We start from the raw sequence: 115,695 nt of genomic DNA, 5'->3' as shown, positions 1-115,695 counted from the left end.
CCTTACAGATTAAGGTGGTGCACTTTAAAAGTTCAGCTCAATTTTTATTTACCGTATATAGCGCCGAATCACAGCAACAGTCGTCTCAGAGTGTTTTGTACTCTAAGCCCTACAATAATACAAAGTAAATCCCAACGATGAAACAACCCCCTGTGAGCAAACACTTGGCGATCGTGGGAAGGAAAAACTCCCTTTTAACAGGAGGAAACCTCAAGCCAAAGCAGAGTGAGGGAGGGGCAGCCATCTGCCACAACTGCTTGGGGGTGACGGAAAACAAGCGTGTGCTGTATAAAAATATCTCCAGCAATAAAACTATATTAGCAATCATTTGAAGGCCTGTTTCTAAGCACTTGATGAGTGTAAGTCACTTTTAGCATTGCTTAAACTCCTGAGGTACAAATGTCACTATGGCCTAATGTCTGAAACACGTATCTACTGTGTTGACCAGCTGAAGTGGAGCTAGCACAATGCGTTTGTGTAATAAAAAATGTATACCTCAAGATGGTATAGTGAGACAACCACACAAGTCATTAAGAACACAATGATAATTGTAGAAATGGAGTTAGAGCAGGAAAGAAAAGAACAGCAGCATGTGTCCAGAAACTTTTAAACACACCCATTAGTGAAATACTATTTAGGCCAGGGGTGGGCAATCTCAGTCCACGAGGGCCGGTGTCCCTGCAGGTTTTAGATGTGTCCTCGAACCAACACAGCTGATTTAAATGGCTAAATTAGCTCCTCAACATGTCCTGAAGTTCTCCAGAGGCCTGGTAATGAACTAATCATGTGATTCAGGTGTGTTGGCCCAAGGTGAGATCTAAAACCTGCAGGGACACCGACCCTCGTGGACTGAGATTGCCCACCCCTGATTTAGGCGGTTTTCACAGCTCGTTGCCAAGGGAAACAATGGTAATGACAGTTCTTGGATATGTGATTAAACCAAAACAGTAAAACTGCAAGGCTGTAAAAGCTTAACAATGAGTGGAAAGACGCTAAAGGGCTTTCTATAATTAGTTAATTATTCTGTGGGTTTGCCCCTGTAGCAACACCTTTCCATACTGCACGTACTCATTTGCTCCATTGTTAATGTAAAAACATTTTTTGGAGCCACTTCAAGGTGTTTTAAAAGGTTTGTCTTAGCCATTGGTAAGGCAGCCCCCCTGGTGGGATGCTGCACTGGTGTATGGATGATAGTTATGGAGAGAAACTAAAGGTAAATATGGAAGAAGAAGAAAAAGAAAATGGGGGTATGGGCAGGGTGGGCATGAACTTTTTTTGGCTTCTGATAAGAGGAGTGCTGGAAAAACTATGAGAATCACTGGCTTGGGCATTCAGAAAACCCCAATATAGCGTATCCTAATACCTTTAAGGTGATTTGGGATTTGTCAGGTATTTTAATATACTTTCCAACCATATACATGTGCATTTTGAGATGAGGCTTTGTGTTCTGCCTTTACATTATAAGCCACAAAAGCCAAATAATCTTAATAAACATCCTTGATATGACAAAGCGATCCCACAGCCAAAGCTTTGGTTACATTGTGTTACATTCCCAGCTCGAGAAGTGCTCATCTTTGTCCAGCTTCTCCTGCTCTTTCTGACCACTTTTCCATGTTAGCTTAAAAGCTAAGACCAAAAGTTTACTCTTGACCTGGGAAGTGGACTTTGTGGTGAGCCTGTTTTGTAAAGTCCTTTTTTCCATCCTTCAAACTCAATCTTTGTTTTCAGCATTGCTAAAGAGGTAGTTAAAGGGAACACTGTTTCATAGTGCTTGGAAAAAAGGTAAAATCTCGAAAAAATTAGAAGGTTATATCAAAATACTGTGTGATTATCGTATTTTCTGTTAAAACAGGACGGTGGAAAGACCCACACTGCCTCCTCCCTGCAGTTGAGAACTGAAGCTTAACTTATTGGACCTTTAATTAATGCAACCAGTGGAACGATGAAAAATAGACCCTGCTCCCTCAGGTAACCTGAAGCTACGCACACACATCCACCAGCCTGCCTGTCTGGCCACCTGAAGTATTGTGGGATATTGGAACAGCTGCCCCCCATCCTCCCCACGTCTCTTGTTCTTCTCCACCCAACCCCATTAAAAAAACTCAAGCTCCTGGAGGAAACACCCACTTCCTCTACATTCCTGAAGGATTTTCCATACAGAGAATAGTAAACAAACCTGTGAACAAAGAGCGGGAGCAGGGGGTAGGGAGGGGCACGCAGACAAGTTAATGTTATTTCCTTCGAGTAGTAAATCAAACTGCACGGCAAGCAGGAGGTGGAGAAGCAGATTTCTTTTGTGAGGCTGTGGAGGTGTTTATCATCAGCAGCGACGGTGGCAGAAACAGTCAGAGGGAACAAAAGGCCTGGGCGAAGGCCTGCGTCAACCTCTTCATCCTCCCACTCGATTTTCCCGGCTGTCTGATGCAAACATCCACACAAACACACACTGCCTGGTACTGAAGAGGGCAGAGAGAGAAAGGAGATGGCAGGAGGAGAAAGGCCTCCTTATCAGTTTTAGGCATGGGAACCTCTGCGTTGCTCACTGAGTTGTGTCAAAAATCTGAACCTGATGCACAGGAAGCACTCAAAAGTGTGCGTATGTGCGTGTGTGTGAAAGGAGAAGAGAGAAAGTGGTGAATCTGGAGAAACAGGAAGAGAAACAGTCTGGCGTTAACTGACAAAACAGCAAACCAGACGGTTAGACCAAGAAACCGACAGGCAAAGGTCAGATTTGTTAAGTGGTGTTTGTGTGGGTGCATGTGTGTGAGCATGTGCATGTGATGCCAGGTGCCCATTGGCGACATTTAGCATTTTCCCTGACAGAGCAGGTGAGTCTTTGAATTTTCCTGTAGTGAGGGGTCACGCTAGCATACAGGTGTTGACTAAAGTGCTGATTTCTACAGTTGTCAAAAGTTTCCTGCTGGAGCGCACACACACATACACACAATTTTGGCCCACGCAAACCATTGGGCGTCTAAAAAAGTCAGCTTCCTTCTTTAAAGGTCACTCCACTCATTGCTGACACTTTCAGTGGGCATGTAAAATTCAGCATCCACTGAGCATTCAGAAACAATACACACCATCCTGGTCCCATCTTCAACAATATCAGCAGGCCTCATATAACACAGGAGGCCTGTTAAAACTATGTTCCAGTATGATGGAGGCTGGCACTGGATGTGTGAATGACTCATCTTCTATCCTGCTATTTAGCAAGAGCCCACTAAATGTGAGTCCTGACAAGCTGTTTGTTCTGACGACGTCCTTTGTTTTTTCTCTTTTTTTTTCTTCCTTTTTTTTTTTTTTGCTCAATCCCTCTGGCAGAGGCCAGAGTGGAGCTGCTGATCCTGCCTCGGCACGCACATAGGAATGCACTATTGAGAAAGCGCTCCACCGCAAACCCTCCCAGCCATTCCAGCCCGTAATCAGATCCAACCCGCCTCCAAGCTCTCTCTCCCCCTCTTTCTTTCTTTTTTCACCTCTCAGTCCCCCTCTCTCCATCTAAATGACATGCACACACGAAGAACACAAACACCCACATAGAGAACAAGCAGTTGGACATCCACGCATGCACGCACGCAGAATCACAGACATCAATTTGTAGACATGTAAGCTTGTGCAAACACTGTTCCAAAGTGACTAGTAAATGCATCTGGTGGGAAAAGGAGAAAAAGCCCACAAAAAGAATGAACTGATACTGTAATTAAATCAAAGTATTCCACATATTCATAGCATTTCTTTCATATTTACTTGTAATTGAGTAATGGATACTATAAAAGCCTGGTTACACCAGAAAGTATCACAACAAAATAAGTAAAGAGGCGGGAACGTGCTAGCACAGATACGCGAGAGAGACGTGGCGCTCAAGGAATCCTGAGTAGAAATCTGTGGGAGGATTTGTAAACTCTAAAGATGGCCGTTGTTCTGGTCTTGCCACAAAGAGCTCATCAAGAGGGAAAATGAGACAAGTTTTACCCAGTGATGTTGTGCTGACAAACATACACAGCAAATCTATTTGCGTCTGCAGCAGAGATGAAGGTAGTTGCATTTTTTTTTCTTGGCACTTGTAATTTGGTACATTTTCACCATTTTGGACATGATGGCAACAATCATGGCAAGAGTGGAAGGTCAAGGGAATAAGGAATAATAAAGAAAAGGGAATAAAGGAATAAGACCCCAGTCACACTGGTCTAAAAAGCAGTCTGCAACGATCTGGCAACTGCCAATCCTCAGGTAAAAAGGTCTATTCCCCGTTGATGGCAGTTGCATGCTAAAGTTTCAGTCACACAGGCTTGAAGACCTGTCACTCCCTAGCAATCACCAGTTACAATTTTAAATGTGTTTACTCCTCAGTGGTTGGCAAAAACCTCTCTGTGACCTCTCAATCACTTCAACAGAGATATCAGTCTTTGGTGCTAACCACTTCTATATTTCTTTACCCTAGCTGTCTTTCTCAGCATTATTGGAATTACTAAAAACATATCTCAAATATGAGAAAGCAACAAGGTTCCTATCAGCATTTGAACATGAACATCATTTGACAACGTGTCAGTTAGCAAGCTTGCTAATGCTATTGAGGACAGACAGTTTTTTTAAAAGGCACAAATATACCACCAGCTAACTGATGTGTGAATAACAATCAACTCTGACTGCTTCCTTTACTTCTGTCTGTGAAGACACTGTGTCTAACAGATTAAAAAAACACTATGGTATCACCTATTAGCTTGTATGAGCTTCCAAGTTTTTTAGTTTGCCAACGCTAGCGTTACCTGGTTGCTTAGTTAGCAAAGTATGCTAATTTTTGGCTAGCAAAGAAACAGAAGTGAAGTACTTACCTGTCAATCTGTACAGTCACCCATGACAACAGGTCAAAACAGCTACAAATTTAATTAAACATGACATTAATAATCACTCAAAGCACTTCAGCATTTAGATTAGAAGTTTGGCTTTTTTTAATGATTAGCATAAAGAGTAAGCAAGTAGGGCTACTCAAAGAAACTGTGTTATATTTATGCTATTATAGTTCACTAATAGTCCACATTCTCTCAATGTTTTAAAGGTTCATCAAACTTCTGTGTGAATATGTAACGTTATCAGTTTTTCCCGTTTTAAATCAACAGCGAAACCAGGCCTTCAGAGACAGGGTGCATCTTTTATTAGACTAGCATTCAGGTTCATGACACTCTTCATATGTTTTGAATTTCAAATATGATTCACAACTTAGTCTGAATCTGACATTTCACAAATGTTGCGGTTTACTTTCGCTACGTTTAATGTTTCATCAGTTTTCCCCTGCACATAGACTTTTGGTAACACTTAAAATGATGAATCTCTTATAATAGGAAACTAACAGGAGTAAATGTTTCAGTTTATGTGCTGTTATAGCTAATTTGGAGTCTTAGTTAGTCAATGATGAGTTTTCCTCCCTCAGTCTCTAAAGCCTAAATCTCCTCATCTCTTTCCACCTGGCTGGCTCTGATTGCTGCTGATCCTTCCCTCTCCATCTCTCCATCTCCAGACCTCCCTCCCTCTCCTTTCTCTTTCTGTCTTTTCACTGAGGCGGGAATATTTCCTTAAGCTCCCTTTTCTCTTCTCTCAGGAAACTCTGACTGCGGGGCTGTTTTTCTGGCTTTCAATAAACTCTTGGATCCTGCACCTCTCTGAAAAAAAACCGCAGCTTCGATTACACAAAATGAAGCACCACACAACCCTGGGCAACCGAAAGGTGTTTTCAATAATTACTTATTATGTGTGTTTGGCGAATCAGAAACATCTGCGGCGAATCTGACTGAAAGAGCCCCAAAACATTCCTAAAATAGGAGTGACGCACGCAGACTCTAAGACACACATGGCCTCTCTCTCTCTCTCTCTCTCTCTCTCACACACACACACACACACATACACACACACACACACACACACACACACACACAAACACACACACACACACACACAGGAGGGCTACACTGTGCCATTGTCAGTATGGGTCTATTTGCAGGCTGTTTTTTTAGCTGGCCACAGCTGCGGAAATGAATATCAAATGTGGTTCTGCTCCCATAAATCAAAACCGTTTGCCGTGTTCTGACTTTCTTTCCCCCGTTTAAAGTCAATTCACTGGGGTAGTGTGCATTACACTTACATCCCACGGCTTAACTCTTTCCTCCTGAAACAGTCAAAGAGGAGAGTGCAGGAGCTGGAGGTTAGCAAGACACAAGGAGGAAGGGGGGTAATAATAAAGCTTGTTTTGAATGTACAGTTATTTGAATGTTCACCATGTATTATTCATGGCCCCAAAAACCCTGAGAAGGTAACCTTCGAGTCTGAAAGTGTGGAAAATGAAAGGTATGAAGATTACAGAAAGAATGAGATATAGTGGCAATGACTGTGGTGCCCATTATGAATAATGTAAATCATTTGGTTTCTCTTTAGTGTTCTCTTTCTGATGTGTCTTTGTTCCTCTAAGCAAAGTTAGCCACAGCTTTTCATATGTCGCTGTGCTGTCTGGAGTGATGTGCCTTATAGGCCTGGATGGTTAAAATCAGACTTTTAGGTTAGGATCTGTTACATCTGTTAAAAGATTACTTTCCATAGATGGATGTCTGCCATTGGTTAATGACAGCTGTTTAACCACAAACAGTCACATGACCAGGAGAACTAAAACAAGCAGAAAAAGCTAATCTACAAAACTGTATTTTCAGCAGGTGTTTACAGTGAACCAGGGATTCAGCCAAACCAGTGGGATAAGGAAGGCTGTTCCAAAGTTTAGGTGCCATATCCTAAAAAGCCTTTAGATTTAAAATAAAATAAAATGACCAAATCTGATCATCAGAGAGGCCAACTGCTCCATTAAGCAAGAGACATAAGAAGTATCCTGGCTATACAGGACTTTTGAATTAACAAAAAACTAAAAATGTGTTAAAGTCCCTTTTCCATTAGTACCTACTCGGATGGACTTGGCTCGGTTTGCCACATTTTTCACTGTTTTCCATTAAGTCATAGGACCTGGCACGAGCAGGAAGTAAAATGTGACGTTGTCAGACTGCATGCCACTGATTGGCTGGTGAGTAGCGTCACTCAATGAGTCATGAGAGCGTCTCGGTCCTGAAAATCAAAACCACCATTTTCTACTACCAGGCTTGTGGTAGAAAGTACCCTGAGTGCTGACCTATAAGAGAAAAGTACTATATAAGTACTATTTCACCGTGTTGCTGTAATAGGATGCACAAGGGCGATTGTGGCTCAAAGAGTTCGTCTTGTAACCGGAAGGTTGCCGGTTCGAGCCCCGGCTCGGACAGTCTCAGTCGTTGTGTCCTTGGGCAAGACACCTACCGCCTACTAGTGATGGCCAGAGGGGCGTCAGTCTGCAGGGCAGCTATGGCTACAACTGTAGCTTGCCTCCAGCAGTGTGTGAATGTGAGAGTGAATGAATAGTGGAATTGTACAGCGCTTTGAGGGTCCTGAAAAGGGCTATATAAATGCAATCCATTATTATTACAAGTAGCAACAAGTCTGTTTGTGAAATCCGCCTAGATATTCCACAGTCATCTCTGAATGGTATTATAGCAAAGTGGGTATATTTAGGATTAAATTCATTTTTCACCTACACCAGTGAGAAAAATTTGCTTCAAATTCTTGCTAATGTATTAAAAATAAAAAGCAAAAATACCACATATACATCAGTATTCACATCCTTTTGCAGATACACTGTTACAGAGCAGGGTCTCTGAGTGCTGAGGCACACAGTTTGTAAACGTGTCCAACACTCTGGTAACTTAATAACTGTATAGATCCAAACGCCGTCTGGAATTAACATCAGCACAAGAACTTAGTGTTGGGAGCTTCGTGGCATGGGTTTCTATGGCCAGGTAGCTCCTCTAGATGTAATGTGTACTTTTGTCCACATAGGTTAGGTTAACAGAAAGAACTGAGCCAGCTTAGAGATGTGACATTCAAAATTAAAGTGCTGGTCAAAACTAATGAGATTCTTAGCAGATCAATATTACTAACCAGGAGACCAATCCTGACTGAATGTAGGACAGAATAAAATCATCTAATTGTCCCATTAGCAACAAACCAACAGCAACACTAACCTGAAGAGCTTCTTTTCCCAACTCTTTATTGACTGAAGTGAAGTGTTCCTGAGATCAAAGTGTGACAGATGCCTTTTGCTTTGCTACTTTCTGCAGGGACTGGACCTTTTAGGTAATGGGAGACATAACTGCCAATCTTCTGGGGCCCTCTATGGCAATCATAACATTGAATGTGTGTGTGTGTGTGTGTGTGTGTGTGTGTGTGTGTGTGTGTGTGTGTGTGTGTGTGTGTGTGTGTGTGTGTGTGTGTGTGTGTGTGTGTAGGCGAAGGAGGGCGTAGCGCTGAAAGTGCCGGAGGTCCTCCTGGACTCGGCTTTACTTCTGCTTTTCTGGGATTAGAGGGGATCCTGTTGTCAAAATCTTATCTTAACCTACCAGCCAGGCCAAACCAACACACACACTCCAGATCAAGCTGTGGGACAATAGACCTGGCCATTTGTTGGTTTAACAGGTCTGCATGCTTGCTAAAGGGGGATTGGGGATGCCTGCTCTGATGTGCAAAGGCCTGGGAGGGTGAGGGAGTGAAGCCTTGCCAAAGGGGAGTGTGTGTGATTGTACTCGCATGCGTGTGTTTAAGTAGGGCAGGGAGAAGAGGGGTCACATAAGGCCGTGTATGCGAGTGTGTATGTTTGGGACGGTGGAATGCAAGAGAGGAGAGGGGGGACATGCAGCAGGGGACATCCCATTAATACCAGACTTAATCTCCACACTGGGCACCGACTATACACACACTCACATACAGTGCAACCCAGTATCACAATAAAACGTGTGCTAGACACGCCACTCCTCCATGTCTGTTTCACACTTTGCCTCTCCAAAGCGACAAATGTGCAGAAGTTGCATTACTAGCAGGGGAGGTATTATATTTAAAGCCACAAACTCGGTACGTGTCGGAGCAAAAAAGTTATTAAGTTCATTCCTTAATCATCAGAATCGATTAAGCTAGGGGGCGAATATGTATTTACGGGTAAATGTGTAAATGATGTCTGTTTAAACGCTTTCCCGTGATTATTTCTTAATGCTGGCTTGAAACAAAATAGCTCCCTCTGTTGTTACTGCAGATTACTGCAACTTCTGCATGCGTGTACATTTCGCGTTTTGAAGAGGCAGAGCGTGAAATGGACACAGCGGACCGGCGTGTTTATTACACTCTTTGTCATGATATCAGGTTGTGCAGGGAGACTGACAGACAGCCAGAGAAACAGGTTGTTGGGGTGAAATCATTGTTTTCATTCCTAACTAAAAGGAAAGGAAGAGGAAATGTTTTTGTTCCATGTAATATAACCAAATACCTACATTAACACTGTCAGGAAGACACACTGTCATCAGCATAACATTTTACTCTCTCTGTAAGGCTGACCACTTTTTGCAGATTCACAGTGTGAAAATCTCTCATTTTCCAAAGTATATTTCCACTGAGCTAAAGGTTAGCAACCTAAATGCAAACAAACAAATTAAGCTATGTAATAATGAGTGCACTTAAATATTCCCAGTAGATGTTTTAAGATCCAAGAAGATGTTCAAAAAAAATAAATTTAGTCGATCTCCCATTCAAGGCGGCAATCTCAGGCTCTTTCAAATAAAATATTTTGGGGGGAAATGGCAAAATGTACCTCAGACATGCACTATGAAAAATGTCTGAACAATTCTGTGTTGACTATCAAGTCTGTTTAACTCTAATTTAAAACAGAAGTTGATCTAAAGTGTTTTACAGACACATGCATTTATATTGCAGGTCTCAAAATACATGAAAAGCTGTAAGATGTGCTTTATTGTGTTACCTAGTTAGTAAAAGTAACGTCACAGTGGTCATTTTAGTCAGTTTAGTTGTCATTAATATACAGTCAGAATTGGCAAATTGCTAACGATTCATCTCCTAAATTATAATGCACTGCTCTCCCCTACATAAGCTGGCTTTATAGGTTAGAAGCAGTGGTGTCTGTATCAGTATCTGCAATGCAGGCTCTGTATGGACGATGGGAACAACGCCAACACGAGGATATCAGATCGTCCGGCTCTGTATTTACCTGGTATTGGATTGGAATAACTAGAGAGCGAGGCTGAGAGGAAGCTTGTCATTCCCAGACAACTCGCCACATTTGTCTATTTCATTCACTTCTTAAAAATAAAAATTAAGTTTGAAGGATTGCTGAAGCCCATCAGAGGCCCACAAGTGTAAAGTGACAGGACAGAAGTTGAGATTTGTAAATAGCAATCAGGCTGAAAAACGACAAAAGAAGATGACCTTTTCTTTTCATTTTCCTGCTTTCATAACTTTTTACTCACTGTCGTGTCAGTGTCGTGGCACAGAACATTTGCATTGAGTTACTATTGGTTTAACACGGTTTTTAAAAAGAGTCATTTCCCAGCAGCCGTTTCCCAAACTCGAAACTTTTCAATGCATATGCAAGAGTGCATGGTCAAATAAATTCCAGATTGCACCTTTAACTCCATTCAGTGAAAATGACTGCTTCGCCCGCACTGTGCTGTCAGGCCTCATAAATTTCCCCTGAAAACATGTTCTTTGCATGCAGCCTAATGCGTTTAAGCCCCGAGTCTGGGCAACATGTGCAAGCAAGCAACTACTTGTGCTCTTCTTGGGCGTACGCTGAACCCCACCCTCAAATCCCACCCCAACCCCCTTCACTTATTAAGAAAGGCAGATTTACAGCTGATATTGATCTGTAATTGGCAGTTTCGCCAGGAGTGATAATGCAGCAGTGTCAGCCCTTTGCACTGTAATTAAACTGGAAATTGTCTTCTGGTGTGTGTGTGTGTGTGTGTGTGTGTGTGTGTGTGTGTGTGTGTGTGTGTGTGTGTGTGTGTGTGTGTGTGTGTGTGTGTTGGTCTTTTGTCATAATTACGTATGTGTGAGAATGCGTATGCCAGTCTCCGTCAATATGTGTTTGTGTATACGGTAGGAAAGGACAGAGCCGCTGTGATGTGAAGTTCCATAGACATGCTTGCTGTGGCTCCGGCTTCTCTAAGCCAAGAATGGCAACAATAACAACCCCCTCAGCTCTGGAAGGAGTGATGTCAGCCTCTCTTCTCCTTTCACACACAGACACGCACACTCACACGCATGCACACAAGCAAACAACTGATGCCCCCTGGATCGTTAACATCAGACGCTGGCACAGTGTAATAGCCTACCTTAGCCAGTCCTTTAAAACACACACACACACACATGCACACAGCTTCCTTCGCTTTGCTTTTGAACCCTTCCTCTGCTGAATAGCTGCATTCATAGCCGTCTGCATCGAAGCATAAAACTCTATTAATAAAACAGCAAGGGCCCGCTGAGTGACACCTGCCCAACCCTGCCAATGTACACCTAAGCCTGTTCTAGCAACAAGTGTTATCATAGTCTGCCCTAAGAACTGTGTCATTAAAAAATATGTTAGAATAAAATTCAGGAAAAATAAAGATCCTATAGGGTCGTTTTTCATGTGAGAAGGGGGAGGATGGTTGTGCTGCAACAAGTATAACAGTATTTAAAGCCAGGTGTGAGTGCATGGCCTGCATGTTGTAAATGTCCAGCGTGGAGAGTCGGAGGTGATAGCCAGGCTGTATATAGGGCAGAGAAGAATGGTGCTACATAGAGAGCCAATGGAATAACACTAGTGGGAGCATTTTAGTGAGCCGCCACAGCGTGCAGCCAATGGAAAATGAAGCTGTGCCATGCTAGTGGATGTGCCAGAGTGAGAAAGGAGAGGAAGCAGTCGATGAATAAGATGATGATAATGATGATGATGAAGAGCAGACGTTAGGAAAAAAGGAAGCGAGGGAATGCACCGTAGGTCCCAGAGTGAATGCTACAGTGACCTGGAGTCACTGCGTCATCGCAGATTAAAGCTGGTCTTTTTGTCTCGTTCATCCCAATTAATCATCACTGTTTAACTGGTCTGCTAACGTATGTGCCACTCTGAAACAGCAGGTAAAGAGCCCCTGTGCAGCACGCTGTGGTTCCACATGCAAAGCTATGGGCTGGAGAAATGACAGCAATCATTTGCCGTTTGTCTCAGTGATGCAAAATCTTTGGCCAGAAAATCAGCAAATTCCAGTTTTAGGACCTCAAAGAGTAACTTCACGCACTGTTTAAGTTTGGAAACGCCCATTTGACAAATTCAAACAAACACATTCGAAACCTGGCACACACAACTGCTCCAGTCACGCAGAATTTATAATGCTGCACTTACATAATATGTAACTCACACCCCAGTCGACGGTGGTGGGGCATGACTGCTTTCGGGCTTTTGAAGGGAGGCATGACAGAAAGGGTTTGACAGCTGCTTGTCCCATTTACCAGCCTGAATTCCTCTCTAAAGTCACTGATAACATTTCAATTAGAAGTTTTCACGTGTCATGCCTTTACGTCACGTTTTTTTTGCTTGTAGCAGGACCCCATTTCCAAAATTGCTGGGATGCTTCGTAAAATGTCAAGAATACAATGCAGTGATTTTCAAATCATTTAAAGCCTAGCTTTATTCTATAGAAAATAGAATAAAGCTAACTTATAAAATGCTGAAACTGAGAATTTTGATCTAAGCAACATGAGACTTTTCAAGATGGACTGTGACTTATACTGTGCTCCATTTGACATGGACTGACCACACCAACCCAGACTTCACAATGCAACATGGCAATCTTGCATCATGCCTAAACCATAAATAAATAACCAAACTTTAAATCTTTACCACCGCTGTCTGTGATTCGCTACATAAGTCATGCATCCTCCAAGTTCTGTCCACGAATGTGCTCAAGTCTCTTTCTTCAACGACTACGACTGTCAACTCAAGAGTGATGTCACTCCCAAGTTTGACATTCACCTTCCAAAGTAAAAATATCCTTCAGTGTGGCAATATCTGAAACCGTTTTTGCAAAAAATGGGAAACTGGAGCAATCCCACTTTTGGTCAGCACAAGCCAGCATCCGCGCTTCAGAGAAGGAAGGCCTTGCTTATCTCAGCAAGACAATAGCAAAGTACACATAATAATAAAACAGCATGGCTCTAAAGAAAGAGTCCAGATACTTTGCTGGGCTCTCTGTGGTCTAGATAATATTACCCATTCGAACATTTTGAAGCATATGGAATGCATTATTTAAAACATAATATATGACTAAAGAGGCCCCAAACACTTCATCAGCTGAAGAATGGGGAAATATTTTGCTTTTGAACTAGAGTGGTTGGTCTGTTCTTCTCCTAAACATTTACAGAGTACATTCTGCTTTACTTGACATTTTGTACATGACAGCTGCTTTAACAGGATTGAAGGAGGATTTTCTGTCCAACTATGAGGCCTCTGAATCGACTAGAACTCAGGCATACTCTATAATAGCGGTCCCCAACCCCCGGGCCATGGACTGGTACTGTTCTGTGAGTCGTTTGACACCAGGCTGCAAGAGTTGAGGCTCTGGTGTGAAATTTATGGTTTTCAGGGTTTTTATCGTTAGTTTTTAATCGTTTTTATCGCTAACTCGATTTCCCTGGGTCTTTTCCCATGTGTTATGAATAAATCTTCTTTTTTTTGGTACCGGTACTGGTTTTATTTTGTTGTATTTATCCGCCACACCTTAAAGGCCAGTCCATGGAAATATTGTCATACATAAACCGGTCCGTGGCGCAAAAAAGGTTGGGGACCGCTGGTCTATATGATACCTTTGCAGTGAATGCAATGAGAAAATAGCTAAAATATGAGCTTTGGTATTGCATGGGAGGAGGTCAGATGTGGGATGATAACCTGGAGCCAGAAGACATGAGTGTTCAGCCTGATTTCTAAGCTCTGCCTATGATGGGAGCATCAAGCTCTTTTTCACCAACAGACTGGCCTGTGGTATTTTCACACAACCCACGGCGCTCTGTGCCATCTCTCAGCACTTAGCTCTCATTGAGATATTGAGAGGTATTTTTTTGTTGTTTTCTTTTGACAGATTACAGATTCTGGGGTATTACAGTGCCTGAGCAGTACTATGCAGCACCTGTAAGTCCACTTGCCTTCCTGCCTGTAACCGCACTGTGGACAGGAGGGTGAGGGGTGGGGTGGGGTGGGGGGATGGCTGGAGAGTTTTCCCAGGCTCCGCCAAGGTGAATATAAAAGCTGCAGTGTTCGCTCTCCGACTGCATCTCCCTCTCGATCTCTTTGAACTGGGCGGTCGTGTCAGCAGCTCCCAGCCCCCAGCCACCATATCGCCCTTCATGTGCCCACAGGGAGTGATAGGCCGGGCGCCGACAGATCCGCACAGCGTACAGGACTAACGCAGAGACACACATGCTGGGTTGTGCCCTGTCTGCCAACAGGAGACGCTGATAGAGGCATGTGCGGAACACATGGGAAAGACAGAGACTGGAGGAATATGGGCCCTGGCTTTATCTTTGCATTTAGCAAGCACAAACTGGATTTGAGCCAAACCCTGCCTTTACAGCAATAACAATAAATGTCCTCTTCACAGCATCCCTCCGCCTGTTATATCCAAGGGAAAGCAGAGCAGTAGTTTCACTTATCTTCTGCTTATTGCTCCAGTGTACAGCAATCAACAGTCATAAGAAGAAGTGGATTCAGTCTTTATTATACTTATATTATAGTTGTGAGAGTAAAAAGTCTGCACCATCCCATTTAAAATAAAAAGCAGACAAGATGACTTGCTAGACAAACTGGAATTGTAATCATGATGAAAGACTTGGCACAACATAGTGACTGTTGCCGAAGTCATGTTATGATTGTTATACTTATGGCTGCGGGATGTTTCTTTTTTAATTGGCCACAATGGGCATAATGCTAACTTCATGTTGTAGGGGTTGCAAAAAGCGTTAAAAAAAATAGACCTACATCAGCTGGATATGTCAATAGAAGCAAAGTTTGAGACTCAGCAGCAGGAGAAGTCAGAACGCTAACCGCAAATTTAGCCCCAGCTTCACCACACAGGAAGAGCCGCTCCAGCTGTGCTCACAACCAGCAGCTGGTTGGGGAGCACTTCTGCTTATCCTTTTCAGGGTCGCAGGAGGTGCTGGAGCCTATCCCAGCTGTCATAGGGCGAGAGACGGGGTACACCCTGGACAGGTCGCCAGTCTGTCGCAGGGCTAACACACAAAGTCAGACAACCATTCGCGCTCACATTCACACCTATGGGCAATTTGGATTAATCAATTAACCTATCCCCACAAGCTGCATGTCTTTGGACGGAGGGAGGGAGCCGGAGTACCCGGAGGGAACCCACGCAAACACGGGGAGAACATGCAAACTCCACACAGAAAGACCCCGGCCTGATGTTGGAATTGAACTCAGGGCCTTCTTGCTGTGCGGCAACAGTGCTAACCACCATGTCGGCAGCAACCTTCAAGAAAATGAATAATGAACACTAATGAGTCATGTTTCAATCTGTCAATGAACAGAAGCCCATGCTTTATTCTTTAGCTGTTGGTCTTCTTGTTAGGGAAGCCCTGAATCTGACTCTTTAGCACTTTTAGAAGACTGCCTGGTGTCATGAGTGTTGATTTCTGCATCCATACGCCATACATAGAATTTGGCATAAGCAGCATGAATGCATAGATCCATCCTGCCTTGTGTCGGTGGTTCAGGCTGTTGGTGGTGGTGGTGAAATGTGTGGGAGATATTTTCTGAACTCCACAGTCTACCTGAGTATTGTTGCTGTCCATGTCCACACCTTTATGACCATGGTATACCCATTTCTAATGGCTAGAAGGTGTTACAAGGGTCTTGAACAAGATAATGAGCCACCAGATCTCAATCCAATAAGTGCATCTGCTGGATGTGGTGGAACGGGAGAAATTCACCATTGGTGTTAAGTCGACAAATCCACAGAAACTGCATCAGGCTATCATGCCAATACTGATCCAAATCTCTGGGCAATGTTTCCAGCACCTTGTTGAATCTATGCCACCAAGAATTAAGGCAAGAGTGGATTCAACCCTGTATTAGCAAGATGTACCTAATAAAGCTTCTGGTGAGAGTTTAAAGCAGAGGCTGAAAAATGAGCCACTGTGGACAAACTGCAGTTCCTCTTCCTGCCACTTGAGGCTTGGTCCAAAAGGGAATGAATCTCCACAGGCTGCCATGCTAAATGTGCAACTTTACTGCATTTAAAAAGAGCAATAACAATTTTAGCCTAGTACAAATGAAAGTTTTGGCACTGTATGGATAGTTTCTTCCTTCGCAATAATTCTAAATGGGGTAAATTTTTCTTTTTATAACTCGTTCACTTACAGGCAGCTGGAGCCAGCCTGTGTTAGCTAGGCCTCATTCACTATTTTGAGCCATTAAACTGGACCTCTTCACTGTGTGTGTCTTTCAGAACATTTTAATGGCATTTTAACATACAAAGGCACAACCAAAACAACAGCAACTAGCAAATGCTAGACCCATAAAATGTGCATAGTGTGGTGAGATCCATGTAGGACAAACATGCAAAGCCAAAAGCTTTCTTGGGCGACAAAAAACAAGGTCCAATTAAGGTAACATGCCACAAGTCTACAACGGCTATTCCCAGTCATTTAAGAGGGAGTGCAGGGGGGCGCTGGTCGAATAACTGCACAGTAATTCTCAGGAAAAACTAAATTAGATCTCAATAATGACAAAATACCACATTCCTGTGTTATCTCATAGCAATAATGGTAAATGTGCCACAAGGTCAGCAATCATATCACCAGCATACTCTGTACTCCTGTCTTACAGAGCAGCATTTATGAAAGTTGTTGTATTCATATAATTATGTACTTTTATAGTCATGTGCAAGGGATACATTTTATGGAATAGGATTAAAGTCCTGCTGTCTGCCCCTAGTTGCACATGTGGCTCTGGGATGGCATCCATATGTCCTACAAATAACTCATTGATTTGTCTGTAATGACCCCTTAACAAAAATCCTAACATGAGCGTTTGACTCCCTCCCAGACAATCCTACCCCATTACATACTTTATACTTTGTAAAAAGAAACTTTGACATGCACTAGTGAGAACCATATCACTAGCATCCCCAGGCTTCTACCTTTCTACCTATAAAACCCGAGAGCAGTCAAATGGTGGAAGTGGAAGCTAAATTGGCTAGTCATTCATATGTATATTAGGTCGTTACCTAGGAATTCTGGAGGGAGGGGAGTGGGGGTGAGTGATTGAGGGGGTGGGGGAGTGGAGTGTTTCAGTTTGCCATCTTAGGGAGAAATCAACACATGTCCTTTGTATGTCCTTTGTTGCTGACATTTATTTATGAAAACAGTACAAAAAACCAACCATTTGTACACATATTTACAAATAATGATAAAAAGTGAGTGAGTACATTTCAACATTTTCAGCAATCACTCACAATCCTGGCACTGCCACGGTATCTGTCGTCTGCATTTACCACATGTGTACCTGTAGCAGTGAACACATCGCACAGTGGCCTGATTTTTTTTTGCATCTGTGTACTTGGATTTTAGGTCGCAAGCCACCCAAAACTTGCTCCATGCACCACTCAGCAGGCCATTTGTAAATATGTGTACAAATGGTTGGTTTTTTGTACTGTTTTTATCAATAAATGTCAGCAACAAAGGACATACACCCATGTGTGTTGATTTCTCCCTAAGATGGCAAACTGAAACACTCCAAGTTGGTGACTTTTGGAGATTTGTTTCCCTGGATGATTGAGAATGCATCAAGATGAAACACAAAAGGAAGCTCACCGCTTTTAGCAGCTCCCCCACCCCCTCAATCACTCAGTGAGTGATTGAGGGGGTGGGGGAGTGGAGTGTTTCAGTGTTTCAGTTTGCCATCTTAGGGAGAAATCAACACATGTCCTTTGTATGTCCTTTGTTGCTGACATTTATTGATAAAAACAGTACAAAAAACCAACCATTTGTACACATATTTACAAATGGCCTGCTGAGTGGTGCATGGAGCATGTTCATTGGTTCATGGACCTCCCTGAACTAATGGCATTTATTGCAATTGTCATCTTGCGGGGGGTTTACAGGGTTCCATCGGTAAATGACTGCTGGTCAGCAAACCTGGGAAACCCACAGATAACTGGAACTATCGCACGAAACCGCTTCCAAGACATCATGCAACACCTACGCTTTGATGACAAGTCCACCCGCAGTGATCGAGCAAAGACTGATAAGTTCGCTGCAATTTCCAGTGTGTGGGGATCATTTGTCACCAACTGCATCACGTGCTACAACCCTGGTCTACATATCACCGTTGATGAACAGCTTTTCCCATCAAAGACTCGGTGCTGTTTCCTGCAGTATATTGCAAGTAAACCTGACAAGTTTGGGATCAAGTTTTGGGTGGCTTGCGACCTAAAATCCAAGTACACAGATGCAAAAAAAATCATGCCACTGTGCGATGTGTTCACTGCTACAGGTACACATGTGGTAAATGCAGACGACAGATACCGTGGCAGTGCCAGGATTGTGAGTGATTGCTGAAAATGTTGAAATGTACTCACTCACTTTTTATCATTATTTGTAAATATGTGTACAAATGGTTGGTTTTTTGTACTGTTTTCATCAATAAATGTCAGCAACAAAGGACATACAAAGGACATGTGTTGATTTCTCCCTAAGATGGCAAACTGAAACACTCCACTCCCCCACCCCCTCAATCACTCACCCCCACTCCCCTCCCTCCAGAATTCCTAGGTAACGACCTAATATACATATGAATGACTCCAGCATTTGACTGACTGCTCTCCGGCTTTTAGAGGTAGAAACGCAAAATGATGACTCCGCAGGGGTCTAAGGTAGAAAACCAAAATGACTGCTCTCCGGGGGTCTAAGTGATATGCTGTCATTGTATACACAAAACTACACATAAACATAGAGCAGATTATGTAGTCAGTTGTAAAAACATGTTAAAATATGCCCAGCTATGCCAAGCGCCTTTCCCTAGCCAAACACACATACACACGAATCCCTATTCCCTCACAAATGCACTAATCAGGCATCCTTCCCTTCTTTTCCGGCCACAGTGACGTTGAGCTGGCAGCGCAGCAGGTAGAGTACACAATCGCACTGGCACACAATCAGACAGTCGGCTTCCTCTATCAAAGGTCATCATTCTTATTTATACTATCCGTATCTGACTCATGCTGTCGTTACACAGTGAGCAAAAACGGACACAATGGATGTATTATAAACGATCGGGTCCATATTAAGAATTTGCAGGACTGATGAAACGCACCTGGCTCATGCGAAAATGAAGATTATGGTTTTTGTTATAGCAACAAAGCAACAAACACACAAGTCATGGTGACCGGAGGGAAGTATGTGCATGCATGTTTGTGTGTGTGTGTGTGTGTGTGTGTGTGTGTGTGTGTGTGTGTGTGTGTGTGTGTGCTTATGTGGTAAAAGCAGATGTTTTAAGGAATTTAGAGATCTAAAGCATGGATGTGTGTGTTTATCTGCTTATGCAAACCGTTAGTGGGAAGAAAAAGAGAACAACTATCAAGGAGACAACTGTGAGGACTCACATCTCCGAACTCTCATCCCTCTTCCTGCAGTGATTTCAGATCATTCCAACCCAGAGTGCTGCTTGGCTCCAACTCTCAGGAAGGACCTTTTTAGAGATTCTGGCCTACCATCAGGTCACACACTCTTCCTCTTCCAGAGGGCTCTCTGCACGCATAAATCAAACACACCTCCTCCCCTCACCATGCATGTGACATCTATCTAGATGGGCAGGCCAGTCTTAGAGGATGTGGTCTCTCACCAGGCACCGTTAGGCCAGAATCCCAAGTCTAGGGGAGCAGGGCGGACGCTGGAATCCAAACAAACTCTCCAGCATGGATGATAATACTCCCCATGCAATTTTTTTGACAAATGAGAACTTTAAATCTTGCAGGGAACATATAGGAAGCTGCACAACTAAAGGAGGTTCGAGTTTCCTGGCAGCTATGGGAGTGAAATAGTTTCCTGGATCTAAAATGAATGCATTCATATGCATCTATAACACTGATTCATACAACATGTCGCATACCTAATCCAAGAGGCCGTAAATGAGGAGCGAAATCCTGCAAATCCTTTAAATCCACTGTAATTTCCAAGAAGAATGTGTGTGTGTGTGTGTGTGTGTGTGTGTGTGTGTGTGTGTGTGTGTGTGTGTGTGTGTGTGTGTGTGTGTGTGTGTGTGTGTGTGTTAGTTTTTAACAATATATAGTATTTAAAGGAACACACTCCACTTTTTTGGAAATAGGCTCATTCTCCATCTCCCTCAGAGTTAACAATGCAGCGTCTTCTTTCTAAATCTGTAGGTTAGTAGGACTTTGGAGCGGGATCTTAAGGGATGGGGCGTGGCCAGGATTTTTGCTCGAGGCGCCATATCAGCAGGCCAAACAAATGCTTGCTGTGTGTGGACACACAGACACGCATACACGTTTACACACACAAACCATCATATAGAAGAGAGATTTCTGAATAGGGATTTTGTTTCTGTTTTTTTTTAAAGAGACATGAAAGACCTCAACTTAAGGTTAAGTGTATAAACTTGAAACATCTTTATGATGCAACCGAAAGAATCATGAATCTGAAAAGCTACTTGATTTTTCTGGATTTTATTTTTGTTGACTTATGAAGTTATATATATTGTTTTGTATATTTTTGAAATTTCTTAAGGAGAAGATTGCTGATTGGTCCTAACCAATTACTGTATAAAAGATGAACGACACGACAGCACTTCCTCCCATTGTGCAAAAATGAAGCCAAAATATCCCGCTTGTGGGAGCTGCCATGTTCCACTTTTGGAGCCAGAGTCTGCTCAGTAGTAACTCGTGGTGGAGCGTCTCTGCCCACACACCCACTGGACGTGACCGTGAACACGCCCCCTTACACTTTTTACATAGCCCGGCTGCTCTGTCTCTCATTCTGCAGGGTATGGGTAAAATTTATCATACAAAACATGCACTCTGTGCAATATGGATTAACGTTACTGCTGAAGATGTGAAAATGTGAAATGTGAAAATGTGTTTCATCAGAATTTGGCTCTGGATTTTGGTGGTCCATTGTAGTAAAGCCAGCGTAAGCTTGTCGGCTTTTGTGTTTACTCTGAGACATGTCAGAGTGTTGATGAAGTGACTGTCTTAAAGATTCAACTATTTTAAAATTTTTCTCAGGCGTACCTTTGAATGCTGCAATCTCGAGTGTTACAAGTAAACGGACTGACAGTTTGGGCTTCTTACCCGGATTTAAGGATTCACAGATCTAAGGCATGTTATGACATCATGATGATGTCAACGTAACAACAACATTTTTTTCTTTTTTTTTAAATTTGGTTCCATTGTCTATGAGGCTTTGGAGCTTGATGTCAAGGCAGGGGGCGTGGCCGCCGGGGCGCCATTTTAGCAGGCCAAACAAAGGGCTAGTGATGGTAAATTTGATTCTTTTTACTGAATCGAGTTTTAATGAGTCACTCACCAAAGTGAATCGAGTTTTTTAAGTCATTTGATTCACTGAGTCAGTCGACCAGAGCGTGCAAAAAATGTACATTTTCACTCAAACTTAATTTGTTTCTCTTTTCATGTAAATCCTACTGCTAAGATGAATGATTCTAAAAGAAAACAACTAAACAGCAAAAAAGAGCAAAAACATTTCTAAAATTAAGCAATTTCCTATCAAAATTGCTTAATAAACATTTATTTTATTTTTTATTTTATTAGTATTTTCCTTAAATGTGTTAAATATATATTTTCTCATCTAAATGTCCACTGAGCTGTGAGCCAGCTGTGATCATAATTCATCATCATCATATATGGAAAAAATGAAGTTCCTGAAGTCTCTAAACAAGAAAAGAACGACACAGATTCTGAGTTTGTCTCATTCAGAGAAGGCCTTCCTTTCTATGATGAACCATCACTTTAGTGTGATCTTTATTAGTTTCAGACCAAAATACATTTCTGTGTGTGTGTGTGTGTGTGTGCGTGCGTGCGTGCGTGCGTGCGTGCGTGCGCGTGCGTGTGCGTGCGTGCGTGCGTGCGTGTGTGGCTGGAGTTGGCAAAGGAACCAGCCTGTTGGAGGGATGTTTAATTAGGTTAAGGAGGTCCAGCAGGGAAGACAGCCAACTAGCCTTACACACCCTTGTTCCCGACACACACATATACACACACTTGTTAACTCTTCACTTCTTAAGTGCATCTGGCTCGTCGGGCGCAGCACAGTGTTCAGTTCACATAAAACTTGGACTACTGTTACAAGTTTTCCAGATCCCACCTGCTGCTGGACTCACTTTTCATTATTCCTGAGTGAGAATGTGCAGCACAAATTACAGTAACTGGCGTCATCACGTTTATTTTTAGTTTCTAACAGCTTGACAAAGCTAATATAGGAGTGTAGAATAAGCAATTTTGCGCTTTGCATTCTCTTCAAACATAAAATATGTCGAGCATACTGCAGGTGCAACAACAGAAAATTCGATGAAGTGTTTACACTTTACAGAAGATAAATCTCATTATTCAATCCAGGAAGTGGTTTGATTTTAACCAGATGTTAAATATCTACCACTTCACTTGTAACTTGTTTGTGCATTAGGAGTAGCTTTACGCCTATCCCTTTGTATGGACCTTTTACCTACTTGGCATCCAAACGAAGCCTTGCAACAAGGAAACTTCAACTATAGTTGCTTAGCATGTGGCTAAAATGCATCCCGGACTGGTTAGGAGTCCATCCATCCATTCGCTTCCGCTTATCCTTTTCAGGGTCACGGGGGGCGCTGGAGCCTATCCCAGCTGTCATAGGGCGAGAGGCGGGGTACACCCTGGACAGGTCGCCAGTCTGTCGCAGGGCCAACACACAGGGTCAGACAACCATTCACACTCACATTCACACCTAGTGGCAATTTGGATTATCCAATTAACCTATCCCCACAAGCTGGTTAGGAGTAAAGATTAAAATACATGAATACTCCTATGACAGCTTCTGCTGGGTTTTTGATAAAGAACAGTAAAGGTTCCCTATTGATTAGTGCTGTATGAGTGGGCTCCTGTTTAGTTAGAAGATGTTAGTCTTACCACTTGTCCAGTGTGTCAAGATATAAATCAATGCAAGGAGAAAAGCAGCAGACTGTCTAAGTTCATTGTGTACAATAATACAGAAGGAGAAATGTTGCTGTCGCGCTGATGGTTTGGAAGAACTTTGACAGGCTTGCACTGTTGCCTTACAGCATGAAGGTCCTGGGTTCAAATCCACTAGCTGGGCCTTTCTGTGGGTAGTTTGCATGTTTTCCTCAGGTCTTCATAGGTTCTCTCTGGGTACTCAATCTTCCTCCCAAAGACATGCAGTTAGCAGGGTTTGTTTTACAAACTAAATTAATCTAAATTACCAGTGCTGTTAACTAGTGAAGCCTGAATTGAATAAGAGAAAGAAGATGGAAATATTATTGACAAACTCAGGTAAACTCACAAGGTTTCTTTTCACTGTATATAATAAACTGCCCAAACTTTACCACATATCCATTTTTGTACCTTTTAATTGTTGATCCTAATCCCACGGTTATTTAAAACCTTACTTTTGACCATGAAGAAACATATTGTATTGGTACAAGAAGTACCAAGAAGTTTGGTACGATCATGCCGTCAGCTTTGGCTGTAATGTACTACACTTGCATACAGCCTCTTATTTTAGAAAGAGCCGTAGTATTCGCTTCTTCATCCAGTCATTTCCATGTAAGTGGCAGAAGATTAATCAGGGATTGCTAAATGTACTTTCCATAATATTCTTTCCCAGTTCCTCCTTGTTGATCCTGAATCACACCAGGACACTCTGTTGAGTCTACCTGCAGGTTTCCCATCATCAGGACATGGAAAACCCAGGCGTCGTAATCACTCCAGCTGGCTCTTTTCGACATGAAAGAGTGGATCTAGTCCAAGCTTCAGCCAGACGCATGAGTCCCTCAACCTGTGTGTAAGGCTATGGAGGAAAATAATTTGGGCCACTTGTTTCCACAGTCCTGCTGTGTTGATCACACCCCACAGCTCATGACTGAGTGATATCGGCTGACAAACATCAGTCCATCTAACCATCTGGCTTTCCATTTTACCACCACTGGCAAACAAGAACTTGAGGTACTGGACCTGGGAACACCTACAATCAGCTGGGGTAAGAAAACTGGAAAACTGTGGACTGCTAGCGTCCTGTTAGCTTTAGCAGAATCTTCTGTTCAGACTGGAGAAGTCGATACTTTTGCTTCTGAGGCCACAGTTCACCTCTGGAAAGTGTTGGATTGTTCCTTTACCACTTTGTAAACTGTAAGGACAGCCCTTTGAGTGACTTTGCTATTTTACTACTTTCAATCTCCAGGTCTCTTACACAATGTCCCATATCCATCCACACACACAATCACACAGACAGGCAAACTATCAGCTGTTGAGGCAGATGATAATAATAAAGTGCTGGAGACATTCACAGTTTACCTTGGGAAAGCAGAAGTTGAAAAAATGTAAATGGCACGGCTGGGAATTCTTCACCAGATGACTCCCAACATTCACACACTTTCCCAGAAAGACCAGCCACATACATAATTGACTTCCCAGGAACAAACCATTATCTCACGTCCTCCTCAAAAACTTATTCAACCCTCCCCGGCTGCGGGTCACATCTAGCTCACACACATCTCCCCTTCTGACAAGACACACCTTTGACCTGAAGTTTCACTGGTGTGCAGCCAGGAAAAATGACATCATTTCCTTTCGGTGACTTGACAGGCACTCCATCAGTAAAGTCCCTCTGGGTTTGAGAGAGCAGTGGAAGAAAAAAAGCAAAACAAAACAACAATGATAATAATTATACCTTCACACGTAACGAAGAGCAGAGCCCACGGGCCACAATACATAACAGCTGGGCCTGGGAGCTGTCAGATGGCTAGATAGTGAGTGAGCACTCTGCTAACCAAAGACAGATGTGAATTACAGCTTGTGACACATAGCTGTGTGGTTAGTAACAGCCCGGGGGCAGTCGGGGATCTAAAGATCCTATTATACTATTGCAAGATACATTTCAAAACTGAAATGCTGCACTGAAGTTGAGGGATTTTCGTTCCATGTATATGTACATGCAACGCTTCCGGCACAAACCGTTCTTGTGGGAAGCAATCATTCTAAAGATGGCAGTCTCAACAGGTACATAAATTGCACTCGTGTAAAATGAATTTGGAATTTATTAAATAAAAGTCTCTGTGGTTAATTTGTATCATAAAAGACCACACCAGTTTCTGCTCTGATTGGTGCATGCAAGCCAGATCAGGTTAGAGATCTAAGAACAGGGGCCCGTTCTTCGTACGTCGCTCACTACATCCAAGATCAAATGACACATCCAAGATCAAACCATCGCGCTAACCGTGAGCTCGCTAATCCGGTTCCCCGAACACACCTGCTGTTGACGATTAGTACAGCTGGACGCAGTAATGTGAGATCACTGGGTGTCGTAAAAGGGGCTACGCATCGATAGTAGAAACATTGATCGGCAACCCTCTGATTGGTCGGCGAAAATGTCGAAGGAGCGCGCTCGGCTCGGTATTTTTCGGCAGCAGAGCAAGAACTCCTGAGTGAGGGATTTCAGGAGTTTCAGAGTTTAATCAGAACGCAAGGGAACACTGCAAAGGCTGCAAAAGCAAGGAGAGAGGGCTGGCAGGAAGTTGCTGACAAATTAAACTCGTAAGTAATTTAATAATAATAATAATAATAATATATTGGATTTATATAGCGCTTTTCAAGGCACCCAAAGCGCTTTACAATGCCACTATTCATTCACTCTCACATTCACACACTGGTGGAGGCAGCTACAGTTGTAGCCACAGCTGCCCTGGGGCAGACTGACAGAAGCGAGGCTGCCATATTGCGCCATCGGCCCCTCTGGCCAACACCAGTAGGCGGTAGGGTAGATTTATTATATTACACTATATTATCCAATATTATATTACATTATATTATATTGTTATATTATATCCTCTTTCACATTAGAGCCACAACAGGACCCACTAGAACATGGGAACAAGTAAAAGTGAAATATAAGAATATTCTACAGAATGGTAATATTTATCACTTATATTGCTTTTCGTCTCTTGGAAAGAGACCCTGAAATAATCTGTTTGTTTGTTCATAACAGCAACCAAGAAAAGGGCAGAGCAAAAAAAGACAGGTGGTGGTCCTGCACCCCCTCGTCAACAAGTTGGTTAAGTAAATAATATCCTCACGGGAAAATCGATATCTCTCAATGAGCACACTGTCGCGCTGAGCTAAAGGATCCTGTCTGTCCCGCAATATACGCTGAATTCTGAGGACTCTCCTTATCAATCTTGCACCTTCCGCAATGGGTTGCTCGCGTAAACGGACAGGACATGGCTGCGACAGACTTCCCAAATCCACCTTCGCTTTTATAGCCGTGGTCTCTCATCTTGATTACACGAAGTAATTTACAATTACTACTCTGAAATATGAATTACATCTGTAATAATCACATACATGTAATAGAATGTTAATAGTACATTTCCCTTTTTTAGGAAATGACCTGTATGTATCTGTGTGACATCAATAAAAGGATCAAGTGCTGCATTATCTTCAGTTACATTGATGTTATTTATTTATCGCTGTTGCTTTCGTATAAATGAAGCGGACATACCTGCGTGGCCGCGATCTAATCCTGTTTACATAAAGTAAACCTGCTCCCGAGCAGGTTTACGCTTACGGCTCTGTTGCTATGACAGCAAGTCCCGGATGAGCTTCGGGGAACCGAACGATCCAAGATCACGCGAAATCGTCAACAATCTAATCCAGCTAACTTACTTAGCGAGGTACGAAGAACGGGCCCCAGGTCTTGCCACAACACCTACAGGCTCGCAATTATCGCGCCTTTGTATCCTGTTTATTCTCTTCGTCACACTCACCACTCTTCCTTTCCCATCAGATGTTTTCAATCACTTATTTTCTCACTGCTAAATATCAGCCATACACACGAACTCCCACAAAAGCAAAGCTTTAAATCACTGAAATGGCTCCGCTTTTACATCCCAGCAAGCCAAAGCTATGAAGTGCCTTTATGTGAAAATGCAATCAAAAGGCAAATTGTCAACATTTCAGATGACATGGAGCTTGTTTTCTGTGAATATGATACTCGTTTTGGTTTGTCCTTTGGGTGTGTTTGGGCAAAACAAGTAAGTAGGCTGGTTCACATACAGTGTTTTTCTTCTTTAAATAACTTGTGTCACTCACTTTCTGTTTACTGTCTACACTTCAATGAACACATCAGCAACTTGGCATTTAGTATCTTGCCCAAGGATACTTTGGCATGCATACTGAAACAGCAGTGATTTAAACCACCATCCCTCCAATTAGTAGATTGCCTGCTGTACCTCCTGAGCTGCAGCCACTCCAAAACAAGTTCTTAATCAACCACTTTAGCCCATAAATTTAATGACTGTGAGCCAACACTTTAAAACTATTTACATTCTAACATTTGTCTACTCTCTCCCATAGTTTATGCTTTCCTATCTATTTTGTTGGTCGTAGTCACCCTGCACTCCTCTTTTCTGTTTTCTCTAGTGGCCCCCTTATCCAGAAAACCCTGCAGTTCCCTTTCTTCTGCAGTGGAGTTCGTCCACCCCACTGGGTAACTTCTGCTTGTTGAGCTTTCTCTCTGATGCTGTAATGTCGACACAAATGCACTATGTAAATAAAATCACTGACTGCATTTAGCTTTAATGCTGCTATTTTCTTTATCTGCATTACAATTCCTCTCACATAATTATATCTCAGACTGTATGTTTTTGGCTCTTATCTTCTAACGATAACAGAAATCTACTGTTTGCTTAACCATTTTTGCTTTTCCTGCTCTGACACATTTATTCTAATATAGATAAAGCACATGCTGAGAGAATAAAGCTGGTTCTCACTGGACACCAAGTGAAGGGAGAAGGGGGTGAAAAGATAACATTGGCAGAATGAAAGGACACTCCTGCAAATGTTTGGGCAAACAGGCAAGGTGTGGTGATGATAGGCACTGCAATGAAAATGTAAAGAAAACTAACAAAGTGTGTTTGGTTGGACTGGAGGAGACACGGGTAATGTCTTGAACAGTGAAAGTCTTTCAGTAGACCTCGTATTCGACTTATCTGAGGCAAATGATTTCAGCTTTGCATCATATCATCTTGTAGCACTGCCTGTCCATTTTTATATCGTACACACAACAAATATAGTAAATCAGCTTTTTTTCCCCCTGCTCTACTCATATGTATTTTCATGTACAGCGTCACAAAGATAGACCTCAGTCATGACTTACTCCAAAAGATAGTTTCGTCAGTCTTTTAAAAATACAATAATAAAATGCAGACATCCATATGTGCAGAACGTGCAGACAGATGAGAACACACAGAGTACAGACATGTGAAGACGTTGGGGGGAAACTGTTTTTATTCAAACAGCAGAGACAGCCAGTCAGATTCAAACGTCAGGAAAAACAGCGCAGCTAATCCAAACGTTGGACAACAGCGACATCTAGTGGTACAAGGGCAAGGGGAAACGTGAAGTCACAGTTTTGGAAATCTAAGATAAGAGATAAGATAAGATAGAACTTTATTAATCCCTCGGGTGGGTTCCTCTGGGAAATTCGACTTCCAAAAAGCACAGCAACGACCGAAGTTACAGTTACAGAATTGTTATATATATATATATATATATATATATATATATATATATATATATATATATATATATATATATATATATACACACACACACACACACACACACACACACACATATATAAATACAGAGACAAATATAAATAAAATATACAAAGGGGATAAATAGAATAAATAGGAATAAAAAATAAATCTACTGCATACACTTGTCGCTCAGCAGTGAATCACGTGCTTTGAAATTTGTTTTTGTATTCAAACCGTGTTATGGTGTTCATATCAGCAGCTTGAGTACAAGCTCTGTAATGGAAGCAAAAGGTTTGAAACCGCGGGGGTGGGGCACACACACGGAATGAATAAACTGTGTATATATAATAAATTCGTTGCACAAAAATGCAAAAATATTCATGTATTCATCTATTAATTTCTTAAAGTTTTTATATTTTCTAAAATATCATATAAAATATCACATCGTGCAAGACGGGGGAATACGAATTCAACATTTCACTTCCCTGTCAGAGTGAGAAGGCGCAGAGATGGAGAGTTGCTGCCTCCTGCTGGCGTTGAAGCGCAAGTGTCGCTTAAGTGTCTAATAACTACGTAGTCCTGCATTCAAATTTAAAACTGTAAGTTAGATAATTAGAACTAATAATTAAATAATTAATAATTAAAACTAATTAGATTAAAAAGTAGGCTTGTCATATTTAAATTTGTATTATCTTTAGTTTAAATGGAGCCAGCGTACAAACTTTGAGCGTCGACAATAAATTGTTTACAGTGAATTTTTAATAAGTCTATCAATCACCCTGTGATGCGCGTGACAAGCTGTCAGAGGTCGATTTACAAAAAAAGATTAAACACCGGTAACTTCAGGGCGTACTATCAAAAGGCTGCTCCAGGTGAGGCTCGAACTCACAACCTCGGCATTGCTCTACAGTGTACTGTCATATAAGTACCGCGCGCTAACCGATTGCGCCACTGGAGCTCACTGTGTTAAGCCTGCAGTTGAGCTTATAACCCTGGAACAGATGTGGTGTCACGTCACTGATGTTTACTGATTTTATACCTTTGATATAGTGATTGAATATATCGAGAGAATAATGTTTGTTTAAACGCGATGACGACCAACGGTGCATTTACTGACTTATGTTGAGAAAAGCTGCTAAGACGTGTTTAACAGCGGTAATGACAGGAGCGTCATGATTCAAGGACATTTTAACTTATGGCTAAATAACATGTCAGCTGAAGGTCTTAGTGCCTAACAAACTAACGTGTCTAAAGCTGCTTTATATCGCGTAACTGTTGGGTCAATGATATGGCTGTATGACGTGACCCGGAAGTACTTGCGTGGCACGAAGAAGAAGAGCTGGCTGAATTTTGGCGCTGACTGGTGATGTGCGATACCACTGATTTCCTTTCCGATCCGTTACCAAGTAAAATTCAGGGTGGTATCAACGACACTGGTCCGATACCGATACTTTGTACAAAAATTTAATGTGTTACTGTATTTCAAATTCTTCATAATGTTTTGTTGGTCGTTTCATAATGACTACAGGTCATCAGACTATTTGTTCTTATTGTTTAATTATGAAGAATTATCATATCGAAATAAAAAACCTTAAGTTGTTTGTTAATTGACGCTATCTGAACACACATATCTTGTCATTTAACATGTATATACTTGCCTGGACATTTCACACTTTCCCACATTCACAGCTGTGCTGTGGCACACTACAAATTTTGGTATCAATCCAATATCAAGTAAATATAGGGCCAGTATTGCAGATATCAGTACGACTAATTTTAAGTTATTTAGGCAGCTAATTGGGGGAGAGTAGTGTGCTATGGCTTATAAGATATATTCTCAATTTGCAAATTCTGAACACATTTTAATCACCACTATATCACCGTGATTGTTGCTTTCCACAGTAATTAGTTAACACAAAAAAACCCCACACCTTTCAGCTTTTCATTTGTTTTGAAACAGGGTTTTTGGAGACCTGGAATGTAAAGTTTTCTATCTCTAAAGACCACAAAAAGGTTCTGACATTTGTCATAGTGCATGTTTGAGGTTTATTTTTAAAATTAACTATGATCATTATACTATAACTCATAATCTTTCACAAGGTTAAAACTTCAAAAGGAGCAGATTTTATCAAACAAGCACAGTTCAGTTCACCTGAGGGTTTAACTTAACCTGTCATTAAAGGTTCAAAAAATAACATGTCATGACATTAAATTGTAAATGCACTGTTAATTAGCATTAATTATATTAAATTTATTAAAATAACATTAATTAACTATTAGCATGATCACTGCTTGTCAGTTAAATTGATTGATTATTTCATAAACAATCAGATCTTGTGGCTCACTCTGAGCTAGCACTTTTCCTTTCATAAAGGATGGTCAAATCTATCCTCTGCTAAAGACGCTAATAACAGAAGTACTAAAGAACCATAGTATTTTAAACCAACCTCCAAGCTGCCATTTTTGCCAAGATTTTAGAAAATACTTTGGCCACCTAACTGATTTATTTCATGAATTTATTTCTGCTCCCATAATACATTGACACAGCTCTGGTCAAGCTCTAAAATGATTTGCTGCTCACTCTCAGCTGCTCTCTATTGTAATTGTGGGGCGATCGTGGCTCAAGAGTTGGGAGGGACTAGTAAAGCGCTATACAAATACAGGCCATTTACCATTTCTCCTTGACCTCAGCTCAGTCTTTAATACTGTAACCACAATATTTTAATCAGATGTCTGAAAAATTGTCTGAAAAACAGTGTTGATGTCAGTGATGTAGTGCACAGCTAGCTCTGTTCATATTCATCAAATTAAATTCTTTAACAAATTTTAAACAATTTTTATTTCCATTTAAGTTCGGTTTTTCTGTATATGTGTTTTTCAAATACGCTTATTTTTAAGTTTTAGAGAGTTTTAGAGTATTTGACCAGGTCATTGCCGGTTCAAATCCTCCCCAAATACGCTGATGCAGAATGCAGAAGCAATGATAGAAGAGGAACGAAACAGTTTCAATATTTTGAATCTGCCTTCCTCTTTTTTACAATGAAAACCATGTTTGCCACAACATGGTAATTTTGATAAATGAGAAATATGTCGTCTAACAATGGCAGACGCACATACACACACGATTACATCAAATTTAAATATCACCTCTAATATCACCTGTGGAAACCAGAGAGAGCATTTCTCATTAAGGGTTTGCAGTATTATTTATGGGGGGTTTTTGTCAATTAGTATTGTCAATAAGTGTTATTGTATGAGTACTGAAAACTATTTTGTAGAGCCCGAGTGTAGAAAAGTTGCAGCATAGAGGAGCCCAATCAGATCAATTTTAAGCAGGGACATAGTCTGCCGATGACAGAGGAAGAGCTGTAAGGATGCATGGTAGTGCAGCAAGGAGAGAACATGAGAACAGAAGAAGAGTGCTCTTGTTAGGGATAGCATTAGGTTTGTGGTTGATGAAACTCTCTGCTCAAAGGGAGCAGAGTGACCGGTAGTACAGTGATTGCCTGCACTGCTTTGCTTTGTGAGAAACTGATGCTGAAGTTGAGCAAAGTATACTATATTGCCAAAAGCATCAGCCCTCCAAATCATTGAATTCATGTGTTCCAATCACTTCCTGCCACAGGTGTATAAAATCAAGCACCTAGGCATGCAGACTGCTTCTACAAACCTTTGTGAAAGATAGATCGCTTTCAGGAACTCAGAAAACTCCACTGTGATAGGATGCCACCTATGCAACAAGTCCAACTGTGAAATTTCCTCACTACTACATATTCCACAGTCAGCTGTTAGTCATATTATAACAAAGTGGAAGCAATTAGGAACAACAGCAACTCAGCCATGGAAGCAGTAGGCAAAGTAAAACCACACAGCTCAGGGATTTTAATAAGGCAAGTATGAACTCTGTATTCCCCAAAATTCCACCAACATGATAAGTATCCTACCGGGGGAGGCAGGACACTGGACCGTGTGTACATTAAAATCAAGCAGGCCTAGAGGCCTACATCCCTCCCCCACCTAGAACAACCTGACCACCTCTCTCTGCTCCTCATCCCTGCCTGCACCCCCCCCCCCCCCCCCCCCCCCCCCCCCACCTCAAAAAACAAACCCCTCCAAGCGCCTGGGTCATTAAAACATGGCCAGATGATGCTCTTCTCCAGCTACAGGACTGTATTAATCTGAGAGACTGCTCCATTTTTGAACAGCAGGACCTGGAGACATTCACTCAGTCTGTCTTATTCTACATTAGGTGCTCTGAAGAGAATGTGGCAGTGACCAAAACCATCCAGGTTTTTCCTAACTGAAAACCTTGGATGACAAGTGAAGTACAGGTTCTGATCAAAACTGAGGAACAGTTCTCTGTACAGCACTGCCAGGGCCAACCTGAGGAGGGGGATCAAAAGTTCCTTTTCCATTAGAACCAACTCAAATCAACTTGCCACAGTTTTCAGGGTTTTCCATTAGGTCATATTACCTGGTACAGGTACTAAAATGGTACCTGCTCAGGAAGGGTTCGAAAGTGATTTGAGCAGATGCTAAAATGTGATGCCATCAGACTGCATGCCAACTGACCGGTCAGTAGCATCATTTGATGAGTCATGAGAACCGCCATTTTTTAAATGAGTCAATGAGAGAAATGGCTACAAAAACAACACCGTGATCCCTGAGTCTGACAAAAAGCAGCTATATCTTTGCCTCGACAACCAACTTTGTTGTAGCGTTCGTGTGGCATACTAATTACGTCATGCTCAGCCTCGTTGCTATGACAACAACCACGGACATTAGGTGGTAATGGAAAACCAGTTAAGCTGAATCAAGTCGTGGCTAGCTGACCCGAGTAGGTACTAACAGAAAAGGAACTATAAACAGACCAGGGAAACCTACAGGAGGAGGATAGAGGGCATCCTCGTTGATAGCAACCCCCGCCAGGTGTGGAGAGGGATCTAACCAGGTTATTCCACCTCTCCGTGACGTATGCCACTGTTTGCACCTGTCTGAAGGCCTCCACTATCATTCCTATCCTTAAGACTGGAATAGACAGCCTCTATGACTACAGACCTATACCCCTCACGTCTGTAGTCATGAAGTGTTTTGAGCGGACACTGTCTCAGTACATCAGAGACTGTCTACCCCCCTCGACTGACTCCCACCAGTTTGCTTACAGAGCAAATCGGTCCATAGAGGATTCCATCACCATCACCCTAAGCCATCTGAAGAACAGGAAGAGCTACGTGAGGGTGCTCTTCGTGGCCTACAGCTCAGTGTTCAACACCATAATCCTAGACATGCACACTACAGCTGGGTATTGTCACTGATTTCTTCAACCGATTCACTTCCGATTCACAAGGTCCCGATTCAATCTCCGATTCGATTCAAGTTTGAATCAGTCAGTCTTATAACTACCGTCTCCCTTCTTGGAGACTCTGCAAGAAGAGAAGCTGGTCTGCATATTGTGGAGTCATGCAGCTTCTTTGTGCAGTAACAATGTCACCAGCAGTTGAAAAAACTTGTTCAGAATGAACTCTGGTCCAAGGTAAGGAAAGATACTGCTTTTCTTAGAGAGCCAAAAGAGGATATTCCCCTGCATGGTCCCTCCACCAGATCAAAGGATCCTTAGAAAGTGGAACAGGTTGAACTTCCCTGTATCGATTCACTTCTTCCTTTGCCCTTTCAGTTAGTGTTTTCTGTGACGCTGGGTTTTTTTTTTTGGTGAGTGGACTGGCCCAAGGAGAAACATGAATGCAGAGTCCTTTGATATCTTAGTTGGAGGGGCATAATCCATTTCAACATGACCAAGGGAGATGTCAGGGACAGTTTCCTCTACTCTGTCACCATCAGACTCTTGCTGTAGAAAAATGAAAACTTAATTGATAAAGAGAAATTAATTTGCAAAATAATTTTGAACTCTCCAGACAATTTAACATATTAATACTGGCAATGGAAGGAAATGACTATTTGTATTCAAACTTGAGTAGTGCAAAGAAACAATAAATTTTTTTTAACTAACACTTTTAAAATATTTACATTTTTGCACTATATTAATAATTTCTCATGTCATACATGCATCCCTACAGTTACACACATGCATGGCATATACACACATTTCATAAACATACTTTGACTTCAAGTTGTTTGACTTCAGTGAGAGACACTGATCCTCTTGTCCAGCAGTTGTGCGTGCAGAGGTGATGGATAGAGTTGGGGATTTTTCTTCAGCCATAACCAGTGTGGCTGCTTTCAGTGGTTTCAAAGCTTTCACTATATCTTCTCCATCAGCCTCTGTAAGAGTACAGAGATTACTGTCACTTCTCCTCACTTCAGGTGAGAGTAGAGCTGCAGAGATCGCTGGTTGTTGCTGTAGGAAGCGTTCCAGCATCTCCAACGTGCTGTTCCATCTGGTCACCCCATCAGTCACCAGCTTATGGGCAGGCAGCTTCAGTATCTTTTGCTTCTCTTTAAGCCTGCGACTTGCAATAGTGCTGCTATGAAAAAAGGATGCTATGCGTCTCACTCGGCCAAGCAGCTGAGCAACAGCTGGAACTTTCAGACCTACTTCTGAAGCCAAATTGAGTGTGTGGGCAAAACAACCAATGTGCAACCAGCCCGTTATTTCCACAGCTCACACCATATTTGTAGCATTGTCAGTTATGATGACAGAGTTTTGTTTGTAAGCTCACAATCTTCTATTGCCTTGGACATTATTTGAGATAAATTAACTGCTGTGTGGCTTGCTTCAGTTGTTCTTGTCTGTAAGACATGGGACACGGTCAGGTAATTATCTGTTGCTCTGGATGTCCAGCTGTCATAGCGACTTTCTCTGCTGCTGAAAATGTAGCGTGGATTTGGACAGATGTATGTCTTTACATATGAAAGTTTGATAAACTGGGTTATTTTTTTGAGCACGTGGAAAAGTGGATGCAAACTTCACTGCAAATGCCTTTTTGAGTGAGCTTTGCTTCATGTTGGGTATTTTTGCTAGCATATCTGGATGATGCCTTGCTAAATGATTTCTGAGATTTGTGGTATTTCCACAATGTTTTACCATATGGCTTTGCTTTTGTCTTCACTGTATTCACAGTTCTTGAATCCAAAGTGCTGCCAGACATCTGCCTTTAGGCTTTGGCAGCGCCCTCAGTGGAGGAGCCATGGAAAAAAAAAAATATATATATATATATATATATATATATATATATATATATAAAATATACAGTGGGGCAAAAAAGTATTTAGTCAGCCACCGATTGTGCAAGTTCCCCCACTTAAAATGATGACAGAGGTCAGTAATTTGCACCAGAGGTACACTTCAACTGTGAGAGACAGAATGTGAAAAAAAAATCCATGAATCCACATGGTAGGATTTGTAAAGAATTTATTCGTAAATCAGGGTGGAAAATAAGTATTTGGTCAATAACAAAAATACAACTCAATACTTTGTAACATAACCTTTGTTGGCAATAACAGAGGTCAAACGTTTACTATAGGTCTTTACCAGGTTTGCACACACAGTAGCTGGTATTTTGGCCCATTCCTCCATGCAGATCTTCTCGAGAGCAGTGATGTTTTGGGGCTGTCGCCGAGCAACACGGACTTTCAACTCCCGCCACAGATTTTCTATGGGGTCGAGGTCTGGAGACTGGCTAGGCCACTCCAGGACTTTCAAATGCTCCTTACAGAGCCACTCCTTTGTTGCCCGGGCGGTGTGTTTTGGATCATTGTCATGTTGGGAGACCCAGCCTCGTTTCATCTTCAAAGTTCTCACTGATGGAAGGAGGTTTTGGCTCAAAATCTCACGATACATGGCCCCATTCATTCTGTCCTTAACACGGATCAGTCGTCCTGTCCCCTTGGCAGAAAAACAGCCCCATAGCATGATGTTTCCACCCCCATGCTTCACAGTAGGTATGGTGTTCTTGGGATGCAACTCAGTATTCTTCTTCCTCCAAACACGACGAGTTGAGTTTATACCAAAAAGTTCTACTTTGGTTTCATCTGACCACATGACATTCTCCCAATCCTCTGCTGTATCATCCATGTGCTCTCTGGCAAACTTCAGACGGGCCTGGACATGCACTGGCTTCAGCAGCGGAACACGTCTGGCACTGCGGGATTTGATTCCCTGCCGTTGTAGTGTGTTACTGATGGTGACCTTTGTTACTTTGGTCCCAGCTCTCTGCAGGTCATTCACCAGGTCCCCCCGTGTGGTTCTGGGATCTTTGCTCACCGTTCTCATGATCATTTTGACCCCACGGGATGAGATCTTGCGTGGAGCCCCAGATCGAGGGAGATTATCAGTGGTCTTGTATGTCTTCCATTTTCTGATGATTGCTCCCACAGTTGATTTTTTCACACCAAGCTGCTTGCCTATTGTAGATTCACTCTTCCCAGTCTGGTGCAGGTCTACAATACTTTTCCTGGTGTCCTTCGAAAGCTCTTTGGTCTTGGCCATGGCGGAGTTTGGAGTCTGACTGTTTGAGGCTGTGGACAGGTGTCTTTTATACAGATGATGAGTTCAAACAGGTGCCATTCATACAGGTAACGAGTGGGGGACAGAAAAGCTTCTTACAGAAGACGTTACAGGTCTGTGAGAGCCAGAGATTTTCCTTGTTTGAGGTGACCAAATACTTATTTTCCACCCTGATTTACGAATAAATTCTTTACAAATCCTACCATGTGGATTCATGGATTTTTTTTTCACATTCTGTCTCTCACAGTTGAAGTGTACCTCTGGTGCAAATTACTGACCTCTGTCATCATTTTAAGTGGGGGAACTTGCACAATCGGTGGCTGACTAAATACTTTTTTGCCCCACTGTATATATATATATGTATATATACAAAGCATTTCCATAAAGACATTGATGAGCAAGTTTGGTGTAGATGAATTTGACTGGCCTGCGAAGAGTCCCGCCCTCAACGTTTAAGTCCACCTGCATGTAGTGATGTGGGTCCTTAAGCATCACGTTCCAGGGTGTTAGTAAGCCAGATGAGTCATACTAGGCAACACAGATTTAATTAACGAACATCATTTGTTATCCAGGGCTCCATTTATTATGTTAAGTAAACGTCTCTGATCAGCAGGATGCCCTTTGAGGAGTTAAATAATTAATAACAAATTATGTGGTCGGCAAATCACAGCAAGCTAAATAACTGAACTTCATGAGTTATGTATTCTTTCCTCATTTGTCTGAACAAACTTTGCTTTGTTCTTATCACATATCTGAGAAGAGAGATTCCAGCTTCTTCCCACTGTTGAAAACTTTAAATTCGTGCAGGTACATGTGAGTTTGGGGTTTGGGCCCATTCAGGATTTTCTCTACTATTGCCAAATGTCTGCTGGAAAAGATTCTTATCCCTGTCATTCTTCTGCTGAGTAAAGTGTGTGTGGTTGATGGATGGAGGTCTGGGAAAAACAGAAAAAATGAACGTTCATGTTTTACTGATTTTATTATATCCACATTGCAGGATGAACACAGGTACTTCAATGGCGATTGGAGTACCTGTGAAAGAAACAGTGCAAACATACAGCAGAACAACCTGACCTGCAAGAGGCCGTTAATCACCCGAAATCTTTAACTCGTGTCAAAAGTATTAAAATCATCGCCACACAAAATTACAAGTTGCTTCGACAGTGTGTAAAGCAGGATTGTAGGGATGTTTAACTCAGGCAATGTGTGTCTTATTTCCTGATTTCTTTATTTGAAAGACAAGATTTTCCATGCTACTCTCTAAAGAAAGCAGGCACTTTCATCTGGTTCTGTCAGAATATGTGTTCTAACATATACATTTGTGCAACAACACAGAAGCGGTGAAAAAATCTAGACTACCAGTACAAAATGCAATTTGGAAACAGCAAAAATATGCAATAGTGCACTACAGTAGCAAGATGGTGCTTTGACCAGTATCCCACCTCTACACACTTCTGCATCGTCCCATATTCTTTTATCATCTTCTTGCTACATCATTCTACACGCTTACTGCTCTTCTGGTTTCGTGGAGTGATAAACTGTTTACCAAAACATTATCCTCTATGTTGGTGAAGAAACTGTTGACTCAAGCTTGAGAAATGTGCTCTACAACAGCAATAATTGTGGCATTTATGGGCTTGGCAGGTTTTGACAGTTAGATAGGCTCTTCCACATGTGTGGACTTACAAAATGAAAAATGGAGTCACAAAGGTGTATACAACCAAACTTTGTTCAAATTGTAGACAGCTTATTCTTGCAACATTCTCCTTAATGTCAAACAGCATTTACAAACTCCACCAAAGACTGAAAAGCGTTTCACACGCTGTTTTGACAGCTTGACAAAACAGCTTGTTTTGTCGAATGTGTGCTGTACGAATCTGAAAATACACATGGAGAAGTTAGTGGCAGTTAGTGGCTCTTGGCAAGAAACACTCTCCCCACATCAGTCACTCATCTTTAACATAGTAAGAAGGTGATTTAAGCTAGCTTTTTCTCTACTTAAATTTTCTCCACTGATGTTTTATCTAACAAGCGTTAGCTAGTTTATAAACTTGTCTATTTCAGCTAAGCAGAAGGTAGTTTGGGGGATGCCGTTATATAAAGTTTGCCTAACAGTGTTTTTTTTAGTCAGTAACAATATATGAACCAAACAGTTCATGGACTCCTCACTCGTTACTCACAGAAGTCTTCAGAGTCTTTAGCATCTTGCACACATGCTGCTTCCAGTCTTCCATTGAAGCAGACATTCATTGTATTTCAAAATCTTTGCCTTTCAGCTGTTGGGGACTCTCGTGCTAACCGGTCTGAAGATCTTCTTGAAGCAGATGGAGGTCTTGAGGGCATCACGAAACATGGAGCTGGAGAAAGCGTAGACAATGGGGTCCAAAGCGCTGTTGAGGTAGGTTAACACGATGCATATCATGAAAACCTGGGTTACATTAGTGTAGGACTCGCAGTCATGGGGGTGGTTTCCCTTGATGTAGGCCGCCGCTAGGCCTGTGATGACGCTTGGCATGAAGCACAAGGTAAACACCAGAATGATCACCACGACCGCTCTGATGGCCTTCCGTCCCTTCAGCTTCCTGCCTACTCGCCGTTGGCGAAGCCGGCAGACTATCTTTGCTGAGCAGAAGAGCAGCAAGAACCAGGGCAGGAGGAACTCTGCAACAAAGGCAATGTAATGCAGCTTAATCGGCACAGGGTCTTCTTCATAGGAGTTGAAGCTACGGCACTTGCCACTCGCCTGGTGGAAAAGGTTAGCGGTCAGCAGCGGAATCCCGCGGACCACCACAGCAGCCCAGATCAAGCCCGCGAGCCAGCCCGCCTTTACTGAAGTCATTTGGCTGATGCAGTGATGTGGGTGGACCACCTTAAAGTAGCGATCAAGTGCCACCGCTGTCATGAATCCAATACTAGCAGAGCGATTGACAGTCAGCATGAAAAGGCTGATTCTGCACCAGACCCATCCAAACACCCACTTCCCTCGCAGGTGGGTGTCGATGCGGAAAGGCACGTTGATGAGGACCAAGAAGTCAGCAAGAACCAGATTGAAGAGGAAGAGGGTGTGAGGTTTCCATGACTTCATGCAACAGCAGAAAATCCACAAAGATACTATTGTTCCCGGCAGGCCCAGTATCTCAATTATCAAGCCTATTTCCATGAACATATTTTCTTTATTATTTTTCATGTGCCCGCTGCAGTGCAGTGAAGAATTATTTACTGCCTTCATTTCAGCTACGTGCCTTCTGAGCTCTTTGGTTTATCCGTACTTCCTTATTTTCAGCAGGTCATGTGTTCTTTCATAAAAGAGAGAAGTGCAAAGAAAATAATTTTTTCCTTTTATTGAACATTTTGTGAAATACTAGCACACACACCTGAAACTTTACACATCCTTCTGTTCTACCTTATTCGTCTGTTTCCCTTTAGATGAAAGCATCTATCAGTAAGATATATATCTGAAGCCAAACTTGAATACAGTAACTAGTTTATTGTTAGAAGCTTTCGTCTAACTTTTTGGAAGAAAATAAAGAAGCTCATTTAATGATTTCCATTTATGCATACCATGTAGTTATTTGTTTTTTAAACTTCAGTGCGAATCTCCCATGCAGTCTAACAAAGCAGTTTGCAAACTGTGTAAGTTATGAAAATGATTTCATAAAAGATACATTTTCCTTTCTATGTAGCGTAGGATTAACCATTAAAAAACACCAGGATTCATGTTAGACTAACAACTTTTGTTTTTAAAAGTTGCCATGGCAGCATTTATGTGCACACCGTGGATAACAAATAATCATAATTTATGCCCTGCATTCTAAACAGATATAAAGTAGAAAGTTTCATACTCACCAGCAGTCAACACTGACTCTTTGCTTTCCGTATGAGAAGACGGCGATGTGTCTTCAGCTTGTGCAGTGAAAGTGATATGATGTGATAAGATCCTTGGCAGTTTATAACTGCTGTCTTTGTCTGAGGGCTTGTTAGAACTTGTGGGTTATGAGTGCTCCAGAGAAGTGGCTCTGCAGCTGAACCACTTCTGCTATTATAGACGGTGACGTGTAATAAGCACCTTTATGACATTTTTCTTGACATTTTATGACACACAATATGTCAGGAAATTGTGTAATAATTAATATTTTGAGAGAATCGTAAATTATGACATATGACATTATGGGGAGATGATACCTTTCTTTTTGTTTGCTTAGTGGGGGAAATGTGGGAAAGACTATCCAGGGCCCTAACAGTAGGAGGGGCCACGGCAAGCTTGGAATGCAAAACATTTGTTTTTATTTTTCTTTTTTTTTCTACACAGTTAGTATGTGACTTAAATTGCTATAAATTGCCTCCCTACAAATGGCAGAAAATGTGTTTAGTCCACTCTACACCTAGTCTCTCCTTTAAAGTACAGCTAATTTACTCTATCAAGGTGACTGTTGCTATGTCATCTCAAGGAAACAGTTTCAGACTATAAAACTAACAAGAAGACAAAAGAAAGGAGATTTCTTTCAAAACAAGAGTGACCATGTTGACTAGTGTAACTGTGTGCAGTTATTAAAGATAGGGAGCCAATGTAGCTGTGCCACTACCAAAATAACCCAGCACAAAACCATGACGAAACGACTTTCATTTTATAAACAGCCAGCGGAGCAGCAGCAGATCCCTCTCTAAACAATGTGACATAAGGTGAGCTCATATAGTGGCAACTTAACGTTAGTCCAAGCAGTCGTTTGTACACTTAGATTTTCAGCAGTAAGCTTAGCAAGACTTCCACAAAGTAGCTTTAAATGTTATTTTAATAGTTCTCAGCCGGTGTGCCATGAGGTAAGCAGAGGATTTTGAGGAAGCCAGTGCATTTCAGCGTGATGAAATGGCATTTTAAAATACCTCAATGACACTGCTTTTTAATATATTAAAAAAAAGATAGGTAGCGTCCAGAGGGCATCCCTGTCAGATGCCTGAACCATCTCAACTGGCTCCTTTTGATGTGGAGGACCAGCGGCTCTACTCTGAGCCCCTCCCAGACGGCCAAACTCCTCACACTATCATTAAGGGAGAGGTCAGCCACCCTTCTAAGAAAGCTCATTTCTGTCGCTTGTATCCTCGATCTCGTTCTGTCAGTCACTACCCACAGCTCGTGACCATAAGAGAGGGTAAGGACGTAGATCAACCAGTAAACTGAGAGGTTCGCTTATAAGATAAGATAAGATAAGATAAGATAAGATAAGATAAGATAAGATAAGATAAGATAAGATAAGATAACCTTTATTATACACTCAGGTCTCTCTTCACCACGACGGCCCGGTAGAGCATCTGCATCACTGCAGCACCAGTCTGTCTGTCAATCGCTCACTCCCCTCTCCCCTCACTCGTGCACAAGACCCCAAGATGCTTAAATTCCTCTTGGGGCAGGAACTGACCCGGAGTGGACACTCCACCCTTTCCGGCTGAGGATGTGGAGGTGCTGATCCTCTTTCCCAACGCTTCACACTGGCCTGTAAACTGCTCCAGTCGGAGCTGGAGGCCGAATCCAACATAACCACATCATCTGCAAAAAGCAGATGTGAGATTCTGAGACCACCCAAGTGGACCCCTCCCACCACTTGGCTGCGCCTTGAAATTCTGTCCATAAAAACTATGAACAGAATCCGTGACAAAGGGCAGCCCTGGAAGAGTCCATGACTCACCCGCAGTGTTGTTTAGTGTTCTCCCTCCTGTGCTCTGTTCGTGTCCCTGAGTTAGTGTTGTAGAACAGTTTGTCAATTTCCTGTTTTACTTTGAAGGTCTGTGTCTCGTCGTGTCTAATTAGGTTCAGCTGTGTTCCCCTCTGGTGTGTCATTCCCTCATTACCTTGTGTGTATATATAGTGTGTGCCTGCCTGTGTTCCTTCTCGGTTCGTCTGTGTTATTCAGCGTTTCTCCGCGTCTCTGCTCTGCTTTCTCCGTGTCATCTCTGTGTATCATCCTGTGTCCTTATGCTTTCAGGTTTGTTTATTCGTTTTTTCCCAGTCTAGGCTTTAGTAGCTCCCTGTTCCTTATTTCCTGTTTTGTACTTCACCCTCACTGTAAATAAACACCCACTGGCACCCCAGCCAGTACCTGCATTTTGGGTTCTTTTCTCGTAACACCACACCACTGCCGCCCCAGCCTTGATAGTAACTGAGTTACAAGTAACTAATTACTAGGAAAAGTAACTATTGTGTTATTTTGAAAAAAATGTTTATCCCTCTGGGCTCCAGGGTATAGTTGGCTGTTTCTGACTACTTTTGATTTTACTTCTACATTTCACCTTTAAAAATATTTACCTTCCCTTGTTTGGTATCATTCTTTTCAGCAAAACCTCACATGTCTGAATTTACAGTTATTTTATCATTTTGACATACTGTATTAACACAATTGATCCAAAATCAGACACAAAAATCTTTAAATCCAAGTAGAAAAAAGTTGTAATTTTTACTATAATAACCACAAACGTGTTTAACGAATCATTAACTTGAAATGCAAATATAAATTGTAAATTTTCAAAATCTATGCACAAGTTTTGCAAACAACAGTTATATGCAGCTACTTACCTAAAAATGCAGCCAAGGCATTTTTTTTAACTATTTCAAACTATTTACATTACACTCAGGCGTTCTGCATCAAATAAGATGCCACACAAATTATTTGTACCACTCCAACAACTCATTTCTGTCCACTGTAAAATAAAGGAGAACATCACAAGCCTGATACCTGCAGGCATGAAAGCAGGAAGTGTATCACTCCTGTTTTCCACCTACAGACGGCGTCTGGCTTTGGTGGCTTTTTGGCAGCACCCGTGACATTCAGCAGACACACAAAACAAAACTATCCACTACACTACACACTAAATATACAACACAATACACTAACAACACACTGCAAACACGCTAAACATCACAAATCTCTCAGTTCTCAAAACTCGCTCTCTCTCTCTCACCGCCATCACTCCTGAAATTTCCTCCTCTTCCTAAACAACCAAATGCCATGTTGCTATTTCATTTTTTTAATGGTCAACATGGTACATTTTTCCACCAGTAGGAAAGAGTGGAGATGTATTCAGGAAAAAACATTGCTTATATTTTTTATCATAACTCTGGTTTTACATGGCCTATCAGCACAATTTTAAAAACTGGTATTGTGGTGGACACTAGAGGGCTCCACTCACACCCAGTGTATAGGAGGTGTGGTCCTGTGTTTTGTGGCGCGATATGCGCAGTTGATGTTGGAGACGAATAAAGAAGGAGTGAGAACTGAGAGCTCCGAGTCGTCTGCAGCTTTTTCTGACCGCCAGTGCCAGCCTCGCTCCCGGGCTGGGTTGCCCTCTGTCAGTTCCCCACCCCCCCCAGTTCAGCCGTTCCGGCCGTTTGCTTAAGCCCCGGGTCCTGGACTAGTTCTGCTGGGTGTTCGGGGGGGGCATGTGTGGTGGACCACTAGAGGGCTCCACTCACACCCAGTGTATAGGAAGTGTGTTCCTGTGTTTTGTGGTGCGATATGCGCAGTTGATGTTGGAGACGAATAAAGAAGGAGTGAGAACTGAGAGCTGTGTCGTTGATGCTTACCTCCACAGTATAAAGTTTGAAGTCCACACTTTTAACACAAACATGGAGAATCAGGGTTGCCTTGGGTTGACATAGCATCTTGTTGGTATGTCATCTGATTGGTTTACCATGACTACTTTATTCTTCCTCAGCCAATCAGCAGCACTTGTGTGATTGTTTCGCCCCGCTAGGTCCCAGTAAGATAAAGCAGACAGCTTCAACCGTCTGTGTGTTGAAAAAGTAACACATCCGCAACGCATTTTCTTGTTAGTAACTGTAACGGCGTTGTAATGATAGAAATAGTAATCCATTAGAGTTAAGTAACACCATTACTAACAGTGCTATTCCCGGAAACAAGTCCGACTCTTGATTTCATCACTTAAGGAATATTCACAAATTCCCATTGTGTCGTACTGAGAACTGGAAATTGTTGTTCATACATTTATTTCATCACGTCTGGATTGCAGTCTTTGTTTATTTGTCTTAAGCAAAACTTCCTGGGAATCAGGTTGTTCAGAATGCTGCGGTGACGTCGTCTAAGTTTTCCAATTACTCACAGCATGCAGTGACTCAGTTACATAGACAGCATTTTAAGATTCTGCCTTCTAGAGCTCTCCATGGACAAGAACCAGCATTGGGGAACACTGTACATCCCGAGCAGGTCTCTCTTCCTTTGAGTTTAAGATCTGGGAAATCAGTGGTCTCTTTTGCTTAACATTTGGTTTTATCTTCTGGCATTTGAAAGGTTGAAAGCATATGGCCAATAAAATGTTACTTACTTACTTTTAACTTATCTTTTTGGGTATCACAATCAGGTTGAAAACGGAAACAGGCTGTAAGAAGATAGACTGATATCAGTCCTCGCGTTAATAAAGGTCTGCCTGTGTACCAAATAGTGAGCAAGAAGACGATAGTAAGTAAAAAGAGAGAGAAAATTGTCCTGAAGGTAATGGGGATAATGAAGCGAGGACAGATCATATTAGAAGTGCTACAAAAATAAAATTGTATTTTTAAGGTTTTTTTATATAACATTTCATAAATCATATTATACTCATATCACACTCAATCATCCTTAAATAAAGAAAATCGTGTACTCTTAAGCTTGATACTCCAAGCAAAACTCTACAATAAAGTAAACTATAATATGAAGTGAGGCTGAAATGTGAAGAGATTTCAAACTGTTCAAACATGGATGCATCGTAGATTTTTCTTATATGTGTCATATGATTTCCTGATTACTGGCAATTCTAGTTACCACTACAGATTGTTGTGTATAGTTGTTAAATCAATTATTTGTTTGAAAAGACAAAAACATCTAAAGATACATGAGAGATATACAGGGTGGGCCATTTATATGGATACACCGTAATAACATGGGAATGGTTGGTGATATTAAAGTCCTGTTTGTGGCACATTAGTATATGTGAGGGGGCAAACTCCTCAAGATGGGCGGTGACCATGGTGGCCATTTAGAAGTCGGCCATCTTGGATACAACTTTTGTTTTTTCAATAGGAAGACGGCCATGTGACACATCAAACTTATTGGTAATGTCACAAGAAAAACAATGGTGTGCTTGGTTTCAACGTAACTTTCTTCTTTCATGCGTTATTTACAAGTTTCTCTTTGTTCACAGCCATTGACATGTCGAAGAGGTTAACCCGTGAGGAGCGGATCGAAATTGTGTTGATATCTGGTGAACGCAGTAACCGGGTCATTGCAGCAGATTTCAATGCAAGACACCCTACGAGACCACCCATCTCCCACGCTACAGTTCAGTGTTGAATTGGTCAAAATGTGGACGCAAGAAAACTGTTACTAATGAAGAAACATCAGTGGCTGTCCTAGCTTCATTCAGCAAGAGCCCACAGCGTATCACTCGCCGCATGTCACTGGAGAGTGGCATTAGTCGAACATCCCTTCGGCAGATATTAGCTAAATGGCACCCTTACAAACTCCAGCTACTGCAGCATCTCACCGAGGATGACCCAGATCGGCGCACAGAATTTGCAGAATGGGCAAAACAAAAACTGGAACAGGACCCTCAGTTCACGCAGAAGATTTTGTTCAGTGATGAGGCAAACTTTTATGTGAATGGTGAAGTTAACAAACAAAACCACCGCTATTGGTCTGACACTAACCCACATTGCATGGATCCCTCCAAGACTGTTGGAACAACAAAAGTGATGGTTTGGTGTGGTGTGTGGGGTACAACCATAGTGGGTCCATTCTTCATCAATGGAAACCTCGAGGCCACTGGATATTTGAAATTGCTACATGATGATGTGTTTCCCTCTTTATGCACTGAAGCTGGCACGTTCCCTGAGTTTTTCCAGCAAGATGGTGCACCACCACATTATGGGTGCCAGGTCCGAGCATTCCCAGATGAACAGTTTCCTGGAAAGTGGATTGGTCGTCGTGAGCCACTTGAATGGCCCCCAGGGTCTCCCGATCTGACCCCCTTAGGCTACGTCCACACGTACACGGGTATTTTTGAAAACGGAGATTTTTCGTTTTCGTTTTAAAAAAATAATCCCGTCCACACATAAAGGCAGAAATGAAGGAAAACGCTGCTATGAACATGCCAAAGCAGCAGGTGGTGCTAGATTCCTAACCGTGCCGAAATGTTGGCCAATCAGAAGTCTAGAAGCCTCGGTGGGAAAAAGTAAACAAAGCTGGGGCATAGAAGCAGAACCGAGTCGTCTGTGTGGAGGGACAGTAACTGTGTGTATATGTAAGCATTTAAACACTGCAGAGAGTAGAATTAACAGTATTGTAGAAATTCATTTCACCGAAACAATAGCGTGGCGCACAGTGTGACGTTAAAAAATGCGCACACCTTTGACGCTGCATTTTCTCCATTTTTCTAGTCCACACGTAAATGCAAAAACAGAGTTTTCAAAAATATCCACCCTGGCCAGAGTTTTTAAAAATCTTCGTTTTCAGTGACCAAAAACGCCGTTTACGTGTGGACGAAAGGTGCAAACGCATAGAAAAATCTGCGTTTTCAAAAATACCTGGGTACGTGTGGACGTAGCCTTAGACTTTTATCTTTGGGGTCATCTGAAGGCAATTGTCTATGGTGTGAAGATACGAGATGTGCAGCACCTGAAACTACGGATACTGGATGCCTGTGCTGGCATTTCTCCTGCGGTGTTGCTATCAGTGTGTGAAGAGTGGGAGAAGAGGGTTGCATTGACAATCCAACACAATGGGCACATTGAACACATTTTATAAGTGGTCAGAAACTTGTAAATAACTCATGAAAGAATAAAGTTACGTTGATTGTATAGAAGTCTATGAGAAAGCAACCCTTCTCCTCCTTTTCACTTTCAAGCCTTACTTACTGACTGACATTATTACCCTCATTAAGGACCACAATACAGATGATAAAATGGGCTATACTATAGGCCGGGGCTGCCCTAGGGAGTTTATGATTGACAGGTTCTGGTGTTATGAGCATACAGTGTCCCTTTCACTCAGATCTGTTCCTTTTTATCAACTCTGGTTTCAAAGCACTAAAATAGTAACGGCCAACATGCTTATCAATGGATAATATCACAATGACTGCATCTTTTACATCTAGTAATGGACAAAAATTAATTCCAGAGACCATAAAAAACGAATCTTCTTTTTTGCATTTTTCTTTGTAACCTCGATACCTTTTGGCCCAATCAATCTTAGGGTTTTGGGGGTTTTTTTTACAATCCCATAAGATGGTATTGTTTACCATCTTATGAAACTGTCTCTGTGTCAACATGGCAAAAAGTAGTCTTGAAGGCATGCTCTCTATTTGGAACTATGACAAAAGTGTTTTTGAAAACTTTGGCAACAGATTTTGGTAACATGTTAGTTTCTCAACTTTCATGTTACCACAGTTTAAGATACAACGTGCGTATCTGAGATCAAATGATGGTGGGGTTTGGCAATGAATAGGGTCTGACTCATGAGATCACTAATGTAATGAAGCCTTTGAGCTTGAGCCATTCTGTCCCATTGTTTCTCATCCTGATTTATGTCATTGCATCCCATTTGATCGCTCTGTTGGATCTTATTTAAACATCATTTCCCCTTACTGGAACTTGTCCTGATGCATGCTTAGTCATCCAGATAAGGAGATCTGAGACGTTGATTCTGTTCATCTGAACGTAGCGTTTTCAGTGGGAGAAACATTTCATCAATCATCCAAGTGACTTCTTCAGTCTCAGCTGACTGCAGGTTTCCCCAACCTAATGTAGCCAGATGGGTTACTCTGCCTTCTCCACCTCTCTCTCTCTCTCTCTGGCTGCTGTTCGGGTTGGGTTGAGTGGAAACACACCTACACTCTAATTGCAGGGTGGCGACTGTCGGTATAAGGCCATGCAGGCTTCATTTCCCTATTAATTGCTTCTTTGCCTTTTGTGAGTGCAGTATCAGGCACCAATGCACTTATTTTCTTGGGATAATCAGGCAGTTTCGATCAGGCTCTACAACAGTTACAGGTAGGCCGTATGTGTATCCTCCTATCCACTTTAAAGGTTAAATAAGTGGTATAGTGGCGTATTGCTGTCCTGTTTACAGATTGGCCGACTTACTTATTTCCAGCCGTTGTGGAGAGGGCCGCCGCTGCACTACTACTAGCAACTGATATAGCGTCCTTAATTCTGGGGTAAGTAGCATTTGGCATTATTTTGCTACTGACTATAAATTAGAATAAAACATAGCTGGGCTTGAGTTAGAGCTGGGCGATATATCGAGTTTTTAAAAAACATCGATATATTTTTATACGAGATATAAGATGTGACAATATCCTTTATATCGATATAGTCTATGTTACGTTATAATTATACTTGTGGAGCCGCAAGTTTGCCTCTCTTTCGTCCACTTTCGTCTTTACGCAACGTTACTCGGCCTCGCCTCTCCTTCACTGAACACAACTCCCCCTCCTCCCCCATCGCTTCACCTACAGGAAGCGACAAGATGGACACGGCAAATCTCCGTTAACGAGTTACTGCGCATCGCCCCGTGCGTGGGGCTGGACGGCGTCAACGTGTTAGCTAGCTAACCACGCTAACGAGCTAACCACGCTAACGCCATGCAGCCCAGACTAAAATCCTTTCATTTTCTCAAAAGTTGACAGCGCGCCTTATGTATGAATTCTGGTTGTGCTTGATGGCCGCGAACCGATTTTATGTGGAACACGGCGCTCAGCAATCTGTCAAAAAATGTTTTAGTACGACTTTGGTAAGCTACGGAGCTGCACCGCTTGATGGATTGTCGGAGCATTACGGCTGAGCCTCGCGGAGTGATACGTACTGTGCTTCAACGTAATATTACCTTACTGTATATAAGGACCATAAATGGCACCTGTTGAGAGACGTGGTTGCGAAGCGGATTTCAAACTCCAGGCTGTCAGTCACGCAGTACAAGTTGGGAACAGAGCAGCTGTGAAATCTGTCTTTGTTATTGTGCTCAGCGTCTTTTAGTTTACATTTTGACTGCACAATTGTGAGCTTTTTGTTATGCACAAAAACAACATTGTTTTCTTTTATTTATGGAGCATTATTATTTAATAAATGCTCATAATTTATTTTTGAGTAAATTTTATGTACATCTGCTCTATGTTAATAAAAGTGCCTGTGTGACATCTGGGACACAGCTTTGACTAAGAACTCTCTTTTTGTTCTTACTTTATGGCTTTAAAAAAAATATATCGAGATATATATCTTATATCGCCATCCAGCTAAAAAATATCGAGATATGAATTTTGGGTCATATCGCCCAGCCCTAGCTTGAGTGATCTCTTGCCCGTTTATTTTGCTGGTGTTTACTTACATCTGATGTTTGACTTGCTCCAGTCGCCACAGAGAGCGCCTTTTTGGAGTGTTTGCTAGGATCAAATGTCATAACGACCATCATCGGTGCAGGCAACTGTTTGCCTGTGGAGTGTAAATTCCTAGGCTTGTGTACTTTACTTTCTTTGTTTTAAATGTGAAATAGATATACAGGCATGGGACAAAATCCTGGTCCTTCCATCTAAAATCTCTGTTTGTAACCGATTTAAAGAACTGCAGCACAAAATTTTGCACAATGTGTATATTTCTCCGTATATTTATAGTAAGTATAATATGGGAACATCTCCAAACTGTCTCAAGTGTAAGGTCAGAGTGGGCACTAGATTCCACTGCTTGTGGGAGTGTGCTATTATCCAGTCATTTTGGAAAGAGGTCTGCGCCAATATTAGTACAGCCATTGGTCATCAGGTGACAGAAAACCAAATAATGTGTATATTGGGATATATTCCTGTCTCACTGGTACAACATGAGCATGTAATTCAGTCACTGTTAATGTTGGCCAGGAAAAGCATTATGTTGAGATGGGTGGGGGCTGAGCCTCCCTCCATTTCTCTATGGAAGTCGCTCATCATTGAAGTTAAGACTCTGATCAGGCTGGGACACTATATTGATGGGAGCTCCCGAATTTTTGTGGACAAATGGAAGAAACCACTGGAAGCACTGGGAGTAACCTGTAAACTGGATCCTAGTGGACAACAATTATGGACATAATGTTGTAATATTCTAGTGCTGTGTAGTGTTATTATTTTGGATGTGAACCAGTCTTATATTTGTTGGGGAAAAAAGTTAAATAAAAGTTAAAAAAAAAAGTCTCAAAAATCTAATAGGACACTTAAGCCCCTTTTCCATTAGTACCTACTTGGATCGACTTGGCACGGTTTACTACGGTTTTAAGGGTTTTCCATTGTGGTCATAATACCTGCTACCAAGTACTATTTTAGCACCTCCCCACCCGGGGTTCCAAGTGAGCAGGTACTAAAATGTGACGTCGTCAGACTGCATGCCACCAAGTGGGGAGAGAGACCACACACATCAGGCTACATCTACACTAATCCGGATAAATTTGAAAACAGCGTTTTTGTCTAAAAACTCTCTGCTTTCACACTATCGTTTGTAATCGTTTACGAACAGTTGTTCATCCACACTGAAATGACTGAAACTGTTCCTGTATTGCACATGCGTGAAATGTAAGACAATTCGACCTGCGTTATTTCTATCTGCCATTTATATTTGAAATGTTGCTGCTAAATGTCGAGGAAAAGCACCGAGCTTTTTAAATGGGCTGACTGCGTTTTCGCAGTCCACACTGTGACGTGAAAACGGCGTTTTCAAATGTATCCACTTTGGAGAGTTTTTTCAAAGAGTTCAGTTTTCCTTGACTAAAAACGCTGTCTCAGTGTGGACGGAAGGCCAAAGCGGAGACATGGCCTTAGGTAGTACTGCATTGTAATGGAAAACCAGTCAACCTGAGTTGAGTCGGGGCGAGCCATAGTGAGTCGATTCGAGTAGTTACTAATGGAAAAGGAGCTTTAGCACCAGGTTCATTGCTCACAGTCAAACTAAAAAAAATCTACTCCAAGCACACAATAATAAAAGACGCACACTCTTTTAAGCAGCGTCCCCCAAGATTTTCTCAACCATGCCAGTTTATCCACAATTAGGGCATAAATCTCGGAATAAAACTTTGATACAAAATGTTTATGCTCCCTATTATCCAGAAAAAATTTCTCCAACCGAAAAGAGGCAGTTGAGATTTGTAATGATTTAGCATTTTTTAACACATAATTTCTCAATTGCAAATACTTATAAAACTCAGTCTTTGACATAGAATACTGGGACTTCAAGGATTCAAATGATTTAAACTCACCATGTTTAAAGAGGTCATAAAACCTCTTTACACCTACTTTATGCCATCCCACAAAGCTTGACCCTACGTTCTGCGGCAGAAGGTCAGGATTATTTATAAACGTTGACAAGATATTAAACGGAAGACTACCGTTAAAAGATTTTCTCAGTTTTCCCCACGTCCACATAGCATTATATATCAGTGGGTTATGCTTTATTACATAAGGTAAGTCATTTAGACTTTAGATTTTTGGGACTTTTAATGTTCTTTTTTGTTTTTTACTGAGGTGAACCGAGGATAAGCCAGTAGCTGTGGAACCTTTGGTGGTGGGTTGTTTCCACTTTTGTTGTACAGCACCTTGGGTCCAAAGTTGGTTGGTTGGTGTGTCTGTGTGATTTTTCTCTCTCATGGTCCTCAGCTTCTGGTAAGTCCAGGTTGTTTTATCTTTGATCAATGGTTGCTAATCAATGATACATCCAGATTAACAGAGTCACCTTTATGGACTGAATCTTGTCTTTTCTTCAGATGAGCCAGGGCCACTGCTGTCAAAGAATGATTTTTATCTCTATCTGCAGGAATTCATATTTAGTGGCATTGCTCTGATCTGGGTGCTTCCCTTCCACATGCATACAAGGGAAGTGTAAGGCAAGGACAGCAGCAGCAAGACCCCAGCACAGAGCACAACAGGCAACATTGAAAACAAGGGTATAGGTGGGTTGCAATGTAGCTTGCAGATGCACAGCAAACACAGTCAGGCTGAAGCGGCTTAAATAGTGTGACCTCTTTTTGACGCATAGAAGAATAATCAAGCCATCAACTGATGTGGGCTGACACTGAGACCAGTTGATCTTCCTGGATTACACCATACTTGACTTCATGATCTACCAGAATTCACTCGTCCCGTCCGCTGTCATGCCGTACTATAAAATGTCAGCTGTGTGTTTGCCAGAATCACTGGACTCTGATCTGGACGGCTGCCATTCATTCAACTGTTTTATTAGCGTACACATAAAACAAACACACACAAGCAAGCAGCGCCACCACGTCAGGACTGACATCTGCTCTCAGACCCACTTTATGGTTGCAGTGTATACTATGCATGTGTGAAACCAGGCTGTTAAGAGCTCGCTTCCATATTTGTACCATATGTTTTTATTTGTATATTGGCATCTTTGTGTACATGTCAGTTGGTGTCAGTGATTAATGAGCGTAATCCACTTCCTTATTTCTATAATAAGAAAAGAAAACATGATAACATCATATAAATTTCTCCCCTGTACCTGAGCCATTCAGCTCCCTAAATAAACTAAGAAATGCATAAACTAGCTACAGAGAGGACGGTGAAAGGTTTTTATGCACACCAAATAAATACAATACATTTGAATATGATGTAACTATGAAAATATTGAAAGCTATTTGAATGTAGGCTGTACTTGGACCAAACGTATTAGTCTGTACTGGGTGTCTGGTGTATTGTTTTTTCTGTTCACTTTCTAAATTTGTGTTATTGCGCTAATCTTTACTAATCATTTTAAAGGTAAATGCCCAGTTAATATGTCCTAAATAATGACTGAACAATGAAATTTCTGGATTTCACAGCAATCTGCTTCAGACTTGTTGAAGTGTCTTAGGTGGGAAAAGTGGTGGACTGGCCAACCAAAGTGCCATTCTTTAATTTACCTGATTATATAATGTAAATATTAAACTGATCTATTAATATGATTTCTGACTCGCTTCTCTGACACACCTAGGTACTGTAGTTCACTGATAACCGCCAATCTGACCCACTGCATGACTCAGATACAGCATTATATGGCGCTTCCGTGTCTGCCCTTTGAAAACACTCATCGATACAATTCTTCGCTCACTTATTGTATGCTTAAAACATTCAAACAGCCACTGTGGGATCAATACTAGGATTTGCACACAACACACACACAGTTACTGCTCAGGTGGTCCAGGTTTGCTTCCCGAGTTTTCCCTCAGTTCACAGCTTCAGCCTGTGACAGGGACATCACTGTCTCACTCTGATAACATGGAGCAGCTTAATGTTTAGCCCAAGACCCATGCACATGCACACACACACACACACACACACACACTAGAGAGCTAAGAGATTACAAAGGCACAGAGACCCATATGCCGACAAGCAATGGAGACGAGTAAACTCAATGTGAGGCGAATGCGAGGTAACGATCAAGGTGAGTTATAACTGCTAATAGCATTTTAAAATGTGTAATGACTGAAGAAGAAAAAACTTGAGGTGGTGCTACCTGCCACTGCATCTTTATTTCTTCTGCACTGAGTGAAGAAGCAAAGTGATGGAGTTCAATTCTGTACAGATGGTAAATTATTACTGATTGGATTGACTGGGGAAAATAATTGACCGTGAAAGTCGCCTAGCTGATATTTATAGCAAAGTGAAAACTTGTTGAAGTCAGTCTAAGCCTTTAATTTGCTAAGTAGGGCTATTAGCCTGTTAATCCACACGAAAGGCTGTCAGCTGTGCTGCATGGCCTGAGAATGAGCGAGTGAATTCATTTTGAACTTGTAATAATGTAAAGAACAAAATTCAACAAACCTTTCTTTCTCTTAAAATTTTATGATTTTTTTTTTTATCTGGACAGGAAAATGCTGGCAAGAGAGATTAATGTTAAACACGCTGTTTAATATATTAATAGACTTAACAGCCTTCGACACCCGTTCAAGAAATTATGAAAACAGGATTTATTGCTCAGACTTTACAATTTCATGAAAGAGAGCGTTGAATAATGTAATTAAAAGGAAGGGAAATGTCTTTAAAACAGACTTTTATCCGTAAATAATCTGATTACTTTTCAGAGCAGGAAGCTATTTCCATCTATGGTTGAAGTAATTTATCGTTTCATTTTTTTCTGATTTTGATCATCTTACTTTACATCCATGAAAAACAAAAGAGTGAGAGACATAACCCATAATCCAGAGACATTATGAGAAAAAAACGTGGCACAGAATAGTTTGTTGAAATCAGTAAACTTCTTAAGTTTGGCTTTTAATAGTTGTATTAACATTTACAAATGTAAATCATCTCGATAAAATTTATAATACAAAAGCTTGAACCTTCCACAAAAAAATGAGAAAATAGGAAGTGAAAACTAAACTATAGTCTTTGAACTTTGGTTAATTAAGGCTAGCTGTTACCCCCAGCTAACGTTAATATTTTGTAAATATTGTTTTCTGATGTTTACTTCGACATATTTTACATTTAATTTGTTTCACAACCTAAATATTAATTTTCAGTGATATTTCTGACCAGGCAGCATCTTCCTTTAAAACCTCATTTCAGTCCATGTAGCACATACGTGTGTGTGTGTGTGTGTGTGTGTGTGTGTGTGTGTGTGTGTGTGTGTGTGTGTGTGTGTGTGTGTGTGTGTGTGTGTGTGTGTACATATATATTCGTATTTGTATGTGTAAATGCAAGTATGTGTACGTGTACATAGTGGTTTGCTCTATATGTCTGAAATAAAGATACAATAACAATATATGTAATACTGTACATTCAACCTACAGGCTGACTGAACATTGTAGAACAGCTGGAGACGGGGGGGGGGAGTTAGTCTGACACAACCCAAAACTAACGTAAAGCAATTATTATAATTTTTATTTTTATTCTGTACAAATTATTTCAAATAAAAACACTTTATGGCCAATTGGCTGTCAAAGTCTTGTCTGTGCACAGTAAACATTAGAAGTGAACTGAATTTATTAGGCTGACAGGTAGACAGACAACTCTAAGAAAAGGGTGCCCCAGGCAAAGAAATAGTCTGACGGCTTTTTTAATATTTGAACTGTTGAACAAATGAAACAAATAGAAGTTCATACCTCTGACAGCACTAGTGCCGAATTCAATTAAATGTTTCTGTCAAATCACAACAACAGGCACCTCTAGTTACTTTGCATTATAACGTGAAACCCTGCAAAAACAGAGAGAAATCAGTTGAACAGTCTTACTGCTAAGCTGAGCTAAATATCTGGATGCCCTTAATATTTACAGCAAAGAAATGAGAGCACTCATCTAATTTATTCTCATCATTTATTAGCCCAGGCTTAATCTGTTTACTCTAAACTATTAAAAATCTTTGAAAAGTTATTTAGAAAACTACACATATTAAATAGTTTAAGAAAAGACGAAAACGCCTCGTCTGGGGATCCTCAGCCCTTCCCATGAAGGTGGCACGGATGCCCCTCCGGTGGTCCTCGTTGGGCTCTCGCACTCTGAGGCCTCTGGATGTCTGGAGCCTGGATCTCCTCCATGCCTGCTTCATGCCCTGGGGGACGGGGCTATGGCTCCCTACATCCTCTTGCAGACCATTACATGTGGAAACCATTTGAATACAAGCGCGCTGATCCACACAGGTGTGCACACGCGTGATCACTGTTCGTAGACTTAAATTACACCTTTCTTGGCTGCTACTTCAAAGCACATTGTGCGCTGTCTGTCCTGCGTGCTGCACAACAAAATTGAATATTTAGTATTTACTGCTGTTTACACTTAGCTAGATTAATGCGATGGTGTTGTGTTTAGTATGTTGCTTTGGGGTTTTTTGCTTGTTTTCTATTCTTTCTCTCTCAACAGGTGATCCAGGAGATTTTATTTATTTATTTATTTTCCCCCTTTCTCACTGTCCCTCTCCCCTTCTGTTCTTCTTTTCTTTCCTCTTTCTTTCTCCCTTTCCTATCCCTCACTCATGTCTGTCCCGTCTGTAACAACTGAAAATAAGAAAAGAAAAAAAAAAGAAAAGACGAAAACATCCAGTAATTTCTGTCTCTTTTTGACAGGGATTGTTGAAAATGACTCCCCAGCAGAACCACATGGCAGCAGCTCTGTTCGACCTGTTTCTGCTCTTGTTCGTCTCTACGTGTATGCGCTGCATGGCTGCCTCTGCGAGGTGGCCTTCACTGCTGTGTGGGACTGGTGCAGCACCCAGGACAGGAGGCTGGCAGGCCACAGCAGTCTGTGGGCGCTGCCCATGTATGCCACAGCAATCTATCTCATGGAGAGGCTGAGGGCCCTGATGCTCGCTCAGAATCACCCACTGACTGTGCGGCTCGTGCTCTACACTGTTTTCATCTACCTGTGGGAGTTCAGCTGGGGTGTGGGGCTTAGTTTGTTGGGAGCCTGTCCATGGGACTACTCAGGCCATAGGTACAACCTGAGAGGACTGATAACTCTGGACTATGCACTTCCCTGGGCTGTGGCTGCATATATAGCAGAACAGCATGTGATCAGGCACACTTTAAGAATAAGACTGCATAACTGAACCGCTGTTGTGACGATCTGGACTCATGTGCTTCCAAAACACTTGATTAATTAATTTCATATTAATTATATTAAAAGTAACTATTCTGTTGTTTTTAGCAGTATAATAAACCTGACTGGGAAAGTACATTAAAGGAGTAGTCTTGATTTTGGAAAATAAGATAACAAAAAGTCTCTACACAAAGCCACAGATATGAATTAGCCTGGACACTTGGAAAAATAAAATATTATGAAGAAACAGCAGGTGTAGTTTTATAGTAAAGTGAATAAAAACAGAAAGAATGATCAACAATGAGCTTTGAACTATTGAGAAAGTGAAGCCAGCTTTCTTAAATCCTTTGATCTTTTCCCAAAGGATTATTCACACTAAGCTAAAAGAATCCAATCGCTTAATACAGTCAACACTCACCTTTTTATATCTTTGCTTTAAGAAGCAGTTTTACTTTAAACGTTTAGCCTCATTGAAAGTAGAAGAAACTCCAGCAATCTATTCTCTCAATGCAACATAAATACTCTTCTCTTTGTAGCTTCAAGGCCAAATTCATGCACGTAAGCGTACAAGGAACTCTCCAATATTTCATCCTTTAAAAAGATTGTTTAAAACAGCTTGTACCGATTTGCAATGAGGAAGTTAGTGTATGTATTTTTTTTTAAAAAACCTGAACAATAACAGCACACGTGGTTCAGCACTTTTATGCACATTACACAAAGGCAAACATAGATTTACGCTCTGTCTATGCAAGACAAGACACAAGCCTATTTAAGTCTCCACAGATAACGTGTCCTGCAAAGTAGTAGATGGGAGCAAAAATTAAACAAACAGTGAGAATAAAAAACAGGAAATGTCCACAAATGTAGCTAAATGCTGAAAAGTAAGTGTCAGACCAGAAACCAGTTAGTCAAAAACACAAACACGTACCTTGCGTTGTGCGTTTAGCCCTGTACATTTGGCTGTGCTGTGATTGGTGCCTTCCTGGTAACATTTTTTGCTGGTGCATCTAAAGCAGTAAAATTCTGAATTCAAACAAGCTCAAATTTCAGCACTGGGGGTAAATAAAATAGTAGACAAAACCTAATAAGTGGGCTTTAAATTATCTTCATATATGACAATAACATCATTAAGCTTACGCACTGCCACCCCCAAAGTATCTGGAACAATTCAAATCTTTATTGAAAGGCTCTTTCAGACTGTCGACCGAAGGCTAATTACACTGCTGATTTATAAAGTGTCACCAGTTCTTAAATGTCAGCTTTGTAAGAGACTACATGACAAATGTAGGTGGTTGAAAAGCAGAAGACAAGTACTCAACCAATCAGAAATGTCCAGCGCAGCAAGCTCCACACCCATAGTTCCCATTACTTATTAATACATATTGTCCCACCTAGCTGGAACGTTTTATTGCAGGGCAACGTTCCTGGATCTTAATTTATAGCTTACGCGTCCATGGGAAAAGTGTAGTGAAAACAATTCAGAAAATGTTCATTAAAAAAATATTTGTATTTGTTTTTTTAGTCTGGGTGCCATCGATAATTATGACTGGCATCTCACAGCCAAATATGCTTTGAACTCATTTACAGTCATTTGTGCATTACTGGGGGAAATCCCGTACTCCATTAAACAGTGGTGATTAAATAGGAACCTGGCAGTTGGCACCTAACAGCAGTGTCATCTGACAACAAGGCTGCGTTCCTGATACTCGTTGAAACTTGTGTTTTTAAGTCCTTTGAGCCACTGGGACTGAAGTTTATGAGTGACAGTCATCTTGCAAGGAAAGCACATAATGTTATTTCTGTAGATATTTATTTATTTTTCTCTCAGCACTCACATACAATTACATCTGATGGGAGAGTACAGCTTTCACGTTCTTTAATCACTTTTATTGCAGGGTTTACATCCTTTAGTCTTTATGTGTTAGTCCATGAAATGCTTCTCAGTGAGCAGGACAGCGGTTTCTAATACAGATGTGACTTAGAGTTCATGCTTGGATTGAGGAGTATTTAATGATTGAGGGTATCGATTAATACAGCTACAAGTAAGAAAAGTAAAAAGAAAAGTATCCATAAATAATTTTTACATGAAGATTTACTCACTTTTCAGAGCAAGAAGTTATATTCATTTATGGTTGTAATACTTTAAAATGTAATTAATTTTCTCATTTTAATCATCCTCTGCTATCCGGGGGGAAGGAAACAAAAGAAAAGAGAGTGAGACAACACAAAAATCAGAGACATTTTAAGAAATGAAGGTGGTTGAAATCTATAGGAAAACCTCACAGCAGCAATGAGGGTAACAGAAGGAAAAGGCTTTGCTAAGACTTTATTTTAGACCTAAAAACACTTGCTGTTGTGTCTTTCTTAATATCAAATTTTCCTTGTAAATTTCTCCATACTGTTTTGGTGACCAGGGAAATGGTATGACATAGAGGTTACTTATATTACAAATATATGTAAATTTTGGGGTGTGATGCTTAAATTAATTTGTTTTTACATCTATTTTTGTATAAAATAGGTTTTTCATGAACACAGCAATGTAATGCCTCACAGTACTAAATTGAGAAATCACATCATCATTATGTCTTCCTGCAATCTTCTACATGACGAGAGGAAAGAAAAATATGAAACATGGTTTTCTGTTTAGCCTGCAGTTGCGTTACAGTTGCACTGGACGTAGCGCAGTAGCATTTACCATCAGTTGCGCAGTTGTACTAAGATGTGCAGGGAATAGACAGGGCGGAGCAGTCTACAACGGAGGAGTGGAAATACCAACATTACTTTTATTTTCATTGCATAAAAACACAGGAGGGTGATGGTAAAGTACAAATTGTGTCCAGGACAGAAACAGCCACACTGTACTGCTAACACAACATCAGGTCTTTGCAGACATCTACACAAACAACGTGCCAGCACAGAGCCAGCGGAGACACATCTTATTTACCACCATGTAACAAAGTGAGTGATGAGTAGTCAAGCTTAGAGCGCTGTAGCATTCATTTTAGAATCACAGTGGCAACACTTTGAAGTCTATGTGGTGGTTTTCCACTTTGTTTTGTGTTCAAATGTAACCTTAAAAGAAAAACTGCTCTTTTTAAGAAAAGGATTTATCTTATTATCTGGGACTGTAGCCGAAGGTTCATACTGGTAACTGGTAATTATGTCACAGTGTATTTCAGGACATGCTACTGAGCAACATGAAAGAAATATAAAAACAAAAAGCAGCATAACAAATTACTTTTTACTGGGAAGTAATCAAATTCATTTCTTTTAAGTAATTGTAAAAGAAACACTAGATATGACCGTAATGTTATTAAACTGAATTAATTTGGTTACAAAAATCCAAACAAAGCATTGGGTTTGGCTCCGAAACTGTCAGCCTGCTGGTTGACGTGAACAGACAGCCTGCTAAGGAGTCAAATTCCTGTTAGCTCGCTGTATCAGTTCACCTCCATGCACCTCCACCTAAAAGGTTTTTGAAACAGCAGCAGGTTCTACATGTCAGTTTTGTAAGAAACTACGCAAAACATGTAGGTGGCTATGAAGCAGTTCGTTGGAAAAGTTCATCTGACAACAGTGTTATGTTCCCGATACCTGTTGAAACTTGTGTTTTTAAGTCATTAGAGCCACTAGAAATGCAGTTTATGAGTAACAGCCAACTTACAAGGAAAAGACAAATGCTCAGACATGAGGATGTTTTTATTTATGCATTTTACTCACATAAAATTACATGTAGTGATTGATGAATGCGAGAATATCATTTTGTAATTGTTTATTAATACTGTTTACCCTTACTAAATGGTCTATGCTACTTACTGTATTTGTTTTATACATAAAACACTTTCAGTTGTTCGAGCTCATTTAAAGAATTCGTGCTCCCCTCCCAGCATATGTTTCAATGCAGGTGTGATTTGACGGTTGATGCTTAAGGTCTCTTCCTCTCTGGGTTTTGGATCACAACCAAGGCGACAGTCCCCTCAGCTCTCTGCCACTGGTATCTACGACAGAGAAAGTCACTGCATGCAAAACCACACTGGAAACCCTGGAGAGTTCACTTTCAACACTTTTGATCCAATAATTTGTACACTCAGTGAAAGAGTTTGTGATTTACTGACAACTTGATATTGACTTACTGGCTCTGCTCGGGAATGAGCAAACTGTCTCCTGCAGGAAGACTGAACTCCTGCTCGTTCATAGTCACTGTGGAAGATCCCTCCTAAGAAAGAGATGTAGAAGAGGAAGGGAGATTTACATGTGCGTCCAGGGACAGACTGTTGGGACAGACTCTGCATACATACCAACTGCCAAACCCACACATCAGTTTGGGGTGTTGTCATCTCTGTGAGTCCAGGTCCGAACACCATCGCCTGTTGGGGAGGCAGTAAAAAGAGTCTTGTTTATCACTATCATTACCTACAACACGTCTAGTCTCCTGTTATTTCAACAATAATTATACCTTTGACTTGTACTTTTAGTATCAAAACATCCTTTCTGCCGGATAGACCGTACTATACAGTTGTGGTCAGAAGTTTACAGACACTCATCATGAGCATGTAACTTTGTCATAGTAATTTTGTTCCAGTAGTTTCCAGGTCAGGGTAGGCTTGTGCCTTTGTGGCCCCTGGATTGTCCCTGAAAGTCCGAGCCAATACCCTCTCATGTGAGGGAGACAATTTGTGTCTTCTTGTGGTGGCACACACATTAAACCTGTACTTACAAATATTTATTTAAGGTGTGATCTTGCAACCTACAGTTACTTAGTGCTTTCAAACAAATCTTGTTTATACTGGCAAATAGAAACAACCATTGCCAGCAGTCAACCACGATCTCTGACAAGAAGCTGGTCTTCAAGGACACTGCAGAACCTTCAGGATTGCTTATTAAAAGAAATAAGTGAACGTATGTTTATATTTGAGTGTGTTTGTACACGTTTGACCCTGCATGGATTTAAGAAACCAAAATTGTAACTATATATGAGTGCAGGCCTAAATGAAATGTTTTACTGAAAATGGCTGAAAAAAACCCTGATCAACCATCTCATATATGATCATTACCTGACACTAGGTTTCTTACCTCAGTCTCAAACTGAGCTCCGAACATGTCGATGGGCCTGCCATTCCCCAAAGACGGCCTCTGTTTTTCCAGCCAGTCTTTGAAGGAGAAGGGCGTCATCACGTTCATGGTGTTCAGCTGGAAAGGAGGTTCCCTGAAGACTTCATCTATCCATCCAATAATAAACATTGACACCAGCTCAAAGTTTACAGGGACTTACAATTTCTTCTGAACAACTCACTTGGATCAGGTTTTCCTGTTTTGCACTGCTTGGATGCCATGAACCTGAAAGTAAAATACAGTCAAGTCAACATACTTAAAAGAAAGAGCATGATCTGAGTATGACTTGTAAAGATGAAAAGATGCCTTACTCCTTGATTATTGGCACCAGCTGGGTTCCTAGATCCTGACAGTAGAACCATTTTTCAAATAGGATGTCAGTGGTGTTGTCTACATGGTACCTGAGAGCACAAATACATGCTAACATAAAAATCTGTTTACAGGACAAATGTGTTTCACTAAGATCTAAGACTCAATTCAATAACATTGTTATTTATCTATTGTAGGACCCTACAATAAAACTGAACAAAGTAGCTGCTGATGAAGATAGCCACTTAATTAAATCCAAGGCATCACTTAACATTTATCATTTATATATAAAAAATGTAGCCAGTGGTGTAAATACATATCATTAAAGGTTTATTTGTTCAAATAATTAATCATTAAGCAAAATGTGCTGGGTATAATCTGAAGTATACCAGTCCCATAAATTTTATTTGACCAGATTCAATAAAGTTAGACATTTTACATTGTACTTATTTTTGTTCTTGCTTGTACTTGAAAATTGATTAATTAATTAAAGTAGTTTAAGTCATACATTTTTATGAGTGTAGTTTTAAGTCTTACTTAATACAGCATGCTGTCTATTTAGTAAATGATGGTCCTGTATAGAGAAAAACAGACAGTAAGGAGAGTATTTGTAGAGCAGGGGTGTCCAAGTCCAGCCCTCCAGAGCTACTATCCTGCAGCTTTTAGATGCAACCCTACTCCAACACAGCTGAATCAAATGATTGGATTACCTCCTCAGCATGGCATCAAGGTTGGCAAAGGCCTGATAACAAGCCATTCATTTGATTCTGGTGTGTCGGAACAAGGATGCATCTAAAAGCTGCAGGACAGTAGCTCTGGAGTGGTAGTAGGACTGGAGTTGGACACCCCTGCTTTAGAGTATAGCCGGGTTGTGATTTATGGAGGGTCAGGAGTGCCAGAATGAATGAATTAGCAATACCATTAAATTATTAATTAAATGTTTACTAAATTAATTAAATTTGGAATTTATTAATTACATAAATAATTAATTTACTGCCTATTCATTTTATTCAAAACATGTAATAATTTATTTATTTATTTCCTATTCTAATTAATTAATGACATGTTTAATTAATGAAATTATATATTTAATAGGGGTGCAACGATACTCGTATCGATGTTGAACCGTTCGATACAGTGCTTTCGGTTTGGTACGCATAAGTATCGAACAATACAACATTTTTAATTTATTTTATCAACTTTTCTTTTGACGATGCTGTCTGTGTTGAGCGCTCAGTCGATCTGCGCTCGACAGTGCGGAGTAGTCGAACACAGATTCACTGAGAGCAGCGCAAGCTAGCAGGCAGAAGTTAAGCTCACCTTGCAACATGGCAAATTGAACCTCCCCCACCCTCATTCAGATCTGGCGTTTGGAATTATTTTGGTTTTCATGTGACGTATGACCCTGAAGGTAAGCGCGTCATGGACTAAAGTAAAACAGTATGTTGGATGTGCCACGCAATGCTCAATTACATGGGTGGGAACTAGTGGTTAGCGCAGTTAGCTTGTTAACGTGTTGACGCCGTCCAGCCCCACGCACGGGGCGGTAGCTCGTTAACAGAGATTTGCCGTGTTGTGACGTTAACGTCATTTCAGATTAACGCTGACAGCACTAGTGGGAACAAAATGAATATGACTGCACATTTACTCCGACATCATCCTAGTGCAAAGACAAGTGGAAGCAGACAAAAACAACAAGCACGCATGCTACAAACTTTACCCGAGTCATTTAGACAGCCGTTAGCACATGATTCTCCTTATGGGGACCTGATATGTTTAATATGCTGCTGAGAATATAGCCCAGAAGAAGCGTATAGTATAGCTTTTATTTTGGAAAGAGACATTTCTCTGTAATAAACTCTCTTTTCCAAAGATGAGTGATTCCTCAATCAGATACTTATTTTTTTATTACTTTGTTGTTTCAGCAACATTAAATTTAAAAACTGTACTTTTGAGTTAAAATATATATTTATAATTTTAATAAATGACAAATTAAAAAAGCATGAACATTTTTTTTGTATCGAAAAAATATCGAACCGTGACACCAAAGTATCGAACCGAACCGTGTGTATTGTTGCACCCCTAATATTTAATTGTGTATTTATTTAATGATTTTGGCACTCCTGGCCCTCCAATTGACATGGGGACTGTTAAATCCCCAAAATGCTGCTGCTGTAATTTGATTATGTTGTCAGATTTGAATTTGATTTTATTTGTTGTAAAAATGTAAATTTGTTACATACTTACAAGGTAAACATTCAAGTTTACATCGAATCTGGTCAAATAAAATATATTTAACTGGTTTACAGTTTATACCACACGTTTCATTACTGATCTTTGAAAAACCTCTTTTTATGTCAGCTGAGTTTTAATTAAACTTATTGCCTCGTGTTTATGAGGGCAAAGAATCTTTTCTTTTTAAGTGTCCTGTCATGTTTATGACCATTCATCATTTTTCTGTTGTCAACAACTCTCTAAGAAAAAATGCAGAAAATCGAAACTGCCACAGCAGTGAACCTCAGGCAGTCGGTTTCAGTGAGCAGTCTTCTCCTTTCCATCACCAAGCCCACGGTGTTAGCCTGCCTCTGGGGGGAGTGAGGGATCCGAGCTGGCAGCAGAAACATCTAGAATTTGAGACAAAAAGTAGTGGAATGCACAGTGAAGCAGATTCACCTGAGATAAAGCTTATTGCACAAGCTTGCTGTGCTTCCTTATTTCTAATCAGCAGAGAGCGATGGGAACTGGAGCAGAAAAATAGTTTCCAGGAGGGTTTAGTGCAGTTGTCTATCTCAACCAGCATTTCACTATTATGTATAAAAAAAATTTATTCCTGTTTTGAAAGATGACCAAATAATTTCTATGTTCTCTGTTAAATAAGTATCTTACTACAAATTTAGAGCTAACACACTACATTGTGGGGGGCCTAAGAGACCTGGGCCCATCCCGACTGGCTGTGAGAAGAATTTTCTTAGGTCTTATCTTCAGTTACTAAATGTGGTTTTGTTTGTTTGTTTGTTTTTTTAGTAGACGGCTTTTATGACATTATCACTGACAAATTCTGACTATTCACTACAGCCTGTTTCACATTTACAATTACCTGTTAAATCTGAGCAGCACAGCGCGGTTCAGCACAATGTGAAGAAACGTTCCTCTACTTTATTTGGGCGCTGCTGTAGACGGCTCAGGTTGTGACATGGGTTACTGAACTTGTATGACTTCCTTATGTCTAAAAGATATTTACACCAGTCTCATCGGGAAAAACCCAATTGTTAACAAATTGGTTTTCGCAGGTTTTCTTCCTCCTTTTCACAGGAGGAGTATACTTCAGGGTCTGTCAGTGTAAAATGGGAGGAAGGGGCTACAGCATGCAAGTCAATGCATCAAATATATTTTCTTTTGAAAGTATAAAAAATGTGGAGAATAAATGGTTGTTCGAGCTGAAAGTTTCAGTAAAGTTCAGTGGCTCTGCAGCACTCACTCTTTCTCACTCATCTGATATTTAATTACAATCTCTTTGTTTAAGTGAATAGACGGCCTGTCTCAGTCTTCACAATTAATAATGATGGATTGGGAATTGTTTTCTTAATCTTTTCACACATGTGTAGCAGAAGTATTAAAAATAATAATCTGTGCAATTAAAAGGCCCAGACCAATTTACTCTGGACCCACCCAGAGGTAGAATCCTGCAGCTGCTCTTGCATAAACAGCTTAATTAATGCTTTTTAAAAAAGTGTTCTTTATGTTTTATGCAATTGTACAGTTAAATTCCATCTGAATGAATGAATGTGTATTTGTGCACAGCAAAGTACGAAGCAGAAACATAAAAGTTTAGAGCTTACCTCTCCCTCTTTGATGTGTACATCCTTGTGTTTACCATTTTCAATCACCTTCAGACACATGTCCCCCTTCACCTGGTAGAATAACTACTTAAAACAGAGAGAGAAAGACAAACGAAGAATGGCAGTGGGTTAAATACATGTTATAAATATTTATTTGCAGGCATCAGCAGATACTTCAGTTGTGTAAAAACGGTTAGTCACAATTAACATAAAGACATCTCAGACCAACCAGTCAAGGCTCAGTCTGGATAATGTAGTACATCAATACTGAAAGAACCAAGAGGGAGCTATAACACAGAGGGTCCCAAATGCAAGGAATCAAATGTCAATATTATGTTTAGCTTCTTGATATTTCTTAAAGGGCAGTGAATCCTTTCAGCTACTTTAGTCAAAAGTATTTCCATTGGCAGAAATGTAGACACTCCGTGCTTCGTGTTAGGAACAAAAAGATCCTACACTGATTGATCAAAATCAAAATTATTAACCTAGAGAGGACATGCTGAAAATCACATAAAAAAACAATGCAGCAGGCTAGTCTAATTTACCAAAATCAAAATTTTATTGCAGCAAATCAATCAAATGGTCCTCAGTAGTTTGTATGGACTCCACCAGCATGTATGCATGCCTGGTAATGTCAGGCATGCTCCTATTGAGATGGCGGATGGTGTCCTAGAATGTCTGGACCGGGACATCGCTGAGCTCCTGGATAGTGTGAGGTGCAACCTGGTGGCATCAGATGGTCCCAGAGGTGAGCATGGAGGCCAGTAAGTGGTAATTCTTTCATTCTCAATGAACTGCCTGGAATGTCTCACCACATGAAGCTGGGTGGGTATTGTCGTGCACGAAGAGCAACTCAGACCTTCCGTGGCCCTGTCCAGTTCTCCTAGAAAAACTGCCTGTCTCTGTGCTGGGAGACACAGCAAACCTTATGGCAATGCCACATATTGCTCTGTCATCCTTGAGGAGTTCAACTGCCTCAAGAACTACCTCTGTAGTGTCCACATATCACCTTCCTTTAATTTTTTTGAGCAGCATATTTACCACCCTGCTCATCCATGAAAACTAAAAGGTCAGAGGTGGGTAGAGCAGCAGTAGGACCCTAATAGAACAGGCTTTAATGACAAAAAAATGACAGTTACTAAGTCAGATACAGCATGAAAGGAGTAGATGGAAGGGAGGTGGGTGGCAAAGTGGCTTGCAGATGTGTAGCAACTGACAAAGCAGCTTAAATAGAGCGCCACATATAGCCATATATGTGATGTGTGGATTGTATCACTCGAGCCTTCAGCTGATATGAGTGGGCATTTCTTGGAGCTGCAGCTGACCTTTACTTCATGGCCTGTTTGAACAAACACCATGTTTAGATTTACAAACAAAGAGCTCATACGTGACTCTGATTCAACTGATTGAGTGTGATGCAGTTGGTGTTCAGCAAGAAGCATGACAACAGTCTCCAGGATGTAGGCACACGTTTCTCTCTCAGTCACTGAACAAGAAATGTATGGATAATCAAATAATCAGCCTCAATTAAAATCAAAAGAAGAAAACCCATAGAAATAATAATAATAATAATAACATTCATGAGCCAAACCAGAAGCTTATCTTCCTGTGTTATGGCATAAATATTTATGACAGTCAGATTCCTCAGACTGGCTCAGGCATTTAGTGGGTTTGGTTTTTCTTTTTTCCCACAATCTGCCAAGCGCATCAAAACTTACTGGATGGCATTTCTAATCTAATCTTTCTTCCTTTCTATTTTTAAACACAAACTCTGTTACAAGAACTGTAGTTTCCATATAATTATGTTATATTAAGAGAGTCATAGTTACTCCCGCCGTTGACTGCACTTCATTGAATTTCTTCACTTTAACATTCAGAGCATTGGGCAGAAATCACATTGCGTCAACACCCACCGTGGGCCTTCGTGATGCTTTGTTTTAATTAATATGAACCAACTTAAATTAATTAAAGCCAACAACTTTGTTTTAAAGCTTAAAATTAAATGTGCAGAAACTTGCAGCTTTCACAAAAAATCATGAGTAACTGTCAAAAAAGACAGAAAAGATCTGTATTTTTAGACCATGTCAGAAATTACCACAACACTAAAAAGGGTATCCTGAGTCATGATTCAGTATCAGTGAATGTTTAAAGTTGTGAAAGTGGCTGTCAGCTGACACACTTTATACTTTGACACAGAAGCAAAAAAACCCAGTAGCAGCAGCTGGCCAAATAGCCTAACCAAGCACTGCAACACGTGGGTGGAACTGGCCCTAAAAGGACAAATGAAGCAACTTTGCGAAAAACTGTAAGAAGCTAACTAATGTTGTCTTTTGTATTAAATTGTAGGTTCTTCTGCTTCCATGGTCCATGTTTGTTGCTGGAATGAGGGAAAAAAAGAGACTAGTCCAACTCTCACCTCCTCCCCTTCCTCTATGTGATAATCCTTCCTGGTGTTAGGGCCTCCGACAAACATGACAAGCAGCTGGGAGAAGTGCCTGAGACAAAGAGGAATTAAAATCATGTCAGTGCATGCACTGCGTGTCCTCGCAGTTCAACTGACTGAATCCCAAGTGTTCAAACTGCCACATAAATTACACATTGCTCAATAATTACAAAACTCAATTCACATTTGCAAAGAATAAAGAGTGAGAGTGTAGCTAAGAGTAAATGTGTTACTTACATGAGTTTGTTGCACACTGGGGGCAGGAAAGCATTCTGATTTTCTGCAATCCAGTGTTCCACATTGACCTGAAGAGTACTGCTGTTCATTTTGATGTGATTTGTGCTGCAGAATGTAGCCTCTGGGACTCTCTGTCAGCTGTTATGACTGCTTTAAGCAAGAGGACACATAAAGTCCAAAATGCAGAAGTGGGAGTAAGCAAATCGGGGTGGAGCACAAGGGTTAAAGGTTGTTGTTTAATAAGTAACATAATGCTGTCCTGCAGACCAAATGGAATCCTTTGCAACGTGCACAACGCCACGATGGGAGCAGTTTTTACCCAAATACAAAGGGTATTTGAGGTCTAGTTGAGGTAAAAAATTATTCTCACTCAGTTTTCTGCTTCATTGGTGGTTGTATATTTTGGTTGGGTTTCAATCAACTTGTAATTAAAGTCCGTTCCTTTAATTTTCTATTTTTATTTAAGTGAAAGCACACAAGTTACACTTATTGTGCATTTTGTGTAATCTAAAACTGTTGGGTTAATCTGACTTTAAAACAAACACAAAAAACTTGCTTAAATCATGCTACCAATTCATGTAATAAAATTAAGTTCTCTGTTCTTTCAGTGGTGTTGTTTTTTGTTTTTTTTTTTTGGGGGGGGGGGGGGGGGTTGTGTATAACATGTAAAATATTTAGCATCTTCTTAAAATTCAATATAGCATAAAGGTTAAAAATCCGACCTGTATGCTCATTTCGAACCAGAAAACTGTCCTGGGGTCAGTCAGACCAATCAAACTTTTTATTTTATTTCTGGATGGATGGATGGATGGATGGATGGATGGATGGATGGATGGATGGATGGATGGATGGATGGATGGATTTGTGGATGCTGCATCCTCCAGCCTGAAGAGGAGAGGGACCAGAGGCCATTCTGGCTCATTATCAGCACACACTTCAAAAGCTACAAAACACATGGGTGTACAAACATGGTGAACAAAAAACATTGATCTAGTCAAAGTCAAAGTCAACTTTATTTGTCGATTCTGCCACATGTACAGGACATACAGAGAATAGAAATTGCGTTACTCTCAATCCCTAGATAAATAGCAAATCTACTTGGATTTTCCAACACAACCATCTATGAAGTTTACAAAGAATGGTCCAAATAAGAGAAAGCAACACTTTTCTGGGGGAAAATGCCTTGTGTGTGCCAGAGGTCAGGGGAGAAAAACCAGGCTGCTTTGTGCTGGTAGAAAGGAAACAGTAACTGAATAATCATTACAACCAAGGCATGCGGAAGAGCTCTGAACCTGACCCCAACAGGTCGCAGCAGATGACATTCTAAAGGGTTTACTAACTTTTGAGAATCAACGATGAATGAAGATGAAAGTCTGTGTGAGATATTTGGTCATGGGCAAACAATACACTGACCAATAAAAAGAGTCAGGTTTAGTCAGCCAAGTTTACATAAAGCCACAAAAACATCCACCACAAAGAAAACTGAAGTGAAAATGGTAATTTAATCTGTTCAGTATCATATCTGCTGTACAAAGTGTGCTTAGAGTTAAGACATTTAATCAACTGGTAATCACTTAACCTTCAGTATGAAAACAAAACAATTAACTATACTATTGACAATGTTTTTGATGCAAGCTCTGTCGTGTTTTCAGTGTTTTCTTGCCAAGATATGTTGAGCAAGATTCATCACAAGAGCAGTTGCTTCTTTCTTATCGTATTATATTGTGTGACTAATATATTCTTTGCTGAAGAATTATGTGACCAGTGAGCAGCAAGTACATCAGAAATTTGAAGTTCAGTGGAATATGAACAAAGAAGTCCTTCAAGTGCTGTTCAGAGATATTTAGTAAGTAAAAACCTGCCTCCTAGTGGGCCCACTTGAAATGACAGTTTTACAAGTAGCTCACATTTTTTTAAACATATGCAGCAAAAAAGTATATGCTGTAAGTTATCGAGAGCATAAACAGATTTTGCTGTTTAAACGAAATTTTAGGTAACTTATCAAACTGTATATAAATGAAGACGTGTAAGTGCACACAGCCATGTGGAATGTTTTAGACAGTTAAAGTGTATTTTGTCCCAAAAAAGAGCTTGGGAACATGGTTATACCACTTCTGTTAACCCCATTCAATAAAAAGCTGCGTCTACACTTAAGGCACATTTTTTTTATCCTTTCAAATCCATCGTGCTGGTGTGCAGAGGTGTACAAAGTTAAACTACCACTGTCCAAAAACATATTAAACTCGCTGTAGATGCTTTTAAAGGAATTTCCGCCAGTTTATTCAAAGAGTGAAAGTCTGAGTTAACTCTATGCCATAAACAAAATAAGAAAAAAGAAAGAAAATACTTTTATCTATCTAGTTATTGTAACTAAAGCTATATTTTGTTGCATCTGTTATTTATTGTTTTTTTCTGTGAGACGGTCCCCCCCTCGTGGTCACAAAGGTAATAAAATATCATCCCAATACAACAGTTACGAAGTATTTATTTTGTAGACAGACTGTACATAAAGTCAGAACGCGTCTATCAATTACAATTCAATTAATATTTTTAATGTACTTTTAATTTTATGAAAACTGTTTAAGCGGGGTCATTCAATGAAGGGATAAAGACTTAATTGGTTCTCTTCCTGTGTGTTCCTTTTAACCCATCACAACCAACATTAGCTTGTGTACACTCAAATTAGTAACGTGACCTCTAATCAACGTATTATATATTTTTATACTTAGTCGTTTTGAAGCTTATTATTTATTTAAGTATTGATTATAGTTTATATGTTATTCCTGATACACTTTTTTAAAGAGAAAATTGGATGTTAGCGCTACCTGCATCCGCTCGTGTTTTGTTGGGCTCATCAGGTTCAAGCTAGGCCTCGGTGGTCACGTGATTTGTGGCCTCACTGAGGCGGTGCCTTCTGCTCAGCGTGCTGCACGCAGTTGTCTCAGCAAACACCGTCACATTTGTAATTTGGGGTTCAAAAAATTCCATATAACATTTGGACGTGTGTTTAGCTGATAGAAACCGAAACGTCCTTGCTTTTTGCGGATTAATTAGATATAAATATTCTTTCAGAGACACGAACCGATATGTTCACACATAAGAACTAATTCCGGTTCACTGGGAAGCTTTGAACTGCTTTCTGGAAAGTGACCATTGTTGTAATCAGGTCGAGGCTGTTATCATTTCCACTTGCTGACTTTCTTTGTGTTTTTTACGGATTTGCAGCAGAAAAACAGCGCAAGCTTTTTAGAGTGTCATGAAAGAAATGTCAAGGTAAGTTATGCATGTGACACATTTTTTCCTCATGAATGATTTTGCCCGCGTTTAAGACAATTCTGAAGAATAGGCTAAAGGCTAACGTTAGCAAACTGTCACAACAAGGCCTGCAGCCTTCGGTTGCTGGCTGTCCCGCTTTGTCGCTGGTGGGAAACTGCAGAGTAAATGTGTCAAAATACCCGCATAGTTTCCACTTGTTGGTTTTATTTGGGAAAATGACAACTTTTAAAATGTCTTTCTGTCGAGTCGTTACTTAAACCAATTCTTCCGTAGCATCCGGCTAACGTTTTGCCAACTTGCTAAATTAGCCAAATTGTTAGCTTCCCGTCGTGTTTGTAGCATCTCTGCTAACGCTCGCACGCTGTAAGGAGAGGTTGAATAGTGGCACTTTTTAAATTTGCTGTCTTGGTCAACTCGCTTTCCAAGTTCGACATTGCACACAACTATGGATTTAAAGCTTGCTGTGTGTGGGAGATGTGATTTAATCAGGTTGCTGTCTGTGGAGTGTTTACACAGTATAGTGTTCGCGGCAACAGAACAAGCTAACTGCAAAACCCGACTGGTGTTTATTAAAGTCTTGTTAACGCGTTGGGGAATGGTTCATGTCTTGTTCTTACTGAGCTTGAAACTTAAAAAAAGTGTGCTAAGTGGTGGTGTAGTATCTGCTTTTTGATCTGTTGTACCACGTTTATCGCAGCACCATGCCTAGTGGGCAGCAGCCTCAGAAACACTATGGCATCACCTCTGCGATTAGCCTCGCGCCCCCACGAGAAATAGACCACCACTACACCAAGAAGCTCTGCGATGCAATGAAACCTTTTGGAGTGTTTGAAGATGAAGAAGAACTCAACCATAGGTGAGGAATGCATGTTCTCTCTCCCTCTTTCTTTGTTAATAATATACCAATCACCACAATACAGTTTTTGAATATGTTGATTACAAACCTATGATTTGAAGAGCTATAAGCATTTAAACTAAGCCTCTCTGATATCTATTGTCTGCATTTTATTTGATGTGCACATTAACTAAGTGAATGTACATGGGCATGTAAACTCTTAGGACAGGTGACCTTGTGAAAATCATTTTCACTCTCTCAATGAATTTGTGGAAATGAAGGATTGTGAAAGAAGTGTCAGCTAAAAAGTCTTTCTTTTCAGACTTGCAGTTCTTGGGAAGCTGAATAACTTTGTTAAAGAATGGATTGCAGAGATCAGTGAGTTAAAGGTAGGTTCTGCTTGGGAAGCTGAATGATTTCTAACCCTATTACCAGTTTCCACCCCCAGAGTTCATTTTATGGTCATGCTGAACTGAGATTTACGGTCCCAAAAATTTGTCTGCCTCTTTGCGCATCTCTGTTTGGGGGTTGTTCACCCACCCCAAACCTACTGTCCTAAATCATATTTGCTTCCACACACTCCTCCAAAGTACTGATTGCCTGTCGCTGGAAGTGGGTGATGTGTCATCCTACTCTTGATTAGTTGACAAGTGGGCCAGAATAGAGAAGGGAGCAACAGTGGAGTTCGCTGGGAACGGGTGAACTGTGGAAAAAGAATTCGAAGATAAAAAGAAAAAAAATACAGCATGAAATACACAGACCCTAGCTACTGTAGGCACTACTTTTTTTCTTTTCTTTTTTTTTAACATTTGGTTTCACTTCAGCTCTTTGTGCATCAGAAGTTTGATCTTCTCTGTTTCTGGAGGAACAACAATCTTACAAGCAAGAGTGGCCCACAGATCAATTCTACCACATACTCTGTACACTACCTCCACTACGCTGATGACAAACCTGTCTGCAGGCCTGGAGTGGACAGTGACCGCACCACCACCACTGGGCCATAAATCCCATTTAAGACTAGGGCTGTTCTACTGTCTAATGCTTGTTTTTGTTTTTTGTTTTTTTTAACTGTTTATTGAGTTAGGCAAAATTTTTGCAGAGTTTTACAGAATTTCCCACTCTCTATAGTTGTGTGACATTAATTATTGGATTAACAGGGGAAAGCGCTCAATTGAAATGAGCTTTATCAACAATGCATGAGTATCACTGCAGATGTCCACGTGTTTAGCACTTTATTTGTGACCCCACAGAAACACTGTGCTACAGACACACCAACTACGCAAGCACCCTTTAAAGAATAAATAACAGGTGTCTATTGAACCAGCAGAGTATAATCTTTGCTTTAAAGTTTCCTCGTCCACGAATATGCAGAGCCATATGACGACATCCACATGCCTGCCAATTTTTGTGACTACTCAGCTGCACTACAAAATAATAAATACCTGTGCAGTAAAGCACAAATGGTCTTTGGTGTCTGCATCTCTCTACGTTTCCAACCAAGTGTATTCCCCGTCTTGTGTGAAGATGATGGGGCTTAGTGCTTTATGAAGTGTTTAATCTTAAACTGTCTAATCAGACACTAAAGTGACACTAACACTTTCTTCTGTTTTTTTTTAAAAGTCATACTGACTTCAGTTTCTTATCTCTGCTCTACAGAACCTTCCACCATCAGCTATTAGCTGTGTTGGGGGCAAGATATTTACATTTGGTTCATACCGACTTGGAGTGCACACAAAAGGTATGTGTATCTGTTACTCTAATAATTTAACATCTTGTCAACGTGAAACCTGTAGTGTATGATGATTGGCTGGTTCTTTTGGCACAAAAAGAGCGTGTTAGCTGAGCATTATTACCACCTATTGCAGAACCCTGTACAAGCAGGTGTGCAACATTGTTTTTGAAAAGCTCAGCTCTCCCTGACGGCACTGAAACACAAGGCTGTCGCTGTCATTGTCATGTTCCTGTGCTATTGAGTGGTTTTGAAAAGGCTAGTTTTGGGGTCAGAAAACTGGGTAAACAAACACTGGTGTGAATGTGGTTTGAGTCTGCCATTGTTTTAAACAGCTGGCCAGTGTGACAAAAGGGTAAAATCTTTATTTAAATACAAGAGTATAATAGTGATTTGCACTCTTCTCATTTTTTAAAGTTACCTGGTTAGCATGTAAACTTTGCAGTATTTTATATTTCAACCTTTTGCTTTCTCGGACAGAATATATTATATATTGATATATTATTGTAATTGTAAATATTTTTCTTAGTAATGAGCAATCAGATATTGCAAAACTGCAAATGAAGTTCTTTGTCTTTCATTTCAGTAATTTTAGTTGCTGCGGAATGAAAATGTAGTGCAAACATGCTGTCATTAAAAACCTGCGATGTCACGTATGACAGCCTGATCTGTATTACAGTTTAGTCCAACTTAATGCAATCACGTGTGAACTACTGTTATGCATTGGTGTTTTAATGTGAGACAGCAGTTACCAGTCCTGTGTGAGATAATGAGCTGTTATGGTCACAAACATTGCAGCATCGCGTACCCAAGTTCCACCATCCTGAGCAAATTTGGAGATAGTTCTGTTAAGCTAAGGGTGCACAGTGTGTTTGATTTTGTTTTGGTTTTGTTTGTTTTTCCATCTTGGGATCTTCGTAGAATTCTATTGTAGATTTCTTCTATTTTACTGCCATATGACACTTTCAAATCATGTGTCACATCAATCTCATGTCTCACTCTTATAAAAGTGTTACAAAAATGTTTTCCCAACTTCCTTCCACACACCTACAGTTGCCTCTGCTGACTTTACTAGAAAAAAAACCAATAGCACCATCAAGTAGACTGAGAAAGCAACGGATTTTATTATTGTAGTGCTAAAATTCAATTTATATTTGAAATTTGTGTAATAAATAGAGGAAGGGCATTGCTGTTCGACAAACTGATGCGACAGTTTCTGTTATGCTGGCCACAAATTGTCTCTTAAGTGATTCAAAAATTCCAACTGTTTTTCAAAACATTTTCATCAACATGGTCAATATTTAAACTCCTTTGTTAAAAATCTGCTCAGTTTTGAATGTTCCCTGTGTGTTCTTCCTTTCTAGTCCCCTTGGCAGGTTTTTTTCCCCTCATGTAAATGTTCAGTAATTTAGTCACCTTGAACATTGCTACTTCCTCTAAATCCATAACATTTTCTACACTAAACATGAGCAGTCATTAGGCCTGTTGTGCTCAATAGTTGCAGAACTTCTTTGGATGTTTACATACCTAGTTTAGTATTTCCTAAGTCTGTGCTTTAAACCATAACGTTTTATCATGTAATCTTGACTGAATCAACTTTACTATCATTTGATTCATCAACCCTTTATCCTGCTGATCAATCCAGATGACACTGATCAAAGTAACTCCTCCTTACAGGAGCTGATATTGATGCCTTATGTGTGGCTCCACGGCATGTAGAAAGAACAGACTTTTTCCAGTCTTTCTTTGAGAAATTGAAACAGCATGAAGAGATTAAAGATCTCAGGGTAAGTCTTGTTGACACAGCGGGGGGGGCAGACTGACCTACAGTGTCCTCAGATGTCCTTTGTTGTTGATGAGGCCTCTTGTTTGTTCTCTACTCCCTCAAGGCTGTTGAGGATGCTTTTGTACCAGTGATAAAATTCAAATTTGATGGAATTGAGGTGAGTTTCATTGTCACCCAAATGATAATCATGATTACATCAGTGCATGCATACTGATTAAAGTAAACTAATTACACTACTGTGTTGGTAACCTGCTTGCTGCAGGGTACTTTGTGCCATGTTGCTTTGGTCATGTTTCCCATTTCAACAAGTATGAAGGGTTAATCCCATGACGCAAACATTTTTATCTCTAATGTTTTATGTCTCTGTGTGAGCAGATTGACCTGCTTTTTGCCAGATTGGCCTTACAATCCATTCCAGACAACCTGGACCTGAGGGGAGACTCCATCTTGAGAAACTTGGACATTCGATGTATCCGCAGCCTTAATGGTGCGCTCAGTGGTCACTGCTGATCTGAGGCTTTAAGTTAAAACTGACACATCTCCAAAGTTTTCCTAATGGTAATTTCCACAACTGTAACACTGCCTTTTTTTTTTTTTCTTACAGGTTGTCGAGTAACTGATGAAATTTTGTACCTGGTGCCGAACAAAGAGAACTTCAGACTGACACTGAGAGCCATCAAACTCTGGGCAAAACGTATGTGTGCTTGCACTTTCTATGTGTTTGCCGTTGTTTGCGTTTATTGTATTTATTTGCACTTGGGTTGTGTATCCTGTATAGAGGTTTAGGACGTGGCGTCATGCACACATCGCTTGAGAGCTGCCATATTGGCCATAATAAGCGTTAGCAATCATGTCTAATTACTCAAGTAGTTTAAATAGAAATTGGATACAGGCATCAAATAAACAGTATAATGGCGTAACAAATATAAGTTACTTGAATTTTTAAAATCACCAGTGTTTGTTTGAAACAATATTTGACTATTTAAAATTTTTACATGTATTATCTCGTTTTGTTTTTTTTTTAAATTTATTTTATTATTATTATCTTCATCTGCCTTCTTCACCACTACACTCAGCTTCTCACCCTCCTCATCTTAAGCTTCACTCCTGAGTTGAAGTTAAATGGTAAATGGCCTGTATTTATATAGCGCTTTACTTAGTCCCTAAGGAGCCCAGAGCGCTTTACACTACATTCAGTCATCCACCCATTCACACACTGGTGATGGCAGCTACATTGTAGCCACAGCCACCCTGGGGCGCACTGACAGAGGCGAGGCTGCCGGACACTGGCGCCACCGGGCCCTCTGACCACCACCAGTAGGCAACGGGTGAAGTGTCTTGCCCAAGGACACAACGACCGAGACTGTCAGAGCCGGGGCTCGAACCGGCAACCTTCCGATTACAAGACTAACTGCCAACGATCGCCCCAAGTTAGGGTTATAACATGAGTAATCCTATGTGAACAAACTTAGTTTAATCTCTATATTGTTGCAATTGGTTAACGGTACCAGATCAGACATGTGACCCTCCCGTTTCTGGACAGCTGACAAGAGATGGCTAAACAACAATATAACATCACAAGCTAACATCATGCCAGCTAACATTAGACTCTAGCGTCCAAAGACTTTTAACTGCTTTCCCTCTGATCAAAACTTTGATTACATTCTCAAATCACCAGAGTTTATGTTCTAAGTTCGAATCTGCCCACATAAGATCCAAAGTTTCAGGAACAACCATAAATGGCAGCAAACAGGAAATAACAGCAGCACTTACTGACGGAAAATTACAGATATCCTCAACAATTCATCTCAGTGTGACTGTCGTTAATCAGAAATGAGCTACGTTGACCCATTGATAATGTAAGGGATAATGCACAGAGAGGTGCCAATATCAATATCGTGGTCCACTTGATCCAGTGACTACAGTCCAGTAACTAGAGTTTGTTACCCATCTTGACACAAAATACTGATATACAAGTCGACAAAAGTTTGAATGTTTATCTCGTTCAATATAATGTTTGATATAAATCGTGTGGTGTGATGTTGGGGAGAACGCCAGGAGAGGGGAAGTTAACATCCATCTTCAGCTCTTCGCTGCCAAGTTTCTCCACATAACGAGCAAGATGCTTGTCACAAAGTGTTTCACTTCCTCTGAGAGAGTATATACACTTGTTTGTTTATTCATAGCTGCTATAGTGTGTCTCATCTATATGTGGTGTAGGTTTTTCACTATGTTTCAGGCTTATTACATGTCCGAAATGGCCGATAAGTTAATGCCACGTGGTAAGCGGTCACATGTCTGCAAATCCTTTATGTAAACATTTGTGTTTACTATCACATAAGGCCAGAGGGGCCGATGGCGCGATATGGCAGCCTGGCTTCTGTCAGTCTGCCCAGGGCAGCTGTGGCTACAACTGTAGCTGCCTCCACCAGTGTGTGAATGTGAGAGTGAATGAATAGTGGCATTGTAAAGCGCTTTGGGTGCCTTGAAAAGCGCTATATAGATCCAATTTTTTATTATTATTACTACAAAAGCGCTCCTCCTGTTTTTCTCACATGTCAGTGTATAACTCAGAGTGGTTAGTGATGCTCTTCTCAATAACCTGTAACATTTCCTGTGGCTGCAGGTCGAGGAATCTACTCCAACATGCTGGGCTTTCTGGGTGGAGTGTCATGGGCTATGTTGGTAGCCAGGACCTGCCAGCTCTACCCCAACGCTGTTGCTGCCACACTTGTCCATAAGTTCTTCTTGGTTTTCTCTAAATGGTGAGATTCTGCAACTTATCGTCTTCTGCTTTTTGGCAGCGTCTCACAGCCCAAATATATTTATTTACTGCATTCATTACCTTCCTTTTGTAGGGAGTGGCCGAATCCGGTGCTTTTGAAACAGCCTGAGGATAGTAATTTAAATTTGCCTGTGTGGGACCCGAGAGTGAGTATTACACCAGTGTTTTACCTTCTTATGGTATTGTTATGCCCTCTGTTTTGCACATGTATTGCTGTGTAGACACTGGTAAAGCTATCTGGATGGAGATGTGATAAGTTTGTTGGTGTGTTTTTTAAATTTGGCTCGACAGCTAGTGTGTAGGTACATTTCACATCTCTTATTTCATGTCTCCTCATCCCTATGTCCTCACGTGACCACGACATTGATTGGGTCCCACTCATGAGCTCCAGTGCTCTTAACTCTGCTCGGAGGAGGCCTCCCAGAGCAGAGCAGTTTGGAGGAAGGAAGACTTCCCACATGGACGTCTTGTCAGATAACACACCCCTACAATAGAAAGTGCATTAGATACAGAATAGAGCTGAAATCTTTTTTTATGGGAGTCTCATTTATTTTGGAGACTAAGCCCTTCGTACCTTCTAGCGCTAGTATACATATGGTAACCGTACCATAAGTGGTAGGGCTGAGTGGGGCAATGGTGTGTGTACAGAATATTTCAGGACATATTGAGACTTTTTTTTTTTGCAAATGTAACTCTGTTCTATCTTGTCAACCTCACAGAGCCATGGGAAATTACTTAAACTGAAGAAGACATTGAAGCTATTAATAAATGACTTGGATCTGTGTAAAAATAAAGAACATTTAATCAAACTTTCTCGGGATTTGAAAAAAATCTTTTCGTCTGAACATTTGTTGTTCCTGTGATAGTTTAGGTGGTTTTTAATGAACAGTATTTGGTGGTTTGGTGGCTTTTAAATGAACGTGGCCTCCTAATTTTGCGTTTTGATGTAAAAAAACAAATTGTTTTTGAATGTAAAATGACTGTAGGTGATCGCATCCTTACACCAGGGGGTGCTGCAGAGTTGATGAGAGGGGGTATTGAGCCTGTTCTCTTACAGTCAGAGCAGGAGCAGCTCGTCTCTTTCAGTCTTTTCCTTTTCCAGCTGTCATATGTTTGTTTTTATAACTTTGCTTATAAATCTCTTTTCAAACTAAATGCTTTTTGCCTTAATTGAAAACACTCAAGCCCTTTGTAACTACTGTGTCATGTTTATTGTGTCCCTTCAGCAATAAACACTTTTTAATTGCATATTGGTGTCCTTTCCGTTCAGTCACTTGGCGACTGCTGAGCTGTAGGCTGAAAATACCATTTAGATTTTATTCATGCCACATGTTTGTTTTACGCTGAGACATTCATCACAGTGTGGACTGTTAAAAGCACAAACTGTTTATTTCCTGGTGGTAAGTTGGCATTTGGCCGTAGGCCCTCCCCTCTCTCTTAAATACAGAAAAGCAAGTATCCAGTGTAAAACCAATCATATGCAGGATACTTAAGAATGTGTCCCACTTTTGTGACAGGCTAAATCCAGATTTGGTGATGCTTATCATGCAGCTGGTGTTAAGGCTCATTGTGCACATAAAATTTCAAGTGTTTTGTAATGCTGGCAAACATGAATAGCTCTCATTTGATGTTAAAGATTAGTTATGGCTCATAGCCTTTTTTTTTTTTTTTTCATTTTATTTTATTTATTTATTTATTTTTTGTTTTTTTAGAAATAGTTTCTTTAATTCCGCCATCCTCACATTGCCTGAGGGGAAAAAATGCAAATGAGGGAAATTTAAGGCAAGCAGAGTGAATTGGGATGTACTGTGTGGGTGGGTGGGATGTGTGTACCTTTAGCTTTATGTTGCTTTTGTGCGTGTGGGTGTGGGTTGTGGTGAAATTGATCTTCTCATTCAGCTCGGTGGGTGGAGTGCACTGACGCAGCAGCTCCCTGATCTGCAGAGAACCCAACAAGAGTCCCCTGTGCTGCGTCTTTCCTTAATTAATCGACCTTTTTAAATTCTAGGTGAACCCAGCTGACAGATATCACCTGATGCCCATCATCACACCTGCCTATCCCCAGCAGAACTCCACATACAACGTCTCCACGTCTACACGTACCATCATGAGCGAGGAGTTCAAATACGGTAAAGAGTGAATCAGCAACGTAGCACTGCGAAGTCACTTCATCAGTGTTTTCCAATTTACACTGGGTGTACACGAGGGCTGAGTCATCAAATCCATCTTCGTTCTATCATGAACAGGTCTCAGCGTCACAGATGAGATTCTTCAGGGCAAAGCAGAGTGGTCCAAACTGTTTGAGCCGCCCAACTTTTTCCAAAAATACAAGTGAGTGCTCTGTCTGTGCTTTTGAAACCGCCTGAGGATAGCAATGTAAGTGTACCTGTGTGGGACACCCCTCCCCTTTGCTTTTTGCTTGTTCTACATTTTGAATTTGCCAGGTGCATATTTAAAAAAACACAAATGCTTTATGCAGCTGAAACAAACTAGTGCAACTTGCTCTACCCCCCCCCCCCCCCCCCCCCCCCAGCAAGTTATTGTTTCTGTGGTGTGGGCAAATTTGAGTCATTCTGTGGTCACTTAGGGTGACTCACTTTGTTTATGAATGTTCCTCCCACACGCAGTTTCTGCTGGCTTTCTGTTGGTGCTGCTCTGTTACTGGAGCTACAATGGTCACCTGAGCAGTGGTGGGACTGTCGATGCCCAAAAACTGTGGATTTTGCTCCTCGGTGTGGTATTGAGGATTGGTACAAGATCATTAAGACTGCACAGTAGTGCATCAGCAGACCAACACCAGTCTCTGTGAAAGCCTGAGGTCTTTCAGGACCTCTGGATTTATTATTTGCATAACTTCCATCCATTCTCTTCCGCTTATCCTTTTTAGGGTCGAGGGGGGGTGGAGTCTATCCCAGCTGTCTCAGGGCGAGAAGCAGGGTAAACTCTGACCATAACTTGTCTAACTTTATTTATTTTCTTCTTTTTTTGTGGCAGACATTACATTGTTCTCACTGCCAGTGCATCGACAGAAGAAAACCACTTGGAATGGTGAGTGTCAAAGATCAAGATTTCTAGTAGCTCAGGAGCTCTAAATCTGTAAATCACCATCAGCCATCATTGTCTTTGATATTAATTGATACATTTGAGCCTGCCAGTTTGCATGCCAGCTTAGTTTCATCTGTATTTACAGTCATGGTACAGGATCATCTATGTAAAGTGTGTATGAAAAAGGTGAATGTAGCTTCGGTGTGTGACAAATTAAGCTTTTGCAGAAGTGTGTGACTTTTGTTCTTTTTAAAACAAAAAGTGAAATTGTTTAGATGTATAGGTCTTCATCTAGAACCTCAGTAAACTCTTTCCTGATGAGTTTAGTCTCAGCAACTAGTGTCAGGTCTTATCGAAGACAGTATAATGATCATTTTTGTCCGATTAAGTCCAAAACAAGGATTTAGCAGGCCTAACTTGTGATTGTGAGCCCCATCCGGTTTCCTTAGGTTTCTCTGAGATTTGCGGCAAGAGCCAAAACACTCAGCTTGAAGCTTCAAAAACAGGCCTTCACTTAATGGGTGATGTTACAGTGACTATATCCAGCCATCGTATACAGTTTGTCCTGCACATCAGTTGGAAAACTGTACCAAGTGCACTGTAACTGGGCGATTTGCTTCATAGTGTAGTCGTCCTATTTCCCCCTGTTGCATTGCCACTGGGTGCCTGAGAAGTCTACCATTATGATTATGCTGCCGTTCACCATTCATAACGTACAATACGTCTCATACATGCACACAAAGGGGGGGAAAAAGCGTAGCAGCTGCAGCAAGAGTCACATTTATAACACACAGAAAAGTTTGTATGTTGACATGCAAACTTGTCATTAGTAGTATAACAGTCATTACTGTTATCCTGGGTCCACTGTCATGGGGTGCACATATTTGCGTCGTTCAGACCAGATTCATGGACGCGGAAAGTGTAATCGAGGCTGAGCAGTCAGAATTATTCTCCTGTTTTCTCTTATTTGATGAATCAGTGTTGCCGCGTCACATACACGCCAACCTCAGAGCACGCAGGAGTCAGAGTGTAGATGTGTGCGCGCTGTGTTGCAAGCATAAGTTATCTGTGAAGAATTGACGGGAATCTGCAGCTTTGTAGGTTGAATTTAATGCGGCTCTCATGCATCAGATAAGTATAGATAAAAATCACCTTGATTGGTGAGGTATCACCTTTAACTGTGACCATCATCGATCGATGACATCATTGCCTGTCAGCACAGCCTTGTGGTGTACCCTCCCTGACCACGTCTTAATGTTGTTGTTTTTTTTGTTTGTTTTTTTTCCCCAGGATCGGCCTGGTGGAGTCAAAGATCCGTGTTCTGGTGGGAAACCTGGAGAGGAACGAGTACATTACCCTGGCTCATGTAAACCCCCAGTCATTCCCGGGATCTAAAGAGAACCGGAACGAGTGAGTCCAGCTTCATCCACAGACGCTCAACCAGAACATCGAGACATATTCTAAGGGAGCGTGCTCTTTTTGTGTTTTTCTCCAACAGGAACGATTTTGTGTCGATGTGGTTTATTGGGATCATCTTTAAGAAGGTGGAGAATGCAGAGAGTGTGAACATAGACTTGACATATGACATCCAGTCTTTCACAGACACTGGTAGGTCTAACCTCACTCTGCGTTTTAAATGAGCTGAAGGAAAAATTGCTGCTAAATCTTTTCGAACATTCTAGGAAAAAGGACAATGGCTTGTTTTGTTTTTTTCAGCATTAACATGTGCTCTACTTTAGTGTATATATCAGGGAAAACAGGTGAGTTTATAAATGAACTGAATGGAACTGCTGCAGAAAATACCTTTCCAAACATTTTAGCTCCTTTTTCCAAAGGTTTAGTTCAGATGTTTGTTGTTGAGGGTTTTTTTTTAAAGGGATCCTATGAGATGTCCGTGTTGTGCTTAGTCTTTATAGTCTTTTCTATGTCCGCAGTTTGCAAAAGCTGAAGAGAGTAATGGTACCGAAGCGAAGGCAAAAAATGTTTTTACTGCTGCACCATATCTTACGGCAGTCCTTCCCAACAGAGCATACACACACTCTCTCCATCCTATCCACACAGAAACAGTCGTTTTATTTCCAGAATACACAAGTAGATTGTTTTTTGTTTGTTTTTTTTAGCTAGGCTTTTGAGTCCTACTACTCAGATTCACACAGTGTGATGAATCATTCATGCGGCTGTGTAACATACAGCTCTGAAACGTAAAGTTTCTGTATGAGTCAAACAAATCTGGTGGCTTTCAAAAGCGCAGGTGATGAGTTCAGTTCTCCACTGAAAATGGGCTGACGGCAAAGTAAAGTGGGGGGAGATGTTTTTGGGTTTGTTTGGTTTTTTATGGTTATTAAAAATTTTTAAAAAACACTAGTTTTTGCAACTTTAACAATCAATCATTTACTGTGGTTTATAGTGGTGTGTAGGTTGTGTGCTTCTGCTGCTGTAGTTATGTTGTTATGTTTAGTGTAAATGGAGTTTTAACATTAAAAAAAGGACACAAACATACCACAGATACATCTCGGGTGTTTCACTGAGTAAATTGGCAGAAATGACCGGAGCTTATTTGTATGATTTTTATATGTTTAACAAACATTTATATACACCTGTAGAGGTTGTCTGTCCTGTCAATGTTAACGTGACATTGTGCACATCAGTGTACAGACAAGCCAACAACATCAACATGCTGAAGGATGGGATGAAGATTGAAGCAACACATGTGAAGAAGAAGCAGCTCCATCAGTACCTGCCTCCTGAAGTGGTGCAGAAGAAAAAGAGAGTAAGATGTTGCTCTGCGATGCTTGTCTTGTTTTTAGGTTTGTTCTCCTCCTTAACAAATCTGTCCTCCCGCAGAGCATAGCAGAGTTGAACCGTAGTTCTAATGGTGGCAGCTCTAAGCGGCTCTCCCTCGACAGCAGTCACCTGGACAGCTCCAGAGACACAGACTCAGGGACTCCCTTTAACTCCCCGCCCAGCAAACCCTCCAAGCCTACATCTGACACAGACGACAGGTATGATGCACTACTTGTGTGTAATTTTTACTGTTAGTGTTGTCCTTTTTTTCCTAATCCCCTTTTACCTCATGAATACAGTTGTCTTCAAATTGTTGTCATGTTTTCTGCTCTTCATTTTGCAGCGTCAGTCCTCCTAAGCAGCTTTTTGTGGAGGGTTCTCCAGCACCTGTTGCAGCTGCTCCTCCTGCTGCTGCTCCTCCTGCTGCTGTTGCTGCTCCTCTTCCTGCTCCTGTTGCTGCTGCAGCTAAAGACCAGGGCATGTCCATCCCTGTTATTGGTACAAGTGAGTTAAAATAAAATCACACAGGGACTGTGTATAATGCATGTTTTACTTTGCTTCCTAACAGAAATGTCGATTTAAACTGCAATACTTTAATTAAGGAAATGCAGAAAGTGTTACTGTGCACTTGTTAAGTTGGTCTCTAACATGTCCTCTTTTGATTTCCCAACTCCATCACCTCCTCATCCTGAAGAACCTCCTCTTAAAGCAAAGCCTCCTTCCCCACCAGCCAGCAGCTCCATCACCAGCAGCACAAAGCCTACCGCCACCAGCAGCCCCAAAGAGGAGCCCAACGGCCTGGAGGACTCAGTCAACGGAGCTCCTTCCAAGAGACCGCACTCGCCCACACAAGAGGACCCGGCCAAGAGGCCAAAAAACACAGACGTAAGCATTTGGACAACTTATTGACATATTTAAAAGAATGGACCAGATGCTGACACTGTTGTGTTTTGCTGCTGCAGGTGGTGTCAAATGATGACGCTGCCTTCAAAGAACCATATCCACCCTCGTCTGACCCCCAAACACACGGAGAAGCATCCAGCATTGTAGGTGTTACTGCTGCTGTGTCTGCCTCTGTTAACTGTTAATAATAAAGGATTTTCTCAGTAATGTAAAGCAATAAAAACAAATTACATTTTCTCTTCGTTAGACTTCTCTTGCTGGATCAAAGGCAAAGCCCATTCCAACCATCGATACCTCAAGAACACAAGCAAGTTCTTTATCTTTACTTGTTAAATCACTTATTAAAAGACTTGAGGTGATTTCTAACACTGCTGTTGTTCTTCCTCCCTCAGAGACTTCCCAGCATGGAGCTGCCTGATGCCTCCTCGCCTCTCCCTGCCAGTAACAGCTGTCGTGTTGTGAAAAATTCCATTAAACTGGCCCTCAACCGCCACAAGTGAGTTTCATCAGTTATTTGTATGTATGGAGTTTTTCTCCCATCACATTTAGTAGTTGAAAGTGCTGCTTTCACTGATGCAATTCTGATGTGCTGTATGTGTTGTCCTGCTTGTTTTTCAACGTGTCTGTGCAGTATCACACCTCCCAAGCCACCCGTGTTTGAGGACGCCCTCACCACAGACGCTCCTGCTGCCAGCGAGGAAAAGGGCATGTCCATTCCTGTGATTGGCTCAAGTGAGTATTTGTTTCAATAGCTTCTTTTCATAAAACTGCACATCATTAATTAGAAATCAAATAAATTACAAGCAACAAACAAACGGCAGCGATGTCCATAAGATTTTTTTTTTTTTTTTTTTTTTTAATAAACCTGAAGTAAAGTCACTGCTGCGTCCTGTCAGTTATCAGAGACTATATTTACCTTTCTTGTTTACTTTAAAAGGACAAGAGATTAATCACCCTGCGATCTGGTCATTTACAGGTCGGCAGAACAATCCGACACCTGTTTGAAAAACACTCATGGCATACTGCTGCCTGTGGAATATCAAAGAATTAATAGGGTCATATATCATCAATTGCATCAAATCATTTAATCAAGCTTCTGTAATCAAATTCTCCTGTGCTTTTATTTATTTATTTATTTTATTTTATTTTATTTTAAAGAGCTAAATAACCCAGATGTGTGTTATCAGGGTTAGCAACCCTGGTTCTTGGATCAAAGACATGCCCTAAAGTAAAATGAACAACTCCTTTAAAAAGATCAACCTTTTTAATCAGATAAAAAAATGAGGTTAGGCAACTTCAACCAATTCTTTTATTTTTCAGCTCGCAGTAGCATTGGATTAAAGATTTTTCGACAAAATACTTATGAACCAGCATGTAATGGCTGGAGCAAACGCAGTAACAAACCCCAAAGCCGCACTACAGCACAGCATTTGTTTTAAATGGTAACCATCACCTCAGCCTACATTACCAGCAGCTGTCCTAGAATTAATTGTGACCTCCAGAACGGTGATCTTGCACTCATTTCTGAGTGATGCACACTACATTAGTTCAGATGTTTTTTCCATCGCGCCGCTCAGCTGTCGACTTTGGTGACGCGTCAGTGCTGCTAATCGCAAACCACACTCGTGCATCTGCAGTGCTGCTCACTACAGGTGTTCTTTAGCGACCTGCTGCGTTTCTGATTTGCCCCACTAAACACCACATTTTCCATATCATTTTAAAGTAAAAGCAGAGCTTTGTTTTGCTTTCCTTTACGATGTTGAGTTGGTCAAGTAAGATTTTACTCTTTGTGATCTATTAGATTGTATTGTGTGTATATAAGAAAGTGATTTTTTTTTTTATCTTATCCATTAATGAAGATCCAAATGTATTGCATAATTTCTCCATTAGTTTGTTAGCACATGCTAAGCTAAGATACAATACAAAGGCTAGTGGAAAAACTCACCATTTCTGTCCCAATCTTTCTCTCTGTAGAACATGTGACATCCAAACATGTGGTGCCTCCCATCGGCAGCTCCATCCCCACGCTAGTGAGTCGAGTAGTCGACCCTCTGAACGGAGCAGCCTCCAAGAGACCCCACTCCCCATCGTCGGAGGAACAGGCCAAAAGGCTGAAAGAAACAGAAAAGGCCAGAATCCATATAGCTTGAACTGCCAACAAAGACTGGATTCACACAGATAACCGAGGTGAGGGGCTTTAAGTCAAGTCAAACACCGAGGACGTGACTTCACACAGGGACAGGCGGCGGCGTTCAGGTCAGTCAGTCTGAAGCGTGAAGCAGCACAGACACCTCACCTCAGACTTGGAGATTACAGTCTTGCCAGTGGATAGGGGATTCGGCCATTGCTGTCACACACTCACAGCCAGAGGGGAGTTTAACCCCCCTCCCGCAGTCTCGGAGATATGACACGAGAACTAAAGCAGCAGGTTTTTGTTCTTTTCTTTTCTTCTTCTTAACTCTGTGTTTAGAAATCTACACATTACAAGAGGAAAACATGCTGTCCTTCTATTTCATCGTCTCCTTTTTTCCAGTTTAAAAAAAAAAAAAAGAAAAAAAAAAGGCCCTGATCATTTATCAGCACTTGCTACACACATTTCTGGTGTATGCTGATTTTCTTTTACTCCTTCATTTTCTTTTGTCCTCAACAGAAACCTGTACAGTAAATGTTGATGTACATAACTTTTTTTTGTCTTAAAAAGGAGCAAAAGATCACCGTTAAAACTTTTGACCATTCTATTGTAGTTTTATCTAAAAATGGGGAAAAAAAGTATATTAAATAAAAATGTAATTTTTCTTTGTTTTCTCTACTGCTTGTCCAAAAACAAACTGTCCAGTGCCCTGGATATCTTCAGTAGATACTGCATAGGTTGCAGGGAGGGTTTAATGAGGGTGTGCTTGGATGTGACTGGATACTAAAACCACAGCTCATTGGACCAGCATGGACTCCAGGTGTAGGCGCGCAAATGATCTTGGGCAACACAAGAGCTTCTCAGGGGCTGGTAAGGGCAAGAAAATGTTGTCATGACAACAGGAACGGTCACCAGAACCATATCAAAGTGCCACAGACGCTTATAGTTCTATTTGTCTGAGCTTCAGTGTCGCACCCGTCCGTCTCTGATTGGACAAGAAGGCTGACTTTTTCTGCTCATGTTCGTTCAATCCCTAGATGTCAGAAAAGTGTCCCGACACAAAAAAGTGAGCGTTGAACGGTTTAGACACCGCCCCCCCCCCTCCCCCGAAGTGCTTTCTATGTCTGTGATTGGCTGATTGTCTGACACGTAGTAATTTCGCTCTAGTCCATCAGGAGGACTAAACAAAATGTTTGGAAATACTGCTTGACCCCCCTCCCAAACACACACACACCCCTCCACCTGTTCACTGTGGTCTGGTTTTGCTTGTGAAGTGTGATCCTTATAAAAACCAGGTCCCGGTTGTGAGTGCATTTCATGTCCTTTTGGGAAGTTTGTGGTGCTTTGTGACAAGAAAAAAAAAACCCAACAAAACAAAAAAAGATGGTTCGAAGCTTTTTGAAGAGTTGTGAGTGTATGCATGCATATCTGGTTGACTGTGTGTGAGCGTGCATGCATAGATGGCTGTGTTTATGTGTTGGAGAGAGACAAAATTCCCTTCTATATGGGTGTTAACCCTCTGCGCCTCCTGTGGAGGTTCTTAAAAGGCATCTCCTGGGGCCACTAGTGGCAGTGGTGGTGGTGAGGAGAGGGGTCGGGAGATAACTACTTTCTTGCCTTGCCTTGCCCAACCCTCCATCTTGAAGCTGGGTGTCTTTGCATTTGATTTCAGTACAGAGGATATATAAATATAAACATAGTAAAGTGTAAAGCGATGCTAATGGGGCGCCCTCTTCATTGGAGCAGGTTGACAGTTGGGACATAGGCTTTCTAGCATCAGTTTCCCCAACTAAATGTACAGAGAACAGTTTTTTTTCCAAAAGGCATATTCTTCATTATTTGGGGGTTTTCTTATCACTTTATTTATATTTGCATATTTGTACCATGTGATTTTTTTTTTTCTTTTTGATTTTTTCTTATTTTTTAAATAGCATTCATAGCAGGTAGGTCTTTTGAATCTGCACCACTCTGTTTCAGACAACTCATGTTTTACTGTTCAGAAACATTTAACAAAACAGGTCGTTTAGATGTTTGTTTCTAAAAATGTATTGAAAGGGTATTTTTGTATGTGTTTATCACTTCCTTTAAACAACTGTACACCTATTAAACCCCTAAAAACAATGTGCTGTCTGTGGTTTGGTTTGTTTTTTCCTCAATTTTATAATTACACCTATGACAACGCCGTAATGGGAGCGATGGGATTGGATGATAACTGATGTGCCGTGTTTGATTTCCTGGAAATGTTTATCGTTGAAGTAAAAAATGTCTTCTAAGAATTAATAAATGAGAGCCAGTAACTATACAATCCAGTCTGTTTGTGTGCAATGGGGAAGAAAGCCAAAGCAGGTCAGGGAGCAGATGAGCTGAAGGGGCCAAGGTTACAGTAGTTAACTAAAAAAATCATTAGATTGGGGGGGGGGGGACACAATTTCCTAAATCTTTCCTCTGGCAACTACCCCATACGATTGTTGTTATTATTATTATTTTTTACATCTAATATAACAACTGAACTGGATTGTCAAAAATGAAATCAAAACTAATTAGAAAATATGAAACTATAATAACAAAGCCTGGTATAAGATGCAAAACTGCTCTAGCGGAGTCCAAGAACTGAAATATAGATCTGGGAATGAACAAAGCAGATCCTGTCTTAGTGAGAAGCAGTGTAATGCTGACATTACTATATTAAAATGAGGTATAGCATCTTTACCCAAGTTAGCTGCTGACCTCATCCTTCACCTTGTGTTTCCCATTATCATTTTGATTCCTCAACATAATATATTTGTAATCTTTAAAAAACCTTGAATCTCACTAAGACTTTCTCACAAATGTACTGTTTTTCTAATCATCTAGAAGAAATATAAAATCAATTTGAATTTCATGCTTGCACAGAGCGTTCAGCTTGTCATAAAGGTTGCAAATGTGACTTAGTGCGGCAGCTTAACCTGAGAACTTGCATACTGGCAACTCTAAAGCTAAAAAAGTCATGAACAAATACCAGATGTTTTTCTGAGCTGCAGATTCAATAAAGAATAGCCAATTGCCTACACTATCAACTACAAAACAGCAGAGAAAACACTGGAGCTGGGCTGATTAAAGTATAAATACCAATGCTGGTAGTGGTATCGGATTGATACTGGTACTACAACAATAATAACTTTGCTTTGATCCTCTAAGTTCAGTATGTAACCCACTAAATTGTTTTATACGATTTTTTTTTTTTTTTTTTTTTTTCCTCCCCCAGAAATTAAGAAAATACACCTCAAACATATGGCATAGGGTCCAGAATCGGCTGGTAAAGAATTCAATCTGGCCTACTGGATGATTTTGGAAAATGTGAAGGAATAAAGAAATTTTTGACTTCTACCTGTATTTTCATAAGTTTTTTTTTTTCTGTGTTCCCATTTATGCCACACCAAAGTAAGTTACAGAGTCATAAAATTTTGCACATTTACTTAACTTTAAACCAATATATTTTTACTGATAGACTTATTTCTGTTGAAATATATGTTAAAACTTAAAATTTTAACATATAGGATATCTCAGAGATGCTTAGTTAAGCCCAGAAAGGACAGGTTCACAGCAGAAGCCAACAAAAAGTGCTTTAGAGACGAGCGCATTTACAACCTAGATACAACATACATGAAAAGCTGAGCTGTGTGTTTTGTTGTATTAACTACTGTGTAAAGTAAAGAATCACAGTGACTTGGTGGTCATTCAAATGTGTTCAGAATTTTGCAAATTCATCTCGTAAATCATGACATACTTGCTCTCCCCTACCGCCGTTATATGTTAAAAGTATCAGTATTGGTAGTGACAGCACTGTTCCTGTGTTTACTTGGTATCGCTCAGTACTCATATCTGCTGTATATGTTATATATACGGCTGCTGTGTACAACAGTGTGTATATGTAAACACACAGTGGCTGTGCGTGTGGTGCTCCCTAATTGATATCTATTATCTCTATTATCTCTAATTTTTCGTGTTCTTTATTTGCGGCTGCTGTTGCGTGGCTCTTCTTTACGTATGAGCCCACCCTCATTCTCGCACTTCCGCCACCCACTTTAACCTCCAGCCCTGAAGGACCGACCCCCGTGGACCGCGCCGTGCATTTCCTCGAGCGACCGGGCAGGGAGGAGGCATAGTTGAGAGTGAATCGTCTGGACCCCGCCCCTTTTTTTCACGGAAGCTTCTCATTGGCTAGATCAGATGTGACGGACGGGAATTCCCCCGCTAGTGTCTTGACAAAAAATAGTTTTCTGCCCGCTGTCACTCATTCAGCCCGAGGTTCTCCAAGACACAATAACCCGTGACAGAGTGAAAGAGTGTTTGCATCATGGACGGTGAGTAGCAACACCTTTTATTTCCTGTGTAATAACAGCGATAAACGTGTAGAGTGAGCGGGTAGGAAACAAACGGTAATAACCACACCTGTGTACCTGTGTCAGTCAAAAAGTCGAAAATGTAGTACTGGCTATAGGTCATCGTGCTGTACAGTATCACCACGAACTGGAGTACTTACTCTTGACTTTGATAGTATTCGACACTGGTTGTGTGTACTGTCACTGCTGAATGCTGTGAACTTCCTCGTTGTTGCATGACTAGCAGTGTTATTGGTTGGGCAGCTTTAGCTAAACTGATTGGGCTTACAAGACCAGTTTTAGCAATAGCGCCATTACTGCCACAGAACAACTCCTCTGTGTGTGATTTGGATATCTATTTGCCTAAATTTTTTCTGTGTCACATTTTCCTCCCCAGTTCTTATGTCCTCCGTGCTGCGGGACGAAGCACACCTACGTAAGTCAATTTCATTTGTGCTCCTGACAAAAATAGTCTTCACAGGTTAAAACTTAAAAGTGCAGAAATGTGTGTGTTGGGGGGGGGGTGATGGTTCACTGAACAGTGTCTTTTCACTTCCTCTTTTTTGTTTTATTGGTAAGCATTGTATTTTCAGACTTATGTTGTAAGGATGTGAGAGAGCCTGAGGTTCTTGTAATCTTTGTCTTTACCGGTCTGTGTGTTTATATAGTGTGTAGTGAGTGCGCTTGAGCCTCATGATCTTTCAGTTACTGAAAAGTGATCAGGGAAAAACTTGACTGGGCCACTTTTCTTTCTTTTCTTTTCCTTTTTTTTTCTCTTAATCATTTCAAAAAATGTTACTTGACTTGTTTCATACTGGCCTGCCGGAATAACAAGCAGCACTCTGATCTGTGTGCTTGCTGTCATGTCCAAAAATAACCACGTTTTGTGTTGTTACTTCAGTGGAAACAGTGTACAGCAAAAACTGAAACGCTTCCCGGATCAGTTTTAGTTCCTCTCTTGCACGGGCATCATGTGGGGTCGGTTTTATTTCCTCCCAGAAAAAAAAAAAAAAAGGTTGAGGAAACAAATTTCATGCCTTGTCATTATGCCGAACGGCTGAAATGTGCTTTTCTGAGTTAACACTTGTGTTAAGATTTGCAGTCACGTCCTATCAGCATTAAGTTGTTTGAAAGCTGAAAGATTTCTACACATCTGGGTTGAATTCAATAGGTCTGTTCATGCAGCAATCTTTAGTATGTAGAAATCACTTTCTAACAGACCTGCTAATTTCCATATTTTTAGTCTCAGATTCTACTGAAATAGCTTAACATGATTTGATTCTCAAAATAATGCCTCTTAATATCACACTGGTGCAGGCCCTTTGTTTTAGGCCCTTTTCGTGTAAAGAGACATTTGCTGCCCCTCAGAAAGGGAACAGCAGTAGGTGCGCACAGCCAGAACTGTTTGCATGAGATGACCATATTAGGGATAGATGCTCTCAGTGACATCACACAGAGCCAAGATGAACTTTCTAAAATGGAGCCTTAAAAGCAGTCTGAAGTAAAAATTTACACATGTGCTGATGTAAATCACTAGATTTAATATGAAGGTTCACAATTGTTAGAGTATATAAAATAAAAAAAGGAAATGGCCTAATAGGTTCCTTTTAAGGTTCATAGACCAGTACTTAAATAATTAGTATTAAACCATAATAAAGCTTTTTCACAGCAGGCTCGACATAGTGGGAAAGGTTCAGGTGTCACTAAAATCATGGTTCCCAAGAAGGCAATGACTGTATCTGAAACTGAGGCAGCTAAATGGAAAGCAGCCAGCAATTTTTTTATCCTGTACAGCTGCATTTTTACTGCTGCGACATGTCGAAATGTTTGCTGAGAAAAATAAATTTGAGTGTTAGATGTAGGTTTTGAGCCCCCTGCCTCCCAGCACCAAACCACTCATGTGGCAGCCCAAACAGGAAAAAACTAAAGCAGATAACTGTGTCAGATTCACACTCGGGTTTTCTTTTGTCGTCTTATCAAATCTGTTTATCGTCTGCTTGTTGTCACCCCCTCCTTAGTGCCTGAGCCAGGGATTCAGATCTTCGAGCAGCCCAAGCAGAGAGGAATGCGCTTCAGGTACAAGTGTGAGGGTCGCTCAGCCGGAAGCATCCCGGGAGAGAAGAGCTCTGACAACAACAGGACGTACCCCAGCCTGCAGGTTCGACCCCAATCCTCCTGTGTAACCTGTGTATTTGTGCGTAGAAGCACCTAAGCATGTGTCTTTCTACATGCGTCTGAACGCACACCATTCCTCCTTCTCCTCAGATCCTGAATTACTGCGGGAAGGGAAAGGTGCGCGTTTACCTGGTGACGAAGAACGAGCCGTACCGACCACATCCGCACGACTTGGTGGGAAAGGACTGCAAAGATGGATTCTACGAGGCCGAGTTTGGCCCGGACCGCAGAGTGATCGCGTGAGTGCTCCTCCCACGGTCGCCTCCACCTGTCCAAACTCGCTCTTTATCAGCGTCTGCTTACTTCGCTGCCAGTTGTTATCGTTGAGAGCCCTAGTCTCAATCTTAATCAGCACACTTTCACCGAAATAAGTAACCACTCTCTCTGTGACGCACTCACAGAGCCACTCACTGCACAACCGAATTGCTCTCTATTAACAGTATTTCGTCTTTCGCTTGATGGTTTCGGGAGGCATCATGTGTAAACTGATGTCCTCTCAGACACAGCTGAAGAAACTCTTACAGCACACTGCACACACACACACATACACACACACACAAAGCATATTTGTCGACCCATGTCTGTGAGGATGGCAATATGGGAATTCCCCAAGTGACATCACCCATATTTGCTGTGTGTTAGAGAGAGAAAACAAAATTTTGCGCGTGTGTGAGTGCTGGAGCATGTGTGTGAGTGTGTGAATGAGTCAGTATCTTTTGGTGTGTATAATTTGCAAATCCCAAACAGACTTCTGTAGTAAATACAGAATCATTTTGAATTTCAGGCCTTCTGGGTAAACAAACAGAATTAATCCAGTAGATTCATTACTGAATGTTTTCTTTACTACTGAAAAATGTGCCGGTCTGACTGGATAGGTGAGAGTAATTGCGTCATTACTTTGACCTTTAAGCACAACAAAATCATTGAGTTCATTTACAGTTTTAGAGATCCCTTCACTCAGGGTTTATTCAGCATGTTTGAGTGCTGTCATTTTCCTCATGACATTTTTTTTTAAATTTCTTACAGTTTCCAGAATTTGGGTATCCAGTGTGTGAGGAGGAGAGAAGTGAAAGAGGCCATCATACAGAGGATCACCAGAGGAATCAACCCTTTCAATGGTGAGTGCTCTGAATTTTTATACGGTGGCTCTATAACTACATCAAGGGTCAGTGTTATTTATGTTTGAGAGAAAAAAACATGTTTTTAGACAAAAATGAAAAAAAAAACTGAATAAAAAAAATTGGTAGATATGTTATATTTACTTATTTACATATTTATTATTGAAACCCAAATGTGTATTAAGCCGCAGTTGAAAATACTCACCCAAACCGTACAATTTCCCCCAAATAGAATCATTTAAGTTAAATTGACAGCCTTCATATTTGTATGTTACCTTTATTTGTAAAAGCTGGAAAATAAGTTGACTTTATTGCCTTAATGGGCCTAAATTCAGGCACCTTGCAGCCATGAAAATGAGCTAATCCAAATTAGCCGTGTAAAGTTAAGCTAATCTCAGTTCTGAGTGTACAGCAATGCTAGCGGCTCTGTGAAACTATATGTCAATCTTTGCAGGCTTGCAAACCATAAATGATTGCAAATGTTTTTGGTTTTTTTTAATTTAATAGTAGCCCATCGAGCAGAATTTGAAATGAGTTATTCATATAATCCCTCTTTTCAATCCCAAGGGACTAATCTAAAAGAACATGTAGTAGTTAACAGGCTAATAACCTTCTAGCTCCTAATAAAGTATCAAACAAGTCAGCGGAGTTGTAAATTAACAGAGCTTTACAGGACTTGGTAAAAAGTAATTACAGAATGTCTTGGAGTCTTTTACACTCTTTCTTAGCAAAAAGTAAATTACTAAGCAGTGTGTTAGTACTCCAGAGGATAAGGCTAGCATTTGTTGTGCCGCCAATATGTAAATTAAAACAAGACTGTTACCTTTCAAAGAAACCTGTCCAGCATTATGTCCAGTAACACATCCAGCTAACTTCAGTGGTATTTCTGCTTCAGAGTTATTGTGTATAACCAGACATTTGCAGCAGGTAATATTCACTAATGTACATACAGAGATTCTTTGCTAGCTTTATGATTCTTATGTGTAGCTACAGCTAAAGTGTAATAAAAGTGCAAACGCTTGTGTGATTGAAATAATAGATAAATAACTAGAGTTTTGCTGGTATAATATCCAGCCTGATGTTAGCTGATATTGTCATCTCCCCAGTGGATGATCCACGCTAAAGTCAGCAGTTGACAAAACAGCAAATGGAATTGTATGTGGGTAAAATATAAATATCAATCCTGTTGCTGCTGCTTTTCCTGATCTTGTTACTGTTAAGCAGCTTCAAAAACAATTCACAAGAATTGTTTTCTAATGTTGGTTGACCTAGTTCTCAGGCAGTTTAGCAGATTTTCCTAACATCAAGTCACAAATCCGCTCTCTTGCCACCGCGCTATCTACAGCAATGCCATTTCCTCTCTGTGCTTTCATTCTGCGGTCCTCCAGAGCAGACAGACACTTCTCGTGTACAAACAGGCGTTGAGCTACTTCCCCATTCTTTGTTACAGTTGCTCAATTCAGCACAGTGCAGAGATGCCACGTGAGAGCTGGGAATGCAGGATTCATTAAAAGGGGGAGGGGGTGGACCGAGGGGGTTCCCCAGCCCTGAGAGATGATGATAAAAGTAGAATAGGGTGCTTTACAGGTCTGTAAAACTGTGGAGGGAGTGTGCTTTTAGCTTTTGTTTAGATCTCAGCTCTCACAGTTGTTTTAGAAAAGAAACCGTGTAAGTGCACTGAGTACATTTGCATGGTAGCAAGTGGCAATAAAGAGCAATTTGAATTGCCTTTAATTACTAAAACCGGGCCTGCTGTAAAGTGCACATCTTTTACTTGTTTGTAGTCTTTTTACCTGATAATTGTCTTAGCCTGAGCGCTCTCGCAGACCAAAATATGCAAGGGACACAGATGTGTCCTGCACGATATGAAAAGGCTGACATTTTTAGCACCTGTCACCACTGACTCAGATATGATCATATCTCTGTTTCTTACCCCTGTTAATAGCCACTTGGCCCTTAAAAGACTTGAGCTACTTGTTGTGTCAGGCCATATAGAAGCCCCACTATAAGCACTTGTGTTAAAATGTCCTTAGCTGCAGAAACCCGGCGTATTTATTGCCACAGACGTGTGCGATGGACAGCTTGAGGTCTCTTTTTTTTCACATGGCTCAAACCTTCCCTTCTCTTAAGTTCACTTCTGCTCTGAAACTCAGCTGCTTCCTGTGTTAGGATGGGGTGTGGTGGAGTGGGTAGGGGGGGTTGGAGGCACTTTCCCCTCCCTGTCTGTGAATACATGCATCTGCACTTTCAAAAGACTCTCTGTGAGCACTGTCCGTTCTTGGCCCAAAGCTCCCCTCACCTGCACGAGTGATGACAAACAGCCATCCTGAGTAGGGCGTAGTAGATTTTTCTGTAGTACCGCTCCGTCACATTTTAACATTGTGGTTGCACACCTGGCAAGTGTTTGTTTATTTCACACGGGACATAAATCTGCCGTAAGACGACGTCCATATTAATTCAAAGAAATACATGTGGCTATAACCGCACTGACAACCAAAGAAAATGCACAGCGGGGCTTCAGATAAGTGCCTGTACAATTCTGCTGAAGCCTGTGGTTTTGAAATATCTTCTGCAAACAAGTGGAAAACTACTCAATTAAACATCCTTTGATTTTTTTGTTTGTGAAGTTACCGGCGTTGAATTTTACCATTCTTCTCGCAAACTGAAAATCTCACAGATCCTGCTTTTATCCCAACTCTATCGGATTCAGCCACAGCACGATCACAATTTCTTGCAGATTTAATTGTGAAATTATGTCTGAATATCAGTGGACATGTACACATTTGCCAGTGCACTGCAGACAGTAGTTTTCTATTAGAAATAAGCTGTTTAAAAATGAACATTTTACCGAAGAGGATTAAGGTGCAGTGATTGTCCTTTAAACTAACTTCCATCATGTTCGGCTCCAAACGGTCCGCTTTTATTTTTGTTCCCTAACGAAACTTCCTCATGTGCTGTAAATGCACACACGTTCATATAATGTTATATGATGCAACAGCAGACTTCTCATGTAGCGACTGCCTCAGCCTCAGCCAGACACAAAAGCTCCACGTCCTAAAACGTGGTGAAATTGTGAGTCATGCAGTGGAGACATTGTTTGTGGTGAGACTTGGCACCTGCCTCCCCGTCTTTCTCACTTTTACACTCTGCTCTCACAGTCATAATAACCACTTACCCTGAACACCCCCCCTTCGGAGCCACATACCACCCCCACCACCTGCAACCCCCCCCCTCCGCTGTCACTGAACATGACCCACCCCCCCCTCCCTTGCAGCCCAGTGTATCTTATGACCCTGGGCCCAGTTTCTTTCCACCACACACTCTCAAACATCAACCACCATTGCTACCTACAACCCACTTTCCTGCACCTGTCCGTCCAAGCTTCTCCCTCTGTCAGCGACACTCCACCAACACTCACGCAGACCAACACAGCATGTTCCATCAATATTTATTCTGACGGTTTCGTCTTCACTTCTCCCTCCTTCAGTTTCTCCACTCACTGCGTGTCTCTGCCACCTACAGTAGGCAAACCTGATGACCCAACAGAAAGCTGCACAACAGAGCAGCGCTCCACACCGCAGAACAGAGTATTTGAGACCAATTAGACGTCCAAAGCTAGCAGGATTTGTCGTGCATTCTCAATGAGGAGACCTACGCTACCTCCTTCTAGAGGCTCTCTTGTAATAATGTTTTGTTACGTTGATAGAGTACACTGGCACCAGACCAGAAAGAAGCATTATAGGGAATTTGCTTTTTTTTAATCTGACTGTGCCGATGAAGTTTTTTTTTTTTTTTTTTAAACTAACAGTAAATCCCTCATCGGGTAAATGCTTCGTATTAATTATGCCACATAAATACAAAATTCTTGAATGGTAGTCATGCACACAGGCGAAAAGGTGCGGAAAAGCAAGTCAATTAGCACAGACTCTTGCGTTAAAACTTCAACAATGACAATAACATTACTACGGGCTGCAGTCATGGTGTCCATAAAACAATTCTTTATGTGTTTAGCTAATTTACCTCTTCATAGCAACCTGGTGTGAGCCCACTTCTGGCTCAGAAAAACCCAAACAAACAAACACATCAAGGCACATGTCATGTTCTTCCCTGCTTGTTGCTTCTACTGCTATGAAATCAAGTCAGATTCACAGCATGAATCTGATTACTTCTGACTAAACACAAGCAGACTGTGAACCTAGAGAAGATTAATGTCCGGTGCCAGCAGCACATGCAGAGACAGAGCAGGAGAGCTAGCTGGCTCACTATTGGCACTCAGCATGCCCACTAAGGATGACGACTTTCCCTACACAGCTAATGTGTGACTGCAGTTGTATTGTTTGGGTTTTGCACATATAATTGCCACCTTATATGCCTAAAATAACAAAAAAATGATCACGCTTGAGTATACAGAGTAAGACGCTACTAAAGAATCAAAACTAAAAAGCTTATAAGATATTTTCTCATGTCACACCACTTTCACATACGTCAGGAGGCTCCCTGGTCACTCGTGCAGGAGAGTCTCATCTCTTTACTTATGTGCGGTGTAGACACTCAAACACACACACACAGAGGCGCATACTTGTTTCCACTCTGAGGTGACGTGTGGAGCGTCACAGTGGCGACACTTTGTAGGTGGGGATGGCCTCATGAGCACGGAAGATAGAAAGTAGGTAGATGTGAAAGCCTGCTCTGTGCATGCGTGCGTGTGTCGGCACGTGGGCGTCTCTCAGTATAGAGTGTGTGTTATGTGTGTGTGTGTTTGCGTGTTGCTTCTGAAGGCGGGTGATGCAGATGAGCATGTAGGCTGAGGACGTTTGAAAAAGCTTATCTGTGACGTTTTTATGTTGATCCAAAGGTGAGGTTTTGTGGACAGCCTACAGATGTGACTGCATAACTACACTGTCTGCCTGTTTCTCAAAGCAGGAGCGTATGCTTATAGCATGCCTTTGTTATTGCTGTAATAACGTCTGTTCAACAATGGTGTGCACTTGAAATGCAAGTATTTAGTTGTGCTGATGGTTTGAAATATGTCGGTACTTCAGTGTGCAGCTAGGTAACCTATATCAGTGAGCCAATAGCAGATGACATTTACTAGTCACAATGACCGATGTTTATCCAGTTTGCAGGTTTTAGCTTTTTTTTTTTATAATGAAATATTGTTTCACTGAAACAAAAAAGAAAAGACATAATGACTGGCATTTATTTTTATCCCCATGCTAAATAGGCAAAGTCAGAGAAACTAGAACATGTTACGTTTCAATTTATGTGTCATCCATCCTTAAGAGCTGTGCTCCACACAAATATAAATTATATTTTAAAAAAAGAAAAGGCTGGACATTAAACAAACTGCAACTCTAAATGTTGCTGGTTTGCCAGTAACCTGGTAGGTGCTAAGGGTGCTAACAGTCTCTACAAATTAGGTCCACAGTAACCACCAGGTAATACTTGCACTGGCCCTTTAAAGGGAAAGTCTGGTGTAAATGTTTCTTAGTTTATATTTCTGAATGTTTGCTTTATTACCAGCTTCATCTAACTGATGTGTGTTTTATCGTAGTGCCACGGGAGCAGCTGTTGCAGACAGAGGAGTACGACCTGAATGTGGTTCGCCTGTGCATTCAGGTTTTCCTGCAGGATGAGAACGGCCACTACACCCGAGCGCTTAACCCCATCGTCACCAACCCCATCTACGACAACAGTGAGTGACCGAGCGCCGTCTGTGTCAAATACACTGACGTCACATCATGCAATTGCATGAGAACATAATGAAATAGCCGTATAGTTGCCCTGACAAGTACACGGGCTCCCCAAGGTCAGCTTTGTACACCTGTAGAGTTCAGATAACAGCAGACTTCAAGAAGTGATTATATAAGATTAAGTACATACTTAATTCCCTTTCCTGTGTGAGTATAACAGTACTGTGTAAGTACTGAGAAGTGACACATGTAGTCGTGTTTGTACATACAGTGTGTACCAGCAGCTGCAGCATATGTGAATGCAAGTGCTTTTTGCAAGACCTGTGTACGTGTGTCCACTAGTGTTTCAAGTGTTGCAGTTGGTGAACTAGTTCACTGTTCCACACAAACACACAGAAAGGGGAAGTTCTTTATACACACCAACCTTCAAACAACACTGTTACCATGGAGCACTTCCTCTTCTCGCTCCAGGCATGTGACATGTGACTCAACCTGCTGAAGCTTTAGCTGTAAACTGAATGAGGATTGTTCTTCAAAACCAAGGCAGCTTTTTAAGCTAGGCCCACCGTGTCAACAAAAGCAGATCCTGGTTATATTGTTTTTGTACTGAGCAACTTGTAACTTGTAGTATTTGTTGCGTTGTGTGTTTAGAACTTGTTTTTTGTATTACCAGGGGCCCCAAACACTGCAGAGCTGAGGATCTGCCGGGTCAACAGAAATAGCGGAAGTGTCAGAGGAGGAGACGAAATCTTCCTACTGTGTGACAAAGTACAAAAAGGTACATCAAAATGTTCTGCACTATAGACCTTTGCATTTTTGCACACTGTACTAAATTTATTTGCATCTGTTTTCTCTTTCTTCATCTTTATTCAGTCCACTGATTTAGTTTACCTTCCACACCCATAGTGCCTGTCTCTTTGCATGCTGATGTACTTTTCTGTTCCTGTATTGCTCCAGATGACATTGAGGTGCGGTTCTTCTCCCCTGATGGCTGGGAGGCCAAAGGCTCCTTTTCTCAGGCTGATGTTCATCGCCAAGTTGCCATCGTGTTCAAGACTCCGCCCTACCACAACACGTCCATAACGGACTCGGTGACCGTGCACATGCAGCTACGCCGGCCCTCTGATCAGGAAGTCAGTGAACCAATGGATTTCCGGTATCTGCCTGATGACAAAGGTGAGCAGCAATCGCTTTATTTCTGCGGGGGCTTACTAGTGGCACCTAGTTCTCGGTTAGACTCACGTAGTGTTAATATTGTTGTTTTTCCATCAGATCCTTATGGATACAATGAGAAAAAGCGCAGAAGAGAGCACTTGATGAAGATATCGGGATTGTCAGGTAAGCAATGTGGCAATTTATATATAGTACACCTCATGTGATATGATTACTTGTGATTGCGAAGTTTGCATCGCAGCTAAGGTTTCCCGTCTCTTTTTAGGTGGTCCTTTTAGCGGTCTGACAATGAATAGGCCCAAGGCAGTACCACAGAGTACCATGAGTCACCTGAAAAGAGGTAACTACGTTTGAAGTCATCATAAAAAGGAGGATGGCGATATACTTCATTGCTGTGAAACTAAAACTCTTTTCTTTTTTACAGACATGGGCAATGCATACCCAAGACAACAACAGCAACCTTCTATGTTCACCCAAGCCTATCAACAGGCTCCTCAGAATCTAATGGCACCCAATCTACAATTAAGCCATGCATGGGCGAATTCCAATCCAACGCTCTCTATGGACACAGTCACCATAAACCCAGGTGCCAGCAATCTGCCACGTCCTGTTAGCAGGCAACAGCCACCGAACCGCAGCTACCAACACCGTGTGGACCACAACAGCTGTGAGAACAATGCCCTCCCTCAGCTCTCCATGCGGGACCTGCAGTGCTTGGATACAGGTTCTCAAGCCCCTGTAATGAGAGAACCAGAGCAGCTCTTCCACCAGCAGAATCAAAGGGAGGAGCTCCGATCAGAAACTCCAAACCAAGCTCAGAACCATCTGGTCAGCCAGAACCAAGGTATTCAGTGGTCCAATTTTACTACCATGGGTTCAGTTCCGAACCCCTTTAATGGATCTGGAGGTGGAGGGGGATCACAGGGGGTAGGGTCGTTCCCTTTCTTAGAGGGAATAGAAGAGAATGATTTTCTGAAGAACATGGCGGGAGCACCTCAGCCGTGCTTCCAGTTGAAACAGGAGTCCCAGATCTCAGTGGGACAAGAGAGCCATACTCCCCTCATGCAGTCCCCAAGTCAAGGAAATACGTATACTAACCTGCTGCCCCGTCCAATGAGCAATGGCACCAACAGAGATCCAATGCGGCCAGACGGTACTGCCATCAAAAATCTCCATAGTCCTTACGTAAACAACGGCACGACTGCAGAAGCCCACTATGCAACTTTGGAGGACTGGATGAATCAAAATGACTGAAAGCTGCTCAAATTCTTCTTTTTAAACAGTAGCAGCTCAAAGGAGAGCAGAAATTTCTTTACTCACGCTGGCCCTGCTATGCTCAGTAGGCCTTTGCTTGGGTTGTTACCTCAGTGGGACCAAAATGATTGACAGTCAGTCAGCCTTAGGCAATGTTTCGCAGAGATACAACTGGTTACTGATCACTTGATTGGTTAGCAAGAGTACTTCCTGATTCTGATTCTAACAACATGGTACCTTGTGGTTGGTCTTTACTTCCAGTTAGTCATCAACATTATCAGGTAAATTTAGTTTCTTGAAAAACTGGAGACAAGCTATTCCCAGTGCTTGTCCTATTTAAATTGGTGATGCATTGTTTCATAATTCTGTACAGTGGGATTCTGTAAAGTTCAGCCCCAACTTGTAACCTGTGATTTGTTGTTGCTTGTCTAACAAGCCTTTTATTTGTGGGGGTTCAGCTTTCAGCTGCTGGTGTTCACCATACTAGTCAGTTGAAGTGATTCATCTGGTCTCTTTAGGGGGTAGAATCTTTAAGTGGACGATCCATGTTTTTAATGACTATAAAAGAAAAAAACAGTAGCGTTGGCTTCCAAGCCAAAGTTATGCCTTTGAGGAAGTGAATGTACTACTTTCTTTCTTGAATATTTTTTTGTAAAGTTAGAATTACTACCAATATACTGTAACATAAATGATTTGTTTGAGGTTTCTTGGATCTTGAGAAAACAAAGAAGTAAATTTATTGTTTTTGTATGTCATAAAGTGGAATGGACAAAGTTTAACTTGGTATTTTTATTTTCTTGCATGTAGTGATGTGTTTTATTCTTTGATATTTTTTTTAGCGCGTAGTGTTTTATTTTGTTGGGTTTTTGCATGCTTTTGTTTTGTTATGTGATTTGTTCTGGGAGGATGCCCATTCCACCGCCCCTCCTGATCATTAACCTGGCACACCTGGGGTTGGCAACAGCTATTTAATAAGAGAGAGCGTGAGAGAGAGAAGGGGAGAGACATGGTGTGGTAACCAGTGTGGGCGACGGCCGCGCAGAGCGGCACAGAGGCCCAAGGCGTGCGGCAAAGGAGAACGAGACCGAAGATCGCGGATGACCGCGCACTGGAGAGAGTGATCGGGGCTGAGCAGAGAGGTCCGTGTTGGTGTTGACGGAAGGTAGTTCCTCGCCAAGAGGCCCACGGCAGGGGATTGAGAGGCAGCGGGGTGGTGCCTTATGTCCCCGGGACGCCGAGATTATGGCTACGCGTGTGAAGCACAACACTGTGGCGGCCGGAGTTAGGAGCTCTGCCCATCCCCGGGCTAAGTCCCGATCCATCCCGTCTAAAACGAACCTCCAGTGGAATCTAAAAATGGTGACTGCCGCTGGCCCTCTCTCCTTTCTTAGTTGGCACCAGAATGAAGAGGCAGACAGGACTGTTGGTTTCTGCACCGTTTGGACTTACCACCCGTGAATCCACCTATTACATGTGTAATGCTGGAATATATTGCTTATTGTTTTACTATTGATCTCTTTGTAAAATTTTCATACATATGAATTATAGTACAATACTTTTTTGTTGATTTTTGTTTTCTTTTTTTTATTTGGTACCAAAGCATTTACTGTTAAGTGCACTCTGTACATACATGTTAGCCATAGTTGAGAGTTACAGCAATACCAATGCCGAAACACTCAAGAAATGGCAAGGTACTGAAATTTCCATTGAGGAAGTGGGAGGAAACACATTCAGCTGTGTCTTTCCTCTGTAATGACTATGTCATACCAGAGATTGCATGTATTCAGAGTTCTCAGAGCATTTCTAACAGATGTTTTATAGATAAAGATGTCAGTTTTATTGTTTTATGTATTCAGCCGATGTTCTCTGAAACATCACTGAAAGTATCTTGTTAAAGCATTGACGGCACAAAGCTGATGTTAGACAAACTTTGTAGGCCTTCCAAAAGCTTTATGGTCTAAAATATAAACGTATATTCTGATGACTACTTTGTAAGATTTGCTGTTTTTTATTTGTTTTGATTTTTTCTATGAGATCAATTCTTAATAAACAAAGTCGGTCATTTCTAAATATTTTTGTCATTGTTTATTATTTATTTATAATATTGTAAATGGTAAAATGTTATAGCTCATTGCAAACATTATGCATTGTCATGGGCATATTATTTCATAGATGGTCGTGATATTGTGTGAAGGCATAGATGTGACTGGACATGACAGAAAGAAATACATTTTAAATCCACCAGTGCTACCTTAATGTGATAATGTGATAAATAAAAACCTTAATATAGTTTAAATAACCCAATTTGAATAGCTGTGTTAAAGCTAAATTCCCAGATTAAACATCAGTTAATAGTGTAGATATAAAAATTTAATGAACAGGGTGTGGCACTGTGATTTTTCTTGAGACAATAATGAGGGGTCGATAGCCTGTCAGAGGATGTTTTCCTGAATAATTAGTGTCTCAACAACAAAACAATAAGTAGACTGAAGCACATGACTCTTAACTTTCAATTTAGACCGAGTCCATCCTCATGTTGATATTTAGTAGTGATGGGATTTCCGGCTCTTTTTAGAGAACCGGCTCTTTTGGCTCGGCTCACTAAAAAGATCCAGCTCTTTCGGCTCTGAACCGGCTCTTTAGGTTGTTTTGCTTTAATTAATTTATTATTAACAACAATATAAAAGGAATTACTAATGTAAAAAAAAAAGTGGTTTTATTTATATATGTTTATATATAAATATATGCGGTGGCCCCTAGAGACAAAGCACGTACAAACTCCAAAAAGCACGTACAAAATACAAAACACATTTCTAGCGTTAACTGAACTTCCAAAACAGAGCTACCTAGATCATTTAAATTAAATTGTTTGTGTATTTATACACATGCACTCATTTATATTCATCCATTCGCTACCGCTTATCCTTTTCAGGGTCGCGGGGGGCGCTGGAGCCTATCCCAGCTGTCATAGGGCGAGAGGCGGGGTACACCCTGGACAGGTCGCCAGTCTGTCGCAGGGCTAACACATAGGGACAGACAACCATTCACACTCAGATTCACTCGCACATTCGCACCTAGTGGCAATTTGAATTATCCAATTAACCTATCCCCACAAGCTGCATGTCTTTGGACGGTGGGAGGAAGCCGGAGTACCCGGAGAGAACCCACGCAAACACGGGGAGAACATGCAAACTCCACACAGAAAGACCCCGGCCTGATGGTGGAATTGAACTCAGGATCTTCTTGCTGTGCGGCAACAGTGCTAACCACCGTGCCACCGTGCTGCCCCATTTATATTCAAATAATTTAAAAAAAAATGTTCATTTACCTGTTACTAACACACACCAAATCCGGTCGCTGGTACTTGAATGGCTTTTGTAGCCAGTAGGTAACAAAAGCTCAACACTGCGCCTAGCATCCTGGAGCACTTCTGTTGTCTTTTGTACGTGTTTTGGAGTTTTTTACGTGCTTCTGAGTTTTTACGTGTTTTGGAGTTTATACGTGCTCCGGAGTTTTTATCTGCTTCGGATTTTGTAGGTGCTTTGTCTCTAGGGGCAACGTAAATATACTTTTATTTATTCACTCCACATAAAATTTAATAAATAAATCATATAATACAAAAAACAACTATTCACATTTCAACTTTTAACTATTTAAATTTTTCCTTTTAAACAAATTTAAAGTGAAACAACACAAAACACTGCAAACCACAACACAATTAAATATAAATTAAAATATGAAAACAAAAAGAAGATGTACATTCTCTGTCATATGAGCCTGCATGAATAAACTTTCTGAATCCTTTATCATCCTCAACTAAAAATAGTTGTGGATGATTACTATACCTTTCTAATGTGACATTGTTGTCCCTGGCTCTCTTTCTCTCTCTTTCCCTCCCGCTCTGTTCCTGTGCTACTGTGAGTGTAACTACTGCCCCTCCCCCCTCTTCCCAGCGCAAAGCACAAGGCTCGCATGCGGAGTGAAGTGGAAAAAAAGTGCGAGCCTAGCTTAGCTTAGCATAAAAGCTAACAAGAGTGAATGGTTTAGGAGAATTTCTCAGCTTAACAGTAGTGTGGCATATTATCACATAAATGTTAAAATGAATGTTATACTTAAATGATCTCCCCTATTTGGGCAAAGTCTCACTTTTTCTGTCGAAGACATTTATTTTTATTTAACCGTTAAGATTGGTTTAGCTAGTTTAGCTTAACTTAAAAGACTCGAATCAGACATGGTTTATGTCTAAAGATAACAACATTTTTGCAGACTTGTAGAGATTGTATTTTTAGTTGTGGTGGTGTTTTGTCACATTTTGACAAAACCAGGCTAACAATCTTCCCCATTTTCCATCCCTGTTCTATGCTAAGTTCAAGCTTGGCTGCGTTGCCTTAACACTGTCACTGCTGAACAAAGAAAAACAACTTTTATTCAGTATTCCTGTAGGTCAGGTTTCTGCACATGATATGGACAAAATCAGGACTGACCAGTTGCACAACAGGGGAAATGTAGTGACTTGAATATTGTTGAGCAATGTAGGTTGAGTAAGTGGCCACGGTGTTTGTCCCAAACACTTTGGAATAGTGCAGTAGTTTGTTATTGATTACTTACAATTTCTGAGTAAAAAAGGTACATAGAACCATCCTGCAGAAAGTCTTTTACATGTATTATACCCAGTGTTGGGTAAGTTACTTTAAAATAGTAACTTAGTTACATTACTAGTTACTTCTCTCAAAAGTAACTCAGTTACTTCAAGTTACTCGTTACTTTCAAAGTAACTAGTTACTAGGGAAAGTAACTTTGGTTTTACTCAGAATTCTCTTGTTAATGTGTTTCTTCCATAACTTTGCCAGTCTTCTAGCTTGCTTACTTGCCACAAGTGCACTGTGCCACCTACCAATAGAAAGGATATGATAACGTGCATATTTCCACGAGAGAAATCCCACGCCTGGACCGTCATTGACTGCTGCCATGATTCTAGCCTACGTCACAGAGTCATGTGCGCCTTTTACATCCAACACAAAAACTGCAGTCGTGGTGCTTTTGATTGTACTCAGAACTCAGAAATTCTGCCTTCTGAATAGGAAGATGTAGGTAACACCAGACTGCAGATGAGCTGCATACAGGGCTGGACTGGGAAAGAAAATTGGCCCGGGCATTTTGACTAGAAACTGGCCCACCATTATAGGAAAAATCATAAAGCCTTTGAATGAAAACAAACACTGTTGTGACAGTGATGTGCACTGTTTTGATGGTATATATGCATCAATCTATCAATCGTTTGTTGTAAGATTCAGATAATTATTTTTTAAAAGCTAGACATTTTAAATGAGAATAAGAAAGAAAAGAATTTTTTTGTGCCCCCCATTCCCTGTTAATGCCCTACATGCCCCCTTGGCCACACTTTGCTAGATCCGCACCTGCACAGTTACCAGCTGTCAGCTACATAAAAAAGGATCCTGGTGTTATTTGTCTCTCAGAAACAGTTCATAACTTCCCTTCAACTCATTCATGTCACCTAAAAGGTAAACCTGTTTCTCCATCACCTGCTCAGCTCTGATGATCCAGTAAGGACATCTCCTGGTTTCATCTTCATGTTTCCCTCTCACCAGATAACCAAACCATATCATGACCAGCAGCTTTTTTTTTACAGCTGTGGCTCCAGCAAACATCAGCTGATACTAGAAATTAATATTAAATAAATTCTAACAACAGCTGATCAAGCTTAAACATGCTGCTGTTGTTTAGCGCGACATCCGCTGGTTTCCTCTTTCGGCGCAAAGTGGGCGATAAATAAACAAGAGAGCCGATCAGCTGATCATTGATCAGTTTCATGATTGAAGTAGAAACGGGAGAGGGAGGGGGGAGAATGAGAGAAGAAGAGGCAGCTGTGCAGCAAAGACACAGAATAACTCCAGCTTTGTGCCTTTTTCATTGTAGCTGAATTACGGGACAAACTGTTCCTTTTCACCTCAATAAGAAACGCGTAATATTTTCTCTGAATACCAGACGGGACGGTTGGCAACTCTAATAACTTATGAACAAAATAAGGTTCAACATCATTAACTTCATAGCACCCACCCAGCTGTGTAGAAACTCCGTCATGCTAGCTAGCACGCAGTACGGAAAAAGTCAGAATAACGAAAATAAACTCCACCTAAGCTTGGTTTATATCTGACCCAGAGAGACTGCAGGTCATAACTTCTTACCTGAAGTTCAGTTCACACTTGGACCGGCGGCCGCCTCGGGTCTCTTTTCCTTCTGCGTCCCTTTTCCTTCATCCACCTGCTGCCTCCACCACTTGCTAATGTTACTGAATCTGTGGAAACTCCGCGATGCCACCACACGAAGTAACGAGTAACGACCCTATCTAAATCCCAGTAACGAGTAACGCGTTCCTGATTTTGGCATAATAACTAGTTACCGTGCTCGTTACCACAATAATAACGTAGTTACTGTAACGCGTTACTTAATAACGCGTTGGTCCCAACACTGATTATACCAAATCATAAATCATTTTGTTCCCTTTAATCTATATGTTTGATATTTGTGTGGTTTCAGTGATTCTCCAGGTGATCTTTTCCAAGTAAAGGCTTAACCACTCTCAAGAGAAGCTTAGTTTAGTTTCACTATAGCTAAATACATTGTCATAAGGCAATTTACTTGAAATCTGTTAATTTGATTTCTTATCAGTATGACATTTCCTCACCACCAAAAACAGATTATCATCCGTTTTTGGTCAATGGTAAAGTCACTATGTCATCTCCCGACATATTTCTGCCTATTCAATGTATGACGTACAGTTCTGACACATGTGAAACTGAATTATCTCAAGGTGTCAATAAGCTGGCGGCAAGAAAGTAAAGTTTTTGCTGAATATTTTAAATCTTTCAAAACAGAGTGGTTCTTGCAATTTTCGGCCTTTTGCTCAGTAGCACTTCATACAAACATAAGAAATAACCTACAGTTTCTAAAAGGAGTCAGATGGTGCACACTGAAAAATCCATATCAGTGTGCTCTGTGCTACTCAAAAAAACTCTCCAAAAGCTGCAAGAAGAACTAAGAATGGAGAATTAATATAGTACAGTGCAAATGTCATAAGCCAATTTGACAAATTGCTCATCACCACTGGCTAAAATGCAGGCCCAAAATGACAGAGCCTACAGATAGTTATGGACGCTGTTGTTTCTATGAGGTTAACACGTCACATCAGGAGAAAGGCTTTGGCATACAGCTTAACCTTTAACTCACTTAGACAATACTGAAGCCATTATGACGAAAGAAACATCAAACAAGTGCAGCTAAAGGGAATTCACGAATTTCATATTTACATCAGTACCATTCACATTTTCATCACAAATAAGAGATTTTGATGTCGATAGGTGACAAATCAACAGCTGATTATCATCTTTTCCTGTAAAATTCAGTTTTTCACTGCCAACAAGGTAGTTTACAATCAGTGTGTCCTGAAGCGTCATTACCAAGGAACCCAGGATGTACTACAGGGGAGACGTTTGTTTTCTCTCGTATCAGGAGGCTGAGAAGAAATGCTCTGTGTAGCTTCCTTCCTGTCGCGTTGAACGGAACCACAGCGAACCCTAATTTAACCTCAGTGCACAGGATACTGTAAACAATCCACTCACAGGTTATATTGGTTTTGGTTTATTCCCCCAAAACTTATTGGTAGACACAAAGCATATTCTTATTGGAATCTCAAGTTTACACCTCATCTGGTGTTTATTACGTCTTCTAATAGAAAAAGTTTTCTAGTTCTGTTCTCCACCAGCTAGTTGCTGCTAATTTTATTAAGGAAAGCAAAATAGGTCAGTTTCAAGTGACAACACCAAAACAATGAGCTCAAAGAGGCTAAAACAACCCCCAGAGATGACTGCATCAGCAGTAATTTGTGACAGCTAAATAAATGGCGAATTTACCATTACACTTAAGAATGCATATTTAATTTGCTTTAATCCATATTCATTAACCTGACAAGACAAAAAAAAACTGTAAAAAAAATCAGATTTTGTGCTTTTCTAAGTTTTTGAAACATACCACAAGACAGTGTTGGATTTTATTTAAAAGAAAAAAGAGTAACCACAAGTAAGTAACATGTTCTTTATTGCTTTTTTAAATCTGCAGCTGAAAGATGTAAGATGTTGGTTCCTGTAATGGTGCTGTTGTACTGACATTCAGACTGAACATTCATAATAACATACTCGAACTGGGCTGACATCATTCCTTTTGATGTTTATTTAGATGCAACTCCATATGTTGTGGAGGCCACAGAGAAGCAAACCATTTATATAGACTCTGAAAGCTCTGAATTGGATGAAAACCAACATATGGTGCTCTGTGATTACTAGATCTTCATTAACTTTGAATCCCAAACACCAGCAATGTCACAACCACCATATCCAGTACAGTTTTCTCAAACTTTCAGACCGCAACTCTGGTCTTCTAAGATTGTTGTTCTTCTACTATCATTAACTTCCAGTCTTTTAATCCAGCACTTAATTAATGACTTAATAAAAACAAGTGGAAACAGGTTAAGCTAGAACTGTCCTATATTGCAACATCATATCCGGTTTATTGGTAAATAATTACAGGACAGAATGTCCTCACGTAGACAAAATAATGGAGTAACTCATCAGGACATTTCACCTCTGCAAGGATCTGCATGGAGATAGGCACACGGTCCTCACAACATCAGCACTGAATGAGAGTTTAGCTGCACACAGATTCCACATGCATGTGTTTGGATCTCTGTGTGATAGACACAGCTTGTCCCAGGTACTCACTGCACCGTATGTCTTTGAGTATTTCTTAACCATGTCCTGGAAAAGGCGAGCTAGACCTGTTTAGCCACCTATTTCCCGTAATGCCCCTCCTCTGCTGCTGTCTCCTCCCATTTCCCTCAGGTCCCCTCCTCCCCCTTCTCTCCCCCTCTTTCTCTTTCTCCCTTCACACTGTAAATAGTTGCTGACTACACCAGCTCCACCTGAATGAATTTGCTATCAACTCACAAAATTAGACAGAAATTACTACAGGGTAGTCCTTTCCTCATTGCATTTATTATAAACAGGAGGTTTCTTTTAATGGCATTTATACACTTCCCTTATTTACTTACATACTTCTCGATTACATAAGTTATGGGAATTTATCAGATTGCAATATATTACTAAATATAGAAACAAAAACTGGATATTTTTGTCCTACCCTGTGCACAAATAAGAAATTTAGACTAAAGCTGACTTCACACTATAAAGCTCTGTGTTTTTCAGTTACCTCAGTTTTGCATGGGGATTTAAAGAGTCCGTTCACTTTTGTGACTAATATTGATCTGAATTAACAGATCAATAACAATGCCAGGATCAAAACTAGCTCTCTTTCCCACTGATTTGTCTATGAAGTTTGGAGCATGCCTTTACTTCCATTCTCTGATCCTACAATTTCCAAACTTCCTGCTGCACATTTTAATGATAGGTATTGTACAGTATGTGTTGCTAGAACAGCTCCTTATGCAAGACCCAACTCATGTTCAGAGCAGGGAAAATCCCATGTAGCTGTTGCTGTGAATGTTTGACTAGAAACAGTATATACCTGTCTGTTGATGAGTGTTCAGCAGACATGTGTGGCCTCATTGTTTTCACTGATTATTTTTCATGTGAGGCACACACACACAAACATCCACCCAATCCAACCCAAATCAGGAAGTGTATTAGCCACTGCTGAAAATACTTTTAAAGTAGCAGTAAGTACAAATTTGCACACAAAGGAGTTGACTTTTGTACTTCAGTGTTACCCAATGAAAATTGGTACCAAATGTATAGCATTCAAAAACATGATTTAAAACGAGCAGGAACCAAACAAAGACGGACTGAACTCCATCATGATCAAGTGTATAGTTTGTCTGTGTGACTTGTCTTTTCAAATCACCACATTTAGTTTTTTCTAATCAGAGACCATAGCTGAATGACCTACAGCTATTTGGCTAGCTAGTTTGTTTAGCAATTACAAAGGATGCTAAATTTGGCTAGTCAAAAACTGGCTTAAAATGAACCTGCTTGAAAAAACAAAACAGCCACACTGTTACACTGCTACAGCTTTAACTTTAAGCCTTGTTAATCCAATAGAACAAGCAGTAAAATGTAAACAGAAAGGACAGTATTTAAGCTAGCTTATTCAGTCCAGACATAACTGAACTGAATAAGCTAGCTTATACCGGACCTAAGTTTAATTTGCTAATTTTCCAATAGACAGGTTTAAGTTTAAGCTTATTGTACTAAAGCTTATTCTGGAAACTAAAAATACAATTTAAATAGAATATGCTATAAAAATATATTATAGAAAAAACAAACAAACAAAAATGCAGCACTAAGAGCTTACTAGTTTAGTCCTTTAAAACAGAGTACAAAGTTCTTGAAGCAAGCCAAAACTGCCATCATTCATTACTAGAATGATTGCAGCTTACTGACCATGGCCTGATATATTTTTTGCGATAGGTTATTTACTTTACTACAGCTGCTTTTTGAGTATTGTGGTTTCATTTCTAGCTCCTTCCAGAGTTCCCAAATCATGTCTCACCACTGAAAAAAATGTCATGCTGATTCAATTTATCAATATGGTTAGTCAAGAAAATCCTAAGTGCACTTGTGATAAGGAGATATGCCTGCTCCCACTGAAACTATTGCAGCTCTTTACTAGCCTACTGCATCAACATGGAACTGCAAATGGCTGGTGCACTGATACTGGTTCAGCTGTTGATTATTTGATTGCAGAACAAAAGGATTCAGTGTCATGATGCCTTCGCATCAGATGACTTAATAATAATTGCCTGCATTACAACACAGTTACCTAGTTTGACTCCTTTGCCTCTACAGTCGTGACATTACTGCATTTCCCTTTTTTGACAAGCAGCCACTCAACTGTGTCAACACAATGTGGCAGACAGACGCATTAAGTGGACACGGACTTCGAATAGCTTCTGTACGTTCCACCAA

At 40.9% G+C, this 115,695-nt stretch overlaps 5 protein-coding genes across 10 annotated transcripts; 3 read left to right on the top strand and 2 right to left on the bottom strand.

The window, feature by feature from the left end:
* Nucleotides 1–38,245: 38,245 nt before the first annotated feature.
* On the bottom strand, nt 38,246–41,167 carry hcar1-3 (hydroxycarboxylic acid receptor 1-3). Its single transcript, XM_080869202.1, has 2 exons — nt 41,037–41,167; nt 38,246–40,486 (listed from the first exon to the last, which is right to left on the bottom strand). Exon 2 carries the CDS (start codon nt 40,417–40,419, stop codon nt 39,463–39,465), a length of 957 nt encoding a protein of 318 aa, XP_080725328.1. The 5' UTR covers nt 40,420–40,486; nt 41,037–41,167; the 3' UTR covers nt 38,246–39,462.
* Nucleotides 41,168–54,572: 13,405 nt separating this feature from the next.
* LOC308388280 (transmembrane protein 229B-like) lies at nt 54,573–57,720 on the top strand (the record flags this gene model as incomplete). The annotated part of the gene is made up of 2 exons (XM_080868893.1): nt 54,573–54,621; nt 57,239–57,720. The coding sequence occupies 2 exons, from the start codon at nt 54,573–54,575 to the stop codon at nt 57,718–57,720; spliced, it is 531 nt and encodes a 176-aa protein (XP_080725019.1).
* A 3,671-nt stretch (nt 57,721–61,391) lies between these two features.
* Nucleotides 61,392–72,526, bottom strand: haao (3-hydroxyanthranilate 3,4-dioxygenase). 5 transcript variants are annotated; one of them, XM_080868381.1, is made up of 12 exons: nt 72,476–72,526; nt 70,373–70,535; nt 69,651–69,800; nt 69,387–69,465; nt 66,971–67,054; nt 65,649–65,755; nt 63,134–63,223; nt 63,004–63,047; nt 62,784–62,929; nt 62,009–62,077; nt 61,844–61,926; nt 61,392–61,708 (listed from the first exon to the last, which is right to left on the bottom strand). In XM_080868381.1, the coding sequence occupies exons 3-12, from the start codon at nt 69,737–69,739 to the stop codon at nt 61,636–61,638; spliced, it is 864 nt and encodes a 287-aa protein (XP_080724507.1). In that variant the 5' UTR covers nt 69,740–69,800; nt 70,373–70,535; nt 72,476–72,526; the 3' UTR covers nt 61,392–61,635. The 5 variants fall into 5 exon arrangements, with proteins under 5 accessions (XP_080724507.1, XP_080724505.1, XP_080724508.1 ...); XM_080868379.1 differs by having other exon boundaries at nt 69,651–69,797; XM_080868382.1 differs by lacking the exon at nt 70,373–70,535.
* Nucleotides 72,527–72,594: 68 nt separating this feature from the next.
* papolg (poly(A) polymerase gamma) lies at nt 72,595–90,290 on the top strand (the record flags this gene model as incomplete). 2 transcript variants are annotated; one of them, XM_080868377.1, is made up of 24 exons in its annotated part: nt 72,595–72,923; nt 73,624–73,782; nt 74,084–74,150; nt 75,418–75,499; nt 77,168–77,277; nt 77,380–77,433; nt 77,652–77,763; nt 77,881–77,970; nt 79,903–80,041; nt 80,135–80,207; nt 82,070–82,190; nt 82,308–82,392; nt 83,056–83,109; nt 84,397–84,516; nt 84,605–84,714; nt 85,755–85,876; nt 85,951–86,108; nt 86,234–86,394; nt 86,585–86,775; nt 86,853–86,936; nt 87,041–87,100; nt 87,186–87,289; nt 87,425–87,525; nt 88,768–90,290. In XM_080868377.1, the coding sequence occupies exons 1-24, from the start codon at nt 72,907–72,909 to the stop codon at nt 88,941–88,943; spliced, it is 2,550 nt and encodes an 849-aa protein (XP_080724503.1). In that variant the 5' UTR covers nt 72,595–72,906. The 2 variants fall into 2 exon arrangements, with proteins under 2 accessions (XP_080724503.1, XP_080724504.1); XM_080868378.1 differs by lacking the exons at nt 80,135–80,207; nt 82,070–82,190; nt 82,308–82,392; ... (10 more) ...; nt 87,425–87,525; nt 88,768–90,290 and having other exon boundaries at nt 79,903–80,045.
* Nucleotides 90,291–92,850: 2,560 nt separating this feature from the next.
* Nucleotides 92,851–106,766, top strand: rel (v-rel avian reticuloendotheliosis viral oncogene homolog). The gene is made up of 11 exons (XM_080869292.1): nt 92,851–93,267; nt 93,683–93,721; nt 95,304–95,443; nt 95,551–95,699; nt 96,487–96,578; nt 102,133–102,273; nt 102,945–103,049; nt 103,229–103,447; nt 103,544–103,609; nt 103,710–103,784; nt 103,869–106,766. Exons 1-11 carry the CDS (start codon nt 93,261–93,263, stop codon nt 104,696–104,698), a joined length of 1,863 nt encoding a protein of 620 aa, XP_080725418.1. The 5' UTR covers nt 92,851–93,260; the 3' UTR covers nt 104,699–106,766.
* The last annotated feature ends 8,929 nt before the right edge of the window (nt 106,767–115,695 follow it).

The sequence above is a fragment of the Rhamphochromis sp. 'chilingali' genome (genome assembly GCF_963969265.1).
Source record: "Rhamphochromis sp. 'chilingali' genome assembly, chromosome: 20".
Classification (NCBI taxonomy): Eukaryota; Metazoa; Chordata; class Actinopteri; order Cichliformes; family Cichlidae; genus Rhamphochromis; species Rhamphochromis sp. 'chilingali'.
This window is presented reverse-complemented; position numbering and strand designations above follow the sequence as displayed.

Coding starts and splice junctions, on each gene's coding strand:
- rel (XM_080869292.1), top strand. Junction 93,722..95,303: donor GCGGGACGAAGCACACCTAC/GTAAGTCAATTT, acceptor CCCCCTCCTTAG/TGCCTGAGCCAGGGATTCAG. Junction 103,448..103,543: donor GTATCTGCCTGATGACAAAG/GTGAGCAGCAAT, acceptor TTTTTCCATCAG/ATCCTTATGGATACAATGAG.
- hcar1-3 (XM_080869202.1), bottom strand. CDS start 40,419: ATGAAGGCAGTAAATAATTCTTCACTGCACTGCAGCGGGCACATGAAA.
- haao (XM_080868381.1), bottom strand. CDS start 69,739: ATGAACAGCAGTACTCTTCAGGTCAATGTGGAACACTGGATTGCAGAA. Junction 69,466..69,650: donor CCAGTGTGCAACAAACTCAT/GTAAGTAACACA, acceptor TCTTTGTCTCAG/GCACTTCTCCCAGCTGCTTG. Junction 63,224..65,648: donor ACTGAAACCGACTGCCTGAG/GTTCACTGCTGT, acceptor TTGTGCTCTCAG/GTACCATGTAGACAACACCA.